Source organism: Miniopterus natalensis, chromosome 2 (assembly GCF_054644295.1).
Source record: "Miniopterus natalensis isolate mMinNat1 chromosome 2, mMinNat1.hap1, whole genome shotgun sequence".
Classification (NCBI taxonomy): Eukaryota; Metazoa; Chordata; class Mammalia; order Chiroptera; family Miniopteridae; genus Miniopterus; species Miniopterus natalensis.
In genome coordinates this window covers 21,285,061-21,420,271 of record NC_142082.1, presented here as the reverse complement: position 1 = coordinate 21,420,271, position 135,211 = coordinate 21,285,061, and the positions used below count along the sequence as shown (strand labels likewise).

General features: G+C 36.5%; 1 protein-coding gene across 1 annotated transcript; it reads right to left on the bottom strand.

Moving 5' to 3' along the window:
- Positions 1–20,034: 20,034 nt before the first annotated feature.
- On the bottom strand, positions 20,035–125,569 carry LOC107544721 (disintegrin and metalloproteinase domain-containing protein 32-like). Its single transcript, XM_087813639.1, has 19 exons — positions 125,544–125,569; positions 124,113–124,191; positions 119,772–119,833; positions 117,313–117,388; positions 114,534–114,610; positions 113,224–113,401; positions 110,771–110,839; positions 107,189–107,260; positions 106,818–106,984; positions 99,022–99,103; positions 93,192–93,328; positions 74,075–74,252; positions 66,944–67,036; positions 60,784–60,979; positions 36,868–36,973; positions 35,017–35,200; positions 31,685–31,768; positions 21,323–21,416; positions 20,035–20,198 (listed from the first exon to the last, which is right to left on the bottom strand). The coding sequence occupies exons 1-19, from the start codon at positions 125,567–125,569 to the stop codon at positions 20,035–20,037; spliced, it is 2,124 nt and encodes a 707-aa protein (XP_087669765.1).
- Between the last annotated feature and the right edge of the window lie 9,642 nt (positions 125,570–135,211).

Here is a 135,211-nt window from a genome sequence, read left to right as displayed (position 1 = left end):
GTCTAGTGATGCAGGGCTCCAAGTGCAGGAGCACATGGTGGCAGCAGTTCCAGGGGAATGGAATATCTTTTGACTCATCCATTGAGGTCCACATTATTGACAACTTTGTGGTCCTTGTGAGCACGTTGTGGGTTCATAGTGGCTGCAAGGCCTATTGGGGTCCTAAGTGGCACCTCCAGAACTAGCAGCTAGGGACAAGGGTGGAGACAGTGGTGTGTATACATTTGGCTGAGTGGTCCAGCAACAGGTGCATATGCAGTGGTATAGGTCAGCTGCAGACACACTCATAGTGATCACAGTCAGGTTAGGTAACAAGTGCCTAGGCCAACTATGGGCTCACTGGCAGCTACAGTGGCCCAGGGTGTCAGCATGCTTTCCTATGGCTTCACACACTACCTCTGTGTATACATAAATATTGCAGTGGAGGCCAGTGGTGGTGGTCAGGCTATGGGGCATACAGACACACGTCTGGAGAAGCTATCAAGGGGTAGGCATTGTGATGCCTGCCAGTGGTGAAGGGCAAAGCCTAATCTGACCAAATAAGCAGCTACAAGAGTAACTGGATGTTAGTGTGCTCTCCTGTTGCTGCACTCTCTGCCCTTGGGTGTGTATACAGCCATGGTGACTGGTGAGTTATCTGGTTGGGGTGAGCAGGTGCACAGCTGGAGGGACTAGTTACAGGTAGACTTGTTGTTGTCAGTGACAAAAGGAAGGGCTTGATTGGAGCCCAGAAGCAGCTGCGGGGACCCTTAAGATCAGTGTACTCTCCTTAGCTGCACTCTCTCCCATTGGGCATGCATAACCCATAGACACAGACAATAGTGTGGGGAAGGCCAGGGGAAGGGGCAGATGTGAGGTGCTGGGGGTCAATGGGGAGGAAAGGGGGGACATCTGCAACACTTTCAACAATAAAGATAAAAAAAAGATATTTTTTTAAAAATGCAGCTAGGAAAAAGCAAATTTTAAAAGGTAGAAATCTTTCCCAAACCCAAGAAGCTTTTGAAGGCCATTCTGTGGCAAGATTGAGGAAGGTCTATCCAGACTAGAGGCAGACAGGAGGCTAGAATTCCTGCAGAATCTGAAAACCTCACCTCACTGCGTAACTGTCAGTGACAGGTGGCAGTTCTCTGTGGCCCTAAGAGCACTGCACTTCATAAAATCATCCCTCAGAAACAAAAGCCAAGACTTCTGGTCTAGAAGGCGGTAAAAGCAGTACTCGCATTCTCCCACAATCAAATAGAAATTACATCTAACTTCAGAACCACCAGTATTCAGAACCACCCGAAATCTAGCTGAATGGAAGTCCTACAACTATGGATTTAAAAAGCGACATCAAGACTGGTGGGAGGGGCAGAGACACAGAGTGGGCTCCCCCACCCACATGTGGCTGCTAAGAATTGAGAGGGTATCTTGGCTGTGGAGGTCCCCCTTGAGGAGTGAGGGGGGTCCCAACCCCACACAAGGCCCCCACGCCTATGGTTCCAGTGCTGAAAAGAGAAGTTCCCATAGCTTCTGGCTGTAAAAACCAGCTGGAATCGACACTCAGGGAGGGGCCTGCACAATGATTTACTGATTCACTGTTTCTGAGCTCCAGTGCTCTGACAGCAGCTCAACAGGGACCAGGGTTATACAGGGAGGAACTGATGTGTCCCTCGTCAGGGTGAGATCTGGGGTGCGAGCAGGGACAGCTCTCTCCCAGACAAAAGGGTGCACAGTAAGATTAGAATCATAGTTGATTAATAGCTATTCATTGAACTAACTATACATAAGACATTTTTCTTACAGACCCTGGAAAACTGTGGAGGTAGCATTGTAAGAAGCAAGGCAGAGTTGTAAATATAAATGGGCTTGAAACAGAGATGGGTCCATGACCCAGAGAAGATACATTTTGAAGGTAGATGAAGAAACAGGACATGCCTGGAGAGGGACAAATGTCAGAGGGCTGATCTTTACAAGGACAGTGATGGAAAACACACCCTGGGGATTCATGTCGCTTTAGATTCTTTCCCACCCTCTAACCCTGTTTAAAGTGTAGCTTGAGATGAGACATCACAGCAATTTTTCAGGGTACTCTACCTGCCACTCCCCCTCGGATCACCAGTACCTGAATAAAAGCACCCCAAAGAGGCAACCTTGTCTCTGCTTATTGACTCTGGTAGTGACAGGCAACAGCTTGGACACACTGTTCTGGTTTCAAAAGCTCACTGTTCCTTTGATGAGGCCTCGCCCCACAGAGCCTGCAGGCAGGCACCATATCTGAGTCTCCATCAACCTGGCTCACACTGTTTCCCCTGCCCTGCTGATTCCCAGAGACCCCACTCCACCCAACTTGCTGGCCCAGCCAAGCCACTTCACTGCCTTTTTCATACAAATGGCCTGTATTGGCTCAAACTTCAGACTTTCCTAAAATCTCTCAAACAAGCAGCATCTGGCTTCAGCAACCTGTCTCTCTCTGTAAGTGGCCCCAGGGCCCGCACTAGCTGCAGCCAACCAAGGCTCACAGCGTGGCCTCTCCTAGGTATGTGAGCCCAACACAAGTACAAGCCAGCTGTGGATCTCTTCGTAGCTCAGGCTGGATAGTCCTGGGCAGAACACAGGCAGCAGCAGACTTTGGCCGGCACCTCCCTTACGACCTCAGGTTCTGGTCCATTCAACTCTCTTAAGAATAAAGCTTCAGATCTGCTGATCAAGGGAACAGAGTTTTCTCAAAATAAAGATAATATCTTCACTTCAGTTTTGTTTCAGCCCCAGGCCCATGAAAGCTGAATGGCCCTACTGACCACACCCTCACGAAACCAGGAAGAACAATGACATGGCTGACATCAGGACCAGATGCAAAGATCAACTATGCCTAGAACTCATGACCTCAATTCCCTTCACCACCATGACTAATGGTTATTTCCCTATATAATCTATCCTCTGGAGGCCACTGGGGAGCCAGGTCTTAGACCTGACTGTCTCCCAGCTTGGCATCATTCCTTAAATAAACCTTTACTTTCTTTGCTGCAAACTCCTGTTTGTGTGCATTGGATTTTGCTGCACGCAGGCAAGTGAACCCCTATAGTTTGGTCACTGACTTGTCCTATGGGTCACCCAGCAGAGGGGCAAGAGAAAGGTGGTGGGTAAAGCAAGAGGCCTGGAGTTAAATAAAGTGCAGCCTCCAAAGCGAACACAGCCTCTCACAGAAGCCTGGTTCAGGGTCGCGGGGAGGGTCAGGTGGGCAAATAGCTGGATTTACTGAGGCTGCACCCAGTCAGCCAAGTCTGATGAGAAGGACCAGGAGGAGGAACACGGCCCACCACCCAGAGCCCTTCCTGAACAAGAGCAGTAGGTGCTAACCCCACAGTAACCCCAAGTGGGTGGTGGGAGAGCCGGGGAGAAGAGCTCAGGAGCTGAGTGTAGGTGGAAATGTCCTGCTTAAGATGACCACCTTCAGGTAAGGGCCCTGGAATGACAGAAGTGCAGGCTCAGGCTCAGGGGTGGAGGAGAGAGAAAAACAGACAGGCACGCAAACTGTTCCACACTCAGTTTATTGTTTTCTTCAGCTGTGACCGAAAGAGGGAAGGTGGAATTTTCATTTCTCAGTGAGACACTCAGCATTATCCATGGCCATCCGAAGAAAGTACTAGTTACTCTGGAGGAAAACAAAGACACACGTGCTTAAAGTACTGACAGCAAGTAAATTCTCTTCTGCCGCACAACGTACAAACAGCTGGGGTAATGCCCAGTGAGAAATTCAGAGGGCAGCAACAAGAATTGTGGCAAAAATTTTTACAATTTTGCTTGTGAGGTTATGTGGCTATAACTTACTCCACAATTTTCTGCAATTTTTCAGGAATCATCATATTTGATTAGAAGCCTTTGCAAATGAGAAAATCTAACTTTTTTTTCTACATACAATGAAATGTTCGTGAATATAATCTTTGAATTTTTTAGAAGCTTAAATACATTAATTTTACTTTTTCATATCTTGTAGCAATCATTTTTGTCCTTCATGTTATAAATAATGTTTTTGGCACTTGGAAACACAGGCCTTAAGCATTGTCACTACAGTGCCTAGTGGATAAAGTGGCTCTGATTAATTTTACAGGCTAATTTATATATCTTATATCTCATTCGATTCAATAGTTTAACTCCACTTTATCCTTAAGAGCAAGTTCCCAATGAGAACTTAAGAGAATTTTAAGAAACTAAAAAAAAAAACACACAAAAAAACCCCCAAACACTAAGCAATTTAAATACCCATTAATAACAATTAATAAATTATTTTTCATATAGGACTTTGCAATTCATTTACCCAATAAATAACTTAGGAATTCGTTGTGGATTTTGAATTTCATTGTAATTTCAACATTTATTTTGAGACATATCTTAATGTACTTACCTAGAGTTTTACGTTTAGGTGGTTTCCTGAGATTCATATCTAAATGAATAGGGAAATACTGCTTTTAGTGAGATACAATACAACCTGAAAACTGCCATAATTTTTATGGCAGTTTCTTCCTCTTTCCTTTGAAAATTTCAGTAAAAGAGAAATATCTGTCAAATTTCTATTTTTATACTAATTGTTATCAAGTGTCAAAATCAAACTCTTGGGCCTCTTTCCTATTTTTATATCCATAGATTTATGTCAGAGCCCCCAACAAGAAGAACGCAAAAGAGAAAGACAAAACTGAAGACAACCTAAGTGAGGTTCATTGACAGAGGAGACGACACAGATAGATTAGCGAGAGGCCTCCGTGATAGTATAGTTTTACCCCCCATCCTTTCCCTATCTGTGCTATTTTTTATATCTCCAAAACTCAGATTTCTCCTACTACTCTGATCATCAAACGCCCTTACTTAATACGGTGTGATCACCACCCAGTCAAGTCTCTTTCCATCCCCATTTATGTCCCCTTTACCCTCTTCGACCTCCCCCAACCCGCTTTCCCTCTGGCAGTTGTCAGTCTGTCCTCTGTACCTATGAGTCTGTTTCTATTTTGTTTGTTAGTTTATTTTGATTTTCAGTTCATTAAATTCCACATATAAGTGAAATCACATGGTACTTGTCTTTCTCTGACTGGCTTATCTCACTTAGAATAATCCTCTCCAGGTCCATCCATGCTGTTGAAAAGGGTAAGAGATCCTACCTTTTACAACTGCAGAGCATTCCACTGTGTAAATGTACCACAGCTTTTTTGCCCACTCATCTACTAATAACACCTGGGCTGCTTCCAAATCTTGACTACTGTAAAGAACACTGCAATGAACATAGGGCTGCAGAGATTCTCTTTAATTGGTGTTTTCAGTGTCTTCAGATATATTCCCAGAAGTGGAATTGCTGGGTCATAAGGCAGTTCCAGTTTCAGTTTTTTGAGGTAACTCCATACTGCTTTCCATACTAGCTGTACCAGTCTGCATTCCCAACAGTGCATGAGCGCTCCCTTTCCTCCCATCCTTGCCAGCACTTGCTGTTTGTTGATATACTGATGACAAGCTAGATAATTTTATTAACCAATGTCACCTCAATAAATTTAATAAAATAAAATTAAAAACCTAGATGCTACTTCTGACTCTTTTACTATCAATGTTGTGGATTAAATTGCGTTCCCCAAAAAGATAGGGTGGAGTCCTAGCACCAGGTACTTGTGAGCGTGATTTTTCTCGGAGATAGAGCATTTACAGCTATAATAAGTTCAAGATAAAGTTATACTAGATTAGGGTTGGCCCTCACTCCAACAATTAGGGTCACTATATAAGGATAGATTTAGAGATGCAGAGATATACAGACCCACGGGAAAGACAGCCATGTGAAGATGGAAGCAAAAGCTGGAGTAACGCAGCAGCAAGCCAGAAATAGCAAGGACCGTTGGCAACCACCAGAAGCTAGGAGAAGGCAGGGGAAAATTCCCCTCAGAGCCTCCGGAGGAACCAATCCTGCTGACAACTTGGTTTTAGGCTTTTGGCTCCTGAACTGTGAGAGAATGAATATTTTTTGTTTTAAGCAAAAATAAATAAATAATCTGAAAACTATACTGGATGCTATGTCAGTAAAGCACAGCAACAGTGTCAAGTGACATTATTGAAATTTAAATGAAAATAATATCCCCAAAATATTTCTGGTATACACCAGGCCAGAAGACTAGACCTGTAAATTAACATTCCAAATTGTACTCCAATTGAAAGGAACATTTTCCTATGGGTAACCCTATCGTCTCTCACTCAGTGGAGGTCAATAAGGCTCCCAAGAGAGATGAGTAATGTTAATAAGTTGGTAGGATGAGAGATGATATAATGAGAGGAAGAAATGGAGCAGTTATAACATTGTAGGTATAAGGCTGTATGTGCATTTCTCTGTTTGTGCGTTTGGTTTGGTTTGGCTGCCTATGTGTGTGTGAAGATTAAAAGTAATCATTCATTCATTCAACAAGTATAACTCACCCTTAAGCAATGCGGGTGTGAGGGGTACCCAACCCTGTGCAGTCAAAAATCTGCATATAACTTTACTCCCCAAAAACTTTACTAATAGCCTACTGTTGATCAGAAGCCTAACTGATAACATAAACTGTTGATTAACACATATTTTGTATGGTATATGTGTGATATACTGTATTCTGACAATAAGTAAGTTAGAGAGAAGAAAATGTTATTACAAAAATTGTAAGGAAGTGAAAATAAACTTACGGTACGCTATATGTTTACTGAAAAACTCCATATACACGTGGACCCGCACAGTACAAACCCGTGTTGTTCAAGGGTCAACTGTATTTATTAAGCACTTACCATTAGCCAAGAACTCAGCTACATGCTGGCTACCCAGTGCTGAGCAAAATAAACCTGGCCTTTACCCTTTAAAGTGGCAGAGGATGATAAGACATAAGTCCAAGGAGAGGAAAAGGTTAACTGAGATCCCACTGCTGCATTTGAGCACCATATGATATGGCCGCTCCATAGCACAGGGAGGACACTACAATGAAAATCATTTTCTTAGTTTGTTAGTAACTCAGGACTGCACACTGTCACCATAAGAAGAAGGTCATAATAGTAATGAGGGGTAAAGGATAACAGCAGGCATTCTTTTGGAGAAGAAGACCTGTTCTGGAATAAGAGGAACTATGCAACCTATTGTGCAGCCTAAAAAGTTTACTCCGTAGACTTGGATGTGTTTTGGAATAGCAGTGGACTTTGGAGGAATCTAGAAGGTATAAAACACCAGTCCTACCCAAGTAAATGAAGAATTTTTAAGTCAGAGAGGGAGGAGTGAAAACTCCCAAATATGTATCTGCTGAAGGATCCCAAACACAAAACTGTTAAATGTGAGAAATTAAACACTTATTGTATTATTATATAGAGATTTCCACCTTTCAGGTAATGGAGGAGCATCTAATTAATACTGAGAGGCTATGGAAGACATAGAATTACTGTTCCTTTATGATGTTTTTCTTCAGTGGCCATGGTAAGCAAGCATTCACTCAGCTATTCATGAGCATACATACTGAGTTTGTAGTTGGAGAGTTTCCAAATAAAGAAGTAAACTTCCTCATTTATGAGTTAGCTCAATAAACAAACCAATCATCCAAGAGTAAACTCCCAATATACATTAACAAACTGGAGGAATGAAGATATTTATTTATTTAGATAAATACTAACAAGTTACTGGATTGGCAAATACTAAGAGGTTATTTTTCAGTATAGTACTGTACCAATTTTTGCTGCTCAATTAATTCTTAGCAATTAATTGCTGATTATCAATTGGTTCATCTTAGTTTTTAACAAGCTCATTTTAAGAAATAACCCCTAATTTACTTACATGACAGTATCTGTTTGGCTGCTGCTTTCTGATTTGGATCTAAATAAGAATAAAAATAATGCTTCTAAGTTAATTATTTTAAAAGTGTTTAAAAAAATGAAAGTCAGACCATTCTATAACCTGAATTAACTCTTTTATACCACTAATCACCACTAATGAATAACCCCAAGTGATTACTAAATTAGGGTATGCAAATAAACAACATTCTCATTTACACATATTCTATGTCTGTAAAGAATATAAATGTCAAATCCCCAGCTGGGAGATGAGCAAGGAAACACGTTTGTTTTTCCCCTTGTCACTGCCCAGCAAAGAATATGCGCTTCATCTTGAAGCCTGATTCTGGCCTTTTGGTTCCAACCTAATGTTTTATCCACTGATGAACAAATTAGTACAGGTCATGATTTCAAACCCTCCCAGACTTCTAGACAATCCAGCAGACTGTGTGACAGGGTCATGCCCCCTCCTAACCCACACAGAGATATGGTGAGAAAAAGGACAGAAAATGCCAACCAAAATTTAAAAGAGAAAGGGACATTTCTAAGATAGTTTGAAAAAAGCAGAGGGAATTGAAAGCCCAAAAGGTATCTAGGAACTGAAGCTGAATGACTCCAGAGTTCCACCAATCAGTTGTACACATCAGCTCATAAGGAGCAGAGACCTCCTAGAAAGCTGCAACTCACCTTCTCTAAACCTGGAAGCCATGAAAGGCCATACCGTCCATGAAACAGGGATGGTAAAAGCTGCCACCATTAGGCTTTAGGATGCGGCAAGGAAATTTCTCTAGAAGTGTAGATGGAAAAGGATCGCCTGGAGACACAAGAACCCAAGTGCTTAAAAAGGTTAGGGATATGTATGGATAACAAAAATGTCACCCAGATCTCAGAGGGAAGGTGAGAGGGAGGGCAGAAAGAGATTAATCAAAAAACTTGTATGCCTATATACATAGCCCATGGACATGGACAATAGACAGGGGAAGGGCTGGGGTGCAGTGGGAGCTGGGTGGAGGGGGGAAAGGGGGAAAATGGGGGACATCTGTAATACCCTCAACAATAAAATAGAATTTATACATATATAAATTTCATGTATAAAATCACACAGAGAAACAGGGTCCTCAAGTCTTTAACACATCTAGGTTCAGGATACCAATTCATGCTTCCTTTGAATTCTGTGTCTCCAGGTCTAACAAGTGCTGTAAAAAATTATGACTTAGGGTAAAACATGAAATAATCTCCACAAGGAGGATTCTACAAAGAGGGATATGCAGAATTCTCATGAGACAATCATGGTTGCATAAGATGGCACTACAGCCGTGTAGAAAGCCACTTAGAGGTAATGTCCACAGCCAGAGCAAACTAAAGAAGTCATACACCAAGAATTACAGGTAACAGAAAAACTAAAACAAAAGAATGTTTAGGATTTCCACAGAGATCAATAAAGGAACAAAATCCATTAAACAAGAAATGACAAAACTTGGGGGAGGGGGAATGGCTGATTTTTAAATTGTTTAGGGAACAATTTAAAAGATAAATTCTTTGGGGAAATCACCCAGAATACTTGGTAAACAGAAATACAGGGTGGGGCAAATGTAAGTTTACAGTTGTTCATATGGAAAATAAAATAATTAATAATAATACAATGATAAACTCTCGGTTTCGCAAACTTACAACTGTAAATCTAATACAGTGGTGGGCAAAAGTAGGTTTATAGTTGTGAGTACCCAAAGCATAGTTTACTATCATGATTTGTTGTTTAATTATTGTATTATTTGTTTTCTAATAAGACAAATGTATTGTCTTATTATTATTATTATTTCATATGCTTACTTTTGATTTATCTTTTAGGTAATGATGGCTGGTAATTTAACCTACTTTGCCCACCCCTGTGTATAAAAGACCAGCTCAGAAACATGGAAAAAATCAGACGTAGAAGACCTAGAATGAGGAGACTCAGTTTTGGAAGGGAAATAGTCTACAACTTTTCCAAACTGAAGAAAGGTGTAAGTCTTCACACTGAAAGAAGAGTCCAGTTTATTTTTTTAAAATCTCTACCAGAATACATTATAATGAAACAAGATCTCTATGGGGGGAAAAACAAAACAAACTTTCCTGGCTGTGTTAGGCCAAATTCTAAAGACGGCCCCCGCCCCCTAAGATTCCCATTCCCTGGGTATTTAAACATTCTTCTAAGCACTGCTCTGAAGAGAGTTTGAAAATGTAATTAAAGCTCCAAATCAGTTGATCTTCAAATTCAGAGACTGTTTTGGTGGGCATGACCCAATCAAGTGAACTCTTTAAAGGGAGAGTTTTCTCCTGCTGGTGGGAGAAGAGGAGGCAAGAGAGAGTCAAATCCTGAGGAAGGCTTGACATGCCCTTGTTTCTGTGAAGATGAAGGGAGATACCTGAGAAGCCATGTGGATGGTCTCTAGGAGCAGGAGGGGTCCCTAGCAGACAGACAGCAAGGAAACAGGTGCTTCACACCTACAACTGCAAGAAATTGGGTTCTGCTTACAAGCTGAATGAGCTAAAAGCCCAGCCTGGCCTTCAGGTCAGTTTGTGACAACCCAGACAAATTCACCAGATTCTCACTGACAGAACTTCAGCAAAATAAATAAATGTTGTTTGAAGTCACTAAGTGTGTGGGAATTTGTTATGTAGCCATAAAAATGCAAAGGCTACTATAGATAAAAGTCGTATTAACAATAAAGGGATAAATTAATCAACACAGTACCAAGATTTATCATCATCAGTAAATGCCAGGCTACACTCACATACCATCAAAGAGCTGAGGCAAAATAACTCTCAACCTAGAAGTCCATAATACATGAATTCACATTCAAGAGTGAAAATAAAACAGAGACAATTGCAGGCAAATAAGATAAAGAACTACATTTAATTTAAAAACTGAATAGTAATATAATAATTTAATAACCAAAAAATGCAACTAAAGGAATAAAATTAGAACATATAATGACCAAATTAATAGATGAGAAGAAAAAACAATAACAGCACAATTGATATAATAAATATAAGTAAGTAGAAAAAGTATTGACAAGTATAGTCAATAGAGAAAAATAAAATGGTAGACTTCAATCTAAATATATCAGCAGACATATTATCAGTATATAAATATATTAAATTCAACTACTAAAAAACTCTTGAGATTACTGATTTTTAATCCCATTGGCAAGATGTTTTTAAGAGACCAAGTTATGAAAAAGTTATAGCAGGTAAATCTAACAAACAGAATGTTGGTGCAGCAGTTATAAAAGAGAGTACTGAATTTATGGTTAAGAAACAATGCTATTTTAATAATAAAAAAGAGCACAGTTAGTCAATGAAATTAGTTTTCCCTAACCCATAATTATTATAGAAATTTATACATGAGCCCTGCCACACTCTATCAAATATCATGCATTTGCTTGTTTGTTTACCCAAGCAGTACATGAATATACCAGTCATTCATCATTGAACAGGGACACATTCTGGGAAATGCATCCTTAGGTGATTTAGTCATTGTGTGAACATCATAGAGTACCCATGCACAAACCTAGACGGTTTATAGCCTGCTGCATGCCTAGGCTAGATGGTATAGCCTATTGCTCTTAGGCTACAAACATCTACAGCATGTTACTGGACTGACTACGGTAGTCAACTGTAACACAATGGAAGGATCTGTGTATCTAAACATGTTGAAAAGTAGAAAAAGTACAGTAAAAACGTGGCATAAAAGATAAAAATTGGTACACCTATGTAGGGCACTTATCATAAATGGAGCTTGCATGAGTGGAAATTGCTCTGAGTGAGTCAATGAGTGAGTGGTGAGGGAATGTGAAGGCCTAGGACATTAGTGTGCACAACTGTAGACTTTATAAACACTGTCCCACAAGCCCTCCCCCGGGTTCCTTCTGACAGTGTCAGAAATAGAACATCTACGCTGTCAGTGTGGCTCCAGGTTCCATGAACAGGGATGTGGGCTGAATTGGTTGGAAATATCGAAGAGAAACTCAATGCATAAGGCGGATATCACCATAATAGTGACTGTCAGGAGGGCGTGAAAGGTGGTGGCCCGAGGATCAGTAGGAGTAAGAAATCACGATGAAGAGACAAAAGAACGTAGAGGACTGTTTTCGCAATGTGCCTTAGGCTACTGCACGTTAGAGCGGTGGTCAGATTAAGGAACACTGTGGTAGTCATAAAAAATCAAATATGTTTAACATGGAGAGGGTGTAGAACTGAGAACTCAATAGTTTGACTTTGGAAATTTGTTTTTGGTTCCATTGACCCTATCTGTCACAAAGAGCTCTCTCTGGCATTGAATTTCTGAAAGAAATACAACTCATCTATGCTTTACATCATTACAACTTGAAAACATTTCCAAAGTACAGGGACAGGCTGGCTCCACACTAACCACAGAAAGCTTTCACTAAAGTGGCAGAAGCACCGAATACTTGTTAAGGTAGCTCCTGTGGACCTGTGTCCTTGTACAGGCTCTTGGGTCCTCAACAAAGAATTTACAGCAATGCGCTCTGAAGACCCTCAAGCTAGATCTGGCAGGGCCGTACCACCCTCTCACTGTGTTGCCCTGAGGGAACAAGCCCTCTGTGCTGAAAACAGGTCACTGGCTGACAGACTGAAAGGCAATTTGTACACTCAAAATTGACTGAGAGAGAATCCACTGGCAAGACCCACAGGCTTTGCTCCCATGAGGAAAAAAAATTTCCTTTCATTTCTTCCAGGAAATTTAGCTCCATTATATTCTTAAGGGACCACCATTACATATGCAGTCCATTGTTAACCAAAATGTCGTTATGCAGCACATAACTGTAATCCAAGTGGTGGGCACTATACAGGCATATCTTATATATCTTACATGGCGTCATTTTACTATACCTCACAGATTTTGCTTTTTTGTTACATATTGAAGTTTTGTGGCAACCCCACGTGGAGCAAGCCTATCAATGCCATTATTCCAACAGCATTTCCTCACTTCCTGTCTCTGTGTCACCTTTTGTTAATTCTTCCAATATTTCCAACTTTTTCACTGTTATATGTAGTATGGTGATCTGTGATCAGTGATCTCTAATGTTACTATTGTAATTGTTTTTTACACCATAAAGGTTGGCCACACAAGATGGCAAACTTGCACTGGCTGGTTTGGCTCAGTTGGCTGGCCATCGTCCAGTGCACACAGAGGTTGCTGGCTCAGTTCCCATTAGGGGATGTGCACGAGGCAGCCAATTGATCTTGCACTCTCACAATGATATTTCTCTTTTCTCCCTTCCTCTCTCTCTACAAAATCAAAAAGCTGTTCTTTTTTTGTTTTTTAAATATATCTTTATTGATTTCAGAGAGAGGAAAGGAGAGGGAGAGAGAGAGATAGAAACACATATTGATGAGTCACTGATCGAGCCCGCAACCCAGGCATGTGTCCCGACTGGGAATTGAACCACAATCTCCTGAATCCTAGGTTGATGCTCAATTGCTGAGCCATGCCCGACTGGGCAAACTATTCTTAAAAAAAAAAAAAAGATGGTAAACTTAATTGATAAATGTTGTCTGTGTCCTGACTGCTCCGTTGTCCAGCTGGTTCACTGTCTCCCGCCTTCTTCACAGCTCTCTCTCCCTATTCCCTGAGACACAATAATATTGAAATTAGGCCAGTTTCTAACCCTACAATGTGTTCAAGTGAAAGAGTTTCACATCTCTCAATGTAAATCCAAAGACAGAAATTATAAAGCTTAATAAATAGAGCATGTTAAAAGCCAAGGTAGGCCAAAAGCTAGGCCTCCTGTTTCAAAGTTTAGCCAACTTGCAAACGAAAAGAAAAAGGTTTTCAAAAAATTAAAAGTACTTCTTCAATAAATCCATGAATAGTAAAAAAGCAAACAGCCATATTGCTGAAAGGAAGAAAGTTTGAGTGGTCTGGACAGAAGATCTTACGAGCCACAACATTCCCTTAAACCCTAGCCTAATCCAGAGCAAGACCCTAACTCTCTTCAATTTTATAAAGGTAGAGCTAGGTGAGGAAACTATAGAAGAAAAGTTTGAAGCTAATAGAGGTAGGTTTGTGAGGTTTAAAGAGTGAAGCCATGCCTATAACATAAAAATGCCAGGTGATGCAGCAAGTGCTGATGTAGAAGCTGCAGCAAGTTGTCCAGGAGATCTAGCTAAGATAATTCATGAAGGGGGCTACACTAAACAATATATTTTCAGTGTAGATGAAACAGCCTTATATGAAAAGAAGATGCCATCTAGGACTTGAATGGCTAGAGAGGAGTCATTGCCTAGTTTCAAAGCTCTAAAAACAGGCTTACTCTCTTGTTAGGGGCTAATGCAGCTGGTGACTTAAGCTGAAGCCAATGCTCATTTTCCAGTGCAAAAAAAAAAACAAACCTAGGGCCTTTAAGAAATTTGCTAAATCTTGTAAGGTTTAACTGCTTAAATGTAACAATAAAGTTTAGATGACACCACATCTTTTTATAACATGGTTTAATAAATATTTTAAACCCAGTTTTGAGACAGCTCATAAAAAAAAAAAAAAAAAAAGATGTCCTTCAAAATGTTACTGTTCTTGACAATGCACCTGGTTACCCAAGAACTCTGATGAAGATGTACAACAAAATTAATGCTGGTTTTATGCCTGCTAAACCTACATTCATTCTGCAGCTCACAGATCAGAGTAAGTTCAACATTTATGTCTTATTCTTTAAGAAATACATTTGGTAAGGCTATAGCTTCCATAGACAGTGATTCCTCTGATGGATCTGTGCAAAGTAAATTGAAAACCTTCTGCAAAGGATTCACCATTCTAGATGCCATAAAGAACATTTGTGATTCATGGAAAGAAATTAAATATCAACATTGACAGGAATAAGTTGACCCCAACCCTTATGGATGACTGAGGGGTTTCAAGACTTCAGTGGAGGAAACAACTGCAGATGTGGTGGAAATAGTAAGAGAACTAGAATTAGAAGTAGAGCCTGAAGATGTGACTGAATTGCTACAATCTAATAAAACTTGAACAGATGAGAAGCTGCTTCTTACAGATGAGCAAAGAGAGTGGTTTCTTGAGATAGAATTTACTTGTACTGAAGACATTGTAAAGATTGTAGAAATGGCAACAAAAGATTTAGATAACAACATAAATTTAATTGATAAAGCTGTGGCAGGGTTTGAAAGAACTGATTCCAATTCTGAAAGCTTTACTGTGGGTAAAATACTATCAAACAGCATCACATTACAGAGAAATCATTTCTGGGGGGAAAAAACAGTCAACTGATGAGGCAAACTTCACTGTTGTCTCATTTTAAGAAATTGTCACACTCACCCCAGCCTTCAGCAACCACCACCCTGAGCAGTCAGCAGCCATTAACATGGAGGCAAGACACTCCCCACCAAAAAGATCACACTCACTGGAGGCTCAGATGATGGCTAGCAATTTTTAGCAAGAAAGTACTTAAAATGAAACTTTGTACACTGTTTTTTAATACATAGTCCTATAGCACACTTAATAGACTATAATATAATATAAACATAATTCTTTTACAAGCACTAGGAAACCAAAAATATAATGTAATTCACATTATTACAATATTCACTTTATTACAATGGTGGAAACCAAACCTGCAATATTTTCAAGGTACAGCTGCACATCCTTTTTTGTTACTATTTATACATACTATCTCTTATTAGAGTCAGCTAATTTATTCTTTATTTCTTCAAAGTAGACCTCTTCAAATGAGTAAAAGACTAATTTACTTGAAAGTAAACTTTTATATGTTAGTATCCTGCATTCAGGGCATTACTTCACCAATTGCAGGAGTTCAAGCAATACGTAGAAATTAATTGAGAATCATTAATTCATTCTTTTAATTTTCAACATGTATCTTAAGGAACTTTATAATTTAATTACCTGGTGGTATATGTGTGAATGCTGCCTTCTAATCTGGATATTAAAATAACAGAAATTAATGTCTCAAGATAGTCCTTGGAAAGTTTGCCTACTGCATGAATAAAAGGCTATTTTATAAGCAGTATTATCTCTTTTACAAAACTGGTTATCAATAAAGAAAATAAATGTCCAAGGTCACTGAAAAAAGATGCCAATAAATAACCTTATTTGCCCACATCCCTCATCCAGAAAGAGTGCAAATGTCAAACCCCAGTGAGGAGAGTATGAGCAAGGCACAGATTAGCCTGCTCTTTTGCTTGTCACTCCTAAACACAAAATGTAGGTTTGCCTCTGAAAGCCTGATTCTTACTTTCATACCTCAACTTTTAACTTTTTATTCATTCATAAGAAATGCTACATTTTGTAAATTAAAACCCCTATTGACTTCTAGACAATCCTGCAGGGTAGCCAGGAAAGATTTTCCCATTTCCATTTCTCATTAGAGGAGTGGTGGAAAAAACTAACATAAAACTTTAATACATAGCTGAGATTAAAAACAATAAAGAAAATAATGTCCAAGGTCACTGAAAAACAAAAACAAAACAAGAGTTCAAAGGATAAGCAGAAGCTAAAACGGAATGACTGCAGGGATATCTAAGCCAGTGATACACCTTTGGGTCTAGAGATTTAATAGCCCCCTTCCTTAGAAAGATGTCAGGTCTGAGACCTTTGAATGTAGGCAAACTAAGTGAGCTCCTTAATTAAACCCGGGAGCCAGGGAGGACTGTACCACGCATGAAATAGGGATAATGAGCAGTCTGACCAAAGAATTATACACTTGAAACCTATATAATATGCATATAATGCATAACCCATGGACACAGACAACAGTGCAGTGAAGGCCTGGGGAGGGGGCGGGAGCAGGGTGGTGGTGGTCAATGGGGGGATAAAAGGGGGTATCTGTAATACTTCCAACAATAAAGATAAATTAAAAAATAAAAATAAAATAAGCCTATGTAATCTTATAAACTAATGTCACCCCAATAAATTTAATTTTCTTAAACATGCCCATACAAGAGGAGAAATAAAAAGTTTGTCTCAAGATAAACAAAAACAAAAATAAACTAAAAAACACCTCTGACCAGGGGCCTTTGGAACACAGCAAAAGAAAAATAAAACTGAGGATATATAGATGAGAAAAATGCATCAATGAGGTAAGTAGGAATCACAAGTCTTTAAAAAGTACACTGTCAAGGATACCAGTTAATAAACTACAAATTCCTGAACACCATGCATAGCAATTGTTTTAAATATTTTTGTTATAAAAGAAGCAAAAATAGAACATCCCAGATGTATGTGTCTTCAACAAGGGCATGCAGAGTTCTCACGGGAAAACTCTCACAGACACTGAGGATAAAAGAGTCTGTGATTACAAACCACTAACCATGGGCATCAGCAGTCACAGCAAATCAACAAAGTCACACACCAAGAAATACAACACAAATTATTTTTAAAACTTTAATATAAGAATATTTAGGATATCCATAAAGATCTTTGCAAGAATAGATTCCATAAGACTAACTCAGGATAAAGATGCAAGAAGAGTTGGTGAAATGAAAGAGTGACCTGAGGAAATAAAGTAGAGTGTGAGACATGCAGTTATAACCACAAAGACATATTTCCAATTCTGGCCAAGGTGAAGTAACAGACTGGATTTACCCTCCCCCAAGCCTGAAACAACTGAAAGTCCTGACAAAATACATGCAACAGCGGTTTTTAGACATTTAATAAGTCAGTGCAGGATCGTGACCTCTGACAGAAGGGAACAAAAGGATGGGACCTGTACTTGACCCTTCCTATTGCCTGGTGAGTTTCCAGGCTGCAGCACAGCAAGGAAGACCCAGGCAGAGCCAGGCGTTTCCCTGAGCTGAGGTGATAGAACAGGGGGTCTAGGAAGGGAAAGGCAGCTAGAATTCACAGGACAAAATAGCAGAAAGGGAAAGAGTTGCACACTGAGAGCTCCTAACATGGTGGAGGGTCCCCCTTGAGTCTTAAGCAGAAAACTATTGAGTGCAAGTGAGGAAACCACCTGAGCCAGAGGGAAAACTTTGAAATGAAGGAAAGAAGCAATCCATTGTGCTCACACAGGGACAGGAATAGTTTGTTTCCCTCACCTCAGGAGAAAATCTCATAAGTCATGGTGAGTTGGACAGTTACTCAGAAGGGTATTGCCTCAGTAGTGGTGACAATTCTAATCCTGCTTAATGAAGCTTAAAAGGCTACGGTATTAGAACAACTGGATATTCCTATGCAAAAGAAAAACCCACTGTATCCATACCTCTTTAATTATATAAACACAATTCAAATTGAACATAGGCCTAAATGCAAAACCTAAAGCTATAAAATTTTGCGAGAAAAAATAGGAGAAAATCTTCATGAATTCTGGTTATGCAAATATTTCCCAAGTACACCACCAAAATCATGATCTATAAAAGAAGAAAGTGATACAGTGGATTTCAAAAGATTTAAAAGTTTTGCTATTTGAAAGAATGAAAAGACAAGTCTCAGAGTAGGAGAATGTATTTGCACATCATATATATGAGAAAGTGCTTCTTTCCAGAATATATAAAAATACTCAAGTGTAATAATAGGGAAACAGCCCATTTACAAATGTTAGTGAATGACTCACTAACGAGACAATCCAATTAATAAATGGGGCCTTTCAGCCTGAACTACCATCTTCCAGTAATTTCCAACACAAAGGAGAAAAAAGAGACACCTGCTATACATTCTTTACACCTTTTAGGAAACAGAGTTGTTCCTTTGGCCACGTACACGCGAGTTTACAAGAAAGGTGATACTGTAGACATCAAGGGAATGGGCACTGTTCAAAAAGGAATGCCCCACAAATGTTACCATTACAAAACTGGAAGTGTCTACAATGTCACCCAGCATGCTGTTGGCATTTGGTAAACAAACAGGTTAAGGCCCAGTCTCTCCCAATATGTAATAAAATTGGAAAATAATTTTTACAACAAAAATAAATCAAATAGACACTAAAAAACACAGGTTAGTCATGATTTAAACAAGGAACCATACTGGAAGTTTCTAATTTTTTGAACTAAATGTCAATTATAAAATGATACACAAAGGGCCCTGGCTGATGTGGCTCAGTTGGTTGGAGCATCTTCTCCTACACCAAAAGGTTGAGGGTTTGATCCCCATTTGGTTTCGTTGAGATCTCTATATTTCGTTGAGAAACTGGTAGATGTTTCTCTCTCTCACTCTGTCTCTCTCTCTCAAGTTAATCTAAAATATGATATACAAAGGAGGAAGTTTTAGTTATTAAAGCATATGTTAGAAAATAAGAAAGACTGAAAATTAATAAATAAAGCATTAGACTCAAGAAAGTTAGAATTAAAACTGCAAAGGGAAGTAGAGCAGATAAGAGGAAAAGAATGTAACTTATAGATAATAAAAAAAAGAAAATATAGAGATCTCAACGAAACCAAAACTTGCACTTTTCAAATCACCAATAAAATATAAAAACCTCTGAGGAGACTCCTCATGAAAAAGAAAAAGGGAAAACTACATAAAATTAGAATTAGAAGAGAAAATGTATCTATAAAAAAGTATAGGTATTTAAAATAATATATGACTGTAGATAGGGTACATGGATACGCCACATCTAGTAAAAATCAACATACATCACCTTTCAGTGTAAAGACGGTTCTCTGCAGGTAGGAAATTAATACTAGAAGGGGATTGCAGCTGTAGATGCAATGGTCATTGCATAAGAGAAATAGGAAAAACATTAACATTTGTTTTCTAATGGTGGGCAACTGGGTGTTTGTCACCTTGTTCTGTCTTTGTGCCTAAATTATTTAAAAAATAAAAATATACTGCAGCCTAAATTATAAATTCACCTTCTGAAGACTTTACCCAGAGGATCATTTTAAAGCTATTCCTTACATGAGGAAGCAATGCAAATTGAAATATTTCATGTGTAAGAAGGCCCAAAAACCTGCATTTTAACAAATACTCTGGTGTGTCTCCTGTAAGGTGACAAAGATCACCGAGAACTACTAGGATATTTGAAAGAAATAGATGCAGATACATTACAGTGTTTCCTCTCAATTACCAAGGCAATGACTTTGGATAGTTATTTAAACTACACTCCCAAATTTCTGTATCTCTAAAATTCAACTATTCAAAATTATCACACACATCTAAATGACATACTGATGTAGTACTAAGAATCTTTATAAAATGTATTGTTGCTGCTCAAGATAATGCCTTACATATGTATCGATTCAAGTGGTACTAAAGTTTAACTTCAGAACACAAGCTTACTTGCTACTTAGGGATTCCTTGTCCTTGGTGAACCACGTTTTCAAACGATTCCATGAAATAGCTATTAAAGTTGTGATGATGAGAACAGGTAAAGCAATGTAGAAACCTAGAAGCCACCGGTTCTTTTCAGATTTCCAAAAAGCTCTTTCCATCATTAAGCCTAAAAATAAAGAAACATGAAAAAATCAGAGTAAAACAGTTAAGCTATCTAGTTTTACTTTTAAGTTGCACCAAACTAATTATGATGTTCTTTTTGTTATGATTCAAGTAACATGGAAAAATAATAGAATCATAATACTTTGGACTATCTGAAACCAAGTTCCAGAAAGTTGCATCATATTCTATACTGTACAGCAGCTACAGCAAAATGGGGCCCGAAAACGTCAGTGATATACAATGTGGTACAATGGAATTGCAAGGCTATCCAATAAGTTTGCATTGTTACAAGTTGCATTATCATGGAATCAAACTATATTTGTGCATATCCTATTTTTCTTTATTAGATTGCTGACTTTTTTGACTTTGGGGGTGTGTTTTTCTATATGGAGTCACCGCAGCGCTACTAAAATGGCACCGGCATAAAAGCCAGGAGATTGATTCCTAATCCTCACTCTGCAACTAGTTAGCGCCCGGAATGGTCCCTAAACAGATTCTTTCAGCTCCACAAGGAGAGGGACTTCTTTAGCTTACTCTACATCCCTCGTGCCATACGACCAGCACCTAGCATATATGAGGAGTTCAATAAATATTTGCCAAATCAATGAATGAATAACAGAAACTAAAGTCACGGTAAAAAAAAAATAAAAAAAAAATACTACACTGTGTTAGCATCCCTCTGATGTCTCTATAACAGCAATTTGTGAATGTTTCTCATTTAAACTGTAAACTTCTTCAGAGTAAAACTTATCTTCAATTTCCTTTATTTCTTCTATAATTATGAACACAAAGTAACACAGAGTAATTGTTTATAGCTGAGATGACAGAATCACTTAGGAAGGGGGAAATGTTGAACACTAGCCTTAAGGGAGGAAAGTCAATGATATCAGCAGATAAAAGCATTAAAAGATATTCTCAGCTGCAATCATGATATTTGAAAGTTAATATTAGAAAAAAAGAGCAAGATTAAGAAGGCATATTTGGTTTCCATTGGTTGAAAGAAGCCTACTTACCTTTCAATTACAAACAGTGGTTTCTTCCTAAGTGGCAAAAATCTAGCTTTGTTTTGGGCAAGATTAGCTATCTGAGAATTTTATTAACTGGATATGCAAAGAGATAGATATTTGCCTGGTGTTGTTCTGTGAGCTTCCCTGGAACTCCGACTGCAATTTGGACCACTCCAGCCAGGATCACAATGGCATACCGACAAAGATGAGCATACCTAGGATCATTTTTAAAAATTTAAATGATCATGTAAAAATATTTTCTCATAAAAAGTAAAATTATCAGATGGATCATCCAGTTTGCTTTTGCATTTTTAATCTAGTGTAATTTTGTTTGTTTAATTTATTTAGAGAAATAAGCCTATAAATCAAATGCCTGATTTCTTTGCCTAAAAAGCATGCACATACAGAGAGACACACATACACACGACAGCTAAATAAAGCCATGAATTAAGGCTCACAATATTTGCATTAAGAAAATTTAACACCTTCAAATGTTCGACTGAAATTTTACTGTGCAATTTGAAAAACACATACTTAAGTTCCATTGAAAATGAGACGCTTCCAGTGGTGCGCAGGATGCCAGCTGGTACCAGTTCCCAGAGCTGATTATACACATCTCTTCTATCTCCAAGATCAGTGTCCTCCTGTGGTAACCTTAAGTATTTGCTCTTACAAAAGAGGACTTTAGCCTCCCCCAGGAGTGGTCGTTAAACACTGATGAGCATAACACTGCCTTGACCATTATCAAGTTTTATTTTGTTTGCTTTTGTTTGATTTTTAAGCAAAGGATTTTTGTATTACAAGCGGGCATCATATACTTAGATATAGAATAACATTAGGAAATGATGGTTTCTGTTATTAATCATTACCAAATAATAGCAATCACCATCATGAGGTCTACTGTGTGAGTCTCTATTCTGACACTATATGGATTTACTCATTAAATCCTCACAACAGCCCTTTGAGGTTAGAACTATTGTTATTCCTACTTTACAGATGAAGAAACTGAGGCACAGATATTTAACTTGCCAAAAGCCACATGGTTGGTAAGTGATAGAACCAGGACTTAAACCTAGTTTCAGAGCCCTGCCCTTGACCACTGTGCTATGCTACTTCTCAAAATAATACAAAAAAATATATCACTCAGTTCCTAAGATCTCAGTTTAAGAACATGAATCTAATTTCTCTGTTCTAAGGCTTAAACATACAGGGGGAAAATACTCTGTTCAAGGTATCCCCAGCTTCTATCATACAACCTTCATACTGTGTAAATGTTTACTTTTACTCTGAAATACTCATACAGAAGTGATGTTGTCCCTCTAGGAGACACTTATTGTTAGTTTGTCTTAATATTGTGTTGTTACTTTTGGATCACTCTGGTTATTTTCCCGCTGTTAAGCTACTATGTGTCCATTGTAATTAATAACTAATTTGTGAGGAGATCCTTGCACAACTATGTAAGTATCTGGGACTTCAGAAAACTTTCACCCACTAATTTTAGCAACCATTGATAATTATTTAACTCCATTATTCCTACTATATTGATTATATTATAAGAGCCTTCCCTCATTTCCACTTATTTATTCAGTTATAACAATAACTGATTGGTATAGTATAATGAATAATTAATATGATATGATATAATATAATATGATATATATTAGTATAATATTGTATATTGCTGATATGTCCAGATGATCTTTGACAAGGATGCCAAGACCACTCAATGGGGAAAGGAGAGTCTGTCTCGTCAGCAAATGGTGCTGGGAAAACTGGATATCCAATGCAAAAGAATAAATTTTCCCTTATCTCGCACCATATACATCATTTAACTCAAAATGAATTAAAGACCTAAATGTAAGCCCTAAGATTACAAAACTCCCAGAAGAAAACATAGGGGGAAATCTTCATGGCATTGGACTTCACAATTTCTTGGATATGACACTAAAAGCCTAGGAAAGAAAAATAAAAATAGACAAATGGGTCTACAACATCCTCAAAAAACTTTTGTGCATCAAAGGACACAATCAACAGAGTGAAAAGGCACCCTAGGAAACAAGAGAAAAGACTTGCAAATCCTATATCTGATAAGGGGTTAAGATCCAGAATATATAAAGAATATATAACTCAACAAGAAAAAAATTTAAGAAAAATCTGTCAAAATATTTTTAAAAAGTTGTCAAAAAATAACAATAAAAAAATATTCTCAAGGAAGTCAGGGAAAAGGAGACAGTAGTCAATAAATGAAATCTCATTAGATTATTATTGGATTTTTCAGCAGAAACCCTACAAACTAGGAAAGAGTGGGAATAAATATTCAAAGTATTGAATGAGAGAAATCACCTGCCAAGAATAATATATCCAGGAAAGTTTTCCTTTAAGTGTGAAAGATTTGGACTTTTCCAGACATACAGAAGCTGAGGGAATTTACTACCACAAGAGCTGCATTACAGGAAATACTGAAGGGTGTTCTTCTACCTCAAACAAAAAGACAGAAAACTATGAGCAAGATGACTAACAGACAGAACCTGAAATCGCAATTCATGTTCAGAATAGGATATCAAAATCTTAGATATATATAACCTAAAAGTTAAAGAAGATAAGAACATTTTTTTAAAAAGAGAAAAAGAGCTACTGAAGCTTAGAAATAAACTCACAGCATCAAAAAAGTAATTTGTGACTACAAACACATAAAAGGGAGGGGTATAAAAGACTGAATTTGCACAGACTGAATGGAGATAAGGTTCAATCATAAGAAAAAGGGCTACTGTATATATGAAACTTGCTATTCTATAAGCCTAATGATAAACATAAAAATATCTAGGACTAAGAAATATAACAAAAAAAGAGAAAGTGATGGGGGGGATTTAGAATACGATCAAATTAAAATGACAAAAACACATGGAAAAAGAAACACTGGAAACATAGAGCTACTAGAAAACAAAAGATAAAATGACTATAGGAAATCCTCTTATATCAATAATCACACTAAATGTAAATGAAGTGATCCCATCTATTAAAATAAGTGGGTTGGATCAAAAAACAAAACCCAATGATATGCTGCATTCAGGAAACACATCTTAGCAGCAAAGACAAGTACAGACTTAAAGTGAAAGGGTGGAAAATGATTCCCCAAGTAAATGGCACCCACAGAAAAGCAGGTGTAGCCATACTTACACCTGACAAAATAGATTTCAAAATAAAAAATGTAGCAAGAGACAAAGATGGAGATTTTTTAATCACAAAGGGGACACTACATCAAGAAGATATAACACTTCTCATTATGAATGCAACCAATCAGGGATCACCGAAATATATAAAGCAACTACTAACAGAACTAAAGGGAGAAACTGACAAAAACACAAGCATAGTAAGGGACATAAATACCACACTGACAGCTATAGACAGATCATCCAATCAGAAAATCAATACAGAAATATCGGCCTTAATGACACATTAGACAAAATGGACGTAATTGAAATTTACAGAGCCTTTCATCCCAGAACACCAGATTATACATTCTTCTTCAGTGCACATGGAACATTCTCAAAGATAGAAAATACATTGGGTCACAAAATAGTCGCACCAAATTCAAGGAGACTGAAATCATACCAAGCACATTCTCTGATCACAATGTTTTGAAATTGGAAATCAGCTCTGGCCAGCGTGGCTCAGTTGATTGAGCAACATTCCATGCACAGAGAGGTCCCTGGTTCGATTTCCTCTCAGGGCACATGCCCAGGTTGCAGGCTCAATCCCAAGTAGGGAGGCATGTAGGAGGCAGTTGATGTATGATGTTTCTCTCTCATCGATGTTTCTATCTCTCTATCCCTCTCCTTTCCTTTCTCTAAAATTAATAAAAACACTTTTTTTAAAAAATATATATATATCTTTATTGATTTCAGAGAGAGGAAAGGAGAGAGAGGGAGAGAGAGAGCTAGAAACATCAATGATGAGAGAGTCATTGATTGGCTGCAGCCTGGAACCCGGGCATGTGCCCCGACTGGGAATCGAACCCTGATCGCCTGGATCCCAGGTCGACGCTCAACCACTGAGCCACGCCCGGCCGGGCTAAAACACATTTTTAAAGAAAGATATATAAAGACTAATGATAATGACAATACGACATATCAAAAATATTCCAGACAAAAATCAACAAGGAAACAGTAATTCTAAATCACACACTAGATGAGATGGATTTAACTGACATTTACAGAACATTTCATCCCAGAGCTGCAGGATATGCATTCTCCTCAAATGCACATGGGACATTCTCAAAGACAGACCACATGTTAGGACACAAAACAAGTCTCTACAAGTTTAAGAAGATTGAAATCATGTCAAGCTTCTTCTCTGACATTTACACCATGGAGTACTATGTACCTGTAAAAAGAAGGATCCTTTACCCATTGAAACAGCATGCTGGGACCTGGAGAGAATTATGCTATGCAAAATAAGCCAGTCAGAGAAAGACAACTATGATATAATTTTAATCATATGTGGAATCTAATGAACAAATTAAACCAATGAACAAAATAGATCCAGAGACATAGAAGCATGGAACAGACTGATGAATCTCAGAGGGAAGGTGGGGGGTGGGTGAATGGGTGGGGAGAGATTAACATTAGAACTTCTATGCATATATGCATAACCCATGGACACAGACATAGTGTGGTGAAGGCCTGGGGAAGAGGGATGCAAGGGGGAGGGAAATCAATGAGGGGGAAAAGAGGACATTTGTAATACTTTGAAAAATAAAGAAAAGAAATTTTTTTTGGTTAAAAAAAACTTTTCAGATGCAGGGAAAGCAGTAACTTTATATAATTACAGGCCTATCTCAAAAACAAGAAAAATCCCAAATAAACCACCTAGTATCACATTTTAAAGAACTAGAAAAAGAAGAACAAATGCAGCCCAAAGTAAGCAGAAGAAAGTCATAAAATTAGAGTATAATGAAATGAAATAGGGAACAAAAAGACTATACAAAAAATTAATGCAACAAAGAGCTGGTTCTTTGAACAGGTTAATATTGACAAAACTCTGCCTAGACTCACTAAGGAAAACAGAGAAAAGACTCAAATAAACAAAATCAGAAATGAAAGAGAAGTTATCACACATATCACAGAAATACAAAGGATCATACTAAAATATTATGAAAACTATATGTCACCAAATCAGTGACCTAAAAGAAATGGTTAAGTTCCTAGAAATGTATAATCTTCCTAGACTGAACCACAAAGAAGTGAGAAATCTAAAGAGACTAATCCAGAGAGAGGAAATTGAAAGTTATCAAAAACCTCCACGAAAGTACAAGTCAAGGACCAGATGGGTTCACTGGTGAATTCAACCAAACATTCAAAGAAGACTTGATACCTGTCCTTCTCAAACTCTTCCAAAAAACTGAAGAAGAGGCAATACTTTCTAACACATTTTATGAGGCCAACATAATCTTGATACACAAACCTGGCAAGGATAACACACACATAAAAGAAAACAGACCAATATCTCTGATGAATACAGATGTAGAAATCCTAAACAAGATAAAGAATTAAAAATAACTCTACATTATACCTAATGGTGAGATTAGACGTTTTCCCACTAAGATCAGGAACAAAGCAAGGACGTCCCCTCTCACTGTTCCTTTTCAACATCATACTGGAAGACAAGAAAATAAAAGCATACAAATTATGAAGGAAGAAATAAAACTGGCTTTGGGAATGACAACAGCATCATGGTAGCAGAAGGCATCCCTCCTTCCTCCCACACCCCGCTTTTTTAACAACTATATTTGGCATCCATCCATGAACAAACGTGCTTTTATGAGAATTGTATAATTGAGCACAATACACCAAGGGACCCTGGGGAAGTCTTGCCCACCTGTGCATCAGGTAACAGGCCTCAGTATAGGCTGTGGAACCAGCAGGAATCAATGAACAGACCTCAGCCCCTCTTGGCTGCATTTGGAGAAAACCTGAAGAGTTCTGATTGGGCAACAGAAAACTATGAACACAAAAGCCTTGCAGAAGTCCAACCTTTTGAAGAGTGGATTCTTGCATTCTTTTGGAGTAATGTAACTGTTTGGAACACACTGGAGAGGGTAAGAGTAACTTTACCAATGTCACCTTTCCCCAAGCACAGGACTGAACTAGCCAGTGATGACTCACTTCTGTAGGGAAGGGAAAGGAGTGAGTGAGTCCTCACCTAACTAGCTGTGTATCACACAGCTGGGGAAACCTGTTTCTCTCCTGCAGCATCCAGAGTATTGAGACAGGACCTCCATGGCTGGGGGAAGTAAGGTCAGAAAAGAGTCAGATAAGATTCAAAGGACATCGAAGAGACACAGTTCTTGCTGAATGTTTTCAGTACTCCAACAGGAAGGCTGCCCAGAAGCCACTGCAAAAACTTAAATTAGGGATCCCCCCTTGACCTGTGAGCACCCCAAATACCTCAAGTGCTAAACCCATAATTTTTCCCACTTTGTGGCCTACTCCTTCTGTGTACACCTCAGTTGAGCAGCAAGAGCCAGCTTAGTAGACAGGCATTCCCCTCAGAAAATCAAGCCAGGGTACTTGGGCAAGGAAGAAAGCACAAACTTGAGCTGTAGCCACCTTCTGGAAAACAAGAGAGGTTTCCAGTAGCCAGTTGTTTCAGTTGTAAAAATCAAAGAAGACATACAAACTTAAGAATTCTGCCACAAGAAGGAGCAAAAATTGTGGAGCCAGTCTACCCACACAAGGTTAGAGAAAGACTCAAGCATAAGTAAAATCCATAAAAAATATCTCCCACCTGAAGACAACTAGTCAAGATTTAATGAAGTGACTACTACTTCAAGTGTGAAAAGAGCAATACAAAATCCCAAGAAAAATGAACAAATCAAGGAAAAAGTCATCACCAAAAGATAACAATAATACTCCAGCAACCAAACTCACAGATGCAGAATTTAGCAATTCAGCTGATAAGCCTCACAGACAAAATGAAAAATTTAACAAAAAAATATATAAATCATAAGTAAGAACCATAAAGAAATTCTAGAGGTGAATAATTTAATGATTAGAAAAAAATGTAATAGAGAACATCTACAGCAGAATAGACCAAACAGGAGATAGAATTGGTGATCTGGATGATAGGAACCAGGGAAGACAAGAAAAAAGAATAAGAGCAAGGAAAGGATATGTGATCTAGGGGAAACCATCAAACATATAGGTATTAGAATAATTAGAGCACCAGAAGGGGAACAGAGAAGAAAAGGGGCATAAAATCTATTTGAAGAAATAATAGTTGAGAACTTCCTAAATCTGGGGAGAGACCTGGACATCCAAACTCACCAAACCAAAAGATCATTCTATTATCTCAATGCAAAATGGCCTTCTCTAAGACATATTAAAATGACACTCATAGACATTAAAGACAAAAAAATTCTAAGAAATAGCAAAATAAAAAAGAATTTTAATCTATAAGCAACCTCCCCAAAGGCCAGGAGCGAGTGGGGTAACATACGCATAATGTTGAAAGAGAAAAAATCAGCCAACAACACTCTATCCAGAAAACTCATCCTTCAGAAATGAAGGAGAAATAGAAACTTTCCCAAACAAAAACTGAGGGAATTCATTCCCACTAGACCTGCCTTTCAAGGAATGCTGAAGGGTTTTCTTCCATCTGAAATGAAAAGACAATAATCAAAAACATGAAAACATATAAAAATATAGTAACAGACTGGTAAAATTAAATACACAGATTTTGAAAACACTAAATCTGTAATGTGATTGTGAATTAAACACATAACATTAGCATACATTAGTTACATTAGTAACATTAGTTAAAGAAAAAGATTATTAAAAACAAATTATATGGACTGTTTTATCTATAAGATTTTTTATGTAAACTTATACTAACCGCAAAGCAAAAAGCTATAATAGATTCAGAAGAGATAAAGAGAGGGGCATCAAGGTATACGACCACAAAAAAACCACCAATTCATAAAGGCAGACAAAAAGAAAGGGGGAGAAGAACAAGGAAACTAAAAAACAGCCAGAAAGCAAGTCCTTACATATCAACAATTACTCTAAATATGAATGATATTAATTAACCAATCAAAACACAGAGTGGATGGATAAAATAAGTGGATAAAAAAGCAAGACCCAACTGAATTCTGCCTTTAAGAGACTGACTTCAGTTTTAAGAGCATACATAGGCTCAAAATAGAGATTAAAAAATATTCCATGAAAGCAGAAACTAAAAGAAAGATGGAATAGCTATCCTTATGTAATATAAAATAGACTTTAAGACAAAAACAGTAACAAGACAAAAAGAATGTCATTATATAATGATAAAGGGTCAACACTTTAAAAAGACATAACAATCATAATATACACACCCAACTCGACCAGCCAGTATATCAAGCAAATACTAACAAATCTGAAGGAAGAAATTGAGAGCAATACAATAAACATGAGACACTTCAATTCACCACTCTTAACAATGGATAGATAATCTAGACTGAAAATCACAGGGAAATGTTGGGCTTGAACCACACTTTAAATCAACTGGACATAACATATATATAGAACATTTCATCAGACATAGGCAAAATATACATTCTCAAGTTCATATGGAATATTACCAAGGACAGGTCATATCACAGACCACAAAAGAAATCTTAGCAAACTTAAGAAGATTGAAAACATACCAAGTATCTATTTGGCCAAAATAATATGAAATTACAAACCAACTAGAGGAAAGCTGAAAAATTCACAAACACATAAAAATTAAACAACACATTCTGAACAATCAGTGGGTCAAAGAAGAAATTTTTAAAAAAATTTAAATATCTAAAACAAATCAAAATAAAAACAAAACAGCAAAAATATTGGGATGCTGCAAAAGCAGTTCTTAGAGGTAGTTTATAATGATAAATGCACACATAAAGAAAATAGATAATTTCAAATAAGCAATCTAACTTTACACTTAATGGAACTAGAAAAAGAAAAGAAAGTCCAAAATTAGCAAAAGTAAGGTAATTACAAAGATCATAGTGAAATAAGTAAGGACCAAAAAAAAAAACAAAACAAAGAAAAAGATCAATGAAGCTCAGAGAAGTTTTCTGTAAAGATAAACAAATTGACAGATCTTCAGCTAGACTAAGAAAAAAACAGAGGAAAGTGATGTCACCAAGGTGATGACATAGGTTGTTTCCAAGTTTTCACCCTCTCAGAAGAAAAACTATTTATGGACAAGACAGCAATGAGAGAATCCTGGAACATGAGGGTGAGACTAAAGCAGACCCATGCACCACCTAGACTGAGACAGACTGAGAGAGGGTAAGAGTAGCATTACACTGACCATACTGCCCCTTCCCCAGGCCAGCAAGACACCACACTGAGCCTACAGTTCCTCCACTGGGGAAAGAGAGCTCAGGGTGGACATGCAGATCCCCCAGCATTGTGAGTCACCTCCTGGGAGTCCACACTTTGATTCTGCCTCACAGGGATCGGGGGAAAATCTGTGGGGCTTGCCCATTCGGATTCTCATTTTGATGGAGAAAGCAGGAGGGACTTGCAACAACCAGTGCTTGGAGCTTGGTAGTCAAAGTTCCTACCTGCACTGCCCAAGTAGTTGTCCGTACCAGTGGCTTTTCTCATCTCAGAGCCAAGACAGTCATGTAGTATGACCAGGGAACTTGACAGGGTTCAGGTCTGCCTGCTTTGGGACCTCAAACAAAGAGTCTTGCCACATCTGGAACCTGGTCTGTTCCCTTATCAGGCAGGAGAACTGAGAAACAGGCCTGACCACGCAGCTGGGTGTAGTTCCCAGAACCACACAACCAGAAATCCTGGCCAATTTAATCCTACATAATAGTCTCTATAATTAACTAGGGCTACAAATTTAGTAACCCAATTCAGCTCTATTCTAAACTTATTACAGCAGGGCCTAGCTGCTGGGAGAGGTCAAGAAGATGTGACCACTGGTCAGACCCACAAGCTGGATCTTGGAAATTTGAGGCTCCCACTCCCTCCGCTGTTCTTATAATGTGTGCTCTGTCCGCTATCTCTGTGCTAGAAGCTACCCAAGGACACAATCTTGAGACAGAAATGTGGTGATGAGACTATATGAACTAGGTATGTGACTAAACCCAGATAAAGCCCCCTGTATATGTCACTGAGCCCAATTAGGGCCTCTAAAATTCTGGTGGGCTGGTACAGAAAACTACTTATTTTGTGGCTGCCCAAGTCAAGCCTGTAAATTCTCTTGTTGATTAAATTTGCCACCTACCAACTGGAATGGAATGCCTTTTCCTTCAGTCTCTCTCTGGTTTCCACATACAGGGGCCAGTTTCAGATTATATTCAGGAAGCTCCGCAGGAGGATGCAACCCAACACTGGCATATAGTAGGAACCCAATAAATGTCAAATAAGTTAATGAGTGATGCTGAAAAGTGTCTAGGATTAATGTGGTTTGGGGAAACATCTATCACGTGCTTACTTACACCATGTCCATTGCACATTGCTGAACAAGTAGCAAACGCATTGCGAAGAAACCTCTGTTCTACACATTCACGATTTATACAGATCTAATGAAAAAAATTTCCAAGTCAGAGTAGTTCAGCTATTTTAACATTTTAATCAGTAATTTTATAACACACAACCATTCAATGCAATAAATATCCATTTAAGTACTGCTTTTGCTTTACCCCACAAATTTTTATATTTTCATTTTCATTTAATTCAAAATATTTTTCAATTTCTCTTGAGATTTCTCCTTTCTGAATGTCTTGTTTAATCTCCAAGTATTTTGAGACTTTTCAGATAAGTCTAATGTAAACTATAGACTTTGGGTGATAGTGATGTGTCAATGTAGGCTCATCAACTATAACAAATGTACCAACAATGTTTTATCATACAGGACTTATAGTACCATTAAAGGTTACCTGGTACAATTTGTTTTCAAACATTATCACTGAGAAGAACTGTACATGTTATGGGAAAAATTATATTCTTACTAAATTACCAACTGAATAATATCATGTTAATTTTTTCCCTTTTAGAAACATAATTTTATTTATTAAAAATAATTTCACATATCATTTTTTAGCTCTACTATGCACAGGGAATTTATGATAACATTTTAAATCTTTTTTTTAACTTCATTTTTATTGCTGGCACTATTACAGATGTCCCCACTTCCCCACCCTTTGCCTATCTCCACCCAGCCTCCTCACCCCTCTTCCCTCTGGCCATCACGACACTGTTGTCTGTGCATATGGGTTATGCATATATATTCTTTGGCTAAACCCTTCACCTTCTCTCATTCATTCCTCCTTTTCCCCCTCCCCTCTGACAGCTGTCAGTCTGTCCCTTGTATCTATGCTTTTGTTCATAGCAGCATTATTTACAATAGCCAAGATCTGGAAATAGCCCAAGTACCCATCAGCAGATGACTGGATAAAAAAGCTGTGGTACATTTACAATGAAATACTATGCAGCCATAAAAAAGAAAGAACTCTTACCTTTCGCAACAACATGGATAGACCAGGAGATTATTATGCTAAGTGAAATAAGCCAGTCAAAGACAAACAAAAACCATATGTTCTCGCTTATATGTGGAATATAATGAGCAAAATAAACTGACAAACAAAATAAAAACAGAGGCAAGGAGACTTTATTTATTAATTGTTTTGGCTCCATGGCCTAAATATATCTACTGAGTTCCCAGGCATACCCTCCTTCAAGGAGGCATTCATGGCTCCTAGGCAGGAAGAGGAAGCCTGGCAAGGATATGGTCAGGAATAAAATAGACTTTGAAGTAAATTTATTCTCTCTGTTTTCTCCAGATTTGTGTCAGCCTCTGAAATAATGAATTATAATAACAATAAATAATAATATCCAACTTGCATTGAACTCTTACTATGTGCTGGACATTGAGCTAACCACTTCATACTGTTATCTAATTTAATATTCTCAATAACCCCATAAATTAAATGCTATTTTATATCCCCACTTTACATATAGTTGTGGTATCTCAGACTTGTTAGGTAACTAGCAAAATGTAAAAACATGAGGTGAATAGACCCACGCTATTATGGTCAGTTAATATTTGACAAAGGAGGCAAGAACATACACTGGAGTAAAGACAGTCTCTTCAATAAATGGTGCTAGAAAAATTGGACAGGTACATGCAAAAAAATGAAACTAGGCCACCAACTTAAACCATACACGAAAATAAATTCAAAATGGGTAAAAGACCTAAATGTAAGTCACGAAAAGTCACAGACATCTCACATAGTGGGATTTTCACTGATACACCTCCTAGGGCCAGAGAAACAAAAGAAAAAACACACAAATGGGACTACATCAAACTAAAAAGCTTCTGCACAGCAAAAGAAATCAGCCTCAAAATAAAAAGGAAACCCATGGCATGGGAGAACATATTTGCCAAGAATGTATCTGATACGGAGCTAATTTCCAAAGTGTATCAAGAACTCATACAACTCAACCAAGAGAAAGACAATCCAATTAAAAAATGGGCAAAGGGCCTGAAAAGACACCTCTCCAAAGAGGACATACAGATGGCTAAGAGACATACGAAAAAATGCTCAAGGTTACCAATCATCAGAGAGATGCAAATTAAAACCACAATGAGGTATCACTTCATACCTGTCAGAATGGCTCCATCAACAAATCAACAAATGACATGTGCTGGCGAGGGTGTGGAGAAAGGGGAACCCTAGTACACTGCTGGTGGGAATGCAGACTGGTGCAACCACTATGGAAAATAGTATGGAGGTTCCTCAAAAAATTAAAAATGGAGCTGCCTTTGGACCCAGTGATTCCACTCCTAGGAATATATCCTAAGAATCATGAAACACTAATCAGAAAGAATATATGCACTCTATGTTCATAGCAGCACAATTCACAATAGCTAAGCTCTGGAAACAGCCCAAGTGCCCATCAGTAGATGAGTGGATCAAAAAGCTTTGGGACATTCACACCATGGAATACTATGGAGCTATAAAAAAGAAGAACCTCATACCATTTGAAACAGTATGTATGGACCTGTAGAATATTATGCTAAGCAAAATAAGCCAGGCAGAGAAAAACAAGCATCACATGATCTCACTTATATGTGGAATCTAAAGAACCTAATAAACTGATGAACAGAATAGATTCAATGACATGGAAGCATAAATCACACTGACGTATCTCAGAGGGAAGGAGGGCGCTGGGGGGGGGGGGGGGGGGGAAATTAACCAAAGAAGTTATATGCATATATGCACAACCCAAGGACACAGACAATGGTGTGGTGAGGGACTGGGGAGGAGGGTGGGGCAGGGTGGAAGCAGTCAATGGGGAGGAAAAGGGACATCTGTAATATTTTGAACAATAAAAAAACAAGAACAAAAAAACCATTAAGAGGTGAAAATTTGATTCTATGCAGCCTGATCTAACTTGTGATCTTATCTACTGGGCAACAAAGAGACCCATATTACCCAGTGGGATTTCTTCTTTTTTTCCAAGAAGAAAAGTGAATTTCCATGCTAGAGAGTACTTAACTACAATGTAGTACCAAGACCTCGCCTCTCCCCGCTCCAGTCACCAAACACTTGGTGGTTTCCTTGCTCACAACACTGAAATTCTGAAAAGGACCAAACTGATCCATTTCCCTCTTAATATTTCATCTGGAGTCCAAATGAAGCTTATTCATTTCCTTTATCTAAATATTTAAGGTTACATAGCACTAAACATGAGTTTAAATTTGACACTGAAATGAAAATATGTATTAAATAAATTTAATTTAAAAAATAAATTGTAAATCACTTACCCTCTCAGTATCACATGGAGATCCACTAGCGACCACCATTGGATCTGTAGTTGGGTCATAAAAACTGTAGTCTAAAGTTATACATATCACGTTTCGTACAAAAGCATAAAGCACAGAAACATTATCTTTAGGGAAAGGAGTTAGAGTAGGGTAGGTACAAATTAATCTTCCACATATAAGATTCCTGCAAACATAATAAAATTGCATGATTATTATACATTAGGCATTTATTGGAAATGCTTCAGATTTGCTTTCTATGACAAAAATTAAAATAAATGGTTGATAATTTATGGCAACATGTCTAGGGAAAATGTAATACTTTAACACTCACATTTAAAGTAAAAAGTAAAAAAGTATAAAGCCATTGATACAAGATTATCTTTCAAAGCTATAAATGGTCTTTTATTCACTGTGCAGGTTTACATACTTATTGTCAAATAATCAATTCACACAAGCATTTTATATGATATAATGATGAACAAATTATGACCCATACCCTCAAGATCCTTACAGTCTAATACCAAATGTGATGTTTTGTTGAGTCATACACTTGAAATCTGTATGGTTTTGTGAACCAGTCACCCCAATAAATTCAATTTTTAAAACGGATAATTGTTTTTAAAAAAGTGCTACAAATGAAATAAATTCTTACAGAGATTGAAGATGAGGACACATTCTAATTTAGCAGTCAGGGAAAATTTCAAAGAGAACATGCCATCTGAGTCAAAGCTTACAAGTTAGTAGGGCCTTAATAGAGTGAGGCATTTCTAAACAAAAGTGACAGCATAAGCAAATCAAGGAAGCATAAAACTATGTGGTATATTTACCAGTCTACAAATTCCATGAGTACAAGGGCCATAGATGACTTGCTAACTAGTATCTAGCCCAGTGTCCAGCACATAGTAGGTTCTTAATAAATGTTAAAATAAATTGATGACCAATATATCAAAGAGCTGGCTCTTCAGATGCAGGAAAAGATGAACTTCATTTTATTTATTTTTTAAAATTTATCTTGTTGAAAGTATTACAGATATCCCCCTTTTCTCCCCATGGACCCTCTCTACCCTGTACCTGCACCCCACCAGGCCTTCACCACACTATTGTCTGTGTCCATGGGTTATGCATATATGCATATACATGATCTCACTCATATTTGGAATCTAATGAACAAAATAAAATAACCTGGTCAACAAAATAGATCCAGAGACATAGAAGCATGAAAAAGACGGACAAATCAAAGAAGAAAGGGGAGCTTGGGGGTGGGAAGAGATTAACCAAAAATGAACTTCACTTTAAAGACACTGGGCAGTCTTCAGGTAGGGCAAGCAATCAAATGAACAGGGACAGTATTTTTATAAAGAAAAATGAGCAGGTTCAGAAAGGAAAGGTGCAACAGACATTAGTTTCAATCATGTATTGGACTTAGGGGCCTAATGATCATCTACATATGTTTAAAAATTAGATGTAAATTTAAGCCTCTAGCACATGAAAGATGTCAGGGCTAGAGATTTTAATCGAGATTCACTCCCATACACATGTAATACTTGGAACCGCTGGAATAAATGACACATATGAAGAAAAACTAGTCCTGGCCAGTGTGGCTCAGTTGGCTGGAGCATCATCCTGTACACCAAAAGGCTGCAGGTTTGATTCCCGATCAGGGCACATTCCCAGGCTGCAGGTTCAATCCCCAGTTGAGACATGTATGGGAGGCATCTGATGTTCCTCTCTCACATCGATGTTTCTCTTCTCTCCCTTCCTCTCCCTCTCAAAAATCAATTTTAGAAGAAAAGGAAAACTAAACAGAATCTTACAGAACATAAAAGTATCTTTAATATTTACATAGCATACCTCCATTGACAGAATACATACTGGCCTCTGGCCTTACCGCAGTTCCCAAACCTATCACGCTGAATTTGTATTTCTTCATAGCAGTTAAATGGAGCATGGTTTGAACCTGTCAAAGTTTAAAATATATTTGGATTAAAAAGCTCTTTATTTTTCATCTTCTTCATTCCTTCATATATTATGTCTCCTTTTCCTTTTTCTCTATTATCTAATTCAAAAATCTTCCTAACGAAGTTGTTGAAAAAGAGAAAAATTAAAGTGAAGGGACAATGCTCATGGTTATTCCTCCTTTCCATTTTGTGCTATTGTCATCACAAAAGATAAGAGGGAAAGAAGAGTTATAGAAGTGTAACCAAGAGAGGGCTCTGTGAAAGTAAGCAACAGAAAGCTAACACAAGAGAACTATATTTGTTCTCTGAGATTCTGAGTAGGAATTCACACAAAGCCAGGTCTACAACTTAATCTTGCTCATTGTATCCTCAAGAAGTCTAGAATAAAAGGACCAAAATTGCCAACCTTTAACTATTTTTTCCTTCGCTCCCATACTAGTTTTTTATCACTTTTCAAAAGACTCCTGAAATCTTGGCAGCTTACAGCCCCATTTATAACGTCACAGTTTCTGGAAGTCAGGAGTCCAGCAAGGCACAAGTGATTTCTCTACTCAGGGTCTCACTAGGCTGAAACAAAGTTATTGGCTGAGGCTGGAGTCCTCCTGTGAGCTCACTAACTGTTGGTAGAATTCAGGGATTTTTTGCAGTCATAGCTCCATTTTCTTACTATCTGCCAAGGGGTGATCTCGGTTCCTAGAAATTCCCCCTCAGGTCCTAGTCACATGGCCCTCTCAAGACATGGCAGCTTATTTCTTCCAAGCCAGCATGAGAATCTTTCTGACACCACCCATCTTTTAAGGGCTCACATAATTAGGTCAGGCCCACTCAGAATGATCTCAATTAATTCAAAGTTAACTGACTGTGGACCTTAATTACATCTTCAAAATTCCTTCATCTTCACTATATAATCTACTTACAGGAATGATATCCCAAGGCATGTATGTTAGGAGAGTCTCAGGGGTCATCTTAGAATTCTACATAGCAGTTACCTTCTCTAAAACGAACTTTGCTAAGCCTAGCTGCTTCACATATAAAAGCAGATTGTATCTACCTCAATAGATTGTTATGGGAATTAAGATGAAGTTTATTTAGTCACTGGTAGTTCTCAGCTAACTAATCCTTCTCTATATTTTTACGATCAAGAAGGTTTCTCCTGTTTACCTGCCCCTTCCATAATATGCATTTTTTCCCACTATTAAGTTTTTTTATCTTCTCCTAATTCACTGTCTTTCCACCATTTTTAAACTTGGCTCATCAAAAGTAATTGTGTATGTACCATAAAGACAGGGAATGTTATTTTTGAATATTCGCAATGTTTAATCAGTTCAGTTGTGAATCTGAGATACCAGATTAGGAATGCCAATGCAGAAGTTGTTAAACATCATGAAAATATCCAGGGAAATTCAGAAATTGCACATTTCAGTCCAGTTTGGATAAAGAATATAAAAGAATATGTTAGTCACAGAGAAGTCAGATGAATTCTGTTGAAAGTAATATTTCTCATCCAGTCCAATTTTCATTAGTCCATCTATTGCATCTAAAAGTACCAGTGAGCCATATTATTAACTTCACCCCTGAATACCTCTCATTAGTGTTAGGGACTTCTTCTGAGATCAGTTAGGGGTTTCCAGGGTGAGATGAAAACACTAAGAAAGCAACACTTTACAAATATGAAGTCACATGTCAAATATTCCCTTCTATATTATAATCCACTATAATGACCAAGTCGACAAAGTAAGAGAATTTGCCCTTTGATATTCCAAATAATATATTTATATTCCCTGTATACTATTATAAAAGGCTATGAAGTACAATAAATAGGGACCATAACCTAACATCTGACTCACCTCATCTCGTGACTACCAGGCACTTACAATTTAACATATCCTAAAATCAAATTCTGTTATAACCCTAGATTTCCTTATTTCAGTTTATGGGACCATTTAGTCAACCAGATATTCAGGCTAAAACTTAGGGATTATCCTTGATTTACTTCTTCCCCTCATTACCTGCCTCCACTATCTAATCCAAGTCTTACCGACACTGCCTCCTAAATACAGCCTTGGCATGACCACTTCTCACTTTTTTCATGGCCACCACTCTCACCGGGGCTATCACCAATTCTCTTCTAACACACTACCACAGGCTTCTAATCAACTTCCTGCTTCTACCGATGTCCACTCCCCACAGTGCATCCCCCATACCATGAATCAGAGTGATCTTTTTAAACAATAAAAATCACGTATCAGCCTCTTACTGAAATATCTCTAATGGCTTCCCCTTACACAAAGAATAAAATCCAACCTTTTTACCACAGTCTTTACTCGGCCTGGTTCACTACACTTCAGCCACAATGTCCTTAATTTTATCCTTAAGTTCACCAAATTCAATCCCAACTCAGTACCATAACATCTGCTGCTTTTCTCTGCCTCAAATGCTCTTTCACAAGATTATCTCTTGACTAGCCCATTCTGAGTATTCAAGTTTCTACTCAAATTTCACTTCCACACACAAACTGTCTCTGAACACCCAATCTAAAGCAGCCTACTTTTATCATCACTCTTTTCCTACCATCATGTGTTCCTGTTGCTACTGTGTTTTTGTTTTTTTATAACACTGCTATTGGAAATACTTGTTCATTTATTTACCAATCTTTACTATTTAATGCCTGAACCCTATAACACCACTAACAGAAATGACTACATATTTTTTCCTTTTTAAATTTTATTTTTGTTTAAAATATCACAGATGTCCCTTTTTCTCCCCAATGACCCGGTCCACTCCATCCCAACCCCCTCCCCAGTCCCTCTCCTGACCACTGTCCGTGTCCTTGCATTATGCATATATGTATATAAATTCTTTGGTTACTCTCTCCCCCTCCATCCACTCCCCCCCTCCATCCCTCTGACATTCATGAATCTGATCTATGCTTCCATGTCATTGAATCTATTCTGGTCATCAGTTGATTAAGTTCTTTAGATTCCACGTATAAGCGAGATCATGTGACGTTTATCTTTCTCTGCCTGGCTTATTTCACTTAGCATAATTTTCTCCAGGTCCATCCATGTTGTCCCAAAGGGTACAAGATTCTTATTCTTTACAGCTGCATAGTATCCATGGTGTAAATGTCCCACAGCTTTTTTATCCACTCATCTACTGATGGACACTTGGGCTGTTTCCAGATCTTAGCTATTGTAAACTGTGCTGCTATGAACATAGGGGTGCATATATTCTTTCTGATTAGTGTTTCAGGATTCTTAGGATACATTCCTAGGAGTGGAATCACTGGGTCCAAAGGCAGCTCCATTTTTAATTTTTTGAGGAACCTTTGCACTGTTTTCCATAGTGGTTGCACCAATCTGCATTCCCACCAGCAGTGTACTAGGGTTCCCCTTTCTCCACACCCTCAGCAGCACATGTCATTTGTTGATTTGTTGATGGTAGCCATTCTGACAGGTGTGAGGTGATACCTCATAGTGGTTTTAATTTGCATCTCTCTGATTAGCAACATTGAATATTTTCTGATGTGTCTCTTGGGCATCTGTATGTCCTCTTTGGAGAAGTGTCTATTCGGGTCCTTTGCCCATTTGTTAATTTGGTTGTTTGTCTTCCTCTTGCTGAGTACTATGAGTTCTTTGTGCACTTTGGAAATTAGTATCTTATCAGATACATCCTTGGCAAATGTTTTCCCAGACAGTGGGGTTCCTTTGTATTTTGAGGCTGTTTTCTTTTGCTGTGCAGAAGCTTTTTAGTTTGATGTAGTCCCATATGTTTATTTTTCCTTTTGTTTCTCTCAGCCTAGGAGATGTATTAGTGAAAATTCCACTGCTTCGATGTCTGTGACTTCACTGCCTATGTTTTCTTCCAGGATGTTTATGGTTTCATGACTTACATTTAATTCTTTTATCCATTTTGAGTTTATTTTTGTGTATGGTGAAAGTTGATGGTCTAGTTTCATTTTTTTGCATGTATCTGTCCAATTTTCTCAGCACCGCTTATTGAAGAGACAGTCTTTACTCCATTGGATACTCATGTCCCATTTGTCAAATATTAACTGACCATAATGGTGTGGGTCTATTTCTGGGGTCTCTGTTCTGTTCCACTGATCTATATGCCTCTTGTTCTACCAATACCAGGCTGTTTGGATTACAATGGCTTTGAAATACAGTTTGAAATCCGGTAATGTGATCCCTCCCACTCTGTTCTTTTTTCTCAAGATGGCTGCAGCTATTTGGGGTTTTTTTTGATTCCATATAAATTTTTGAAATGTTTGTTCTAGGTCTGTGAAATATTCTGTTGGTATTTTAATAGGAACTGCATTGAATTTATAAATTGCTTTGGGTAGTATGTACATTTTAATGATATTAATTCTTCCAATCCATGAGCATGGTATATTCTTCCACTTGTTTAACTCTTCCTCTGTTTTTTCAGTGTCATGTAGTTTTCTGACTACAGGTCTTTTACATCTTTGGTTAAGTTTATTCCTGGTATCTTATTTTTTTAGTTGCAATGGTAAATGGAATTGCTTTTTTAGTTCCTCTCTCTGAAAGTTCATTATAGATGTATAAGAATGCCATTGATTTCCAGATGTTGATTTGGTATCCAGCTACCTTGCTAAATTCGTTTATCAAATCTAGTAGTATTTTGATGGAGTCTTTACGGTTTTCTATGTACCATATCATGTCATCTGCAAAGAATGACAGGTTTACTTCCTCCTTTCCAGTTTGGATACCTTTTATGTTTTCTTCCTGTCTGATGGCTGTGGATAGGACTTCCACTACTATGTTGAATAAAAGTGGAGAAAGTGGACATCCCTATCTTGTTCCGGTTTTTAATGGAAATGGTTTTAGTTTTTGCCCATTGAGTATGATATTGGCTGTAGGTCTGTCATATATGGCCTTTATTATGTTGAGGTATGATCCCTCTATTCCCACTTTGCTGAGAGTTTTTATCAGAAATCGGTGCTGGATTTTGTCAAATGCTTTATCTGCGTCTATTGATATGATCATATGGTTTTTGTCCGTTTTGTTTTGTGATATATCACATTTATTGATTTGCGGATGTTGTACCTGCCTTGCATCCCCAGAATAAACCCACTTGGTAATGGTGTATGATCTTTTTAATGTATTGCTGGATCCAGTTTGCTAATATTTTAGTCAGGATTTTAGCATCTATGTTCATCAGGGATATTGGCATGTAATTTTCTTTCTTTGTAGTATCTTTATCTGGTTTTGGAATTAGGCTAATGCTGGCCTCATAAAAAGTTTGGGAGTTTTCCCGTCTCTTGAATTTTCTGGAATAGTCTGAATAGAATAGGTGTTAATTCTTCTTTGAATATTTGGTAAAACTTGTCTCTAAATCCATCTGGTCCAGGACTTCTGTTTGCTGGGGTTTTTTTTATTACTGCTTCAATTTCATTAGTTATCAGCCTATTCAGGTTTCCTGCCTCTTCTTGATTCAGCTTTGGAAGGTTGTATGCTTCTAGGAGTTTGTCCATATCCCCCATGTTTTTCAATTTGTTGGTATATAGTTGCTCATATTTTCTTACAATCCTTTGTATTTCTGTTGGGTCAGTTGTTATATTGCCTCTTTCATTTCTGATTTAATTTATTTGGGTCCTCTTTCTTTGTTTCTTAGTGAGTCTGGCTAAAGGTGCATCAATGTTATTTACCTTTTCAAAGAACCAGCTCTTGGTTTCATTGATTTTTGTATTTTTTTTTTAGTCTCTATGTCATTAATCTCTGCTCTGATTTTTATTATTTCCTTCCTTCTACTTCCTTGGGGATTTTCTTGCTTTTCTTGTTCTAGTTCTTTTAGTTGTTGTGTTAGATGGTTCATTAACTCTTTTTCTTGTTTCTTGAGATAGGCCTGTAATGCTATGAATTTTCCTCTCAGGACTGCTTTTGCCGTGTCCCATAGATTTTGGGTTGTTGTCTGTTCATTTTTGTTACTTTTCATGAAGTGTTTGATTTCTTCCTTGATCTCATTGCTAACCCATTCATTGTTTAATAACATGCTATTTAGCCTCCATGTGTTTGAATATTTTTGAGTTTTTTTTATAGTGGTTGATTTCTAGTTTCATGGCATTGTGATCCGAGAAGATGCTCGATATGATTTCAATCTTCTTATATTTGTAGAGACTCGCCTTGTGCCCTAACATGTGGTCTATTTTTGAGAATGTTCCATGTGCACTTAAGAAGAATGTGTATTCTGCTGCTTTGGGGTGAAATGTTCTATAAATGTCAATTAAATCAATTAGGTCTGGTGAGTCATTTAAGTTCAGTGTTTCCCTGTTGATTTTGTCTTGATCTGTCCAATGCTGACAATGGGCTGTTGAAGTCCCCAACTATGATTGTGTTGCTGTCAATCTCCCCTTTAAAGTCCCCCAAGAAATTTTTTATATATTTAGGTGCTCCTATATTGGGTGCATAAATGTTTATAAGGATTATTTCCTCCTGTTGGATTGATCCCTTTAGTAATATGTAGTGACCATCTTTGTCTCTTGTTATGGTCTTTATTTTGAAGTCTGGGTGAGTCTTTTGCTCTCAGGTGGGTCTCTTGTAGACAGCATATATTTGGGTCCTGTTTTCTTATCCATTCAGCTACCCTATGTCTTTTGATTGGACCATTTATTCCACTTACATTTAAGGTTACTATTGATATCAACTTATTTAATGCCATTTTCCCCCTTTATGCTGATGTACCTCTCTCTCATTATTCCTTCTTTTTCTTAAAGCAGTCCTTTGAGCATTTCTTGCAATGCTGGTTTAGTGGTACTGAACTCCTTTAGCCTTCTTTTGTCTGGGAAGCTCTTTATTTCACCTTCAAGTTTAAATTATAGCCTTGCTGGATAAAGCAATCTTGGTTGCATGTTCTTGCTTTTCATTACTTGAAGAACTTCATGCCACTCCCTTCTGGCCTGAAGAGTCTCTGTTGAGAAATCAGCTGTCAGCCTTATGAGGGTTCCCCTGTAAGGTCACTGCTTGTCTCTCTCTTGCAGTCCTTAATATTTTATCTTAGTCCTTGACATTTACCATTTTAATTATGACGTATCTTGGAGTGGGTTTCTTTGGGTCACTCTTGTTTGGACCCTCTGTGCTTCCTGAACTTGTGTGGCTTTCTCCTTCGCCAGCCTAGGGAAGTTTTCTATCATTATCTCCTCCACCAAGTTCTCTATCCCTTGCTCTCTTTCCTCCCCCTCTGGCTCCCTTATAATGCAAATGTTGTTTCGCTTCATGTTGTCCCAAAGCTTCCTTAGACTGTCCTCATGCTTTTTAAGTGTTTTTTCTTTCTGCTGTTCTAATTGATTTTTTCTACCTTGTCTTCTAAGTCACTTATTCTATCCTCTGCTTCATTGAGCCTGCTTTTAATTCCTTCCAGTGCATTCTTGATATCAGATACAGCATTCTTTATCTCTGAGTTTTGTTTATGGTATGTATCTCTTTTTTCATGTTTTCACTAAGGTACTCAATCATATCATCTAATGTCTTCTTAAGTTCCTTGAACATCTTCATAATCAATACTCTGAACCCCGTTTCTGATAACTTGCTTAACTGCAACTCATCAAAGTCTTTTTCTGGTGATTTTTCCTTTTCTTTAACTTGAGGGTTCTTTGTCTCCCCATATTGGTAGGTCTTAGTGTTTGTATCTATATATTAGATGTATTTGCTGTCTCTCAGTCTTGTGGGATGGGATTTTGTCTTGTGGGTTCAGTGGAGCCCAAAGGTGTGTTTTCCTTATATCTCTGAGCTATTTGCTCTAGGCGTGTGCCTCTTGTGGGTGTCCCTTTTTTGGTTTCTTTATGTTCTCCTGTTTTGGTTGAGTCTAGATTGTCGTCGATCAGTCCTTGGGAGGGCCCTCCTCTCAGGCTGGTTCTGTCTCAGCCCCAACCTCATCGTGTAAACTGTTGCACGGGTGCTGGCAAGGCATGGCGATACACAACTACACTCCCAGGAAAACAAGAGGTATCTTACAAAATATCTTGTCACAGTGAAAACAACCCATATGAAAATAGAACTGGGAGAGTGAAAGGAGAACACACACACACACACACACACACACACACACACACACACACACACAAAGCTTAAAAAAAAGAAAGAAAAGTGACAGAGAGAGAGATGTATATTGTTAACAGTGGTGAAAATTTTGAAAATAATAATACACTAAAATGTAAAAAATGGAGACGCTACTGGGAAGCAGAGAAAAGATTCTGAAAGAAGGGCCAGCAAAAAATTAAGGGAGAGAATAGGAATAGGATAATAGTTGAAAATGAGAAAACAAAAATACAATAAAGAGAACAAGAGAAACTAACAATTGGACAAAAAAATCCAGGAAGACAGAAGGGAGGGTGACAAAAGAACAAAAGAAAAGTAGAAAAGGAAAAAAAAAAAAAAGAAAGAAAAAAGTTATGCCAATGGATCGAGAGGAGAGAGAGATATAGCCCAGGCAGGGAGTCTGGTAAGGGATTTGGTGGAAACTATAGAGGAAAGCAGTAAACTTGGTTATAATGATAAAGATCCAGTCGTTAAGCAGGAAATATCAAGAAAGTCTTGATAGTAGAAACAAGAATAAAACAAAACAAAGCAAATAACCAAAACAAAACTAAAAACAAGCTAAGCAAGACAAAATTGTTTTATAAAAAACAGAAAAAAATTTAGTTAAAAAGGTTTTTTAAAATTAAAATAAAATTATTATAAAATTTAAAAAGGAAGGAAAAACAAATTTTCTCCTCTTTCTCTTCTTCCTAAGGAAAAAAGAGAAAAAACAAACACATAAAAAACAAACAAACAAAAACCAAAACAAAACAAAAAAACAGAAGAAAAAAAGACAATCAGGTGAGTTTCTTCTGGGCAGCTTATGTTGTCTGAGGGTCACTGTTTTGTGTGGTGATTTCAGTTCTCCTGGGAGGTACTTCTGTAGCACCCAATGTGTGGAGCCATCTAGGTTTGGCTCTGGTGTCCTTAGGTAGATGGTTGATCTGAGGCTCTTGTGGACCACCTCCTCTTGTCAACTATTTTGCAACCTTGTAGTTGTCTTGTCTTACTCCAGAGTCTTCTGTAGACTCTTTAGGGTGCAGGGTGGCTAGTGTAGCTCAGGGTATCACTCCCCTTACTTAGAGGTTTCGCTATCAGGCACTCACTCTGCGGGAGTTAGTCTCTGTTCCACTGCCAGCTCCTCAGTCCCTACCCTGTCCTCTGATTCTAGTTCCCCAGGCTCTGTCCTGCTGCAGCTTCAGATTGACTTCAGCCTGTTGCCTTTTCTGTATGGGCCATTTCAGCAGCCCGGGCTCAGCGGGTTCGATTAAAGAACATTCTGGTGAGCCCTTTGCCTGCCCAGCCCCTAGCAGGGGTTTTCAGCGTTTCCTCCAGTTCCCAAACAATAGTCCCTGAGAGTCTTATACTTGTACAGTCCTCCTGTGAGCTGCTCTCCCTTCCCCCTCAGGACTGTGCCCCATGGGGGGCATGTGGGGCCTCAGTGAGCGGGACCCGCCCCTTTCCTGTTGGGAGCGGTGCTCCTGGCTACAGAAGAGGATGGTGGGCTCTGCCCCTCCCTGCTCAGCTCTGGTTGGCTGGTCGCACCAGGCCTGCCCCTCAGACCGTCTACTGTGCAGACCCCAATCCCAGCCTCCGCTTGTCTGTCCGAGCAGTGCACGCAGGGAAGGTGGGATCAGATGCACAAACGCACAAAGCAACACACAGGTAGAGTCCGCCCTGCAAGGTCCTGCCGCCCAGTGGAGGGGACCCAAAATCAGCTCCACGCAGCTCCCCCCAACACTGGTCTCAGCAAACCTGGGGCAGCTTCATGGACCACCACGGCGCCCCTCAGGGCTGGTCCCAGATCCCAGCCTCTCCCACTGGGAGCTCAGGGCGGGAGGACACCCTCAGGGCTGGTCCCAGATCCTAACCTCTCAGCACCAGGAGCTCACGGTGGGAGGGCTCCTCCCCCCCCCCCCCCACGCTGAGCAGATTCCACGCTTTCTGGGGCTCAACACAGTGCCCCACAGGCAGGCAGAGGGTCCCCATGTGTGGCTGCTCAGCGCTGTCCTCTGGTCCCTTACCTCTTGGGTGCCACAGCCCTTTGGACAGCCTTCCCCATGGTTGGCACCCCTAGCACTAGAACCCGGTCGCAGCCACCTCTAGAAGCTTTGTTTCCTAGGAAGGCGCCAGCCACCATTAGAGGCTTTGTTTCCTAGGAAGGCTCCAATCCCTCCAGGACTCACCGCTCCCCTGGGCCCCTCTGCCCTGTGAGCGGGGCGCTCCTTCCCCTCGTTGCTCCGGGTGTGGGGTCCCCGCTTTTGGATGCTGTCCACACTCCAGAGGGGAGGGAGCTTTGCAGCCTCCAAGGCTCCAGGCTTGGAGCCCAGCACAGGCTTCAGGGGTCCCCCTTCCTATGCCCCCCTCTCTTACTGGACTCCGTGATGTTTCTTCAGTGCTCCCCACTCGCACTCCGGCCACTCAGGTATGTTTCTCTGGTTTTTCCAAGCTGGCTACGTAGGATTTTAGGAGTAAATTGAGTCCATGGCTGGGGGCGGGGGCATTCTGCTGCTTCTCACAGCGCCACCATCTTCCCCCCCATTTTTTTATTTACTAATTTTTTATTGTTTATTGCCTGAACCCTTCAGTAGAATATAATCTCCATAAGAATAGGAACCATATTTTTTGTCCTGTTTATCACTGGGTTTCCAGTGCTAGAAGAGTGCCTTACCCAATTGAGGTGTTAAATATATATTCATGGAACAAATTTTAAAAAATCAACACCTTGGGTAACCATATCTCAAGATCTGTCTTCCTTATAAAGTTTAAGATCCAAGATCAGGTCCTCCAACATAAATTATACTTGTTCTATTTGAGGCAATAGAGAATTTTGAAGTTTAACATTTGAAATGAACTCCTTAGTGATCTCATCCAAATTATGTTTCCAATGTCACCTCACTAATTTCATTGAATATTCTTTATTGAAAGAGGCAATCTTTTTCAAAGAATTCGCAGATAGAACCAATTTAAATTTTCCACAGATGGATTAAGCAAATAGCACTCTTTTCCACATGGTTCCTAAAACAGCCTTAAGAGATTAAGATAAACATAAACTCATTATAGAATCTGAAGCTCGTTGAGCTATATATAATTCTTTTCCATCTCCAATAAATTATAGATTATTACTGTAACATGAACTAAAATGATAGAGAAAAAACTATTTTCTAGTAAGTCCAGAAAGCCCATAAAAAATTATGAGAATAGCCCAGCCAATGAGGCTTGGTGGTTGAGCGTTGACTCACCAACCAGAAGATCATGGTTCAATTCCCGGTCAGGGCACATGCACAGTACGGGGTGTGCAAGAGGCAGCCAGTCATCATTGATGTTTCCATCTCTCTCTCCCTCTCCTTTTCTCTCTCTGAAATCAATAAAAACATATTTTTAAAAATCATGAGAATAAGAAGAGACAGATTAACTGAAATATCACTTATTACAATGGCCTTGAAGGAAGAAATGTATACAGGTAAAGTTTACCTCTCTTTCTCCTGTTTTCATTTATGTTTACACTCCAGCTTCATTTTTCTATCTCAATGAGGCCCATTTTTTCCATAGCCAAAAACATAGCTGCCAAAAACTCTGGAGTTCTTAGAAGAAAAACTCTTCTTAAACTGTCCAAAATTCCCAGAAAAGACTCAGAGCCTCCCCAGCTTGCTTAGCATGAAGATGCTCACCTCAAGAACCACCAACTGTAACAAGGTTGGAGAGTACTGCAGTTGGACTTGGTCTGGTTAGGTACTAAGTACAGTCAAACCAATATAGAGTTATAAGACCATGCTGTACTAACAAGATATTCCCCACAGTAACCATGTGGATATCGGGCAGTTCCCAGAAAGTGGAAGTTAGAACAAAATCCTATCTGAGGCTTCTACAGATAAATCTAGAAGTTTATGTGAAATCTTCTCTCTTATCATCAATAAAAGTTTATGATGCTCTCATCCGTACTGATCTCTGCCTTCCCTACATAAACTTCGGTACTCCAGGCCAACATGATTACTACATAGGGTATCCTGCTACCATAACCTCAACTTTGGCTACTGCTTAGAGAGAAAAAAGATAGCACCTGAACTGGCAACTGTCCCTCAATATCTATTCTTCCTTTTTTCCACTTAGTAACAGAACTTTATTATTTGAAAGACACACAGACGCCAAGCTGGGGGAAAAAAATATATATATATTTCTCAGGCTCCCTTGGAACTAGATACGGTTTTGCGACTAGGTTCTGGCCAGTGGAATATGAGCAGAATTTCTATGCAAAACATCACGTTAATGGCATGAAGTAAAATAATTTATGATATGGAATTTTGACACCTTGATCTCTCTTGGTAAGATTATTCTGTATATTTTGTCAAGAAATGGGTGAGCAAACTCTACTAAGCTAAGAAAATACATTTACCTCTCTTCCATTTAAAATATCTGTTCGGATCAACAGATGGCAGAATAGGAGATGCCAGCGTTCATTCTCCATCCCCATACACAAAAACTACAGAGCTATCCACAAATGAAAATAGCCCTGGGAGGGCTCAAGAGCACAATTAAAAACCTACAGCAACACAGTGGAGAAAAAACAACAGTGGCAAAAGGAGAATAACTGGACAGAAAGGATCACTGGGGAGCTCAAGGGAGTGGAGACACTGAGAGACAGCTAGGCACAAAGGATGAGTACTGCCAGTATGAGCCATGCAGCAGATGCCACCACAGCTCCCAGTGGCCTCCTCTGCAGAGGACACTGGCAGACTTTGCCACTGAGGACCTCAACAATCCCTGAGACAGCTGTGGGCTCCCCATAGCTTTTATAGTCAAGGACCCCACCATGCTCCACAGATGACACTAGCAGGTTTTGCCACTGAGTTAACCAATAGTCATCACCACTGCAACCCGCTCACCCACTATGGCTCCCCGCCCAGAAAGAGCTGCTGCTGTGCTGCCCCAGGACCAGCGCTGTCATGCCCCCAAACACTGGAGATGCCCCACACTGGAGTTACAGTGCTCCACATGCAGCCACATCTCAGGCACCAGGGCCACTGCCCGAGTGTTATCCAAACCCTAGACTCTGGATCCTCTGTTGCTTAATGAGCATACATTTTCCAGTCCCTGCCTCCATGGATGCTCCATGTGCACCCGTGCCTGTGACAAGAGAGCCACTGCCACCCTGGGCTAGCCAGCAGCCCAGACCTTGGTGTGCTTTCACTTCGTGAGTGCCCATGCACCCCTCAGCCACACTGATGCTCCACAGGTGCCTGTGCATCAGACACCAATGCTATCAGCACCTTCAGGAGGGTACCCACAAGCTCGATCAGCTGCAGAGGAATCCCCTGGCTACTGCATCCCCCCAAGGAGAGAGGTCAGGAAGCCCCCAAACCCTCTGCCACTGACGAACCCAACAGCCCTCACCCTCGCCCTTTGGCCACTTGAGGACCCCTGTGATCTTGGGCAGCTCTGACCTAGCTGCACAGAGGCTGGGCCACTGGCACTGCCCCAAAGCTGGAATCTCCACACCTCAGTGAGGTAAAAGTATTTCCCTATCAAAGCCAGTCCATAAAGTCTGGAAGAGGTGACTGTTCCATCAAATATGCAAACAATGCAATGCTTCAAGAAACACACACAAAATCAAGAAATAAGTTAAAATTTTCATCATTAAAGATTTTTTTTTTTTTGGTCAAATGCTTTTTCTGCATCTATTGAGAGGACCATATCATTTTTATTGATTACGTCTTTAAATAAGCTTTCTGCTCCCTCTCCTCTTCTCGTTCTGGAACTACTATAATTCACAAGTTGATTCTTTTGATGGTATCCATGAATCACATAGGCTTTCTTCACTCTTTTTCTTTTTTTCTCTTTGTTCTTCTCTAACTGGATAATTTCAAATTCCTGTCTTTTAACTTGGATTTTTTTCTTCTGCTTGGTCCATTTTCCTATTGATTCTCTGTTGCATTTTCGACTTCATTCATTGTATTCTTCAGCTCCAGGATTTGTGTGTGTTTTTTAAAATAATTTCTATCTTTGTTAAACTTCTCATTTTGCTCATGTATTGTTTTCTTGATTTTGTTGAACTGTCTGTGTTTTCTTGTAGCTCACTGAGCTTCCTGGAAACAGCTGTTTTGAATTCATTTTCAGTAAATCATTTTCAGATCTCCATGTCTTTAAGATTGGTTACTAGAAAATTATTGTGATCCTCTGATTGTGCCATGTTTCCCTGATTTTTCATGCGCCTTGAAGTTTTGAGTTACTGTCTTCACATTTGAAGCTGCAGGAACCTTTTTTCTTTACTGCCTTCATGAAAGAAACACCTTCCTTTAGCCCCGCCTGGGATTCTGAGGCTTTTTCACACTTTCTATGGATACAAACATTCCAACTCTGCTTGCTCCCTTTGTGGTAGAGTTCTTAAGCTTGTATGACTTCTCTGAATCCTGCAATGCACCAGGCTGAGGGCTGGCAGACTACCTTTTGCTTTACCATGCGTGCCACTAAAGCTCTCCAATGCTTCCAAATTCACATTCCCCCTCGCCCCCCAAAGATATGTTGTAACTTCTCCACTGGAAGCCTGGACTTCCACAAAGGCTCATTCATCCATTGCTGATTGCATAAGACAACACTTTCCAGACACTGCTGGACCTTGGCTGAGAGGGGCAGGAGCTAGTTAATGGGCCACTGAGGGTCCACAGCCAGGATCTACATGCTTATTGCCCAATTCACAGGTGGGTGAGACACTTTCTGGGTCCTGTGGTGTATGGTACTGAGTCACATAGCTCCCACAAAGACATTTTTATCCATGATGGATGCCAAATTGTTATTGTTGAGGGAAAACGATGACATCTTATTCAGTCATGTTCTGGTATCACTCTTCTTGTCAAATGCTTAATTTAGAAATAATACCTGTTACCAAAATTCTTAGAAAATAAAAGGGAGAATCTTATACTCATTTTATGAATATAGTATAATTCTCACATTAAAACCTGACTAAAAATTTACAAAAAAGATTGCAGCTAATATACCTCATAAACATAAACAAAAATCCCTAACAAACTATCAGTAAATCATATGCAACAATATAGGAAAAAAATAACATATAATGGGTTTTTCCTAGAAATGTAAGTTTTCATAAACCCATGAATCAATTAATATGATATGGGCTGTTAATAAACTATTACAAAAATATAACCATTTCAATAAATGTGGGAAAAGCATTTGAAAAATTCAACACTCATTTATAATATACACTAGAAATACAAGGGAATTACTTCAACCTTATAAAGGACCTTACAAAGGACTTCAACCTTATACTCAGAAAATACCTATATATAACATAATACAGCTAATATTACACTTACTTAACAAAGTGTAATATTGAATGCTTTCCACCTAAGATAACTAAAACATGGGATGTTTTACTAATTTCTTACTACTTTCATTCAACATTGATCTTATATAGTGGAACAAGAAAAAAAAAAAACTGAATGATGTATATACTGGAAAATAGAAAATAAAACACTCATTTCTCTCAAAAGACATTGTGTGTTGTGTATTTGTGTAGAAAATCCAAGAAACTAAACAGAAAACAACACTAATAGAACTAGTAAGCTACGTATTACAGGCCATTGTCAAACTCTGTGATATGTAACTTTTTAGACTAAAAGTCTAAAGTCCATCAGTAAATTTCATATCATCTTTGTCATATATGCTCATCTTTGTCAGCATTTGTATAGAAGAGAATAACTCTGATGTTACCAGGCACATATACACCATGTGTTGTAAATTTTTTATCTTTTACTGATTCATTCTGAGCAAGTGCTCTAAATTCTTATATTTTTATCCTTTAACAACTGCACACTTACATCATAGTACAGTTCCATATTTTCTGATGTGCATGTGATATCACCTCACACCTGTCAGAATGGCTATCATCAATAAATCAACAAACAACAGTATTGGCGAGGAGGTCAAGAAAAAAGAACCCTTCTGTACTGTTGGGACTGCAAATTGGTTCAGCCGCTATGGAAAACAGTACAGAAGTTCCTCAAAAAAACTAAAAACAGAACTACCTTATGAGTCAGCAATTCCACTCCAAAGAAATCCAAAGAAATCCAAAACACTCATTCAAATAGATATAGAAACCCCTATGCTCACTGCAGCATTATTTACAACAGTCAACTCAAGTGGCCAACAATAGACAAGTGGATAAAGAAGATGTGGTACATATACATTACCAATGGAATATTGCTAAAAAAGAATGAAATCTTACCATCTGCAACAACATGAATGAACCTTGAGGGTATCATGCTAAGTGAAATAAGTCACACAGAGAAAGACAAATACTACAAGATTTCACTTATATGTGGAATACACAGAAAACAAAAATTCAAGCAAAACAGAAACAGACTCATAGATACAGAGAATGAACTGATGGTTTCCAGACGGAAAGGGAGCCAGGGGATTGGGTGATAAAGGTGAAGGGATTAAGTACAAATTGGCAGTTAGAAATAGTCACATGGATGTAAAATACAGTATAAAAAACATAATAATGTTGTAATAACCATGTATGATATGCCCAGTGGGTACTAGGCTTATCATGTAAATTATATAAATGTCTAACCACTATGCTATACACCTGAAACTAATATAAATAATACTGAATGTCTGAAAATGAAAAATAAAAAAAGATAGAAAAGGAAAAGACCCTGTCTTCTTCTAATGAATAATACTCACCCATGACTATATGAATTGATAAAAGTCTCATAAATCTCTTTAATCTCATTGCAGTATTTAAATAAATATTAGTGACATTTTTAAAGTTAAAAATAATTGGAAACATGCCAAAAGAAATGTAAAAGCATATGAAAACATAAGTCCCACTGGTAAACAACTACAGAATTATATAAAACTGTAATAATGATGTATAAATTAATTTCACTGTAATATGAAAGTTAGAATAATAAAAGTTGTTTATATTTATTTTACATGACATAAAAAGAAGCAAACTCTGACTAAAAAAACAGCAAATATGTGGAGGGAGAGTAAAAGTGTAGGTTTTTTGTATACAATCAAAGTTAAGCTATTATCTTCTTAGACAGTTACAACTAAAGATGTTTATGCAAGTCTCAAGCTAATAGCAAAGAAAAAAATGTATAATAGATACACAAAGGATAAAAAGAAAAGAATCAGATAAAATCATCACCAATAAAATCATCAAATAACAAAGGAGAATCACAAGAAGAGACTATAAAACTGTAAAACGGACATAAAACAATAAATGATATGGAAATAGTAAGTCCTCACCTAATAATAATTTAAATTTAAATGAATTAAATTTCCCAATCAAAAGGTATAGAATAAATAAATGGATAAATTTTTTTTTTTTTAAAAAGATCCAACTATATGCTGTCTACAAAAGGCCCACCTTTGGATTTAAGGACACACATAGGCTGAAATGAAGGGAAGATACATCTTCAGTGGTACCCAAGGAAAAGCAGAGATGACTGTACTTATATCAAATAAATGGACTTAAATTACAAACTACTTCTAGACACAAAGAAATTCATGAAAAAAGAAATTACCACTCAGGAATACTTTAAATAGCAAATTGTCCTTCAGAAACTAAGGTGAGATAAAGATTTTCCTTAGTAACAAAAGCTAAGAGAATTGATCACCATAAAACCTGTTTTACCTTACAAGAAATGCTAAAAGGAGTTCATCAGCCTGAAATGAAAGAAGCTAATCAGTAATAAGAATATATGCAAAACGCTAGTAAAAGCAAAGTCATACTCAGATTCATTGTACTCTAAAACTCTAATATGATGGTGTGTTATTAACTCTAGGATAATCGTTAAAGGACAAAAGTATTAAAAAGAGCAATAGCTACATAATTTCTTATTGGATACATACTACAAAAATATACAAATTATGATATCAACAAAAGAAGGGAGCCCTGGCTGGTGTGGCTCTGTTGGTTAGAGTATCGTTCTGTATACCAAAAGGTGGCGGGTTTGATTTCTGGTCAGGCACATACCCAGGTTGCGGGTTCAATTCCTGGTCAGGGCATGTGTGGGTATCAACCTATCGATATTTCTCTCTCATATCAATGTTTCTCACTCTCCCTAAAAATCAATTTTTTTGAAAAAGGGTAGAGCTTTCCATGGAATCAGAGTTAAATTGTTATCACTGTAAAATAGGCTGTTATTCAGATAAGATGTTTAATATAAGTCTCATGGTAATCATAAACAAAAACCTGCAGTAGATTGACAACTGATAGAGAGAAGAGAATCAAAGAATACTGCTATGCAAAATCACATATAAAGAAAGGCAATAAGAGAGGGAAAAGGAACAGGAGAACTATGAAACAGGCAGAGAACAATTAACAGGATGGAATTAGTAAGTCCTTTGATATCCATCATTATAATAATGCAAATGCATTAAATTCTCCAATCAAGAGACATAGAGTTGCTGAATGGATACAAAGACAAGATCCAACTATATGCTGCCTACAAGAGAATCACTTCACCTATAAGGACACACATAGGTAAATGCAAAGGAATGAAAAAGAGAGCCTATGCCTGTGGAAAACAAGGGAGCAGGGATAGCTATAGTTATATCACACAAAGCAGACTTTAAGGCAACAATGGTTACAAGCAAATAAGAAGGTCACTATATAATGCTAAAGTGGTCAACTCAGTTCATCAAGACATAATAATCATAAATATATATGCACCCAAAATCAGAGCACCTAAATATCTTAAGCAGATACTAACAAAACTGAAAGGAAAATACACAATACAATAGTAGAGTACTTCAATATTCCACTTTCAACAATAAATAGGCATACAGGCAGAAAAATCAACAAGGAGACACTGAACTTGAACCAATCTTTGAACCAAAAGCGACCTAACAGACATATGCAGAATATTCCATTCAACAGCAACAGAATACATTCTTCTCAGCTGTTCACAGAACATATGTTGGGCCACAAAACAAGGCTTTAGCAAATTTAAAAAGATTAAAATCATACAGAATATCTTTTCTAACAATAAAGGTATGAAAATGGAAGTTAAAAACAGAAGGAAATCTGGAAAATTCAACAATGTGTGAAAAGCAGACAACACACTCCAAAACAACCAATGGATCAACAAATACATCAAACAGGAAATCAAAAAATATCTTAAAACAATTGAAAATGGAATCACAACATATAAAAACCTACAGGATGCTCCAAAATAGTTCTTAAAAGGGAAGTTCATAACTTCTACATTAAGAAAAAAGAAAGATCTCAAATAAACAACCTTAACTTATACCTTAAGGAAATAAAAAAGAGAACAAACAAGTCCAAAGTTAGCAAAAGAAAAGAAATAACAAAGATTAAAGCAGAAATAAACATAATAAAGATGGAAAAACAATAAAAATAATTAACAAAACTAAGAGTTGTTTTTTGAAAAATACACAAATTGACAAGCTTTTATCTGGAATAAGAAAAAGAGAGAAGACTCAATTAGAAATAAAAGCATAGACATTACAATACCATATCACAAACAATCATAATAGACTATTATAAACAATGATATGCCAACAAATTAGATAATCTAGAGAAAATAAATAAATGGCTAGAAACAGACCAAGACTAGATCTTTAAGAAAGAAAATAAAAATCAGAACACACTAATAATGAGTAAGGAGATTGAATCAGTAATCAAAAACCTCCCAACACAGAAAAACCCAAACCAGATGGTTTTTCTGCTAAATTAAACCACACATTTACAGAAAAATTAATGCTAATCCTTTTAGAACTCTTCCAAAATTGAAAAGAAAATACTTCTAAACTAATCCTACGAGGCCAGCTTTACTCTGATACCAAAGCCAGAGAAGAACATGGCACAAGTAAAGAAAACTAATACAGATACAAAAACTCTCAACAAAATATTGGCAAGCCAAATTCAACAGAAAATTAAAAGGATCAAACACCACCATCAAATGATATTTATCTCTAGGATGCAAGAATGGTTATGTGCAAGCCAATAAATGCCACATTCATAGAATGAAAACTAAAATAAATAATATGATCCTCTCAATAGATGCAGAAAAGCATTTGACAAAATACAACGTCCTTTCATAATAAAAATGATCAACAATTTCGTGTAGGAAGAATATACCTTAATATAACAAAGGCCATATGTAAAAAACCCATAACCGACATCATACTCAATGGTGAAAGGTTGAAAGCTTTTCCTCTAAGATCGGGAACAAGACAGGGGTGTTCATTTTCACCAGTTCTATTCAACAAAGTACTGGAAGTAATAGTGAGAGCAGTCAGGGAAGAAAAAGAAATAAAAGAAATAAAGGGAATCCACATTGGAAAGGAAGAAGTAAAATTTTCCTTGTTTGCAGACCATATAATCTTATATAGAGAAAATCCTGAAGACAGCACCAAAAAGCTGTAAGAACTAATATCAAATTCTGTAAATATGCAGAAAAAAATCAACATAAGTAAATAAGGAAAGTTCTATATATTAACAACCAAATGGCTGAAAAATAAAGAAAACAATACCATTCCCAATAGCCTCAAAATCAATAAAGTACTTTAAAATAACTAGCTGAAAGACCTGTACTCAAAACACAAGAATTTCATGAAAGAGATTTAAGAAGACACAAACAAAAGGAAAAATATCCTGTGTTCTTAGATCAGCAGATTTATTATTGTTAAAACGTCAGCAGGACCCAATGCCATCTATAGATTCAATGTAATCCCTATAAGAATTCCAATTGTATTTTTCATAGAAACAGAAAAAACAATCCTAAAATTTGTATGGAACCACAAGAGACCCTGAATAGCCAAAGCAATTCTTAGAAAGAACAAAGCTTAGGTATACATTTCCTGATTGCAACTCAACTACAAAGCTAAAATAATTAAAACAGTATGGTACTGACTTAAGAATAGACACATAGACCAATGAAACAGAATTGAGAGCCCAGAAACAAATCTCTGCATATATGATCAACTAATATTTGAGAAGAGAGCCAAGAATGAATACTCAATGGAAAACAGAGAGGCTCTTCAGTAAACAGTATTGGGAAAATTGGATAGTCACTTGAAAAAGAATGAATTGGACCTCTATCTTACATAACTCACAAAAAATAATTCAAAGTGGATTAAAGACTGAAATGTAAAAACTAAAACCATAAATCATGTAGTAGAAGACATAGGGAAAAAGCTCCTTAACATTGGTCTTGGCAATGACATTTTGGGTGTGACACAAAAAAGCACTAGCAACAAAAGCAAAAAATGGTAAGTGGTACTTCATCAAAATAAAAAGCTTCTGCACAGCAAAAGCAGCAATCAAGAAAAAAAGAAAAGTCAACCTACAAAAAGGGAGAATATCTGCAAATTATATATCTAAGAACAACAATCTCCAAATATATAATGAACTCACTGAACTCAATAGGAAAATAATAATAAAAGTAATAATAATTGATTTTAAAATGGAAAAACGAACCGAATAGACTATTTTCAAAGACATAAAAATGGCCAACAGATATATAAAGAAGTGCTCAACATCACTAATATCAGAAAAATGCAAATCAAAACCACAATGCCACAATGCAGTATCAGCTCACACCTGTTAGAATGGCTCTCATCAAAAAAGTCAAGATAGTAAATGTTGGTGAGGATGTGGGGAAAATGGAACATGTGCACTGTTGGTGGAAATGTAAATTGGCAGAAACTATGAACAACAGTATGGAGGTTCCTCAAAAAGTTTAAAAATATAACTACCACATAATCCAACAATGCCACTTTCAATGCACTTCATATCCAAAGGAAATGAAAACATAATCTCAAGATATATCTGCACACCCATGTTCACTGAAGCATTATTCGCAATAGGCAAAATATGGAAACAATCTAAGTGTCCACGAATGGATGAATTGGTGAAGAAAATGTGATATATGCATGCATACATACACAATGGAATATTGTTCAGTTATGAGAAAGGAATCCTACCATTTGCAAGGACATGAATAAAAACATGTAGGCATTAGGCTAAGTGAAATAAGTCAGAAAGGGAAAGACAAAACTCTGTGTTATCACTTACATGTGGAATCTAAAAAAGCCAAACTCACAGAAACAGAGAGTAGAGTGGTAGTTACCGTGGGCTGGAAGATGGGAGAAAAGGGGAGATGTTCACTTCATCAAAGGTACAAACTTCCAGTTATAAGATGAATAAGTTCTGGGAATCTAATGTACCGCATAAGGTCTATTATGTACTTGAAATTATATACTGGAAAGTATATTACATACTTGAAGGTTGCTGAGAGAGTAAATCTTGAACGTTCTCACCACACACAAAAAAAGAAATGGTAATTATGTGACATGATGGAAGTATCAGCTAATGTTATGGTGCTAATCACTTTACAATATATGAGAATCAAAACAACACACTGTACACCTAAACTTATACAATGTTATATGTCAATTATATCTCAATAAAGGTGGGGGTGAGGTAGACTTAAACATGAGACCTGAAACTATAAAACTCCTAGAAGAAAACATGAGAAAAAAGCTCTTGGATAGTGGCACAGGAAATAATTTTTTCCATATGATACAAAAAAAAGATAGCTAAAGCAAAAATAGACAAATGGGGCTGCATTAAACTAAAAAATTTCTCAGCAAAGGAAATGACTAACACAGTGAAAAGGAAATATAGAATAAGAGAAAGTATTTGCAAATCATATATCTGATAAGAGGTTAATCTCCAAAATATATGTTACTCATACAATTCAATAACAAAAACAACTAATGGAATTTAAAAACAGCAAAGGACCTGAAGAGATGTTTCTCAAAGGAAGACATTAAAGTGGTCGTCAGATATATGAAGAGGTGCGCAACATCGCTGATCATCGGGGAAATGCAAATCAAAAGCATAACTCATACATTTTAGGATAACTATTATAAACAACAAAAAAAAGATAATTGTGCCCTGGCAGGTTTGGCTCAATAGTTAGAGCATCGGTCCGTGGACTGAAAGGTCCTGGGTTCTATTCTGACCAAGGACAAATATATCGGTTGCAGGCTCTATCCCCAGCCCAGTCAGGACATGTGAGTAAGGCAACCAATTGATGTGTCTCACATCGATGTTTCTCTTCCCTCTCCCCACCTCCTTCTCCCTCCCCTTCCACTCTCTCTGAAAAGCAATGGAAAAAATATTCTTGGGAGAGAATTAAAAAAAAAAAGATAACTGTTAGCAAGAATGTGAAGAGAAGGGAACTTTTGTACACTGTTGATGGGAATGAACTTGGTACAGCTTTTATGGAAAACAGCATATAGACTCCTCAAAAATTAAAAATAAACTACCTTATGATACAGCAATCTCATTTATATAAATACATATATATATTCCATGAGGCCACTATTACATTCTATGAGGCCAGTACTACATTCTATGAGGCCAGTATTATTTTTATTTATATATATATATGTATGTGTGTGTGTGTGTATGTGAGTGTAAGGATATGGTAAGTAGCTTAATTGTGGCAATTATTTCACAATATATATGAATATTAAAACATCAAAATATATACCGTAAACATATACATTTTAGTTGTCAATTATACCTTAATAAAGAATAAAACAATAAAAATATACATGTTAAACAGATAAAGAATTTAAATTTATACATAGTTATATATAACAAATATAAACATATGAAATATAAATTATATATAATTGCCCATTGTCTTGGTAAGGTTAATAAAATATTAAAAACTAACTATTCAGATGTTACAAAACAGTATTACCTGTTCCAAATGTGGACTGACAACGTGCATCAAGATCGTGACACTGTCCATCATAACACGTATATTTTTTGTTACATTCACGTCCATTGAGTATAGTTATATCAGGAGGACAGGCTCCTGAGCTTCCATTACAACTTTCAGAAATATCACATTCAGAATACACAGCTGGCCTGCATGGCAAACCTGCCTGTAGAAACTAGTAGAAATTAAAATATAAGAAAATAAAGCATTATATATAAGATTGTTGTGTTTATTAATATTTATTTCAAAATTGTGTTACTTTCATTGATAGCTTGATAATCTATATATTCATTAATGTCTCTTAATATCTTTGGTATAACCTACTATGCAAATTATATTGAAAAACATGAAAGTCTTTAATTAAAACAGGAAATAAAGCATATACACAAGAAAAAGTATAACACAAATATGGTGTGATGAGAGCCAAGGTTTTTTTGTGTTTCAGCGCAAGAAAGGGAAAATCACTTTTAGCTTCTGATAATTATTCATTTTGGGTGAAAATAGTTTAATTTAGACAATTTCCAAGTAAAATATACTTAAACTAAAGTTTGCAAGTATGGAATATCTGTAATTACAATCTTTCTCCTGAATTATCCTATAGTTAACACTTCCACATATAGCCTGGTCGGCGTGGCTCAGTGGCTGAGCACCAACCTATGATACTAGAGATTGCAGTTCGATTCCAGGTCAGGGCACATGCCTGGGTTGCAAACTCAATCCCCAGTGGGGGACGTACAGGAGGCAGCCGATCAATGACTCTCTCATCATTGATGTTCCTATCTATCTCTCTCTCTCTCCCTCCCTTCCTCTCTCTGAAATCAATAAAGATGTATTTAAAAAACACAAAACAAAATACTTCCACATATTGAATGGTAAAAATTTATATAAAGAATCTTAAATGGGAATCTGTGTCATACTTTTTAATAGATGGTTTCCAATGTGAGTAGTAAGTACTCAATAAACTTTTGTGGAATTGAAAAATCAAAGGAAAAAAAAGATGAGAGATAAGAATATAGCTACATGGTAAGATTCTAGAGAAAAACTAACATAAAACTGTGTCAGTGAAGGACAGTCAAGAACACAAAACCCTTGTTAGGTAGTTCAATAAAGGGATTCTCATATGATGAATTTGTTACAAATATATGGAAAGAACTAAAAAGGAAAACAGGGGACAGGAGTCAACATCTTTACCATGTAAGTTAAAATGTGATATTTAAGACATGTGATCTTTGAATAATAAGTTCATAATTTAAATTTTGTGCTAACACAGCATTTGAAAGAGTTACTTCTAGTGAGTTTCATTATTTATACATTTATGGGAAACTGTTCTGTCTTTCAATTACAGACATACAGACACCTAGTAACATCACAATCAGTAACATTTTTATTTATAAAATATAAATGTTAAAGTGAATTATCCTAAAGTAAATGAAAATAATCCCTTTTATGCAGATTCTTCTATATTGAAGGATTGTACAATAGCTCTCAATCAAGGCTTAAAAACAATAACAAGTTAGGGAGAATAATGGCATTAGAAAGAGGCCTCAACATTCCACTAAAATTCACAAAATTAGAAACCTGATTCTGAATTTAGCATCTTTTGTTTATTTGAAAGGTCATTTATTTAACTTACAACTATAGGACTAAGTATCCTAAAGAATCCCAGACATGGAAGACTCTTAAGCTCATTTTTGGAAGCCAGCATTATCTTAATTCCAAATTGAGATAAAGACACTACAAAGAAAAACAATTACACGCCAATATCCCTGATGAACATAGATGCTAAAACCCTCAACAAAATATTAGCAAACTGAATCCAGCAATACATTAAAAAGATCATATACCATGACCAACTGGGGTTTATTCCAAGAATGCAAGGTTGGTACAATATCTGCAAAACAATAAACGTGATACACTACATAAACAAAATACAGGATAAAAATCTCAGGATTATATCAATAAATGCAGAAAAAGCATTTGATAAAAACTCAGCAAAAGTGGGCATAGAGGGAACATACCTCAATGTAATAAAGGCCATATATGACAAGCCTACAGTCAAAATTGTACTTAATGGGCAAAAATTAAAAGTATTTCCCTTAAGATCAGGAACAAGACTGGGATGTCTGCTTCCATCACTCTTATTCAACATAGTATTGGAAGTCCTAGCCACAGCAATCAGACAAAAAGAAGAAATAAAAAGCATACAAATTTGAAAGAAAGAAGTAAAACTCTCATTATTTGCAGACGACATGATACAGTATATAAAGAAGCCTAAAGACTCCATAAAAAAACAAAGAAACAAAACTAGAACTGATTGATGAATTCACTGAAGATCAGGATACAAAATAAATATCCAGAAATCAGTTCTATTTTTATACACCAATAATGAACTATCAGAAAGGGAAACTAAAAAAATAATCCCATTCACAATTGCTTCAAAAAGAATAAAATATCTAGGAATAAATTTAACCAAGAATGTAAAATTCCTATACTCAGAAAATTATTAGACACTGAAGAAAAAAACTGAAGAAGACACAAATAAGTAGAAGTGTATTCCATGTTCATGGACAGGAAGAATTAACATCATTAAAATGTCCATACTATAGTGACATCAGAGCAATGATGGTGTGAGAGATACCCTTGGCCTCTCCCCGTGAAATTTCAATAAATTAACCAACTATAATTCAACAAAGAATTCCCTACTCAATACTGAGGCATGCCTGAGAGACCCAAACACTCAAACATTTAGAGGTGGGCAACCATTAATAGGCAGAGAGATGAGACGGGAGGAATGTCCAGAAAGCCTGCAGATGCAGCCCTGTAGCTGAAAGCTTATGGTGTGGCCGGGAAAGCAGAGGAAGCCGGAGGTTGCAGGCACTTCCTTCAGCCAGCCTGCAAGAACAGCTGCAGGGGGCAGCCCAACAGGGCAAGTGGTGTGAACAGTGACTGAGCCAGCAGACGCCTGACAGAGCAAGGGGTTCTGCTGTGCGGCTACCCAGTGTCGAGCATGGGTGTTTCTAACAAAGAAATGGAAACAGAGCTCTGCCACCCCTTGGACTCACAAACTCGCCTCCAATTGCCCTCAGTGCTGGGTCCAGTAACATTTTATCTGTAAACCAAGAGCTACTGCAGTGGAACTGCTGTCTCCCTCTGTGACAGATCCCTGGGTTTTGTGCTTGGGGTGGGACCTCATGAAGGTTGGGGTTGCCATTATGGTGAGGGCAAAACAAACCCCACCCCCAAGCAGCATGGCTATACTGGCTTACAGAAGCCTGTGGAGGTAAAGTCTGGGAGATCACAGAGGTAAAAAAATCTTACAATTCTGGAAAACAGTAGAAAGACCTCTTCAGAGAATGCTGCTATAGAAGGGACATTTATGCCTAGACAAAGGTAGAGGAGCAAATACCATGAACAACAGCAGTAACAAGGATGATCAGAAAGAAAATGAAAAATTCCCAGAAAGCAAGCTGGAACACATGGAAATCTGTGATATAAATGACACAGATTTCAAGAGTGCAGTTCTGAATAATATTCAATGAGATTGGAGAAAATACAGTCAGACAATTCAGTGCACTCAGAAAACAAATCAATGAACAAAACAAGTACTTCACCAAAGAGATTGAAACTTTAAAAAAGAACCAATCGGCCTGGCCGCCATAATACTCCACATTAACAAAAAAAGGATAAAAGTCATATGATCTTATCAACAGATGAAGAAAAAGCATTTGACAAGAGACAACATCCATTTATTGTTAAAACACTCAGTGAAATAGGAATAGAAGAAAAATATCTTAACACGATAAAGGCCATATATGATAAACTCTCAGCTAATATCATACTCAATGGTGAAAAACTGAAAGCATTTCCTCTAAGATCAGGAACAAGACAAGGATGTCCACTCTCACCACTCTTATTCAGCATAGTTCTGGAAATCCTAGACAGAGCAATAAGGCAAGAGAAAGACATTAAAGGGATCCAAATAGTGAAGGAAGAAGTAAAATTAAATTTTTGCAGATGACATGATTCTCTATATAGAAAACCCTAAAGACTTCACCAAAAAACTATTAGAAACAATAAACAAATAGAGTAAAGTTGCAGGATACAAAATCAAAGTACAAAAATCCACTGCTTTCCTGTACACTAACCACAAAACTTCAGAAAATGAAATGAAAAAAACAATTCCTTTTGCAATTGCAACCAAAAGAATCAAATATCTAGGAATAAACTTAACAAAGAACATGAAAGACCTATATACTGAAAACTACAAAGCATTATTAAAAGAGATTGAAAAAGACACAACAAAATGGAAAAATATCTTGTGTTCATGGATTGGAAGAATCAACACAGTTAAAACGGCAATACCACCCAAAGCAATATACAGATTTAATGCAATCCCCATCAAAATATCAATGTCATTTTTTAAAGAAATAGAACGAGAAATCATCAGATTTGTATGGAACCACAAAAGATCCCAAATAGCCAAAGAAATCTTGAGAAAAAACAACAAAGCTGGAGGTATCATGCTACCTGACTTCAAATTATGCTACAGAGCTACAATAATCAAAACAGCATGGTATTGGCACAGAAACAGACACACAGATCAGTGGAACAGAATAGAGAGCCCAGATATAACACCACATGTATATGGGCAGATAATTTTCAACAAAGAGGCCAGAAACAACACAATGGAGTAAAGATAGTCTCTTGTATAAATGGTGCTGGGAAAACAGGAAAGCCACATGCAAAAGAATGAAACTGGATTACAGTTTGTCCCCATGTACAAAAATTAACTCAAAATGGATCAAAGGCCTAAATGTGAGACCTGAACAATGTTACGTAGAAGAAAACATAGGTACCAAACTTATGGACCTTGGTTGTACAGAACATTTTATGAGCTTGGCCCCAAAGGCAAGGTAAGTAAAGGCAAAAATAAATGAATGGGACTATATCAAACTAAAAAGTTTCTGCACAGCAAAAGAAACTGACAACAAAACCAAGAGGCAGCCATCCAGATGGGAGATGATATTTGTAGACAGTAGCTCTGACAAAGGTTTAGTTTCCAAAATATATAAAGAACTCATAAAACTCAACACCAAACAAACAACTCAATCAAAAAGTGGGCAAAGGACCTGAACAGACAATTCTCCCAAGAAGACATATGAACAGCCAATAGATATATGAAAAATGTTCGACCTCACTATCAATTAGGGAAATACAAATCAAAACTACAATCAGATACCACCTCATACCTGCTAGAGCAACTATGAGCAACAAGACAGGCAATAACAAATGTTGGAGAGGTGGAGAAAAGGGAACCCTCATTCACTGCTGGTGAGAATGTGGACTGGTACAACCACTAAGGAAAGCAGTCTAGTGATTCCTCAAATAAATAAGAATAGAGCTATCATGGGACCTAGCAATCCCTGTCTTGGGTATATACCCGAAAAACTTGAAAACACTGTGGATGGGAATCCAGATTGGTGGAAAGTAGTCTAGACTTACCTCAAGTTAAAAATGGAACTGCCTTATGATCCAGCAATTCCACTTCTGAGAATTTATCCGAAGAAACCCAAAACATTAATTGAAAAGAATATGTGCACCCCTGTATTCATTGAATTATTTACAATAGCCAAGATTTGGAAGCAGCCCAACTGTCCTTCAGTAGATGAGTGGATAAAACAGCTATGGTACACTTACACAATGGAGTACTACTTGGCCATAAAAAGGAAGAAAATGTTACCCTTTGTGACAGCACGGAGAGACCTGGAGAATGTTATGTTAAGTGAAATAAGCCAGTCAGAGAAAGACAAGTGCCATATGATTTCAGTCATATGTGGAATCTAATGAACAAACAACTAACAAGCAAAATAGAGACAGACTCATAAGTAGAGAACAGGCAGACAGCTCTGGTGGGGGTGGGGAGTGTGGGGATTGAGCAAAAAAGGAAAAAAAAGAGAGAAAGAACTCATGGACATGGACTACAGTGTGGTTACTACAGGGGAGAAGGAGTTGGTGGAAGTGGAAAGGGGCATATAGGGGATAAACAGTGATGGAAAAACAAATAAAATAAAGGGGGAAAAGAGAATCCTAGACATGATTCATTATATACTTGGATGATATTAACAAACTTAAATCTTACTTTACAATTTTTGCAGCATAATCCTGAATCACATTGTGATCCTGCTTTCAGCAAACAAGTTTTAGGGTCACAACAGCTGGAAGGTCCACATTGCTATTAATGAGTGGAATACAAATAAAAACACATTATAACATAATATAAACTTTCATAGAAGCTATATTTACTGGGTTTTTTAGTTTGAAGAAAGAATATGAATGCTGTCAACAACTATAGATTTTTGCATCTCTAAACAATTAAAATACTAAGGTACTTCAGGTCAAAGCAGAATAACTAGAACCCCACTAACTCTTAATCAACTAGAATACTGAGCATAATATATGGAACAACTTTTTTCTGAAACTGGATAAAAGTCACAGAGTAGAATGGTGTTTACCAGTGCCTAGAGAGTGGGGGGAAAGGGGAAATAGTGATCAAAAAATACAAACTCATTTATAAAAAGAATTAGTTCTGAGAAACTAAAGTATAGCACGATGACTCCAGTTAACTGTAATGGATTGTATACTTGAAATTTGATAAGAGGACAAATGAAGCGTTCTCAGCACACACACGACAAATGATAACTGTGTGAGGTGGTGAATACATTAGACTGTTGCAATCACTTCACAATGTATACATATATCAAAACATCACATTGTACACCTTAAATATATACTATTTTTATTTGTCAATTATACCTCAATAAATCTGAGGGGAAAGGGTGTGTGGAGTTAGGCCCACCGCAAAGTTAAATGGTCCCTAAGACTGCCCTTGCTTTTTACACCAATCTTCAGTTCACTGGAGTCCCAAAACTACCCTCAGGTTTGATAATTTACTGGAAGAACTCACAGATCTCGCTGAAAACTGGTATATTCACAGTTATGGTTTATTATATGGAAAGGATACAAATTAAAATCAGCCAACAGAAAAAGCACCTAGGACAGAATCCAGGATAAGCACTAAACAAGGGGTTCCTATTACTTTTACCCCATGGAATCTAGACACCTCAAGCATTGATGTGTGACACTTCTTAACACATTTTATGAGGCCCATATTATCCTAACACCAAAACCACTTAAAGACACTACAAGAAAGGAAAACTGCAGACCAATATCTCTCATAAACATGGATGCAAAAATATTCAACAAAAAATTAGTAAATCAAATCCAACAATGTATAAAAAATATGCACCACAACCAAGTGGGATTTTTTAATCAAAGTATGTAAGGTTGGCTTCATTATTCAAACATCAGTTCATATAAGCCATCATATTAACAGGCTGAAGAAGAAATATCGTATGACCATAACAACTGATACAGAAAAAGCATCTGACAAAATACAACTCTCACTTATTACACAAAATGTTAGCAAAGAGGAATAAAGGGAATCCTTCACAATTTGATAACAAACATATTTTTAAAAATTTATAGCCCTGCCCGGTGTGGCTCAGTGCTTAGAATGTCGCCCGTGGACCAGACGGTAGCGAGTTCGATTCCAAACAAGGGCATGTACCTGGGTTGCAGGTTTGATCCCTGGCCTTGGTTTGGGCACATGCAGGAAGCAACCAATTAATGTATCTCTTTCACATCAATGTTTCTCTCTCTCTCCTGCCTCCCTCCCTTCCACTCTCTCTAAAAAAATAAATCAATGGGAAAAAATATCCTCGGGTGAGAATGAACAACAACAACAAAGTCTACAGCTAGCATCATACTTATGGTGACATAAGACTTTCTCCTTAGATCAGGAACAAGGTCAAAATGCCCCCTTACCCCACTCCTGTCATAATTTTAATGCAATAATAAATGAAAATAAAATTTTAAAACATAGATGAGAAAGAAGTAAAATTGTGTTGTCAATACATTATATGACTGTCTATATAAAGAAAATTCCAAATAATCAGCCAAACAACAGCAACAAAAACTTCCTGTGACTAGTAAGTGATTATATCAAGGTGGCTGGATATCAAGTTAATATACAAAATTCAACTGTTTCCCTGTATACAAGCAATAAAAAAAATGGAGATTTGAAATAAAAAACACAATTCCATTTATATTACCACCAAAACAATGAAGTTCTTCAGAATAGTTTTAACAAATTTTTACAGGATCTATGAGAAAATCTACAAAACTGTGATTAAAGAAATCAAAGAAGGTATAAATAAATATATATTCCATGTTCATTGAGGAAAACTCAATATTATTAACTTGTCAGTTCTTTCCAGCCTGATCTAGAGATTCAATGTAATTCCAATAAAAATTGACAAACTGACTCTCAAGAGTTTATATGAAGAGGCAAAAGACCCACAATAGTCCTGCAATATAATACAGATAAAGAAAAAGGAGAAGGAGGAGGAAGAGAAAAACTAAAAGACTGACAATACCCAACTTTGAAACTTACTATAAACTGAAATGATGACTGAACGGTGTTCACAAAAGAATAGACAAAGATATAACTGTAACAAAATAGAGACCCCAGAAAGAGACCTACACAGAGATAATAAAATCTCTGACAATGGAGCAAATGAAATCCAATGGAGAATGAATGGTCTTTTCAATAAATGGTGCTGCACAACTGGACATCCACATGGAAAATAATGACTCTAGACACTGACACTACACCTTTCATACACACTCAAAAAAAAAACCTTCAAAATGCATCATAAGCCTAAAAGTAAAATGCAAAACTACAAAGATTCAAGTAGGGTAGATTTAAGAGTGTAGATCTAATATTAAGTGCTTTTCTACAATATAAATAAATAAATAAATAGGAATAACACCAATTTAATAAATCCTTTCAGAGAGTAGGGAGCAAGGGAACACTTTCCAACTCATCTTATGAGTTTAATCTTACTCCTATGCCAAAAGGAGAAATATCAAAGGAAAAGAAAAAACTACAGGCCACAATCTCCTTGTGACAATAAGTGCCATAATCCTGATGAAATGTTGGCTAATTAAATCTAGCTAACTAGCTAGATAGATCAAAATCCAAGTGGGGCTAATCCCAGTAATAGAATGGTTGGATTAGCATTCAAAACCAATCAATGCAATGCACCAGATTAATAGGGGGAAAGGGAGACAACACGTATGATCAGCTCAACAGACACAGAAATAAAACATTTAATAAAATTCAACACTAATTTTTTGTTCAAAGCTCTCAGCTAACTACAGGTAGGAACTTCCTGAACATGATAGAGGGCATCTGTTTAAAAGGGAAAAAAAGCATATAGGGGTGAGCGAAAGTAGGTTTATAAAGAACTCTATGCCAAAGTATGCTTGAGTATAGCAAGTAGACAACAAGAATGTGTAAATGATGAAGATCAGCAATTTGAGCACTTACAAGATTGTACCTAACTGCACTGTGACACTGACATTCTTTTGAGTTAATGAAAGTATTATAATAATCATAACTTGCATGTCTTTTTCCATGTGAACTGTAAACCTACTTTTGCCTTACCCCTGTATATCTAACATTCATATTTAATGGTGAAAGTCAGAAAGCTTTCTCCCTAAAAATAAGAACAAAGCAAAGACCATTCTCAGTACCTCTAATCAACACTAGATCCAAGGTGGACTCACAAAAGTCAATAGTGTTTTTTACACTAGCAATGGACAATTGTTAAATAAAATATTTATACTATCAAAACCAGTAAACTACAGAAAAACTAAACAAATTAAAGAAGAACTTACACAACCCAACATGAGGAAGACAAACAACCCAATTAAGAAATGGGCAACAGATCTGAATAGACACTTCTCCAAGGAAGACATACAGATGGTCAATAGACATATGAAAAAATTATTCAGCATCACTAATCATCAGAGAAATACAAAATAAAACAAGTTATCAACTCACACCTGCCAGAATGGCTACCATCAATAAATGAATAAACTAGCATTGTCAAGGATGTGGAGAAAAGGGAACCCTGATGCATTGTTGGTGTGAATGCAGACTGGTGCAGCCACTGTGGAAAACAGTACGGAGCTTCCTCAAAAAATTAAAATGGAACCAGCTTTTGACCCAGTGACCCCACTTCTGGGAATATATTCTAAGAAACCTGAAACACTAATTCAAAAGACTATATTAAACCCCTATGTTCATTGCAGTGCTATTTACAACAGCCAAGATTTGGAAGCAGCTCAAGTGCCCATCAGTAGATGAGTGGATGAAAAAGCTGTGGTACATTTACACAAGGGAATACTATACAGCAGTAAAAAATAAGGAACTCTTACCTTTTTATACAGCATGGATGGACCTGGAGATTGTTCTAAGTGAAATAAGCTAGTCATAGAAAGATAAATATCTTATGATTTTATTTATATGTGGAATCTAATGAACAAATAAATTCACAAACAAAATGGAAACACAGTCAAAGACACAGAGAACAGACTCACGGCTTTCAGAGGGGAGGGGGGTTGAGGGTTAGGTTAAAAAGGTGAAGGGATTCAGAAAAAAAAAACAAAAACATTAAAAAAATCCTACAACATAGACACAGGCCACAGAATGGTGACTACCAGAGAGAAAGGGGAGTGAGTAGTAGTAGAAGAGGGTACAGGCGGAATAAAAGGAGACTAGACTATAAGTGGTGAACACACAATATGGTACGCAGGTGATGTATTATAGAATTATACAGTTGAAAATGATACAATTTTATTAACCAATGTAACCCCTATAAAATTAATAAAAAAAAATTTTTTAAAGGAAGAAGACCTAAATTTAACACCATGTTCATATATTGACAAACTCAATATTGGTAAGCAATTCCTCCCAAATTGATGTATGGATGCAGCACAATTCCAATTAAAGTCCCTACATTCACATGCTGATTCTCTAATTTATATGGAAATACAAAGGTCCTAGAATAGTAAAACTATCTTGGAAAAAACAAAGTTGGATGATTCATACTATGTGTTTTCAAGACTTACTGTAGAAGTACATTAAGACAACGTGGAATTGGCGTAAGAATGGACATATAAAAAAAAAGAAAAAAATTCAGGGATAGATACACATATGTGTTAATTTGTTTTCATATGGATGCTGGGTAAAACAATGGTGAAAAGACAGTTACTTTAACAAATACGTCTAGAAAAAATACATATATTCGTATGGAGGATAATGAATGTCAACCCAAATCTCTCAACAAACACAAAAACAAACTCAAATGGATCACAGGCTAAATTTTAAAGTTTAATTGTATAACTTCTACTAGAAAACACAGGAGAAAATATTCATTAATCTGGGTAAACAAAGATTTATTGATACAGAAAAAGCATGACCATAGCGGAAAAAAGATAAACTGGACTTTATAAAAAATAAATAATGCCTGCTATTCAAAGACTTTGTTATGAAACTGAAAGGGTAATCCATAGATGGGAAACAAATATTTGTAATTTACATGTCTGACAATGAACTGGTATCCAACCTATACTAAGAATTCTTAAAAGTAAATAATAAAAAATAAAAAAGTTAATTTTAAAAACTGGCAAAATATTTGATTATTCAAACAACAAATGGCCAATAAGGACACAAGAACATGCTCAACATTATTAGTGTCATCAAGGAAATACAAATCAAAACCATTGGAATGGCTAAAATTTAAAGGCTGCAATATCAATTTCTGGTGAGGATGTGAAGGCAAAGTTTCATATATTGCTGATAGGAGTGTAAAATGATACAGCCACTTAGGAAGATAGTTTGGAAGTTTCTCATAAAAATACACTTATCATATCATCCAGCAATTATTTTAGGAATTCAGTATAATGGCCCAATACTGTTAACAATTCAAATGTCCATTATCAAAAGGATGGAAAAACAGATTGTGGTATATCCAAACAATGAAATATTATTCAAAATAAAAAGGAAGAAGCTATTACAACATAAAACAATGTGGGTGAAGCTCAAAAACACTGTATTGAAAGAGGCCAGACACAATGAATATGTGTTGTATCATTTCTTTCATGTGATTCTTCTTTTGTTAATCCTCACCTGAGGACATTTTTTCCATTGATTTTTTTTAAGAGAAAGAGGAAGGGAAAGAGGGAGAGAGGTGAGGGGATAAGGGGGGGGGGGGGGGGGGACACGACACTGATTTGAGAGAAAGACATGGATTGGTTGCCTCCCACAGGAGCCCCTACCAGGGCCAGGGATCAAACCTGCAACCCAGGTACATGCCCTTGGCCAGGAATCAAACTCAAGCCCCTTTGGTGTGTGGGATAATACTCTAACCAATGAGCTACACCAGCCAGGAGTCATATGACTTTCTTGATCAGGCAAAACTGACATAATCAGAAGGTGTCTGAAGATGAGAAGAAGTGGAAATGACTGAAAAAGGAGCATGAGTAAAGTTTTGGGTATAATGAAAAAAATCTGTATCTCAATTGCACCAATGTTTACATACATTTGTCAAAACTCATGAATCTGTATAGTTAAAATGAGTAAATTTTATTGTATATAGATTACACACCAATAAAAATGATTTGAAAATAGAGACTTGTTCTAACAAATGGTAAAACACCATACCAAAAAATGGCATAGTAATTAAAACAATGTGATATGTGCACAAGTACATTCAAATCCATATACATATCAAACCCTAATATTATTTCCATCTATTTATTTTGTAATCATAGAAATTTATGACATCTGCTGTATTGCTGAAAATACTTCATTGTCTAGAATAATTATATCCTGGACCTTTTGCATTCATATTTTCAGGATTTCCTTATCAAAATCACCCAATACTCAGACTATAATATTAACACAGTCCTTCCTTACTATATTACTGGTTCCACTGTGAAGTAAGACCCTAAAGGATACTTGATGGTCCACTGTCACATTAATATTCAATAAGACATTTATAAAATGTCCAAAGATTAAGTACAAGTATGGAAAGATCTTATATATTTGGTCTGGAACCTAAAATCTCATTCTAGACTCCCTTTTCCCCCATCAGCATTAATTTTTTGGAGTACACTTCACATTTGTTCAAAATTCTTCAACCTATAAAACCTACAGAGTATTTTCTTGTACAAATTTCAACCTTAATTTCACTTATTGCCATGTTCCACATGACACTCAGTCATATTTGAGATACATAACATTTATGACAAAGAGATTAACAAAAAATTATTAATCAATTTTCTTAGTTATCAGACTTACAGCCGCAGTACCACAGTCACAGGTTTCAGGGCTCTCCACTCTGCCATTGCCACAGGTTGCTGCTGAAGCCGCTTTCATTTGGGGCTTATTCTGAAGACATTTGGCACCCATGTTTAAAATGAAATCTTTAAAGTCACTCAAACTGCAACTGCTAAAAGTCTTCACGCCACTGGACTGCCTAAAGATGAATCCGCATAATGTTGTTGGCAGTATACTCTTGAAAAGACAACTCTATATTATATAAATTTAAAAATGTAAAATTTAATTTAAAAATGGTACATGTTCATAAAGAAAGCTTAGAGGCCAAAATCATTCGTGAGGAAATCATGTGATTTATTCATTGGAACACATGTCCTTATTAAAACAAAATTAACTCAATAGAAAAACAACAGATCAGAAAATGGACAAAGGGCTTGAATAGATATTTTTCCAAAGAAGACATATAAATAGCCAACATGTATATAAAAAGGTGCACAAAATCACTAAACATCAGGAAAATGCAAATCCAAACCACAATGAGATATCACCTCACACATGTCAGAATGGCTAATATATTTTTTAAAAATAACAAGTGCTGATAAGGTTGTGAAGAAATCAAAACCCTGGTACACTATTGATGGGAATGTAAATGGGTACTGCTGCTACAAAAAATAGTAGAGAGGCCCCTCAAAAACTTAAAAATATAGCAACCTGTATGATCCAAAAGTCTCACTTCTGGGTGTATATATTAAAATCCCCTACTATGACTATATTACTGCCAATTTCTCACTTTATGCCCATCAGTTTGCTTTATATATTTAGGTGCCCCTATATTGGGTGCATAAATGCTTACAAGGGTTCTATCTTCTTGTTGAATTGGTCCCTTTATCATTATGTCCTTGTCTCTTATTTTAGCTTTGGTTTTAAAGTCTATTTTGTCTGATACATACATGCATATATTAACATATATGTGTGTGTGTGTATATATAATATATATAATATATACATACATATATATGTAAAACTACTCCAGATTCTAAGACATTTTAACAGGTCTGAGGTGATATCACATTGTGGTTTTAATTTGAAACCAGGATCTCAAAGAGATATCTGCATTCCATATTCATTGCAGCAGCAGCATAAATATTCACTGACAATGAACAGATAATGTGGTATATACATGCAATGGAATATTATTCAGTCTGAAAAACAGAAATCTGACATATACAACAACATAGATGAACCTCGAGGACCTTATGCTAAGTGAAATAAGCCAGCATAATTTCACCTATATGAGGTTAGTTAAACTCATAAATGCAGAGTAGAATGGTGATTGCAAAGGGTTAGGAGACAGGGAACATGGGGAATTGTTCAATGGGTATAATGTTTGTTACACAAGATGAATAAATTCAAGAGGTCTTCTGTACAACATAGTGCCTGTACTTAACAATACTATATTGTATATTTAAAAATTTGTTAAACGTTCCTACAACAAAATTAAACGTACATTAATTTTATTTTTATATGCATTACAAATTAAATACATCTTCAATTTTATTTAGTTTGGGGGTGGGATTTATGCAAATTCTTCCACATTGAGAAAAATGGCTATTTATGTGTATGAAACTCTGCCAAGGTGAAATAAAACTGAAATGATGGCATAGAGAAAACCATCTATACTTTTAGATAAGTTTTCATATGAATATCAACAACTCTTCAAACTTCTACTTTCTCCACCTTTCCCCTGACCACTATAAAATTAAGAATCAAGCTCTTTGAAAGTTTGAATCTACTTCAATGCTTTTTGATGTTCATTCAATCACAGGTTTGTACTACATATATGACAGTTATTTCATTAAACTTGAGAACGAAATTTTGTCATCTTTACTGCTAGTGGCACATTACCTGCACAGTTCTTAGCAAATATAGAATCAATTGTCTATTGATTATTCTTAACAACAACAAACTTTTATTAAGCAAAGTATATTATGCTTAGTCCTGAACTTTCTGAAAAAAATCTCAGAATAACTGTATATTAACCAAAATCTTAAACAATCATGTCCATACACCAGTATAAAAATAAACTGAGAGTATAATTCCATAGGATGTCATTCTCAATATGTAGTAAAAACCTGTAAAGCAAGGAAGAAACTGACATTTCTTGAGTACCTATTATTACCCAGATAAAAATGATCATTTAATCCTACCCCAAAACCAGGGAGGTTGGTATTGTCATCAACATTTTATAGAAATTGAACCAGCATACAGAGAAGCTAAAATCCTCACCAAACACAGACAGTTCCATAAATAAGCAGGATTACACACACAGTTAAAGACTTTAAATTCAGGTACTTTTTACCCCAAAATTCATCTTTGAACATTACATTAATTCAATAAAATATTTACTATTAAATATTAATATTCTTTTACTCTAAAGCATATATTTTAATTATCTTACCACCAAAATTGAAAGTTGAAGAAAATTTATAATTAAAAAAACCATATGATATTTTGGCTCTGGGAACATTTATAGTCAACTATATATAACTTACATTATTCCCTAATTATTCACCTTTTTGCTGCCCATAATGGCAGCTCTTAACTTAAGTACATATATTTGCAAAGTTTATTTATAATCAATTATCTTATGGGTTTTTTTTCATATATTTGGCTGAGATTTTGAACTCTGAATTCAAATGCTATGTTAGCTTTGTTCCCAAATTATTTTACAAAAGTTTACTGAAACTGTCATATAGCTAGCCTAAATTTTGAAGTCAAAGAACAGAGAAATTAAGAGACAATAAAATAATAGGAAAGAGTAGTGCTCTCTACCATTTTTCGGAGGCTGGGGTTAGCAATTAACAGCATTTTGAAAAAAGTTTACCTTTTATACTATCTGATTTTCCTTTCAGGTTCTTTCTCTCTCCTACAGTTTTTACCCCAAAATTCCTGTTGTCACTTTTCTTGTGTATTCCTACATCACAACTTTATTTTTACTTTTTAATACATATATATTTATTGTTAAAAGTATTAAAGATGTTCCCCATTTCCCCCCCTCCACTCAGCCCCTACCCACCCAGGCCTTCACCACATTATTGTCAGTGTCCATGGACTATGCATATGAGTTCTTTGGTTTCTCTCTTCTCATCCCCCCTCCTCCCATCTAGATATGTCAGTCTGCTCCATGCCTCAATGACTCGGGTTTTATTTTGTTGATAAATTCATTTTCTTCATTAAATTCCACAAATAAGTGAGATACTTGTCTTTCTCTGTAGTGCTTGTCTTTCTCTGATTGGCTTATGTCACCTAGCATAACAGTCTCCAGGTAGATCCATGCTGTCAAAAAAGGGTAAGAGTTCCTTCTTTTTTTTACAGCTGCATAGTATTCCATTGTGTAAATGTACTGCAGCATTTTTATCCAAGTGCCCATTTGGAAACTAGGTCAGTTTCCAAATCTTAGCTATTGTAAATAATGTTACTGTGAATATAGGGGTGCATAGATTATTTTTGATTGTTTTGGGGGTTTTAGGACATATTCCCAAAAGTGGGTTGCTGGGTTAAATGACAGTTCCATTTTTAATTTATTGAGGAAATTCCATACAGTTTTCCAGTGGCTGTACCAGTCTGCATTTCCACCATCAGTGAACTACTACTATTTCCTTTTCTCTACATCCTTGCCAGCACTTGTTGTTTGTTGATTTATTGATGATAGTCATTCTGATGGGTATATGGTGATATCTCATTGTGGTTTTAATTTGCATCTCTCTGATGATTAGTGACTGTGGGCATTTTGTCATATGTCTAATGGCCATCTATATGTCCTCTTTGGAGAACTGTCTATTCAGGTCTTTTGCCCATTTTTTAAATTGGATTGTTCATCTTCCTCTTGTTGAGTTGTATGAGTTCTTTGTACACTTTGGAAATTAGCCCCTTATCAGATACATACTCGGCAAATATGTTCTCCCATACCATAGGGTTCCTTTGTATTTTGGGGCTAATTTCTTTTGCTGTGCAGAAGCTTTTTAATTTCATTTAGTCCCATTTATTTTGTCTTTTGTATCTCTTGCCCTAGGAGATATATCAGTGAAAATTCCACTATGTGAGATGTCTGTGACTCTACTGCCTATGTTTTCTTCCAGGATTTTTATGTTTTCACGACTTACATTTAAGTCTTTTATACATTTTGAAATTATACTTTTGTATAGAGTAAGTTTGTGATCTAGTTTCATTTTCTTGCATGTAACTGTCCAATTTTCCCAGCACCATTTACTGAAGAGACTGTTTACTCCAGTGTATGTTCTTGCCTCCTTTTCAAATATTAATTGACCATAAAGGCATGGGTTAATTTCTTGGTGTTCTGTTCTGTTCCACTGATCTACATATCTGTTCTTGGGCCAGTGTCAGGCTGTTTTGATTACAGTGGATTTGTAGTACAACTTGATATCTGGTATTGTGATCCTTCCAATTTTGTTCTTTCTCAAGATTGCCGTGGCTATTTGGGGTCTTTTTTGGTTCCATATAAATTTTCCAAGTGTTTGTTCTAGATGTGTGAAATATGCTGTTGGTATTTTAATACGAATTGCATTGAATCTATAAATTGCTTTGGGTAGTATGGACATTTTAATGATCCTAATTCTTCTAATCCATGAACATGGTATATTCTTCCACTTGTTAATATCTTCCTCTATCTATTTCTTTATTCACTGTCCTGCAGTTTTCTGAGTACAGGTCGTTAACATACTTGGGTAAGTTTATTCCTAGGTATCTTATTTTCTTAGTTGCAATGGTAAATGAGATTCTTTTCTTTGTTTCCCTTTCTGAGGGTTCATTGTTGGTGTATAAAAATGGCATCGAATTTTGGGTGTTAATTTTGTATCCAGCTATCTTGACAAATTCATTTACAGAATCTAGGAGTACTTTGGTGGAGTCCTTAGGGTTTTCTATTTACAATATCATGTCATCTGCAAATGATGACAGTTTTACTTGCTCTTTTCCAATTTGGATACCTTTTATATTTTCTTCCTGTCTGATGGCTGTGGAAAGGACTTCCAGTACTATGTTGAATAAGAGTGGTAAAAGCAGACAACCCTGTCTTGTTCCTGTTTTTAAGGGAAATGATTTTAGTTTTTGACCACTGAGTATGAGGTTGGCTCTAGATTTGTTGTATATGGCATTTATTATTTTAAGGTATGTTCCCTCTATTCCCACTCTGCTGAGGGTTTTTATCAAAAATGGGTGCTGGATTTTGTTGAATGCTTTTTCTGCATCTATTGATATGATCATATAATTTTTGTCCTTCATTTTGTTTATGTGGTGTATCACATTTATTGATTTGTGAACATTATACCAGTTTTGCATCCCTGGAATAAATCCCACTTGGTTGTGATGTATGATCTTTTTAATGAATTGCTGGTTTTGGTTTGCTAGTATTTTGTTGAGGACTTTAGCATCTATATTCATTAGGGATATTGGCCTGTAATTCTTTTTCTTTGTAGTGTCTCTACCTGGTTTTGGGATTAGGATGATGCTAGCCTCATAAAAAGAGTTTGGGAGTTTTCCCTCCTCTCGAATTTTCTGGAATAGTTTAAGGAGAATAGGTGTTAATTCTTCTTTGAATGTTTGGTTAAAACTTGCCTGAAATCCATCTGGTCCCGGACTTCTGTTTGCTGGGAGTTTTTTTTTTTTATTGCTGCTTCAATTTCATTAGTTGTTATTGGCCTATTCAGGTTGTCTGCCTCTTCTTGATTCAGCTTTGGAGTATTATATGCTTCTAGGAATTTGCTCATTTCACCCATGTTGTCCAGTTTGTTGGCATATAGTTGCTCATAGTATATCCTTACAATCCTTTGTATTTCTGTTGGTTCAGTTGTTATATCGCCTCTTTCATTTCTGATTTTATTTGTGTCCTCTCTCTTTGCTTTGTAGTGGGTCTGGCTAACGGTACATCAATCTTATTTATCTTTTCAAAGAACCAGCTCTTGGTTTCATGAATTTTTTTGTACTGTTTTTAGTCTATATGTCATTAATTTCTGCTCTGATCTTATTTTTCCTACCTTCTACTTCCTCAGGGCTTTTCTTGCTGTTCTCTAATTCTTTCAGTTGTTGAGTTCGATGGTTTAGTAGAGGTTTTTCTTGATTTTTGATGTATGCATGTATTTCTATGAACTTTCCTCTCAGGACTGCTTTCACTGTGTCCCATAGGTTTTGGGTTGTTATCTGTTCATTTTTGTTTTTTTTCCAGGAAGTGATTGATTTCTTCCTTGATCTCATTGGTAACCCATTCATTGTTTGATAACATGCTATAAAGCCTCCATGTGTTTGAACGTTTTTGAGTTTTTTTATAGTGGTTGATTTCTAGTTTCATGGCATTGTGATCCAAGAAGATGTTTGATATTTCAATCTTCTTGAATTCGTAGAAACATGCCTTATGCCCTAACATGTGGTCTGATTTTGAGAATGTTCCATGTGCACTTGAGAAGAATATGTATTCTGCTGCTTTGGGATGAAATGTTCTATAAATGTCAATTAAACCCATTAGATCTAGTGTGCTATTTAAGGTGTTTCTTTGCTGATTTTTGTCTTGATGATCTGCCCAATTGTGACAGAGGGGTGTTAAAGTCCTCCACTATGACTGTGTTGCCATCATTCTCTCCCTTAAAGTCCAAGAAACTTTTTATATATTTAGGTGCTCCTCTATTGGGTGCATATATATTTATAAGGGTTATTTCCAACTGTTGAATTGATCCCTTTAGTATTATGTAGTGAGCATCTTTGTCTCATTAGTATTGCTACTCCAACTTTTTGTTTCCATTTGCGTAGAATATATTTTTCCGTCCCTTTACTTTTAGCCTTTGTATATATTTTGCTCTCAGGTGGGTCTCTTGTAGAGAGCATATATTTGGGTCCTGTTTTCTTATCCATTCAGCTACCCTATGACTTTTGATTGGAGCATTTATTCCCTTTACATTTAAGGTTACTATTGATATGTACTTATTTAATGCCATTTTCCCCTTTATGTTGATGTACCTCTCAATATTTCTTCTTTTTCTAAAAGCAGTCCTTTTAGCATTTCTTGCAATACTGGTTTGGTGATACTGAACTCCTTTAGCCTTCTTTTGTCTGGGAAGCTCTTTATTTCTCCTTCAATTTTAAATGATGACCTTGCTGGATATAGCAGCCTTGGTCACAAGTTCTTGCTTTTCATCACTTTGAGAACTTCATGCCACTCCCTTCTGGCCTGAAGAGTTTCTACTGAGAAATCTGCTGTCATCCTTATGGGGGTTCCCTTGTAGGTCACTGCTTCTCTCTCTCGTGCAGCCCTTAATATTCTCTTTGTCCTTAGCAGTTGCCATTTTAATTACGATGTGTCTTGGAGTGGGTCTCTTTGGGTTCCTCGTTTGGAACCTCTGTGCTTCCTGAACTTGTGTGGCTTTCTCCTTTATCAGCTTAGGGAAGTTTTCTGTCATTATTTCCTCTACCAAGTTCTCTATCCCTTGCTCTCTTTCCTCCCCCTCTGGCACTCCTACAACTCAATTGTTGTCCCAAAGCTCCCTTAGACTGTCCTCATGCTTTTTAAGTGTTTTTTTTTTTTTTATTCTTTTTGCTGTTCTGATTTTCTTTCTACCTTATGTTCTAAGTCACTTATTCTATCCTCTGCTTCATTGAGCCTTTTAATTTCTTCCACTGTACTCTTGATATATAGTATTCTTCATTTCTGCCTGGTTTTTATCATATCTAGCACTTTTTTCATGTTTTCACTAAGTTCCTGGACCTTTCCATTAAGTGTTTTGTGGTTCTCATTAATTTCCTTGAGCATCTTTACAATCATTGCTCTGAACTCTATTTCTGATAACTCCTTATCAAGGCCTTTTTCTGTTGATTCTTCCTTTAATTTAGCTTGAGGAGGTTGTTGCTTTGTCTGCCCATTTTAGTGACTCTTAGTGTTTGTATCTGTATATTAGCCATATTTGCTGTCTCCCAGTCTTGTGTGGTGGGATTTTGTAGTATATATCCAGTGGAGCCCAGGGTTGTGTTTCCTTTATACTTCTAATTGCTATTTGTACTATATATCCAGTAGAGCCCCAGAGGTGTGTTTCCCTTATACTTCTGAGCAAATAGCTCCTTTTTGTGGGTTCTTTTGGTTCTCCTGTTGTGACTGGGTATAAATTATTGTTTACCTGTTCTTGGGAGGGCTCTCCTCTCAGGTTGGCTAACTGTGTGGCTCAGCTGCAACCATGTTATGCATGCTGTTGTACAGGTGCTGGCAATGTAAAATAAAACACAACCAAACTGCCAGGAAACAAACAGTATCTTACAAAATATCCTGAGAATCACAATGAAAACATCCCAAGAGACAACAGAATTGGGAGAGTGAAGCAACACAAATGCTAAAGCAAATATATATATATGTATGGGGGGGGGGGAGAGAAAAGGATATTATTGCAAATAGTAAAGAAAAATTAAAAATAAAATAAAAAGTAAAAAATAGAGAAGCTACTGGGAGATAAATGCTCCAGAGAAAAGATTCTGAAAGAAGGGCGAGCAAAAAAATAAGGGTAGAGAGTGGGAATACAAAAATAGTTGGGGAAGAAGAAATGAAAATAAAATGAAGAGACAAACAGAAACAAACAAACAAAAAGGACAGGAAGACAAAGAACAAAAGGGGAGAGGGGAAAAAAAGAAAAAAAAGTTATGCCCATGGAACAAGCAGAGAGAGAGGGGTAAAGCAAGGGCAGGGAAGGAGTCCAATAAGAGATATGGGGAAAACAATAGAGAAAAGCAGTAAACTTACTGGTTATAATGATAATATCCCAGCAATAAAGCAGAGAATATCTAGAAAATCTTGATAATAAAACAAAAAACAAAACACAAAGCAAAAAAAAAAAAAAAAAGCAAAGCAAAACAAATTTTAAAAAAAATTTTAAAAATTTAAAAAGAAAATTTTTCTCTTTTTTTTTCAAAGAATAGAAAAGTCCATCAGATGAGTATCATCTGGGTAGCTTATGTTGTCTGAGGCTCACTGTTTTGTATGCTGATTTCGGTTCTCCTGGGAGGTACTTGTGTATTAGCCAATGTCAGGAGCTGTCTAGGTTTGGCTCTGGTGTCCTTAGTTGGCTGATCTGAGGCTCTCTGTGGACAACCTCCTCTTGTCAGATATTTTGCCTCCCGCTTGTAATTGCCTGGTCTTACTCCATAGTCTTCTGAAGAGTCTTTAGGGTGCAGGCCAGTTAGTGTAGCTCAGGGTATTGCTCCCCTTACTCAGAGGTTTCGCTGTCAGGCAATCACTGTGGCGAAGTTAGTCAGTCTCTGCTTCAAAGCCAGCTCCTCAGTCTCTACCCTATCCTCCAATTCTAGTTCCCCATATAATGGCCTGCTGCATTTTCAGATTGAATTCTGTCTGTTGCCTTTTCTGTATGGGCAGTTTCAGGGGCCTGGGTTCAGTGGGTTCGATTAAAAAACATACTGGTGAGCACTTTGCCTGACCAGCCCCCAGAAGGGGTTTTAAGGTTTTCCTCCAGTTCTCAAATAACAGACCCTGAGAGTCTTATTCTTGTAATTGCCTCCTTTCAGCTGTTCTCCCTTCTCCCTCAGGACTGTGCCTTGAAGGGGATATCTGGGGCTTCAGTGAGCTGAACCAGTCCCTTTTTGGTTGGGGGTGGTGCTCCTAGCCTGCAGGAGAGGTAGGCATGCTCCACCCCTGTCCTTTCCCAGATCTGGTTGGCTGCTTTCATAGGGCACTCATTTCAAATTCCCCACAGTGCAGACACAAATCCCAGATTTCGCTGAACTGGCTCCCCAATACAATCCAGGAAGGTGGAAGCCCATTCAGCATCAAAAACTAAAAAATATACAAAGCAACAAACAGGCAGAGAGATCCTGCCCTGTGAGGTTCCATTGTCCCCGTGCCTCAGAACCAAGCAGGAAGGGTCAAAAGGTCAACCTCACACAGGTCCACCAGACAGCTGATCTCAGTAAAGCTGGGGCAGCTTGTTGGGTGCTATCCTGGCTCCCCTCAGAGCAGTTTAAAAATCTCTAATTCACCCTATTGGCAGCTCTGGCGCTGGAGTCCCAACCTAGCCCACTGGCAGCTCCAGTCCCTCTCTATCAGAGGAAGGGCTCTCTTCCCCTTTCTCACGCCACACAGTTCAAATGTTTTCTGGGGTTCCACACAATGCCTTATAAGAAAGCAGACAGTCCCTGAAGGTGGCCGCTCAGTGCCCTCTGGCCCCTTTATAATCGGAAGCCACACACTGTGGGACAGCCTTTTCTACAGTGAGGACCTGGGGTGAAAGACTCCTGTCTTGGCTGCTGTCATTAGATGTGTTTTTTCACAGGGAAGGCTCAGTCCCCTCCTTGCAGGCCCACTGTTCCCCTGGCTCCCTCTACCCACCCTGCACAGGCTCTCCTTCCCTTCTCCTCCACTCTGGGTTTGAAATTCCAGCTTTTGTATGCCAGTCCACTCCCCCAAGGGGAGGGAGCTTTGTACCCTCTAACCCGCAGGCCTTGGAGCCCAGCACTGGCTTCAGGGGGGGACTCCCCCTTTCTCCACCCCCACCCCTCACCAGACTCTATGATATTTCTTCAGTGCTCCTTAGTCAAAATATGTCCACTCAGGTATATTTCTTGTTTACAAGCTGGTTATACAGTATTTTAGTGGTAAATTGAGTTTGTGGCTGGGAGCAAGGGCACTCTGCTTCTTGTCAGAGTGCTGCTATCTTTCCTCCCTCTGGGTTCATTTTGATTCAGATTCTCTGAGCCTCCTGAACTTGTGTGACTTTTTCCTTCACCAGGTTAGGGAAGTTTTCTGTCATTATTTCTTGAAACAGGTTCTCTGTTCCTTGCTAACATTCTTCCTTCTGATATCCCTATCATGTGGATGTTATGTTTCATGTTGTCCCAGAGCTTCCTTAAGCTATCCTCCTGCTTTTCTTTTTTCTAATTGCTGCTCTAATTAGGTGTTTATTACTATCTTGTCTTCCAAATTGCTGATTTTGGTCCTTTGCTTCATCCAATCTACTTTTAATTCCTTCCAGTGTGTTCTTGATGCCAGATATGTTATTCTTCACTTCTGACTGGTTCTTGTTCATGGCTTCTATTTCCTTTTCATGCTGTTGTAATTCACATTAAGTTCCTTGATCATTTTATAGCCATTACTTTGAACTGTATGTCTGATAGGTTGCTTGCTCTATTCTTTCATCTGGGGGCTGTTTCTTTGTCTCCCCATTTTAACTGTCTCTTTTTGTTTGTTTCTGTGTATTAAACTGTTATGCCTCCTAGTCTTTGTGGGATGGCCTTATGTAGAAAGTGTCTTGAGGGGTTGAGTGGTGCAACCACTTTCATCTCCTAAGCTGGATACTCTAGGAACGCCCCTTCTGGTGCATTATTTGGGCTCTCCTGCTGTAATTGGAACTTGATTGTTGATGTCCCATTCATAGGTGGAATCTCCCCTCTGACTTGCTAACTGTGAGACTCAACCCCAATCTCATCATATCAGCTGTTATATGGGTGTTGACAGAACAGAATAAGATGCAACAGGACAGAATCAAAAACACCATAAATATCAAACTCGGCTAAGCATCAATATCAAGAAAAACTAAAAAGGAAAAAGATGAGAAAACAAAACAAAGAAAAAATGAAAAGAATACTAAAAGACATGAAAAAAAGATTTAGGATATAAAGAAAAAGGGAGGAAGAAGAAAAAAGAGAATATAGAAGCAAGAAGAAAGCTAAAAGAACTAGAATAAGAACCAAAAAAAAAGAAACAGAATAAATGAAATAATGATTATGAATTTAAAACATGATAATAATAATGGATATATAAAGATATAAATAGGAAAAGTAAAATGGGAAAAGAAAAAAGAAAATAAGAAAAATTAATAAGAAGAAAAAGAGACAAAGAGAGCATAGAATTAAGGAAATTAAAGATATGCAAGAAAAAAAAAGGAAGATAAAAAGGATATAAAGACAAACAAAACAAACTAAGCAAAAAAAATAAACCTACACACACACACACACACACACACACAAACCTTTGGGTCCACTATTTGTGGAGCTGGCTGAATTTTGCTCTAATATTGTTGAATCTGGTTACTTGGTGTGTCTAACCTGGGTCTCCTGGGAACTTCTCTGGTGTAGGCCAATGTGAGTCACTATCAGTTCCTGGCCCTGGGTAACCTGATGAGGCCCAATAGGTTGGAGCTCCAAGTAGTTTAGTGGGTGGAGCCTCCTTAACCCAGAGCCTGGGTCTGCCTCGAATCTCGAACCTTTAGTGTCCGTCCTGAGTTGTTCTCCCTTCCTCCATAGAGCTGACTTCTGGGGTAGCATCCTGGTCTTGGCCAGGATGGTTTGATCAAACTCCTGTTGGAGGTGGTGCCGAAAGCTTGCAAAACAGGGCTGGGCACTTCCTCTCCTATCAGTGTGTCAGGTCTGTTTGGCTTGATGGCTCCTCCTCTTTCCCCACCTGCAGGGGAACAGATTTCCAGCCCCAGGCTGTTCCCCCCTTGCCTCAGGTCACTGCAAGTTCAGTCAGAAGCAGCCGTTTTGCCAGTGGGGGAAGGCAACTACCTTGTGCTCCTGGTGGGCAGGGTTGATCCTTCTTCCTGGTCCTACTGTCCAGTCCCCTTTCTGCTCAGCAGCATGAGTTCCTCCAAGAACAGACTCAATGCTGTATGTATTCTTCAGATCCCTCCATTGGAGACTGGCTCTGAGCTCCACTGTGTGTCCCTTCCCACTGACACAGATCAGGGTGAACTTCCCAGGCAGGAAAGATGGGAGGGTGCTAGTGCAACTCCATCCAGGGACAATAGCCCCAGGCTTCTACTTCTGCACCCACTCTGCAGCCTCCATAGCCAGTGCCCTCTGGGCCACCTCTCTCTGTCCCAGGCACTCCCATCTCACCCAGAGATCAGCAGCCTCTTTAGTCTCAGTTATGTCCTCAGTTCCATCAGGCCCCGGGCAAAGAAAGCTACAGCAGACTCCTGTTCTTCAGCACAGTTTCTGCCCCCAACCTCTCGCAGTGGGGCCCTGCAACTTGGCTCTAGGATGGCCTGGAAGCATAGTAGTGGTGATAGTAGTGGTGATGGCAGTAAGTCCATGGCAGGGCCATGGCACAAGTCCTGGATGGTCTGTGTCAGGGGTGAGAGTCCTGCCAGGTCAGCAGCGATTGGGTCTCTGTCCACAGCAGGCTCGTGGGGCCAGGTGGTGTCCCTGGTGGATGTGCGGGTTCCAGGGAGGGGTATGCAGCTTGTGTGTAGTGTCCTGGCCTATGCCACGGCAATTCTGGATGGTGGTAAGACTGGGCGCCAAGCTGCAGCTGCTCTCTGCAGCCTCCTCCCAAGGAGGACCCTGTAATTCCTCTAACATGGCAAGGTCTCTAAGCCGGAGTCACAGGCCAGGAGTTGCTGTGGCCACAGCTGCAGCTCCCTGGCCAGGAGAGCCCCAACTGCCCACCCCAAGTCCCTGTGCAATCAGACTGACCCTCACACACAGACACATCCACGCATGTCTCCACACTTGCCCTCTCACTCACTTATTCACTCACTCACACATTCACCCTCACTCCTGTCCTGCCCACCACCATGTTCATTCTCCCTACATCACCATATTAATACTTTTCTAGGTTTTCCCTACTCCTCAAATAATAAGAGATATGAGCACAATGATAAATAACTTAGTACATCTTGTTTACTTGCATCCTCACAACTGTGTGATATAGCTATCATGGTGATCATTTTTCAGATGAAAAAACTAAGGGTAAGAAAAAATTAACAAAGAACTGAATAACTCCAAAGCCCATGTTCCCCTCAAGTTATTCCATACTCCAAAATAGTATCCCCTTCTACCAGAAGGAAATGAGAGAGAGCAGGAATTAAGAACATATTTGTAAAAACAATGACTGGAAACTTCTTTAACCCAGAGAAGGAAAAAGACATACAAGTCCAGAAAGCACAGAGAATCCGAAACAAGATGGACCCAAAGATGCCCACACCAAGACATGTCATAATGAAAATAGCAAAATTAAAGACAAAGAGAGAATCTTAAAACCAGCAAGAGAAAGTTAGTTACCTACAAGCGAGCTCCCATAAGGTTGTCAGCTGATTTCTCAAAAGAAACATTCAGGCCAAAGAGATTAGCATGAAATATTCAGTGATGAAAAGCAAAAAACTACAACCAAGACTACTCTATGCAGCAAGGTTATCATTTAAAATTGATGAAGAAATGAAGAGCTTCCTAGACAAGAAAAAGCAAAAGGATTTCATTACCACCAGACCAGTATTGCAAAAAATGTTAAAAAGGACAATGGAGGGAGGGAGGGAGGGAGGGAGGGAGGGAGGGAGGGAGGGAGGGAGGGAGGGAGGAAGAGAAGGAGAGAGAAAGAAGAAAGAAGAAAACAAGACCCATATATATGCTATCTACAAGAGACCCACCTAAGAATAAGATACACACAGACTGAAAGTAAAAGAATATAAAAAAGATAATTCATGCAAATAAAAACAAACAACAACACTGGGAGAAATATATATATACACACACACACACACACACACATACACACACACATACATACACACTCACAAACACACAAAATAAACTTAATAGACTTTAAAACAAAGGCTGTAATAAGAGACAAAGAAGAACATAATGATAAAGGGATCAATCCAACAAGAGGATTTATAACCCTTGTAAACTTGTATGCACCCAACACAGGAGCACCTAAATAGATAAAACAAATCTTGATAGACATAAAGGGAGAGACTGACAGTAACACAGTCATAGTAAGGAATTTTAAAACCTCATTGACATCAATGGATACATCTCAAGACCAGAAAAATCAACAAGGAAACAGCAGCCTTAAATGACACGCCAGACAAGATGGATTTAATTGATATTTTCAGAGCATTTTACCCAAAGCAGCAGAATATACATTCTTTTCAAGTGCATATGGAACTTTTTCTAGGCTAGACCACATGTTAGTACACAAAACAAGTATCAATAAAATTAAGAAGATTGAAATAATATCAAGCATCTTCTCCAACCATAATAGTATGAAACTAGAAATCAATTACAAAAAAACCCTGAAAAACAAACACATGGGAGCTAAATAACATGTTACTAAACAATGAATGGGTTAACAATGATATCAAGGAAGAAATAAATGATACCTGAGACAAATGAAAATAAAAACACAATAACCCAAAATCTATGAGACACAGTGAAAGCAGTCTTAACAGGTAAATTCATTGCATTACTGGACCACCTCAAGAAGCAAGAAAAATCTCAAATAAACAATATAACCTCACAGCTAAAGAACTAGAAAGAGGACAACAAACAAAGCCCAAGGTGAGAAGAAAGGAAATAATAAAGATCAGAGCAGAATAAATGAAATACAGTCTAAAAAAACCAATACAAAAGATCATTGAACCAAGAGCTGGTTCTGTGAAAAGATAAACAAAACTGATAAACCCTTAACCAGGCTCATTAAGACAAAAGACAGAAGACTCAAAGAAACAAAATCAGAAATGAAACAGAAGTAACAACTGACACCACAGAAATGCAAAGGGTTATACAAAAATATTATGAACAACAAATCGGACAATCTGGAAGAAATTAATAAATTCCTAAAAACACACAAACTTCCAAGATACTATGTTCATGGATTGGAAGCATAAACATCATTAAAATGTCCATACTACCCAAAGCAAACTATAAACTCAATGCATTTCCTATTAAAATACCAATGGCATATTTCACAGATCTAGAACAAAAATTCCAAAAATATATATGGAACCAAGAGAGACCCTGAATAGCCTCAGCGAACTTTAGAAGAAAAAGTTGGAGATTTCACAATATCTGATATCAAACTATACTATAAGGCCACTGTAATCAAAACTGCCTGGTACTAGAATAAGAACAGGCATATAGATCAATGGAACAGAGCAGAAAGCCCAAAAATCAACCCACACATTTATGGTCAATTAATATTTGATACAGGAGGTAAGAGCATAAAGTGAAATAAAAAGAGTCTCTTCAACAAATGATGTTGGGAAAACTGGACAGGTACATGCAAAACAATGAAACCAGACCACCAACTTTCACCATCCACACGAATAAACTAAAAAATGGATAAAACACTTAAATGTAAGTTGTGAAACCATAAAAATCCTAGAAGAAAACTTAGGTAGTAAAATCTCAGACAGCTCTCATAGCAATATGTTTGCCAATATATCTCCTTGGGCAAGGGAAAGAAAGGAAAAAATAAAGAAATGGAACTATCTAAAAAGTTCATGCACAGGAAAAAAAAATCAATGAAATGAAAAGGGAACCTAATGTACGGGAGAAAATATTTACCAATTACACATCTGATAAAAAGTTAATACCCAAAATTTATAAACAATTTGTAGTACTCAACACACACACAAAAAAACCATACCCAAATAATCCAATTAAAAATGGGCAGAGGACCTAAATAGACACCTCCAAAGAGGACATACAGATGCCAATAGACATATGAAAAGATGCTCAACATCCCTAATAGTCAGAGGAATGCACATTAGAACCATGAAATATCAGCTCACACCTGTTGGAATGGCTATTATCAATAAATCCAAAAACAAGTGCCAGCAAGGATGTGGTAAAAGGGAATCCTCGTGTACTGTTGGTAGGAATGCAGACTGGTGCAGCCACTATGAAAAACAGCATGCAGGGTCCTCAAAAAATTAAAAATGTAACTGCCTTATGACCCAGTGATTTGACTTCTGGGTATATATCCAAAGAAACTGAAAACACCAATGAGAGAGCATATGAATAAAATAATTCCATTTCTCTGAATAATTAATAATGCTATGCTTCTTGCCTTTACGTACCATGATACAACCAGATACATAAACAAACCTTGACCATAGTTCCTACATTAATGCTATTGCCATTTTCTACCCCTCTTTACTGCCTCCACTTCTTATTTGTGTGTGTAGATTATATTGAAAGTGAGGGTTTAAAACATAGGCTACCCATTTTCTAAAGTAGATATAAACTGAAACATCAAAATATTGTAGTAGAAGGATCACTGAAATATAAGAATGAAGTTTGGACAAACACATATTGATGTTCTCTTGCTACCTGGTTTAAGTTAATGCCAATATATAAACTGTTTTCGATATGAAGTCAGTATGGAGTAAAGAAAATAACAAAATTTTGAGTTGATTTACTTGTTGACTGGTACCCACCCTGTGACTTATGAGGCTTTTAGGCAAAGTGATCAAACTAAGTCTCAGTTTTATCATCTACAAAACAGGAATAATATCCATTGCCCTCAGAAAGTTGTTAGGATTAAATAATACTAAATAAGCAAAGTGTCTAATTAAACTCTCTGGCTTATAGTAAGTAACTAACAAATCATTGATGATATTACTGATATCACCTGAAGTTTGGCCACTAATTAAATTTATATCCTTGGAAGAGTCATTTAATCTCCCTCCATCCCAGGGGATTTAGAAAAAACAGCAAAACACAAAAAGTGGAAATATTTGCCTTACTCACATGCCTTCTTTGAAAATTACATAAAATAATGTTTGAAATGTACTATGAAAATGCACAAGATATATATATATATATACACACACACACATACACACATATATTGGTTAGATTTTGTAAAAATTAAGGTAACGCTTACCCTACACACACCAGAAGAGTTTTGTAAGAAATTGAAGACTATGTTTGAAAACACTTTAAACATTATAAAGCTAATTACAAATTTTATAAATATTACAAATCTAAAGATTTGTTAACAGAGTTTCCAAAGCCAGAATGCCTGAATTCAAATCTCAGGTCTGCCACAAACTAGTTATCTCACGATGCATAATTATCCTCTTTTTATTCAAGTCAGTTTTTCACCTGTAAAAATGGGAATAATAGAACGTGTCTTGAAGAGATGTTGTGAGAATCAAATGAGTAAACATATCTACATATGTTTGAGATAGTTTCTAGTACATAGTAAGCACAATGTAAATATTGTTGTCCTTATTATCATTAACACTAGACTCTGGGTGATCTACTCAAAACATCTTGTCATAGCATACTTAAGAATAGTTTTCCAATTGGCAAATAGGCCCGGAACAGTAATTCCCCTATTGTTTATGTATCTATATAAATTATATATCTAATTTAGTAAACATATTATCATAATAAAATTTAATTGTATATTTAATAAATTATATTTTATATGTGCATAAATGTTTTTATATATGTAATCCATTTAGAACTTATTTGTGATATAAAATGTGTGTACACATAAATACATATGTTTGAGTTTGAGCTATTTTTAAAAAGCAAGAGCTGACCTTTAGGTGGTGCTTAGATGGAACTATGAAAACATGGCTTCAATAATTAATGCCTTATTTTCCCATTTGACTTTGGATTGTTCTTCAGTTATGAGTAGGTCTACTTACCATAGGCCCTTTCACAAATTAAAAACAAACAAAAAAACCTGTAGAATATTAATGGCACCTGCTCTAGTCCTTGACTGGTAAACTATTTGGAGACTGTTGACAAATTTAGAAATCATTGTAACTAACCCATTCATACTTATAGGATTTTATAGTTTAGAAAACACCTTCCCATTTTGTTGTTTTATTCTTGCATCACTCTGTGAAAACAGAGAATAGGCAAAATCATTTCCATTTTAAAGATAAGCAAGATAACTCTATACAAGGTGAAATAATTTGTCCAAAGTTACACAAATATCATATACTCCATATGAGCCTCCAACTAGGACTTATTCTAAGTTTTTCCACAACATTAAACTACTCTAAAAGCAAAACTAAAAATTCTGTTTAATAAAGGCCACTTGTTTAGCCTGCTGACATATTTTTAAATATCTTTATTAAGTGCTTTCAGAAAACACACAGCAGCCTAAGGAGAATCCCCTTGATAATGTAACTTGCAGGTTGGATTTGTTATCCTTGACTGCTCTTAATGGTACATCTCCCTCATACTCCTCTTACACTGAATATTTCCTGTTTATATTTCATAGTACTTAGTCCATTTATAGCTAAATTGTGCTATAAGTAAACACTATATTTGTGCTTCAAATATTTAAAACAAAATAAACATAATAAATAAATCTTATTTAAAAACTTACATAGCTTCTGGATTCATTATACAAATGGCTCCTGAACACTGACATTTCTTTGGGTCATCATATGATATTCCCAGACTGAGCCCCAGCATCTGGGTGACAATTACTGAAAATGCCTCCAAAGTTATCTCCTCGGAATACTATATTAACAACAAAGAAAATTCAAAAGAAAGGCAATTCACTGAAGGGTGTGAAAAATAATATTGTTCTAGTTTCAAACATCTTTATCGTTCTATCAAATACTTAAGAATAGGTAAATATAGCTCCTTGGACAGGTGAGAAGCTGAAGCTCTTCTTATGAAATCTCATTGAGATATAAGCATATTGAGTCTCTGCCAAGCTTTACCATAATTTAGCATTTGAATAACATAAGCAGCTACCATAAATATACAAAGGGCTGTTTTTACATTAGATTTTATATTAGTATTTTGGCTATATGAACCATGACCTTCAAGTTACCTAAATTTTTACAACAGTTCTCATACATATAGAAGAGTCCACATGATATTCAACCTCTCAGCTCATGAAGTGCCCACATAACAAAATACTGAGTTTAAGTGTGTTATCTGCCTCCTGCTGGCATTCTCAGTGACACAGTAACTTGTATCAAGAGAAACCACATTCTTGGATTAGGCTTCTCATATATTTAACAACACTTAGTGTTGTTTGTCTTGTTATCATTTCTGGTGGGTATAAGGTTAAGTATTTCATTAACGTTTAATTTGCATTTCATATATTTTTGACAATTTGGCTATCTTTTTTTGTGAAGTGTTTATTCAAGTATCTTGTCCATTTTTTATTGCATTAGCCTTTTTATAGATTGTGCAAGCACTTTATATATATTTTGTATATGAATCACTGCTAGTCATGCATTGCAAATAGTTTCCCTACTCTGTGGCTTGTCCTTTCACTCTCTTAATGTCTTTTCATGAACAAAATTTCCTTAAGTTGATGTGTCCAATCCATCAACCTTTCCTTTATGAGTAGAATTTTTGTGTGTCTACTTGAATAGATCTTTCCCTATGCCCATTGTCATGAAGATATGTTCCTTTTTTATCTTCCAGGATTTTATTGTTTAATTTTAAGTATAGATCTACAATCTACCTAAGTTTTATCTTTTGAATAGCAGTGAAATCACATTATCAAAAAGACCATCCACTATAATCAAGACTTTTGGAGCTAAATACTTTTCATTGTATACTGATGTCAAATTAGGTTGTACACTTGAAACTTATATGTATAATGTAATATAGCAATAACTCAAAAAAAATTGCCAACTAACAAGTGCACTACAATCACCTTTGAAAAAACCTGAGTATACGTGCCTATAATTTTTATGTTTCTAAACCCTCTATTCTTTTGGTCTATTTATTTGTCTACCTCTGTCTTAACCACTGAAGCTTTATGATAAAATGTCTTCCTATCAAGGACAGTATGGCCCTTTGTTGTGATATTGATCAAGATTATCTTAGTTATTGTTAACTCTGTTATCACCATCAAAATCGTAATCTTAGCCTGTCAATTTTACACACACACACACCTGCCAGGATTTTTATTGAGTATTGCATTCACCCTGTAGATCAATTCCGGGGGTCAGTATCTTTATAATACTGTCTGCCAGTCCAAGATCTTAGGCACTGTCTTTCACAATATTTCATTTTCTCTGTATGGTCTTATACATCATTTGATAGCTTTTTATTCCTAAATTTCTTGATTTTTATGCTATTTTTAAAGTTTTAATGTCTGTTTGTTACCAGTATACAGAAATACATTTCATTTCATTTCGCTATTTAACTCCATTTACACTCCTCCAACCCACATATTATTACATGTATAATTTAACGTAATGTTAGATGTGGCTACAAACAAGATTCTAAAATCTTAGTAACTTAATATACGCAAATAAAGCCCAGTGTAGATGTTCCTGGCTGTGGGTAGCCTTACATACATTCATGCTCAAATAAATACTTCTTGTGCTCCTGTCCTTATTTATGTCTTTTCCATTAAGCTCACCAGGGGAAAGGTTCACACAAGATTTAACTGCTCCAACCAAGAAGTGACACACATTACTCCTATTGACGTTATATGGCTCCCTCTAGATATAAGGAGGTCTGAGAAATGCTGTCTGTGAATTTGCACATGCTTTCCAGCCACAGCTATAGACTATGATATCAGATAGCCACCTATGACACACTATTATCACTTGTTTTAGTTTAGTCTTGTACCTACTTTAATCTCACCAGACACAACTATTATTGATCTTATAGGCCATGTTCAAACAATTATTTGTTATTACTCTTCATTCCCTCTGACTCTCAGACCTCCCATTTGGGATCGCTTTCTTTTTTCCTGATGTATATTATTTATAATTTTCCTTAGGGATACTGGACTGTTGGCAAGAGTGAAGGCAAAGAAACAAAGAGAAAAAAATGGAACATATGGTGATAGCATTAATTCCAAATATATAAGCACAAGAATGTTCATGATTTAAACTGAAATAATTAAAATACATATATTTTCATGCTGGATAGAGAAAACTGACCCAGTTCTATCCTGTTTAAAAGAAATACTCCTGAACTGCTAGGGTTCAATGTGGCTGCATGAGACAGAAAATTCAAAATAATAATGACTTAGAATAGAAAGAAATTTCTCACACACATAAAAGCAGCTTCCTGATTTTCAGGGATCTGGACTCCTTTCAGCTTCCATTTCCATCCAGCCTAAAGAAAGCACTTGTCTTCACATAACATTTCAAACAGCACATACAAAAGGAGGCCACAATGAAGAATGGGCATCATCCCTTTAAAGAAGCTTCCCGGAAGTTCCAAATGGTATTTCTGCTTACATCACATTGGATGAAATTTAGAAAAAAGCTAGCTACAAAAATAGCTAAGAAATGAGGGCTTCTACATGAGCAGGAATATTGCCTATCTAAAAACTGAGGTTCTAGTTCTTGGTTTTTGCTTTTACAGAAAAGACCAGATGGCTACTGGAAGAGGTATGTATAGGGATGTTTATTAAATATTGTTTGTAACAGCAAAAATAGGAACAACAAAATACTCATGAAAAACAAAGGTAACAGTGAAGCATATCTATTTAATGAAATATCACACACCAATGCAAAACATTAGACAGAATGCATTTTGATTATAGTAAAACTAAACTGTATGATACTATAATGATAGATGTATGTCACTATCCATTTGTTAAAACTCATAGAATGTACAAGATCGAGAGTGAACCTAAGGTAAACTGTGGACTTTGGGTGATTGCAATGTGTCCATGTGTTCATCATTTATGACAAATGTACCACTATGGTGTGGAATGTTAATAATGAGGGAGGGTATGGAAAAATCTCTGTACTTTAAATTTTGCTGTGAACCTAAACTTCCTATTAAAAACTAGTCTTACAAAATACTGAGGGGATGAGAGGACTGGGATCCCCTATTATTACATGTCTTAAATGCTTATCTCCAGTCTGAAATTATTTTCCCTTTCTTTGGATGCCTACAGATTTTTATCTGTACCAACAATACAATCTGTATAGTTCCTGCCTTTTATTACAATAATGTGCATGCCATTTATCCATGCCATTAAACCCCTACTAGGCTTAGGAGTCATTCACTAATGACAAAAATAATGATAAGAATGTTAATTATGATAAATAGAGCTAATATTTATTGTGCTCTTACTCTGTGCCATGCTTTACTGAGCTTCACTGACTTACATTCACTCAATCACATTGCATATTCATCTTTGTATGTTCATTAGGCCTAATGGCACTTGAAACAAAATTATCTGTGAAATAAAACATAAATTAATTCTTTTTAAAATTAACTAAAAGTCCATGTGCTAGACAAATAAATCTCAAAATTATTAGTGGAAACCAAAATTTTAAATTGCAGACTGACACACTGTGATACAATTTATATTATGTTTAAAGCATAAAAACAATTCTTGTTTAGAGAAATACTCAGTAGTGGCAAAAGCAAGAGAGCTGTTAAACAAAGAAATGTAAAGATTTTATAAAGTATCACTATGAAAGTTTTGTAAAAGAATCATTCCTTGAATTCATCTCCAATTATTCTATCCTACACCCAGCCTCAGCCACTCATTCTAATGGTTCACACCCTAAGCCCTGTCAACAGATCTTTATCAATAACTGTGACCCCTGCATCATCTCTATAAAGTACATACTAAATCCTAACCACTTAATTTCCTTCCTGATCACTCTAGCATCTCAACTCCAATAATCGTGTACCTACCAGCATATCCAAACTGTGGTTCGTTCCTAAATCTTTACTGCTCCTAACTTCCTTACTGACTTCTCTCCTTCCATAACCAGTTCAAATTCTCCTACAAACACCCTCAAGTTACCCTGCTGTCCTTATACTTCAAAATGACTTGACAGGAACACAATACATCAATCTTCAAACTGATAAGATAGATGTGAAAACTAGGGTTTTATACCTACCCAAATTATCCATCAAATGTGGTGAGAAAGCAAAAATATTTTCATTAATAAAATAACTCAATGATTGGCATTTATACACACTATTTTTTAAAACACTTAAGAGTTATGCCAGAAAAATAGTGAACAGTTCCAAGAAGAGAAACAGGAGGTTTAATTTTCTGTGGCAGTTGGTTTTGCCCATAGAAGACAGAAAAAAGTTAAGAAGCTCTGTTACACCCTGATGCCTGAAAGATCCTCCTCTGTCAAAGCTCTTTACTAGCATAATAATATATTTCTATATTAAGTAGTTAATATTATTTATATATTCAAAATACTGTAAAATCCTATCTATTAGTTTATTAAGTCAACCTATATATAAAGAGTTCTATAGAATAAATTAGAGATTTCATAAACCTAGATAATGGATATGAGGAGTGTAAACCTATTTTACATCTCTTATTTTTCATAGCCTATAATGAATGGGCATTGCCTAAGGTAAATAGGTACTATTTAAATAATAAAATATAAATAATACAAATATTAAAATGTAACATATACAATATACATTACATAATACTTAATATTCATTATAGAATATATATATATAATATGTAATACTATGTTCTATTTTAATAAACATTATTATAAATATTAAAATAATAATATATACATATATAAAAAGTGGAGTGGGCAAAATCTACATAGTGATTGCTTTCTGTATGTGAAAAGGTCAGATTGTATGACTTTCCTTATACATTCCCATGTTTACTTTAAAAAATGAGCATGAATAAAAATTATTTTCAAACAAAAATACACATACTACACTTCAACTTGTTTTTTAAAAGAATGAATAGGATAAGTGGCTCAACTAATCACTTCACCTTTCAATGATGCATCTAATTGTACCAACAATTTATTTATATATAAAATATATAAGTACTATAAGTATTTAAAATACACATAAATGTTTCTTTTAAATACTGTTTGAGATATTTTAAAAAATTTTTATTATCCTTTATATCATTTGTTTTGATTTTGAAGCTATTTTACCTGTCAGACTATTTCTCCAATTTTATGTCTACAAGCAAAATTCTATTTGGGTTACAGAAATTTCTTTACAGAGAATTTTTTTTCACACACTATTCAATATATTAAAGAATGCATGTGTATTTGATATTTTTATTCAACTTTAACTTCCAAATAACTGCAACATAATACTCTTCCTTCTATACACATCAAATCTTCTTTTACACTTCAAATTTTTAACACTAATTGAAAATAAACGCAATCTCTAAATGTAAATATAAATGTAAATTGCATAAAATAATGCTATAGTGTTGGGTAACTTTTAAATACACAAATTTTTAAGTAATTACATACCAAAGCAATCCCCACAGAATAATGAGTAACACACATCTTTCCAGGAAACGTTGCTCCCACATAATCTGGATAATCTCTATAGCTAAATAAAATAAGAATATATTTATAATTCATTCCAATGAACAATTCCAATGTGAGAATTCCGGCTAATAATTTGTCTGTAGTTCATAAAATCCTAATCTGAAGCAAACTGAGGTACAATCTTTCCATGTGTCCTTAATTGTTTCAAATTAGGAAGATTTTCTTAATTAAATGAAATTAAGCACTCTGGATTTCTAAAACATATCCAATGAATCCATGTTTTGTTGGTGCCCTTGACTGTTCTCATCACATTTGGTTAAGGCTACCAAAGCCTTTAATCAAACATTTTGATCATATGCATTTTCCTGAGTGACAATGAAAGTACTTTTAACGTATGGATTGAAAATATCCATTGTCATGTAGAAAGGCTCATCAATTTCTCATAGGAATTACTTTCTTGTTCTACAGCTTAATATTATTATTTCTGCTTTGAGTAAGAGCCCATATAACTTGTTGTGAAATACTAGCACCATTTTCAGAGATCTACATAAAATATTCCATTTAATATTCCAATAAGCCATTGAAATATATATTATTTTTATCCCCATTGAAGAAAATAATCAAATATCACATGCTAAGTAAGGTAAGTAACATTCTCAAGGTAGCACCAATGATAAGTACCACTAAAGGATTGGAACTTGGACAATCTGAATCCAGAGCCATATTCTCAACCACAAAGGTATACATGCTCCAAACATAAATTATGTCATCTTTAGAGCCCCCACCAAAAAAAACCCAATCCACTATGTATGTACAAACCCTGGTACTCAATTCTCAATTTGAAATGTCCCTTTGGTGACGACTGCACTTTACTTCACAATTGCATGGTGTGCCCACTGCTGCCTTATTCTCTCTCTAACACTGTTTATACCTAATCACTCCAGCACTTGTTTTCAAGGATTTGTTACTAACACCCAACTCTGGCTTTACATTCCAACGTCTAAGTATTGTTTACAGTCTTTCTTCATCAAAGATATCGTTTTGCCAATAGATAAGAATCCCCCCAAAATCTCTATGCATACCTTTGATGAGCAGGACTCAATAATAGTTATTCTTTACTTAATACTGCCTACTACCAGTCTCCACATCACATCACTTGTCAATATCTAATGTTTTACATCTTCAATACTTCTTGTATCTTTGAGCTCCTTCAAAGGTTCAACTACAGTTCCAACTATGAATATACATAAAATTGATATGTAAGTCCATACTCTTTGAAAAGAACTACAAATTATTTTAGTCTCATTGTTTCCATAACCTGGAATGCTTTCAACCTCATTAATCTGAATTTAAGTGTGCCCAACTCTGCCTTCCCACTTTTAATTTAATTACCACTTCTTTAATTTAACTTTTGCGCATTATTTTGAATCAGAATGCGCCCCACCCCACTAACCTTTTGTTCACCTGTAAACTACAAGCAAGTAGAGATAATGTACTAGCATTAATCTTGTGGAGTCACACAAGCAAGATGGCAGAATAGGAGTTTCTGGCACCCATCTCCCCGCAGAAACAATGATTGTGACAACCACCCACAGATGAGAATAACTTTGTGAGAGTCCAAGGGTCCAGAGGAAAGGTCACAGCGCCCCATTGGAGGGAAAAAAAATTAAAAACCAGATGCACCAAAGAAGGTAAGATAGTTTAATTTTAGCCATGTCACAATTCCCCAAAGCAGCACAGCTCAGTGCTGAGACAGAAGCCCTCAGCCACGATTTCTCCCACAGAGGAAAGCAACAGTATAATGAGTGCCCCCAGCCACACAGGATACTGCTAAAGAGCCTACTTCTTGAGTGTCCATTGACAGATGAATGGGTAAAGAAAATGTGATGTAAGGTGGGTTTAAGATGGTGGTATAGAAGGTCTCTGAGCTCATGCCCTCCCAAGAACACAGCAAATGTGTAACTATATTTACAGCAATTTCTCCTGAGACAAAACTGAACACCTTCTATACAACAAACAAGAGAGAGACACCACACAGAGAAGGCTTGGGAACCACAAGAGCACTCCGGGAGCTGAGGAAACTCTCCAAAACTGAAGAAACCAGTGAATGCCATTGTTTATGTTCCCCCTGCACTTAGATAGTGGGCAGGAGCTCTATCCAGGTACACCAGCCAATCTACAGAGCCACTGTGGGACATACCCAGCCACCTCTCACAGAGCTAGATCCAAAAAGAATAGGCAGGAGTCATAACAAGCACACACAGGGCCCTTTCACACACAAAATGATCCACTGGGTATATCAGGGTGCTGCTGTGCACACCCACCGGGCTGCATGCACAAATAGTGCTTCCACGCTCAGTGAAAGACTGGAGCTTACAAGCCACAGCAGTACTTGCACACAGGGCTGCCCTATCCAGAGAAAGTGCAGAACTAGTAGGACACTGTGGCCCACACACACAAAGCAGTCGCACCCAGACCGTTTAGGCAACAGACATTAAAGCAGCAGGGCATGCCATGCACATACAGTGCAACCCCACCTGGCACAAATCAGGCTGCCCTACCCAATTCTGTGGACAGACAGAACAGGGAGCTACTGCACACATATTTAAACCAGGCTGTACCATCCAGAACCTGCTCCTTCTGGTCAGGCAGCACACCAGACACAACATACACCTCCCCTGATTCCAGCTGCTCTGCCAAAACCAGCCAACAAGGACACCTCTTCAAGGTGGGGAGAGCAAACTCATAAAAAATCAAACAAAACAGAGGGACAGAAGGCTATGCCCCAACTGAAGGAACAAGAAAAAACCCTAGAGCAATACTCTAATGAAACAGAGATAAGTAGTTTGCCAGATAAAGAATTCAAAGAAATAGTCATAAGGATGCTTAATAAACTTTAGAACAGAAAAACTCAGAGAGAACATCAACAAACAGTTAGAAAATATAACCAATCAACAAAAAAGAATTACAGAAACAGAAAGTACTTTAAGAGTAATTGACAGCAGAGTAGTTAATAGAGAACAGATTAGCAACCTGAATGACAGAAGGGTAGAAATCACCCAACCCATAAAGTAAAATGAAAAAAGAATTTTTATTTTTTACTATTTTTTTAAGAAAATAACTTTTAAATCCTCACCCAAGGAAACGTTTTCATTGATTTTAGAGGGAAGAAAAAGGGGGGGTGGAGAAGAAGAGGAGGAGGAGGGGGAGGAAACATCAACTTGAGAAAGATACATTGATTGTTTGCCTCTTGTACACACCCTGACAGGTGATCAAACACAAAACCTAGGTATGTGCCCTTACTTGGAATCTAACCCACAACCTTTTGGTGTATGGGATGATGCTCCTAGCAACTCAGCCATCCAGTGGGGGCAAAAATAAGTATTTTTTTAAATTGGAATGGCATAAGGGACGTCTGAGGCAATATCAAGTATTCTAACATTTACATTATAGGGATTCCAGAAGAGAAGAGGCTGAGAAAGCAGGAGAAAGTGTATTTGAAGAAATAACGGTTGAAAATTTTCCTAATCTGGGGAAGGAAACAAACATTCAGGTCCAGGAAGCTCAAAGAGTTCCAAAAAGATGAACCCAAAGAGTTCCACATCAAGACATATTAAAATTAAAATGTAAAAAGTTAATGATAAAAAAGTAAATACTGATGACAACAAGAGGGAAACAATAAGTCATATACAACAGCAACCCCTTAATGCCATAAGCTGATTTCTAAGCAGCAATTCTACAGGCCAAAAGGAAGTGGGGGAAAATATATAAAGTGCTGAAATAAAGGAACCTACAACCTAAAATAATATACCCAGCAAGGGTATTATTTAGTATTGAGGGAGAAACAAAGAGTTTCTCAGACAAACAAAAACAAAAGAATTTCACCACTACTAAACTGTGTTTACAAGAAATATTAAATTGTCTTCTTTATGCAGAAAAGTACAGATCATAACCAGACATAAAAAAATATAGAGGGGGGAAAATCTTATTAGCAAAGGAAAATATACAATACACATAGTGAATCAACCAATTTAAGAGTAAATACGAAGGTTAAAAGACAAAATAGCAAAATTAACTATACCTATAATAAATAGGGGACATGCAAAACAAAACTATATAAAATATAACATCAAAAAACATGACTCAGCAGTTGAGCATCGACCTAGGATCCAGGAGATAGAGGTTCGATTCCTAGTCAGGGCACATGCCTGGGCTGTGTGCTCGATCCCCAATGACTCTCTCATCATTGATGTTTCTGTCTGTCTCTCTCTCCATCTCCTTTCCTCTCTCTGAAATCAACAGATATATATATATATATATATTTAAAACACATAAAGCATAAAGGGGGAATTAAAAATGTAGTGCTATTAGAATGTGTTTGAACTTAAATGCCTACCAGCTTAAAATAGACTGCTATAAATATAGCCGTATATATATGTACCTTATGGGAACAAGAAACCAAAAACCTACAAATATACACAAAAAATAAAGAGAAAAGAAACTAAACAAACACTAAAAAATACCAGTAACGCAAAGGACAGAGATCAAGAGAAGAAAGGAACAGAGAAAAACCACAAAAACAACAAAAATACAATTAACAAAAGAACAATGAGTACATATCTACCAATAATTACTTAAAATATCAAATAGAGTAAATTTTCAATCAAAAGACATAGGGTGGTTGAATTGATACAAAAAAAAAAAAAATAGACACACACAGACTGAAAGTGAAGATATGTAAAGAGGTATTCCATGCAAATAGAAATAAAAAGAAAGCTGTTCTGGCAAAACCCTTATCAGACAAAATAGATTTTAAAACAAACAATGTAAAAAAAGAGAGAGAAGGTCATTACATAATAATAAAGAGTCAATCAAAAAGAGAATATAACAATTATAAATACCAAGGCACCCAACATAGGCTCACCTAAGTATATGAAGTATATATTAATTAACATAAAAGTAGACATAAATAGTAACACAATAATAGTAGGGGACATTAATACCCCATTTACCTCAATGGATAGCAAAATCATCCAGGCCAAAAATTAATAAGAAGGGCTGGCTGGTGTGGCTCAGTTGGTTGGGTATTGTTCCATACACCAAAAGGCTGCCAGGACATATGCCCAGTCTGCAGGATTGATCACCAGTAGGGGGCATGAAGGAGGCAGCCAATCAATGTATCGTCCTCACATTGATGTTTCTCTCTCCCTCTCCTTTCCTCTCTCTCTAAAAATCAATAAAAAAATACTTTTTTGAAAGAAAAATTAATAAGGACACAATGGTCTTAAATGTCTCATTAGACCAGATTAATTTTACAGGCATATATAGATGGTTTCAGCCCAAAACAACAGAATACACATTTTTCACAAGTGCATATGAAACATTCTCCAAGACAGACCATATATTAGGCCATAGAACAAGCCTCAGTAAATTCAGAAAGACTGAAATTATATCAAGCATTTTTTCTAAGCACAACGGAGGAAACTAGAAATCTACTATAGAAAGAAAACTGGAAAAAACACAAATTCATGGAGAATAAACAGCATCCTACTAAACAACCAATGTATCAGAGAAGAAATCAAACAGAAAATCAAAAACCACCTTGAGACAAATGACAATGAGAACACAACTTTCCAAAATGTGTGGAATGCAGCAAAAGCAGTTCTAAGAGGAAAGCTCCCAGCTATACTGGACTAACACAAGAAAGAAGAAAAATCTCAAATAAACAATCTAATTTTCCAACTAAAGGAACTAGATAAAGAAGGACAAACAAACACCAAAGTAAGTAGAATGAAGGAAATAATAAAGATCAGAGTAGAAATGAATGAAACAGAGACACAAAAAATTGAAAACAATCAATGAAACTAAGAGCTGGTTCTCTGAAAGGATAAATAAAATTTACAAACCTCTAGCCAGGCAAATCAAAAAAAGGGAGAGAGCCCAAATAAATAAAATCAGAAATGAAAAAGGAGATATTTCAACCAACACTACAGAAATACAAAGGATCGTTAAAGACGACCACGAATAATTGTATGCCAACAAGTTGGACAACCTAGGAGAAATGGATAAATTTATAGCAACATATAAGCTTCCAAGGCTCAACCAAGAAGAAACAGAAAATATGAACAATTTGAAGCAATCAAAAAACTCCCAAAAAGCAAAAGCCCAGGACCAAAAGGCATCACAAGTGAATTGTGAAGAATGAATATCAACTGTTCTCAAACTATTTGAAAAAAAAAGAAGAGGAGGGAACACTTCTAAACTTATTTTATGAGGTCTGCATTACCTAGATATCAAAACTAGACAAGAACACTATAAAAAAAAATAATAGGACAGTATCCCTGATGAACATAACTGCAAAAATCCTCAATAAAATATTAGCAAATTGAATTTAGTAGTACATCAAAAGGATCATACACCATGATCAAAGGGGATTATTCCAGGGATGCAAGGATGGTTCAACATCTGAAACAACAAAGTGATAATATATATGAATAAAATTAAGAATACACATCATATGATCATCTCAACATATGCAGTAAAAGAATTAGAGAAAATTCAACATCTATTATGATCATTTTCAACCCAGTAGGTACAGAGGGAATATACATCAACATAATATAAGCCATATACGACAAGTCAACAGATGATATATTTAAAAGTGAAAAACTGAAACTGAAAGTTTTTCCTCTGAGATCAGGAACAAGAGTAGGATGTCCACTCTCACCACTGTTATTTAACATACTATTAGAAGTCCTAGCCAGGGCAATTAGGCAAGAAAAAGAAATAAAAAGCATATGTGTATTTGAATTGACCCTTAACCATGATATAATGACCTTCTTTTTCTCTTATTACATTATTTGCCTTAAAGTCAATTTTGTCTGATATAAGTATAGTTACCCCAGATTTCTTTCAGTTTACATTTTCATGGAATATGTTATTCCATCCCTTCATACTAAGTTGATGTGCATCCTTACATCTTAAGTGAGTCTCTTGTAGGCTGCATATATGTGGGTCTTGTTTTTCATACATTTAACTACTCTACGTACTTATTGCCATTTTATTTATTGTTTTGGGCTGTTTTGTTATTCCTTTATTCATTTCTTCTTCTCTTACTCTCTTTCTTTGAGATTTTATGATTTTTTTGTAACGGTATACTTAGATTCCTTTTATCGTATCCTTTGCATATATACTATAGCTTTTGGCTTGGTGGTTACCATGAGGCTTACATAAAACAACTTACATTTGTAACAGTCTATTTTAAGATGAAAACAGCTTCAGTTTGTACATATTATGAGACTACATTTTTACTAGCTCCACCTTCACATTTTACATTTTTGGTGTCACAATTAATATATTTTTATCTTGTACACCCCTTAACAAATTCTTGTAACTATGATTATTTTTAATACTTTTATCTTTTAACCTTCATAAGTAGCTTTATAAGTGATTAACACTGCCCCCATCTTTACATTAGATTAAGTCAGGATATATATAGACCAGTGAGATTTATACTCTCATATGTTTTCCAGTTATTAATTAGCACCCTTTTGTTTCAGCTAAAGATGTCCCTTTAACATTCTTGTAAGGCCAGTCAACTGGTGATGATCTGCTCTAGCTTTTGCTTTCTGGAAAACTTTTTCTTCTATTCTCCCTTCCCCTTTCCCTTTGGAATAGTCAAAAATGAATAACAATTCACTAAATAAGGCTACATAATCACCTCAGATCTTTGTTTTCTAACAATACATTATTTTTCTATGAAACATTATTCTTACATGAATAGATATGCAATATCATGAGGCCTTAGGGTAAGATAGGATTTTTTCCACTCTGAAAATCTTTGCAATAATTCATTTGCCTCACCGACTGTAGAAATCTTATTTTTATCTGACCACAACTCCAATGATGACAACACAACAGTAACTTTAAATTGGGCAAAGACCTAAAAACAAAAGAGATAACATATGAAAAAGTCATCTTTGTGTTATTTTTAATGACTCAGAAATTAATTCAATGTTTTGAAAAATATATACTAAGTTTAGGTAGATGATTTAATTATTTAGAAATGCCACATCAAGTTAATAAAAATTATATTTTCAAAACTAGTATGAATTTTCCTAACTAGTATGAAAGGGAAAATACTTACCGAATTTACAAGGCCAGTAATTTCGATGACTTTATTTGTTACTATCATGCTATCAGAGCCCAAGTAATCATACTGAAAAAGAAAATTAATTTTAAATTTAAATACAAATGTTATGCAACATGTTTAAGATTTACTCTCTATTCTCAGAGGTTAGAGGCTGCTTTGGTGTTAGAACAGTTAAAAATAAGTCAGAAACAAATTTTAAAAATGGATGTAAATTGGATCACTCACACATGCTGGTGGGAATGTAAAATCATACAGCCACTCTGGAAAGTAGTTTGTGAGTGTCTTTCAAAACAAATAATGGACTTAACACATGACCAAGCTATTGTACTCCTCAGCATTTATCCAAAAATATAAAAACTTATATTCACACACACCCCAAAAAATCTTACATGTGTTCATAGCAGTTATGTACATAAAAGCCAAAAACTAGAAACAACTCATATATCTTTCAATGGTGAACTGATTAAACTGTAGTATATTCATGTCACGGAATACTACTTAGTAATAATAAAGAACTGGATTTTTTATACATGGAAGAACTTAGATAAACCTCAAGAAAATTATGCTGAGTATAAAAGAAATCTCAAAAGGATACATACTGCATGATAACATTTATGCAATATTGCTGAAATCACAGAGAATAGATTAGTGATTGCCAGGGCTTAGTAAGTATAGGAAGAAGGGAGAGACGGGTGTTATTATAAAAGGAAAACATTACAGAGTCTTGTGGCCATGGTATTGTTGAGTGTCTTTACTGTGGTGGTGGTGGTTTTGCAAGGATACAATTGTGACACTATCACATAAAACTACACACAAACACAAATGAGTATATATATAATTGTTGAAATCTGAACAGGTTGTATGAAGTGCCAATGTCAAATCCCACATCTATAAATCAAAACTCTGAGGTACACTATCCCTTTGATGTTCCACATGACCCTCAAATTAAGCATAGGCAAACTAAATTCATCATCCTTCCTCAAAAAATCTTCCTTACTTATGTTTCCACTACTACACTGAATGGTATTATCACCTATGACCTTCTACATTTATTGTACAATGTGTAGTACAAATTCCATAAGAGAACATTTTATCTTTTGATCACTGCTATATAGCCAAAGAACAGAACAGTAACTGGCATCTAGATCATACATTTACATCATGGAATACTATGCAGCTGTCAAAAAGAAGGAACTCTTACCCTTTGAGAGCGCATGGAGAGACCTGGAGAGTATTATGCTAAGAAAAATAAGCCAGTCAGAGAAAAGCAAGTATCACATGATCTCACTTATATGTAGAATCTAAATGAACAAAATTAGATGATGAACAGATACAGGGAACAGACTGACAGATCTCAGAGGGGAGGGACATGGGGGTGGAGGGATTGGAAAAGATTAACCAAAGGGTACATATGCATATATGCATAGCCCATGGACACAGACAATAATGGGCAGAAGGCCTTGCTGGGGGGTGGAGTCGGGAAAAGGGAAGGGGGGAAATGGGGAATATCTGTAATAGTGTCAACAACAACAAAATAGTGATTCCAAAATGAAAGCATGAACATCTCACTCCCCTGCTTAAAATCTTCTAATAACTCTCCATTACCTTTAGGATAAAATCGAAGTATTATGTCAATTCTTCAATTCATTTCTTTCCATTTCCATTCTTCAATGCTTTGTATTAATCATACTAAACTTCTTCCAGTTTCTGAAAAGAACCTTCTCTCATATTTATGTGCTCTTGCTAAGAAAGGTTTTACACAAAGTCTTTCTTGGCCCCACCCTCCTCCCATTACCCAAATAAACGAATCCAGACCCCAAACTTTCATCTGATTCTTACACTCCATTATTCCCCTGCCCTAATCACCCAGGCCCAGGTACCACACAACTAGAGACTACCCCTACATCCAGAACCCACTAAAATTATTCAAACTAGCCAATCCTAAACTTGTTTACCTTCCCTCGCCAGTTGCTACTGAAAGAGAACACAATCAAGGTTCCCATACATCTTTCCAATAGCAACCATCTCCTGATCTGTTGGCCTCATCATACCTGAATAATAATAAAATCTACTTTTTCTTATCCTCACCAGAGGATATGTGTATTGGTTTTTGTGGGTTATTTTAGAGAAAGAGGAAAGAGGAGGGAGAGACAGTGAGAAATATAGATGTGAAAGCAAAACACTGATTGGTTCCCTCCCATATGCTCCCCAACCTGGGACTGAAACTACAATCTAGGTATGTGACCCGACCAGGAATAGAACCCGCAACCTTTTGGTGTATGGGACGAGGCTCCAGCCAACCAAGCCACCTGGCCAGGGAAAAACCTACATTTTAAAACACCTACTTGCATGTTCTTATAATAAATCAGCTTACAGTTGTATTTTTCCATGTCTCTCTCCATTACTGAACAGTGTTTTTATACTATCATATGCTTCACTCCATCATGACACTGAACTCCCCAGGCTACAATTGTGAAGTCACTGAAGACAATATCATCATTGCTCTTCTTTATAAAGATGCCCAATATCTAGTAACACAGTTGTCATACTGGCTCAATGTTTATTAAAGAATATGTGAATATGTAAAAGAACATAGAAAAGGGATGTTTAATCAGCATTAAATGGCTGGTAAACCTGACAATTTGGATAAGCAGCTTTCACAACTCAAAATTTGTAACATAATCCTGAAACACAATGATTTCCGTAATCCAAACTATTACTTGGAAATTTAGTCTCCTTTACTGGAAGTATCTTAATTTTCTCTTCAATGTTCACTCTGCCCTTTTCCCTACACTCTAATAAATCAAATATCATATCCTTCTCCAAACCTCACCTGGCTTTGACCTTCAACTCTGGCTTCCTGACAAAGCTCTACAATCCTACAAATAGAATTGGTAGTGAGCATAATTTATATTGTCTGTGGTATTCCATAGGTGTGACAATCCAATGTTTAACAACAGAACAAAATCTGGAAAGTATTTTTTATCCCTGTTTTCTGAAATCTTTGAAATATAGAGGAAACAAAACCAGACTGGTTGAGTGCAAACTAAGTTATAACCTCAAGGTCCTGAAGTTTAGAGGTCCTCAAATTGTTTATGGGAATCAGAGATCTAGAGGTACATTTAGACCAGGTAAACAACAGATTGGAACAGGTGCACCAATAAAAACTGCTAAAAATATATTGAAATTAATGTAAGCATTTCCCATAAATAGCTATACTATCACCACTTTGGTGCCAATAAATATTTTATAGGTCAAAACATTCTCTAGACTACATACGGTACTTCAAGGGCAAACAAGAATTAAAAGCTTTTAAAAAATGTCACGTGAAACAAATATCACATTAAAAAATATTTTGGATTGAGAGAGGCCCCAAAGAGATGAAGTATCATGTACAGATTTTGAATAAAACACTTCTGATAGAACTAGCATAATTGTGAAAATATGGTTTTTCAGTTTGCAAATGTTTCATCTGTTCAATGAAGAAGGAAGAAGATTAGAATTTTCAAGTTCCTATCTAGCTAGGGATAATCATATAGTCATACCAAATATTCAAAAGTAAAGAAAAAGACATACCAAAACTTTGTCCACCACAATATGCATTTCTAGATAAAGAGGAATTAAGTCTTGAACAGCTGATTCTGACTAGAAAAAAAAACAGTATTTAAAAACAAGCTTTCATAAATTGTTTATTATAAACCTTTAAATCTTGTTTTATTAAGGTATGGTTGACAAATAAAATTATATTCTAGGTGTAAGACTTGATGCTTATATATGTATACAGTATGAAGTTATTGCCACAGTAAAGCTAATTACCATATCTACCTCACATAGTTACCATTTGCTTTCTTTTTTTTGTAGTGAGAACATGTAATATCAACATTCTTAGCATATTTCAAGTTTACAATACAGTATTTTTAACTATAATTACATTACTGTATATTAAATCTCCAGAGCTTATTCTTTCTGCATAAGTGAAACTTTGTACCTTTTGACCAACATTCCCCAAGTTTCCTTGTCCCCACCTCTTGGCAACTACCATTCTACTCTCTGTATCTATGAGTTTGACTGATTTAGATTCCACATGTAAGTGAGATCACAGTGTTTGTCTTTCTGTGCCTGGCTTATTTCACTTAGCATAGTATCTTCCACATTCATCCCTTTTGTCACAAATAATAGGATTTAGGATTTTCTTCATTTTTAAAGCTGAATGATATTCCTGTGTGTGTGCGTGTGTGTTTTTCTTTATCCCTCATCCATCAATGGATATTCAGGTTGTTTCCATACCTTGGATATTGTAAATAAAGTTGCAATTAACACAGGAGTGCAGATATCTCTTTCAAGATACTCATTTCATTTCCTAGGTTATATTCCCAGAGGCAGAACTGGTGAATCACATGACAGATCTGCTTTTAATTTTCTGACTAACCTCCATACTGTTTTCCATTGCAGCTGTACCAATTTACATTCCCACCAAGGTTTGTCTTTTTTATAACAGCCAGTCTAACAGGTGTGAGGTCCTATCTCATTGTGGTTTTGATTTACATTTCTCTGATGATTAGTGATGTTGAGCTATGTGTGGTGATGGATGTTAACTAGGCTTATTGTGGTGATCATTTCATAACATATGCATATGTCAAATCATTATGTTGTATGCTTTAAACTAACACACCAATTATAATATGCCAATTATGTCAATACAACTGAAATAAAATAATTTTTAAGTACAAATATAGTTTTAAAATAGTCTCAGATACTAGATGTTAAAAGCAAAAGCATAAACAAAGACAGTGTCCCGCCTTTCCTCCCTATATCCACAAAAATATGGTCAAAGGGGATCTGAGGGAATCTGGAAGAGCACTAACACTGTCCACCATAGTGGGTAATTTAAGATATTGTAAATTATCCTCCTAAGTTCTCAGAAGGAAAGAGAAAATTTAGTATTTAATTAACAAGACTTCATTTTAAATTATATACATACATGTGATAGCACTGAATAATTTGGTGCTGCACCTGCCTTTCATTGTATATTTGAGTCCTGTATTATTCTGGACATAGGATTAGAAGCTATGACAGATACACAAAAAATAATAGTGGGTAAAGCAATATTGGAGTTTATTTCTCTCTCACATAAAGGTATGAAAATGGTGATTTAGTCTTGTAAATTCTTCAGGAGCAAGGCTCATTCCACCTTAATGCTCTGTCACACATGGTATCATCCTTGTCCTAGTGGACTATGATGTGTCAACATGTGCACGATGTGACCAGGAGAATAGGGAAAAAGAGAAGAGTATAAACCCCCTTCCTTTAGAATTCAATCCAGACATAACGCATACTACATCTGCTTTTATGTCATTAGCTCTAACTTTATCACATGGCCATACCTAAATGCAAGGGAAGCTGAGAAACAGAGCCTTTTTTTACATGCCCAGCTAAACTCTGAGGGTTTTTTTAATAAAAACTGACAAAAAAATGAGAACATGTACTGTAAACAGCTAACATATAATTCTTCAATAAACTATGCCTATTTATGCCACTTTTACCTGGCACAAAGGTTTTTTTTCTCACAATTACTTTTATGAAGACCAAAACATGCAGTTATACAGGGTGTACACTGAACAATTTACATGGCCACACATGACAATCCTGCTTATGACATTTTAATTATATGTATAATTTAATTAATACTGACTCCTTGGTTATGAATGCAACCTTTATAAATACTGGCTATATTAAATTACTTACAGAAATATAGAGACAAAGCAGGAACTGAATTGTTAAAGTTTATATGGAATATACACTAATTTTTAGAAAGTTGTAAGTAACAAAACAAAATAAAAATTAAAAGTAAAGGACAGATTGTCCGAAGCAAGAAATGCTGATCAAGGAAAATTGTAAGGTTAAGAAAAGGTGAGGATGTTCTTAAGCAAAGGATACTTACTACTATACCTGAGGTTAATAAATTTTTTAAAATAAATTTTAAAAGGCAGTAACTATCTTGAAAGTAGTAATAAGCATATGCAACTAACTTTTTCACTTATGAAAATGCTATAGTCCATTGGTTTTTGCCCTATGTCACGGTTATTTTCAATATGAGCTGCAAATTCACTGTTTTCACTCTTTAATTTATAAAGAAGATGCTGAAATTCAAGCTCAGTTTCCAGAGGTTCAATTCCATAAGAAACATTTTCAAATTGCAGTAATCCTCTGTAAAATTAAGGATAAAAAATTTAAGTGCTCTTAGTCAATTTTATAAAACTCTGAATCAAACAAGAAAAAAGGAGAAAATACAGAACGTTACTGTGCTGAATATTTTGACCCAAATACTTTATGTTTTGGAGATGACTCTGAAGAGTCAAAAGATCTCACCCAATCCACAAAATTAATTTCCCATTTCATTTTGTCTATGGTTATAAATGTAGCAGAAATTATGTAATCAGTGCTAGGTGCGCCATTTACAGTGATCAAGTAGTTCCCTGCTCTCCAAGTCAGTGACTTAATGAAAGCAATATAGAAATCCTGATGAATTTTTCTCTGGTTTGCAATGCTTTAGAAAAATGACTGCAGAGTTTATATAATAAAAGACTATATACTGAGCAATTTTATTTATAAGAATAAAATTTAGTAATAATTATGAAAAGGTGTTTATTTTGTTTATGCACAGAGTCTGAATAAGAAATTTAAGGCAAGATCTCAAACAGTAAAACAACTTTTGCAACTCTTCCTCCCTGAATACAGGTCACAGCTCAAGTGACTACTCCATAAAAACAAATTTCAGGGTACCATGTAAAAGCACTGAGGAACATTTTTTTGTGAAACAAGGATCCTATGCTACAAATTGAGAGTGAAGAACTCCCTGACATAATGGAAATTTTAGGTACTGATATTATTTGAAAAATGAGTACTATATTAATAATTATTTGCTTATACAGAACTGACTTCCTCTCTCTGAAGATGATTTTCCTTGAGAAAAGTATGTTTTGTTACTTTTTATTTCTCTTTATATCTCCAGACACATGGCTAGGACATGGAAAGTATCAAAATATTCTATTTGCTGAAAAAATAAGCTACCCTAATTTTTGCTGTTCAGACTTGCTATAATCAAGCACATTTAAGTGTCATTTCTGTAGTTAAGAAAAAATAAGATATAGAGCAAGGAAGCTAGAAATTTTCTGGTCAGTGAGGAAAGTGAGAAGTTAGAGAAACAGCAGAGTATAACTGAATAATCTCCACATGGGAATTTTCTTCCAGCTTCACACTTAATATCAACATAACAAATTCAATGCAGCCAAACAGCATAACTATGATGTTCACATGTCAATGGTAGAAAATACATAACCTCAATCCAGAACACGTGCTGAGTGTGACAACAGAATCCGGATATCCTTCAACATATCCTTGGTAGTAGCATTGACTCTAGAAAAAGAAAAAAAGGTGGTTACTTAGGAATTGACAAAACTTACTAAAGGTTTCTTATTTGACAGAACTTCCTGAATATTTTCCCAGGCTACACAACCTCCATCAGTATGAATAAAGCAACATTCAGAAATAGTCTCCCCGCATTTGCCATTTTACTACATTAACTACTCTTATCCGAATAATACCTGGGATTATTACCTTACATTCTGCTTCCAAGTTAATTCCATATTTTTGGTAAAATTATTTCCCAATATATAAATTTAGGTCATCAATTAAAGGACAAAGATTTGTGAATCTGAATTTCTTTTAAATCTGATACTCTGCTAAAAAGAAACATCTAAAATTTAAGGGCACAGGAAGAAGGAAGAGCTAGGAAAAGATATACTATGCCAACACAAACAAAAAGGATGATTTTGAAGCTATCCTAATACGAAAAATGTAGACATTAGGCAAGAAACGGGACTAGCAATAAAAACGGACACTTCAAAATGCTAAGTTTCAATTCACAAAGAAGATACAACTCCTCCAAATTTGTATTCACTTAATAACATACCTTCTAAATATATAAAGTCAAAATTGAAATAATAAAAATAGAGAAATGTATACTTATAGTAAAATAATTTGAAACATACAGAACTGTCAGTAACTGTTAAATCAAGCACTGAGAATCTACAGAAGATTTGAACAGTATGTTAACAACCTATTGTAGATATACTGCAGAATATACTTTCTTTTAAAGTACATGGAATATTTACAAAAATGAAACCGTATTTTGGCTGTGAAACATGAGAATAAATTTTAAATTACTGAAATCATACAGTTTGATCTCTGACCACAGCACAATTATGCTAAAGATCTCGCAAACATTGTCACAGAAAAAAAGGAATATTATATAATTTCCAAGGTTTTTTTTTATTTTATTGTATTAAATATATTTTTATTGATTTCAGAGACAGGAAGGGAAAAGGAGAGATAGATAGAAATATCAATGATGAGAGAGTCATTGATTGGCTGCCTCCTGCATGCCTCCTGCAACCCAGGCATAGGCCCTGACTAGGAATCGAACTGCGCCTGGATCATAGGTCGATGCTCAACCGCTGAGCCACACCAGCCAGGCTAATTTCCAAGATTCAACAGTGCTATAACCTTTGGTAGAAATCAATGTAAGATTTACTAACACAATGCTTCTGTTGGAACCTATGTGAGGAAAAGAGTAAGAAAGGGAAAACCGATGGCCCTATCCAATATAAATAAAGTAACATGGTGTCAATTCAATATTTCAACAAATTTTTATTATATGCTAACTATGTGTCAGACATTTTTCTAGGCACTGGGGATACATCAGTGAATAAAACAGACCAAAAGCCCTGGCCTTGTGAAGATTATATTGCACTGGAGAATCAGAAAATATGTAAATAGATAAAATAGATGGTACATCATATGTTGATAACCATTGCAGGGGGAAAACAAAACAGGTAAGGTAAGAGAGAACTAAGGGTAAGAATCCAGTTTAAAACAGGGGTTAGTCAAGTACTAATGGGGTGATTTTGAGCAAGGACCTGAAGGAAATGAGGGAGAAAAATGTGGTATTTTGGAAAAGAGCAAGCATCTGGATCAGAGGAAATATAAAGTACAAAGCTCTGGAAAGGAGAACATGTCTGGTGTGTCTGAAGAACAAACAGCAAGGACAGAAATGTGATTGGAACTAGTAAGGTAGAGAATAAACAGGAAATGAGGTCAGACAGGTGAAGAGGACCAGGCTGTATAAAGGCTGTAGGGTACTGAAATGACACTGGTTTTTGCTCTGTGAGCAAAAGTTGGTCATCCCATGGAAGGTTCTGAGCAGAGAAGTGGCATGATGTGACAAGGTTTTAATAGGACTGATCTGATTGCTGCACTGAGAACTCACTGAGGGGGTGGCAAGGTGTGGAAGTAGGATTATTTAAAAAGTTCTGGCAACAATCCAATTAAATATGATGCTTACGTGGAAAACAGTGGTTTCAGTAGATGAAGACAAAGGAAGAGGGTAGATTATGGATATACAATAATTTGAAGGGTAGATTCAATAGAATTCTTGGTGGATGGGATAAGGCAGTGATCTTCAGCCTTTTTTATGGCACACATAAACTAATTACTAAACTTCTGGAGCACACCAAAAAATATATTTTTTGCCGATCTGACAAAAAAATGGCTATAATTTTCATTCATTCACAACAGATGGCTATTGTTGTGTTGGCTGTTGTCTTATTTTATTTGATGATCTAAGGGAAAAGAGGTCAGTGCCCCTGACTAAACAGTCAGGTATTGCATGTTTAAAACTCAGTGCGGCACACTCACTGAAAATCACTGGGATTGGGGTACAAAAAGGAAATGTTTTAAATCTATGATTTTATGCCCAGTGATATTTGTGTTTATTATTTTTTAATTCATGTTCATTAAGTCAACAAAAAAATAAACTAATTAACTCATTAAATGGTACCTATGTTCTAGGCAGAGTAGAAGGTGTTGTCAAGCCAATTTGTCTTTAATGTACCAAGACTTCAGGAGACCCTAATAATAGGGGAAATTAGGCACACAAAAAAATGGATGCCTTAAAAATATCCCCTGTGAACAGAGTCTGCTCTATTAGGAAAGCACTTATTCATAGTAAAAAGAAAGTTTTTTTAAAAAGTCCACAGAACACTAAACTTAAGTCTTACCTCAATATTTGAAGAATGAGAATTCCCAGATCCTTGATGATACAAATAAACCATAAAATTATCTGCTAAAAATAATCTGAATGTAAAAAAGAATGAGAGAATTTTAAAAGTTGCTCATTCTGAAACATGTAAAGCAGCAGCAAGCAAGCTAACACCTTCAGGCCAAATCTGAACTACCCTCCTCTGTTTTTGTAAATACTTTTATGGGAACACAGCCACAGCCATTGACTTAAGTAGGGTCAATGGCTGCTTTCTTGCTACAACAGCAGAGCTGAGTCCTTTTGACAGACACTTAATGGCCCTCAAAGACAAAAATGGTTACTGTCTGGGCTTTAGTTTGCCAACCATTGATAAAGATAGTATTTTCTTTTGACATTTACCTAAGTTTAATTCAAAGCAATACACATTTACTCAAAATAATTTTCCTATCTTAATGGACTCCTTTAAAGAAAATAAGAAAAAGGGACTACAAAATGAGAGAAAGGCATTTTAAAATTTACACAGATATGAACTGGCTGTAGGATTATGAGGGTTGTCTGTTCTTACATTTATCTCTAAATTTTAGTGCCATGAACTCCTATTTCCTTTATAATGAAGTAAACGAGTATTGTGTAAGAGTCAGATCAATCTGAACACAGGTCTAAGTTCAGCCTTCTCTGGTACCACTGCCTGTATTTACCATGCTGTTTTCATTAGACCTCCTTACCTCGTGCTCACTCCTCCATCCAATGTATCATAAGAGACCACCCAGACCAGTTTCTGTTGGGCATCCTCCACAAAAACTGATCTCATATAGATTAATTACCTAATGACCTTCTAGCTGTCAAATCCAAAAGGCAGTTTCAAGTCAAGTAAAACTACTCTTATACACTTCGCATTGCTGAGCACCTTCCCCTTCTTTAAACCACCTACTCTTCAACTTCAATCATACCATCCATTTCCCCCTGGTTTTCCTCATATCTTTCTACTTCTGTAAACCCTTTCATCTGGATCCTTGCTTCTTCCCTTAAGTGTTTCCAAGGCATTCATCTGTGGGTTGTTTTCCTTCTCACCTTGAATAGTCGCTCCCACCTCTATAGATTTAGCGCGTTCATTCTTGGTGCTTCATTTTAACCTACACCTCTCTTTCATGTTCTAAACTAAATCTACATGCCAACTACACATTACTCCTGGGATATCCCACAAGCACTTCATATACAACCTCTCCAAAAACAAACCCCTATTTGCCCTGACTCAGATCCTCTGCCCCCACTAAATCTGTCACAACTCACTGTATCCAATCCGTGAGCTAATCTTTTCCGTCACCTCAGTATTTCTCAAAAAAAAAAAAAAAAAAATCCCTACCTCCACACACTCATAGTTCTGCTTCTCATTATTTCTCACATAAATTATTTGCAATAACATAATTGGCATTATGCTGTCATAACCATTGTGCAGGTAATTTCCCAAAACAATATGCACATCCTCTATCCATATCCCATGGTCCAGTCCCTACGTTTCTTACCACTGTTCATAGTCCTGATAAGATGTTCCAATGTGGTGTGAGTTCTCTCACTTTCCCTCTTAAACACTTGAAAAGCTATTTGTGTTATCATTTACCACATTCTTCCCTTCTGTCTACAGGAATAGGTTAATTCTTCCTTCACTCAATGCCATTCTTTGGCATCTTGCACAATGAATCACTTGTTCACACATCTCTCTTTAAGAAACTTCCCCTCAGCCAAAAAATTTTGTTTCTTCTTTCTTAGAAAGCACTCATCTGACCTTTTCTTTCTCCTTTCTCTGCCCAATGTTCTCAATAAGTAACTTACACTTACCATTTTTAGTCTCAAAATTAGCCTCTCCTTCATTCCATATAGCCTAGTTTTACACCCAAAATTTAACTGAAATTGACCTCCTGAAATCACAAATTACTTCCATTCTACCTTTTCACAACCGGGGTGCCATTACAGAATTAAACCCTACAAAATGTTATTTCAATCATTTTCTCACTTCTCTGAAAGATGACACATACATAGCTAGTACTCTTTTCCATTAACTATTCACTAATTCCTACACAGTGTATTATCTAATTTCTGTATTAAATCTCTTATTGCCTATCCCTGATGGTGAGCCTGCCTCCCTGATCAATTCTTAATACAATCAGTTACAGACTTAGTTCTTACTTTGACATCCTGCTTTGATTATACTGATCCTGCTGGTCCCACCAACTTAACATCATATAGATTAATGTTCAACATATGAGTCTCTCTTTCTGTTCCTAAACCCCTACTTACAAAAGCTACTTTCATGAAGCACTAGGACCAAAAATTTCATTAATGCACACAACAGCATCGGTTCATCTGGGACAACTAAAAATTTAATAACAATATTTATTACTTTAATAGTCCATTTTTATTATAAGTAAACAAATTCACATAAATAAAGTGAAATTCAAAACTAAGGAATTAAAAACTTACCTTTGCTTTAGGTGGACGGTATATGGTTTCCCATCTATTGGAATAACATAGGATACCTGTTTCTAAAAAGTCCAAAACAACTGAGAGTAAAGATAAATGTAATAGAATAAGCAAAACAATTTTATATCAATTAATCCCTCCATACAATACTTAAAATATCTTCATTAAAACATCTCAGACTATTTGTGATTTAAAATATGCAACAACATATCTAAAGACCATATTTAAAGACCAAAGGTAGCTGAATGGTTTTTTAAATGAGTACAACTCTAGCACCCTGAGGTTCCAGTTAGATGAAAGTATTTACCAGTATGTTTGTAAAATTTGTATGGGAGACACTCCTTTTTCAGGTATCTAGATCTTTTCAGAAGTGGTGGAAATTGGCAGCTGGGGTACCTTCACTCTAGAATGATACTTGTCACGGCCCAGATAAAATGCAGAATATTATATAGTTGCACTTTATAAATGGTGGTGAAATGGGGCTGTTCAAGCCATTTCTATAGTTGTGATGCACAATGCAACTTAGATAAGTGCTTCTATCAAATCATTCCTTCAGTAAAATATGCACAGTTTACTGCTCATGATGAGCAAAAAAATGAGTATTTATCAGTGGGCTTACTTGAATTATTAGAATGAGATTCAGTGCCCATATCTTAATAGGTCGGTTATCTCCAGTGCTGTTCTCATCCTGTTAGAATGAGTCACTTGCAGGGAGTGTGAAACCAAGGGTGGCTTATTATCCAGTCTGCTTACCCTTAATCTGTTCACAGATATTTATTTACTAATGATTTTTTCTTAAGAGTTATGCGATAGGAAAATGAAGTGTTTGCTCTTCATTTACTAAGTAATTGTAAACTCGAGTTTTTCATCAAAATAAAATTCCAGCATTTATTTATTATATAATACATTCTATTTCCACAAAAAAATAAGTACAACATAAGGATTTATACAGTATTAGCAATCTATATGTAACTGAATTTTAAAATCCTCTGAAAGAAGACCCTATGTGCTATGCTACAAAGTCTATTCAGGTGGCATCACTGGGATAATAAGATATATCTACATCAGTGAAACTCACTCCATTAGGCACAAAAATTATTGGAAACATTTTCCTAAAACGTATGGCCCGTTTCGTATATTTTTAAACATAAACATCTTGAACAAAATTTGGTTTTGTTTTCCGACTCTATTACTACTATTCTCAAGTTAGAACATGGGGAGCGATAAGTTATAATATCAGTAGGTCACTGAACGTGAATGACGAGATTTTTCTCCAACAAAAGAGAACATCTGAAAAGCAACGGTTAAAGCATGATAGAAAAATAACTTAGCTAAAGCATATAAAAACCAAAGGACACAAATACCCAAAGACAGAAAAAGATAAGCCTTCCAGGATCTGTGACAATAAAAAGCAGCCTGGAGATTATACAAATCAAAAAATACAACACAGCCTGGCCGGAGTCGCTCAGTTGGCTGAGCATCATCCTGCGCACCAAAAGGATGCCAGTTCGATTCCGGGTCAGGGCATGTGCCTGGGTTGTGCGTTTGATTCCACGGTCTGGGCAAGCATGGAAGGCAGACAATCGATGTTTCTCTCTCACACTGATGTTTCTTTCTCTTTTTCTCTCCCTTCCTCTCTCTTGGCATGTCCTCAAGTGAGGATTAAAAAAATACAATAAGACAGGCTGTTAAAAGGTCAAATAAGTGGTAGAAATGAAACAGAAGGTTAACATCACCGGTGATAAGTCAAGTTGATGTCATGTGTCCCTTGCTATGCTGTAGTGAGAAGAGTACTTTATCTCTATTGTAATCTTCCCTAAAACTCATAACCATGCACCACAGGAATGAGTCCATGTATGTTTTTATCTTGGCCTACTTCCTTCTCAATAGAAACTGGATTACCAGGTGTACCACCTGAGGCTCTCCCACTGGAGATCCCCTATCCACTGTCTTCAAGGGACAACACTGATTGTAGGGGTAGAGACACAACAATCCAGTTTTGATTTGTATCGATAAACCAAGCTAAAGCATGAATGAACAAAACTCAGTTTATGTTTTCTTCTTTCATTATATGCTAATAGAGATCCTCATGAGTCTGTAGGTATGAGCTGAGAGAGGCACCATGTCACAGTAGGGAATGACATGAAGATCTAGTCATGCAACTTACTTGTGCCCTCTAGGCCTGTAGTCTCAGTCTCAGATATATTGTCCTTGCACCCAGCCAACTTTATGATCTGGTGAATCTAATAACACTTATGTTTTTTAATTAATTTTTTAAAATTTATCTTTATTGTTGAAAATATTATAGATGTCCCTTTATCTGCCCATAACCCCTTCAACCCCACACCCACTCCCCACCCCAGGCCTTCAACACACTATTGTCTGTGTCCATGGGTTACGCATATATGCAATAAAGTCTTTAGTTAATCTCTCCACACCCACACCCACCTTCCCTCTGAGGTTCCTCAGTGTTCCATATTTCGATGTCACTGAATCTATTTTGTTCATCAGTTTATTATGCTTTTTAGATTCCACATATAAATGAGATCATGTGGTATTTGTCTTTCTCTGCCTGACTAATTTTACTCAGAATACTCTCCAGGTCCACCCATACTGTCCTTCTTCTTTCCAGCTACATGGTATTCCATGGTGTAAATGTCCCATGGCTTTTTTATCCACTCATCTACTGATGGACACTTGGGCTGTTTCCAGACCTTAGCTATTGTAAATTGCACTGCTATGAACATAGGGGTGTGTATATCCTTTCTGATGAGTGTTTCAAGATTCTTAGGATATAGTCCTAGAAGTGGGATCATTGGGTCAAAAGGCAGCTCCATTTTCACTTTTTTTAGGAACCTCCATATTGTTTTCCATAGTGGCTGCACCAGTCTGCATTCTGACCACCAGTGGACCAGGATTCACCTTTCTCCACATCCTCACCATCACATGTCATTTGTTGATTTGTTGATGGTAGCCATTCCTATAGGTGTGACATGATACCTCATGGTGGTTTTAATTTGCATCTCTCTGATGATTAGCGACATTTGAGCATTTTTTCATACGTCTCTTGGCCATCTATATGTCCTCTTTGGACAAGTGTCTATTCAGGTCCTTTGCCTATTTTTTAATTGTATTGTTTGTCTTCCTCTTGTTGAGTAGTATGAATTCTGAATACACTTTGGAAATTAGGTCCCTATCAGATACATTCTTGGCAAATATGTTCTCCCAAATCCTGGGGTTCCTTTGTATTTTGAGGATGATTTCTTCTGCTGTGAAGAAGTTTTTTACCTTGATACAGTCCCATTTGTTTATTTTTTCCTTTGTTTCTCCTACCTTAGGAGATGTATGAGTGAAATTTCCACTATGTGAGATGTCTGTGACTTGACTACCTATGTTTTCTTCCAGGATTTTTATGGTTTCATGACTTACATTTAAGTCTTTTATCCACTTTAAATTTATACTTATGTATGGAGTAAGCTGGTGATCTAGTTTCATTTTTTTGCATGTACCTGTCCAATTTTCCCAGCACAATTTATTGAAGAGACTGTCTTTACTCCATTGTATGCTCTTGCCTCCTTTGTCAAATACTGATTGACCATAATGGTTTGGGTCCACTTCTGGGGTTTCTGTTCTGTTACATTGATCTTTATGTCTGTTGTTGACCAAAACCAGACTGTTTTGATTATAATGGCTTTGTAGCATACTTTGATAGCCGGTAAAGTGATCCCTCCAACTCTTTTCTTTCTCAAGATGGTTGCGGATATTTGTGGTCTTTTTTTGGTCCCATATAAATTTTTGGAATATTTGTTCTAGCTTTATGAAATATGTTCTTGGTATTTTAATAGTGATCAGACAAGAAGAAAACATAATAGATATCAAAATTGGAAAGGAGAAAATAAAACTGTCATCATTTGCAGATGACATGACATTGTACGTAGAAAACCCTAGAGACTGCACCAAAGTACTACTAAATTTGATAAATGAATTCCGCAAGGTAGCTGGATACAAAATTAACATACAAAAATTAACGGCATTTTTATACACCAACAATGAACTTACAGAAAGAGAAACTAAAAAAAATAATATCACCTACCATTGCAACTAAACAAATGACATACCTAGGAATAAATTTAACCAAGGATGTAAAAGACCTGTACTTGGAAAACTACAGGACACTGAAAAAAGAAACAGAGGAAGATATAAACAAGAGGAAGAATATACCATGATCATGGACTGAAAGAATTAATATCATTAAAATGTCCATATTACCAAAAGCAATCTATAGATTCAATGTAATAACACTTGTTCTTGATGGGTAGTTCTGGTTGCACAGTCATTTACCATCTCATGTTCAGATTCACAGTCCCGTTCAAAGACCAGTAGCACACCAGGAACTGCTTTCTGAATGGTATATAGCTCTCTGATGAAGACAATATAACCTTGCCCCAGAAGCTCAAAATTCTGCACCAAAACTCTCGTATTAGGGCTTGACTGGACTCTACAAAGCATCTATTTATACCATATATACTTTGAGGGCCACGGGGTCTCCTGGTTCATGTAGCCCAGGCAGCAAAGATGCCAGTACTGCAACCTGGATCTCATGTCGAGTATTCTACTTTGGAAGTCCTCTAAATCATTCAATAAATGAGTCAGAACAGCATTCCCAAGTGAAAATTATGCTGCCTCCAAAACCAAAAGAGGCCTACCAAGTGCTGCGGCCCTTTCTTAGTAACAGAAGGCCCAAGGTACAGCCATCTGTTCTTTACTTTGGAGGGAATGTTGCAGCATGCCACTTCCCTGTAGACCCCTAAAAATGTCATTGAGGCATCAGGTGCCTGAATCTGCATAGGGTGTGTCTCTCACCCTCTGGGGGCATGTATTTTACCAAGGTATCTGGAATACTTGCCTATTTTTTAAGGTATAATTAACTTTATGTAATTGATATAGTGAGCCAACATGATGTTCTATGGGATGTCCAGATGATCCAGATCCCTTTTACTATATTATGAGAGATAACAGAAGAATTATGGCAAAATCATGAACTAAAACAGTTGTCCATCCTAGGCAAATGTGAACTGCTTCTGATAACCTTCCTGAAATGTTGCAACTCATAGGCCAGATCAATAGCATTTAACCTCTGAAGTTCTGGCACTCTTCAACTAAGCCCTGCTCATTCAACAACGTAAGTTCTCTAACTACAAGAGATGATACTCACTACCAAGCAGGTCCTCTGACATTCAAACTTCACTTTAAGTTAATGATTAAATAGCATGAGCCTGTAATTTTCTCTTTTCAACATTACTGATACTGATCAATTCCACATCCTCATAGTTACCGTTTCCCCTGTAACTGTCAAACACATGAACAACTGCACTAACCTGTATATCTATTCCACTTATTTACCATCACAGGTCACTATAACTGAAAGTCTTTGTAATTTCACTGCTACACATGTCAAAATTACCAATATTCCACCTGTCACCAGTCACAGGGTCCTCATTATCAGCTGAATGGTGGGTAACCTACATCTATATTCCAATTCTTAGAGTTGGCTTCCTAGAAATGACCCATTTCTGTCTTTTAGAATTTATCTTTATTGTTGAAAGTATTACAAATGTCCCCTTTTTCGCTCCCTTGATTCCCCCCACCTGCCTGCATCTACCCCCAGTTCCCCAGGAATTCTCCACACTACTGTCTGTGTACATAGGTCAAGCATATGCATTTAAATTCTTGGATTAATCTCAACACCCCCACTCCCCATGACTGTCTTACCTCTGAAGTTCATTGGACTGCTCCATGGTTCTAAATATCTCTATCTATTTAGTTCATCAGTTTATTTTGTTCATTAGATTCCACATGAATGAGATCATGTGATAATTGTCTTTCTCTGACTGGCTTATTTCACTTAGCATAATACTCTCTAGGTCCATCCATGCTTTCCCAAAGGGTAGGAGATCCTTCATTTTTACAGCTGCATAATATTCCATGGCAGAAAAGTATGACAGCTTTTTTATCCACTCATCTACTGATGGGCACTTGGGCTGTTTCCCCATCTTAGCTATTGTAAATTGCACTGCTATGAACATAGGGGTACATAGATTCCTTCTAATTGGTGTTTTGGTTTTCTTAGGATATAGTCCTAGAAATGGGATCACTGGGTGAAATGGCAACCCCAATTTTCATTTTTTGAAAAACCTCCATACTCTCATCCATAGTGGCTGCACCAGTCTTCATTCCCAACACCAGTGTACTAGGGTTCCCTTTTCTCCACATCCTCTCCAGCATTTGTCGTTTGTTGATGGTAGCCATGCTGAGAGGGCTGAGAGGTGGGAGGTGATATCTCATTGTGGTTTTAATTTGCATCTTTCTTATAATTAGTGACTTTGAGCATTTTTTCACATGTCTCTTGGCCATCTGTATGTCCACTTTGTAGAAGTGTCTATTCAGGTCCTTTGCCCATTTTTTAATTGGATTGTTTGTTTTCCTTTTTTAAGTTGTATGAGTTCCTTACATATTTTGGAAATTAACTCTTTATCAGATGTATCATTAGCAAATATGTTCTTCCATATAGTGGGCCCCCTTTTTGTTTTGTTGATGGTTTCTTTTGCTGTGCAACAGCTTTTTATTTAGGTGTAGTCCCATTAGTTTATTTTCTCTTTTGTTTCTCTTGACCTAGGAGATGTATTGGCAAACATATTGCTACAAGAGATAGCTTTGGTGTTGCTGCATACATTTTCTCCTAGGATTTTTAAGGTTTCACAACTTATATTTAAGTTTTTCTTCTCTATGGTGTGACTTGCTTGAGTAACTTCATTTTTTTTGCATGTAACCTGTCCAATTTTCCCAACGCCATTTATTGAAGAGACTGTCTTTACTCTATTGTATGTTCTTGCCTCCTTTGCAAATATTAGTTGAGCGTAAAGGCTTCGTCTGATTTCTGGTTCTCTGTTCTGTTCCATTGATCTACATGCCTGTTCTTCTGCCAGTACCAAGCTGTTTTTATTACAGTGGCTTTGTTGTTTAACTTGATATCTGGTGTTGTGATCTTTCCAACTTTCTTCTTTTTTCTCAAGATTGCCATGACTATTTGGGGTCTTTTGTGTTCTATATAAATTTGGGGGTATTTGTTCTAGATTTGTGAAATATGCCATTGGTATTTTTATAGGGGTTGCACTGACTTTATAGATTGCTTTGAGTAGTATGGATATTTTAATGATGTTAATTCTCCCAATCCATGAACATGGTATATGCTTCCAGTTGTTTATATCTTCCCCTAGCTCTTTTTTCACAACATCCTGTAGTTTTCTGGGTGCAGGTCTTTTACCTCCTTGGTTAGGTTTATTTCTAAGTATCTTAATTTTTTTGTTGCAATAGTAAATGGTATTTTTTTTTCTTTTTTAGTTTTCCTTTCTGTGAGTTTACTAGAGCTGTATAACAATGCCATCGTTTTGCGGGTGTTAATTTTGTATCCTGCTACCTTGCAAAATTCATTTATTAAACCTGATAGTTTTTTGGTGGAGTCTTTAGGGTTCTCTACGTACAATATCATGTCATCTGCAAATAATGAGAGTTTTATGCCCCTTTTCCATCTTGAATGCCTTTTATTGTTTCTTCTCCTCTGATTGCTGTGATAAGGACTTCCAGTACTATGTTGAATAAGAGTGGTGAAAGTGGATATCCCTGTCCTGTTCCTGTTCTTAAGGGAAACACTTTTAGTTTTTGCCCACTGAGGATGGTTTTGGCCGTAGGTTTGTCATATACGGCCTTTATTATGCTAAGCTATGATCCCTCTATTCCCACTTTGCTGAGTTTTTATCAAAAATGGGTGTTGGATTTTGTTGAATGCTTTTTCTGGTCTATTGTTATGATCATGTGGTTTTTGGCTTTCAATTTATGTGATCTATCACATTTATTGATTTGCAAATATTGTACCAGCCTTACACCTCTGGTTAAATCCCACTTGGTCATGTTGTGTGATATTTTTAATATATTGCTGGATCCAATTTGTTGAGGACTTTAGCATCTATGTTCATCAGGGATACTGGCCTGTAATTTCTTTCTTTGTAGTGTCTTTATCTGGTTTTGGAATTAGGCTAATGCTGGCCCAGTAAAAAGAGCTTGTTAGTGTTCCTTCCTCTTGGGTTTTTTGGAACAGTTTGAGGATAGGTGTTGGTCATTCTTTGAATGTTTGGCAAAACTCCCCTGTGAAGCCACCCTGGCCAGGGCTTTTGTGTGATGGGAATTTTTTGCTTACCACTTCAACTTCATCAGTGGTTTATCAGCCTATTCAGGTTATCTGCCTCTTCCTGATTGAGTTTTGGAAGGTTGTATTTTTCTAGGAATTTGTCCATTTCATCCAGGTTGTCTAGCTTGGTGGCTTATAGTTGTTCATAGCATTTTCTTACGATACACTGTATTTCTGCTGGGTCAGTTGTTACTTCACTACTCCCAGTTCTCATTTTATTTATTTGGGTCCTCTCTCTTTCTTTCTTTTTTTTTTGGGGGGGGCAACTATGATACATACACATAATTAAAGGTAATTTCATTCTTTGTATTGTCGTTTAAAAAAAAAATCCATTCTTCCTCCTTCTATATTCTAAAGAGTATCTGGGAAACAGGCCTTTCCAAAAGTAATAGTCTATTATATTAGTTCCATACATATATTGATTTTTAAAGGAATGACTGATTATTCTTAAAAGAAAAAATACTTTAGTCATAAACCTGGTCTCGTAGATAAATATGATAGAAGTTTTGAAAGGCATTTAATCCTTCTGGAAGTGGCAGTGTGTCCTAAGAAACCAGAAGTGGGTAGAAATGGTATGCCTTTCTTCTTACAGAAAAAGATAGTCTGTATTAGCAACTATTTTGCTAAAAGAATTACTTTGAACAATTCTATTTTCATAATAGAAATACTCTGATTTACAAGGCCAGCACTTAAAACCAAAGAGATGTGTTCCGGAAGAAGTAAAAGTTTCAACGCTGCTCTTGATATTGCAAAGACAGAGGGGGTAGTTAGAATTAGCGAATGAAGAAATAACATGCCATCCTAACTGAAACAATATAAAAGGAGAAGCATTCCATTAAAGGTTATCATAAGAAAGACAGCACAGGTAAGATGAAAGCAAAAGTTAGGGAGCAATCCTTCGGAGACTTAAGGGCCACAAACAAATACAGAAAGTAAGTTGGTGATGGCAATTCCAAGTGAGTCACTGGGGCACTTTGAGAAAAAGATCACAAATACCTCAGGGTCCCAGGCTTCCTTTTTCTCTCTCTCTTTGTTTCTTGATAAGTCTGGCTAAAGGTTCATCAATATTCTTTATCCTTTCAGAGAATCAGCTCTTGGTTTCATTGATCTTTTATATTGTTTTTTTTTAGTCTCTTTGTCATTTATTTCTGCTCTGGTCTTAACTATTTCCTTCCTTCTACTTATTTGGGCTTTTCTTTTTGTTCTCTTTAGAAGTCTTTAAGTCGTAGGGTTAGACAGTTTATTAGAAGTTTTCCTTGTTTTTTGAGACAGTCAGTAGTGCTATGAATTCCCCTCTCAGGTCTGCTTCATTGTGTTCCACAGATTTGGGGTTGTTGTGTGTTCATTTCATTTGTATCCAAGAAGTTTTTTATTTCTTCCTTCATCTCTTTGGTAACCCATTCATTGTTTAATAACATGCTATTTAGCCTACGTGTGTTTGAAGTTTTTTAGTTTTTTATTGTAGCTGATTTCTCATTTCATGCCATTGTGATCCTAGAGGACACCTGATTTGATTTCAATCACCTTGAACTTGTAGAGATTTGTTTTGTGTCCTAACATGTGGTCTATCTTTGAGAATGTCCCATGTGCATTGAGAAGAATGTATATTCTGTAGCTTGGGGATAGAATGTTCTGTAAATGTCAATGAATTCCATCTGATCTAGTGTGTCATTTCAGATCACTGTTTCCTTATTGATTTTTTGTATAGATCTATCCAGTGATGTTAGTTGCGTGTTAAAGTCTCTTACTATGATTGTATTGCTGACAATCTCTCCCTGAAAGTCCTCCAGAAGTCTATACATTATATATATATATATATATTTGGGTGCTCCTATATTGGATGCATATATGTTTATCACACTTATATCCTGTTGTTGGATAGACTCCCTTTAGTATTACATAGTGGCCTTCATCGTCTTGTTTTGGCTTTCATTTTGAAGTCTATTTTGTCAGATATGAGTACTGCTACCTCAGTTTTTTCACTTCCATTTGCATGGAAAATATTCTTTCACCCCTTCCTTTTTATCCCAGATGAGTCTTTTGTTCTGAGGTGGGTCTCTTGTAGATAGCATATATTTGAGTCATGTTTTCTTATCCATTCAACTAGCATGTCTTTTGAATGGAGCATTTAAGCCATTTACATCTAAGGTTATTATTGATAGGCACTTATTTATTGCTATTCTTTCTTTACGTCTATGTTCCTTTCTCTATTTTTCTTCCTCTTCTTACACCAGGCTCCTTTAAGCATTTCTCACAATGCTGGCTTGGTAGTAATAAACGCCTCTATCCTTTTTTTGTCTGTGAATCTCTTTATTTTACCTTCAATTCTGAATGATAGCCATGCTGGATAGAGTAGTTTTGGATTCAGTCCCTTATTTTTCATTACATTGAATACTTCACGCCACTCCCTTCTGGCCTGAAGTGTTTCTACTGAGAAATCAACTGTCAGTCTAATGGAAGCTCCCTTGGAAGTAACTTTCTGTCTCTCTCTTGCTGCTTTTAGGATTCTTTAGCTTTAATGTTTGCCATTTACTTATGATGTGTCTACATCTGGGTCTTTTGGGGTTCATTTTGATTGGGACTCTCTCTGTTTCCTGAACTTGAGTGACTTTTTCCTTCACCAGGTGAGGGAAGTTTTCTCTCATTATTTCTTCAAACATGTTCTCTAATCCTTGCTTGGATTCTTCTCCTTCTGGAACCCCTAAGCCAAAACACCAATTAGAAAGAACTTATGCACCCCTATGTTCATAGCAGAGCAATTTACAATAGCTAAGATCTGGAGACAGTTCAAGTGCCCATCAGTAGATGAGTGAATAAAAAAGCTGTGGTACTTTTAGACCATGGAATACTATGTAGCTGTAAAAAAGAAGGAACTCTTACCCTTTGGGACAGTATGGATGGTACTGGAGAGTATCATGCTAAGCGAATTAAGCCAGTCAGAGAAAGACAAGTACCACATGATCTCACTCATACATGGAATATAATAAACAAAATTCTGATTGTAAATCCTGAAAGTCCTCCAGAAGTTTTTTTATATATTTGGGTGGAAATCCTGATTATCTCTGAATAGCCTCTGCATCTTTCCTCCCTTTTCTTGAAGGAAAATGAAGGTTCAAACCTCCAAAGCTCTATTTCCATGTCCTGTAGAATCTCAGAAGTCCAACAGCCTTTCTTCATTTCATCTCACTTTCTCTAGCAGAATTAGTCCTAGCTGGCAGTGTTTTTGCTGGTGTAATCTCATCCATACTCCTGGTTTTAGACATTAGTTGATTAAATGAAGTGACTGTCCTTTCATAAACGTGGCGTTTGCTCCAGAACATGCTTTTTCATTTTTTGCAATAAGGATATGATAAGTTTTCCATCTTCAAGTTCTGATGCCATTTTGCTTAGCAATTCGTCCAATTTATCTCTCTTCTCTTGCATTTTACTATAATCACTAAGGGGAAACCAGACATCATCTTCATCACTTCACTCAGAAATCTCTGCTAAATATCCAAGGCTGATGCAAGTTCTACCTTCCACAAAATGCTAGAACACTATTCAGTCAAATTCTTTGCCACTTTATAAAAATAATTGCCTTTCCTCCAATTTCCAATAACCTGTTCCTCAGTTCCATCTGAGATCTCACCAGAAATGCTGGTAATGCACATATTTCAACCAGCATTGTGTTAATGATGGATAATATCTGTATTCTCTAAAATGAAAGCAGCTTTTTCTACAACTCTTCTGAGTTCTCACCAGAAATGCCTCTAGCATTCACATTTCTATCAACAGTCATTTCAAGGCAAGCTACATTTTTCTAACATGCACTCATAATTATTCCAGCCTCTAACTATCACTCAATTTCAAAGTCACTTCCATATTTTTAGGCATTTGTTACAGCAGGACCCCATTTCACAGAACCAAAATCTATATTTGTCAGTTTAGGCTACCTTAACAAAATACCACAGGTTGAGAGACTTAAACAAAACAACTTTGCCTTCTCACAGTCTGAAACCTGGAAGTCTAAGATTAAGGTGCCATCAGGTTAGTTTCTGGTGAGACCTCTCTACATGGCTTTTAAGTGGCTACCTTCTGACTGTGACGTCTCATTTTTTTTTTCCTGTGCACAGATCCTATCAGATTAGGGCCCACTCTTATGAACTCATTTAACCTTATCTCCTTAAAGGCCTTATCTCAAAATATACTCACATTGAGGATTAGGGCTTCAACATAAAAATTCGGGGACAACGGACACAATTTAGTCCATAAAAAGAGATTTTAAATGCAATCAGCAAAAACAAAATTCATAAAAAAAAATTTGATAAATTGTATGTCATTAAAATTGAAATAGCTGGTGCTTCAAAAAATACCAAAGAGAAAATGATAAGGCAAGACACAAACTGGGAGAAAATAACTGCAAATCACATTTCAGATAAAGAATTTGTATCTAGAATATATAGAGACTTCTTATAATTCAGAAATGAAGAGGAAAACAATCTAATTAAAAAATGGGCAAGTAATTTAAATAAACATTTTACCAGAGGAGATATATAAATGTCTAATAGGCTCACAAAAGATGCTCAACATCATTTCTCATTAGGGTAATTCAAACTGAAGGCACAATGAAAAACACTACACACCCACTAGAATAACTTTAACCAAAAATCAGAGACAATATCAAGTGCTGACAAGTAAAAAAACTGGAGAGTTCATATATGGCTGATGGGAAAAGAAAAATTGTACAGCCACTATGGAAGAAAGTTTGGTAGTTTAAATGTTAAACATACACTGACCATATGACATAGCAATTTCACTCCTAAGAATCTACCCAAAAGGAAGAAAAATATATGTCCACACATAAATGTTCATAACATAATTATTCTTAATAACCAATATCAGAAAACAATCCAATGTCTATCAAGTAGTGAATGGATAAACGGAATGTGTTATCCACAACTATTAAGAAATGAAAATTTCCCTAGCCAGTCTGGCTCAGTGGTTAGAGCATTAGCCCACAGACTGAAGGGTCCCGGGTCCAATTCTAGCCAAAGGCTCGTACCTCAGTTGCAGGCTCAATCCAGCCCTGTTTAGGGCGAGTGCAAGAGGCAATCAATGGATGTGTCTCTCTCACATTGGTGTCTGTCTCTCTGTCTCACTCTCTCTCTCTCCCCCCCACTCTCTCTGAAAAACAGAGGAAAAAATGTCCTTGGGTGAGGACTAAAGGAAAAAAAAAGAACTATTGATAAGTGCTCTAAAATGGGTAAACCTAAGTGAAAGTAACCCAATGAAAAATATACACATCTGTCCATTTATATGAAATGTCCAGAAAAGGCAAAATTATAGAAACAGAAAACAAATCAGCAATTGCCAAGGACTGAGAATGAAAGCAGAGAAAAACTGCAAATAGGCATGAGGGAACTTCTTAAGACAATTGAAATGTTCTAAAAGTGGACATTGAAAATTTACATAATTCTGTTTATGTACTAATAATCACTGAGTTGTATACACTTATAAAGGGTGAATTCTGTGGTGTGCAAACTGTGCCTTAATAAAAGTATTAAAAATAAAGTGTTATCAAAATACTGACCACTTATAAGCAAGGCTTGATTCACTGTATTTCTTCGCTTTAATTTCCTAATACACTTAGCATATAGCTATAAACATAAGTCGAAAGAAATATTTGTTAAGTAAATTGATGAGTAAGATAAAGTAGCTCCCTTTCTAACAAATATAATAGGATAAAAGGCTTCTTCTCTCTGAGAACTGGTAGGTGCTGGGGTAAAGATACAGGAAGGAAGCTCTAATTAAAAAAGATTTTTCTTAACCATCTTGGAGAAATTTATTCTCTGCATATGAATCATCTAGATATCACTCAGATAAGACCCTATTTCTTCTACATTATTTCTGTATTTGAACTTTCAATAGTTTACCATGAGGAAAAGACAAATATTAAACAAAATAGAACATTCTGATGTACATATTTGCTTTTACCATCAAAACTTTTAAATTCCTTATTAGAAGCAACACTAGAAACTTATACTGATACTATAGTAAGATTGATATATTTCATTTACTCAAATTAGAAATTTCATAAAATAGTATTGTGAAAAATATATCTTACATTTTCTACTTCTGAATTATCACTTGTATTTGCTTGAATTTTCTCTGGAAATACAATCTGTAGAGATGAATTTTGAGGACCTGAAGAAATATAAAAACAGTTAATAACTGTGTCTTAAAACTGAATAAATATTTGTTCACGTTCTTTCGTAAGATTCACTTACACAAATATGAGTTATCACTGTATATTCCTATGAAAATCTGTAAAACAATGTAAGAACAGACAAGATAGCTATAAGACACCATAAAAAGCACAGAGGGAAGTATCAACTTAACACAAAATTTGCTATTCCTGAAGAAAACAGAATAGAGAAAAAATAATCAAAGATAAACTTCAAGAAAACTATCCTGAATTAAAATATTTGAAACCACAGACTGAAAAGTATACTGTATTATAGCAAAAAATAAAAGAAGAAGAAGAAGAAGAAAAAACAAGACAATCATATTGGGCATACAGGGAGAAAAGTAGACTGGCTTGTGAATTTCTTACAACAGTATTCAAGGTTCAAACAACTGAATAACAATGTCCTTTTAATCTTCATGAAAATAGTATGGAACCAGAAATTTTTCACGCAGCAAAACTGTTATTGAAATATGGGGGCAAAAGACAGATATTATAAGCAAAAACTCAAGGAATACAGTTCACATGTGCCTGTCACAGGAGGCAAATAATCTTCTCCTAATAAAGATATCAACAGATTTGAGGAAAAAGGTCTAGTAGCAGCAAGCATTAAATAAACTTAAATATAAAGGTTAAAACTGTGGTAACTGTAGTTATTTAATAAAATGCAAATGTTATAAACTAGGATCATATAGGCATAATAACATCCAGAATAACGTCACAAAGTATAGCACATGAGGAATACCATATGTGTATACTGATTTCCTTAAATTTTTTGCGAGTGTGGTAAAAAAAAAATGTGACTTAAAGCTAAAAATCAAGTGGTAGCAGTAAAGACATATTGTTTAATGACATAAAGGTATAGAAGAACTAGTACCGTAATCATGTAATAAAAGGGAGAGCAGGAGGTAAGAAGAAATAGTAAGATACTAAATTTCCTACTCGGAGAGGAATCACTAGTTACTACCTAAA

Bases quoted from the DNA above. Each gene is read 5' to 3' on its own strand.
- LOC107544721 (XM_087813639.1), bottom strand. From the start codon at position 125,569: ATGGAGCAGTCCAATGAACTTCAGAG. The intron at 106,985-107,188 runs GTAAGTATTTTC...TTTTGTTTTTAG, and splicing joins TTACTGGCCTTGTAAATTCG to GTCTTTGCCCAATTTAAAGT. The intron at 67,037-74,074 runs GTAAGTCTGATA...ACTCATTAATAG, and splicing joins GTGACTGTGGTACTGCGGCT to CAATGTGGACCTTCCAGCTG.